At 37.2% G+C, this 128,694-nt stretch overlaps 2 protein-coding genes across 3 annotated transcripts; one reads left to right on the plus strand and one right to left on the minus strand.

The window, feature by feature from the left end:
- The first annotated feature begins 21,302 nt into the window (after positions 1-21,302).
- Positions 21,303-78,055, plus strand: LOC132153199 (cysteine/serine-rich nuclear protein 3-like). Of its 2 annotated transcripts, XM_059562533.1 has the most exons (6): positions 21,303-21,497; positions 22,833-22,864; positions 68,432-68,643; positions 73,627-73,886; positions 73,971-74,267; positions 76,608-78,054. In XM_059562533.1, exons 3-6 carry the CDS (start codon positions 68,445-68,447, stop codon positions 77,718-77,720), a joined length of 1,869 nt encoding a protein of 622 aa, XP_059418516.1. In that variant the 5' UTR covers positions 21,303-21,497; positions 22,833-22,864; positions 68,432-68,444; the 3' UTR covers positions 77,721-78,054. The 2 variants fall into 2 exon arrangements, with proteins under 2 accessions (XP_059418516.1, XP_059418517.1); XM_059562534.1 differs by lacking the exons at positions 21,303-21,497; positions 22,833-22,864 and adding an exon at positions 54,251-54,514 and having other exon boundaries at positions 76,608-78,055.
- A 16,084-nt stretch (positions 78,056-94,139) lies between these two features.
- ttc21b (tetratricopeptide repeat domain 21B) lies at positions 94,140-121,079 on the minus strand. The gene is made up of 29 exons (XM_059562535.1): positions 120,927-121,079; positions 120,335-120,464; positions 120,136-120,246; positions 118,959-119,125; positions 118,290-118,412; positions 117,822-117,979; positions 117,049-117,133; positions 116,291-116,389; positions 115,899-116,091; positions 114,785-114,882; positions 113,618-113,818; positions 113,353-113,482; positions 112,409-112,566; positions 112,085-112,309; positions 111,593-111,831; positions 110,983-111,055; positions 102,355-102,465; positions 100,551-100,689; positions 100,024-100,130; positions 99,018-99,206; positions 97,968-98,078; positions 97,625-97,706; positions 97,326-97,476; positions 96,843-97,004; positions 96,495-96,690; positions 95,821-96,045; positions 94,944-95,064; positions 94,789-94,856; positions 94,140-94,483 (listed from the first exon to the last, which is right to left on the minus strand). The coding sequence occupies exons 1-29, from the start codon at positions 120,957-120,959 to the stop codon at positions 94,406-94,408; spliced, it is 3,963 nt and encodes a 1,320-aa protein (XP_059418518.1). The 5' UTR covers positions 120,960-121,079; the 3' UTR covers positions 94,140-94,405.
- Positions 121,080-128,694: the final 7,615 nt, after the last annotated feature.

Here is a 128,694-nt window from a genome sequence, read left to right on the forward strand (position 1 = left end):
CTCTGTGCTGTAAACATGAATAGAAAAATGCGCTCATTTCACAGGACAGGAGGACCTGATGGAGCGTAGGACAAATTACTGTGAAAAAACACCTTCATGTTTGGAGGACTCACGTCAGGTACTTCATTACAGTTGGCTGTCGCACACACTCCTCTCCTGAGACTAACCAACATGAGTCCTGGCTGCCCACACACACACACACACAGGTGTCTCCTGCACTCACAGCTCAAACAACATAACAATCTGCCATCTTCAGGAACTTTCTGTGGAAAATCCTGCTGTTTTGGGTGCCGTCACACATAATGGCACGAGACATCGATTTGAAACCCATGAATTATGAGAAAACAAGCTAAAAACTATGGAAAGGAAACAAATAGAAAACAGTTGCTTTAAAAAGATCAGTCTGTGCCGAGCAATACTTGGGCTGAAACATTAAACTGCACTTGATTTATTTTTTAATGGGCCGTAACAACATACTTAATATATTTAACTACATTAAATATATCAATATAGCCCTATATTCAATATATTTAAGCCATACTAACTGTATAAGCATCGAAAGACATTCAAGGTGCTTCTATAGCTACTCATTTATAAAAGTCTGTATGCATGTTAAGCAATTAAGTGTGTATCAGAGGGCAAAGCTTAAATCTCTCAAGACATCTGATAAATTACAACATTTAAAAAGGAAAAATGGAAGATGATTTTCATTTTGTCACTATAATAATTTCCATTTTTTTATAGAAAAAGAAAAACCATACAGTAGAAAAGTCATGAAAAAACTGCAATGTGGAAAATACACATCCTGACATTTTGGACACATAATAAAAATGTGTCCAAAATGTCAGCTTCATAAATATGCAAAAAATATGTCTGATATGCCTGATATGCCTGATATGACTTTTACTCTGAAAATGAAAGTTAACCACTGTGACTTCAGCGGTCTATGGAGACTCCTATGTTCGTTGGTGCATCCCAACATACAACATGGCTCTTTGGCACTGATACTGCACCTCCACCCACATAGCAAATGTCTTCTGGCCCAGATCCGGGCCACACAATCACTTTTCCCTCGGCCCAAAGTAGCGCAAAGAAGGACGGCCCTGAAGTGGCCAAGAACTGGATTAAAGACTAGTACCTAGTTAATCACCCTTAGCTGGCCCTGAACTGGGCCAAAACTGGTTTTATTATTGGTACCAATTATCAGCCTTAAGTAAACCAGAATCCCCAAATCTGAGCCACACCTGAGCCTTATATAGCCCAGACCTAACTCATACAGTTTCTCCGCATGGATTTCACATGGGCCAGATGTGGTTCGGATCTGGGCCAACACTATATTGCTGCCAGGAGCCTTCCAAGAGCCAATGAGCGTTTGATATCGCTGCCGTAAAACGTGTTGTATAACTTCTTAACGACACATTTTTAAATTGTTACCATAGCTACAGAGGAAGGATATACATCTCTCTCTCTCTTTCTCTCTCTCTTTTCATGTAAGGATTCTAAGATTATTTGTACCAAGAATAATAATATAAAATGTCATAAAATTATAATTAAGTGCAGTTAAATGTACTTGACTGATTTGCTTAATTTTAAAATGATTATGTTTCATTCTGTTTTGACTTATTAACAATACTACACTTCATTAAAATGCATGTGATCATTTAACTATTATCATGCAATATTGTATTTATCTTGTTTATCATGGGTCACATAATATGCTGCCAGATCTTAGCCTGATTTGGGCCACATATCACTGACCTGATCTAGGCCACACTCCTCCCACCAACAATCGGCCTTCATGTTGTTTGCCGGATCGTTGCCACACATGGCCCAGCTCTGGCTGAAAAGGTACATGCCATTGCAGACAGGATGCCAGCAGTGCCACCTTGAGGCCACATTTGGGCCAAGTCCGATGAGTTGTGCACAATAAGACCAGCAGCATGTAAAGTGAAAAGGATGTATTTTGATTTCATGTTGACTAAGATATCTCAAGAGGCTGTATGAAGAGGAAAAAATCAACTTTAACTATATCACACTGAAAATCACTCATTACACAATGCTGATGCATGCTTCTCTCTAAATGATACTTTTCCCACCATCGGAGGGAATTAAACCCCCAAGTATTTGACAAAATAAAAGAAGTGAGCTAATGACACTCACAAACATCACACTGACTCCATGTGGATTAAGCTGGAAATGCAAAAGACATGCATTTTTCTGCATTTTCAACTTCTCCTATAAATCAAGTAAATATGTATTAAAAAAGAGTATTTTCCCTTTTTTAATCTGAAAGACTTTGATTGAAAATTGAACTGAAAAAAAAATCCACAATAATTTGCTTTAATTACAGCTGCACTGGAAATAATAGAACAAAACCTGATGAACGTGATCAAATCATTTTGACCTTCAGTGGAAGCGAAACATCTGACCATCTGTACAAAGAGTCACATGATCAATATCACTAATTTTTACTAACATTAGTCCCTTAGAAATAGTGTACTTACTGCACTATTGTTATTGTTAACTAAAACTATTAAAATATCCTTTTGATAACTAAAAATAAAAAGCTAAAATAAAAAAAAACAATCTAAATATTCAAAGAAAAACTTAAAAATGTGAATTGTTGCCTCAATAACTAACTGAAATAAAAAGTTAAACTATGTGATTTCAAGTTATCCTTTCTCTTTGGTGTTTTACAAGCTGATAGTGCATAGATAAGATCCCTGATGTTGCAAAAACTAAAGTTTCAAAACCAAAGAAATATTCTTTATCAAGGTTAAGACTCTGCCACACCACTCTAAAATGCATCGTTCAAACACGCCCCCACATGTCTATGTCACTATGTGGAAATATTTGCATAATGCTGCCATAAATGTTCAAGCAGAAAGAAGACTGGTTTCAGTAACACAGTTAGTGTTGATGCAGTCATGTCAGGGAAATGCTGTGTGTATCTAAGCGAAAGCAAAAGCACATTATTTGGCCTTCCGAAAGTTGATGCATTTAGGAATCTTTAAGATTACTTACAACATAACAGCAGCACATTTTATGGATGACCGTTTTGTGAACCTAGGAGAGTAGGTCATTCTGACTTTGCTATGATAATCTGGTATTTCTGAATCAGCTACTGTAAGTATGTCTTGTTATTAGCTTAAGTATTTGCTATTAACTGTTCAAATGCGGAGTTTTGCATGTTGTGTGTGTGTGTGCATGTGTGTTTGAGAGAGACAGAGAAAGACAGAGAGAGAGAGAGAGAGAGAGAGAGATCACAGTGTGTCACACAGTGGAGTCAGCTGTCTTAACCGTCGGTGGCTTGTGTACTGCAAACACATACGAGCTTCATCACTGTGTCTGTCACGAGACTCTGTTTTCCTTTCGGGCTTGAACTGATGGTAAAACTAAGAACATTGAAAGATGAAGCTTGTGATTATGGAAAGGGGTGTTACATTTCTGACGAGTGCTTGCAGTGTTCAGCCAATCACAATGCACTGAGTCAGTTGGCCAATCAGAGCAGACTGTGCTTGTCAGAATGTAGAAAACAACTCATTTGAGAGAGACTGGGCATAGAGGACATACAATAATGTACAGTATTTGAAAAATAATGTGTTTTTGAACATTAAAGCATGTCAACATATTCTGTTACACAAAATAATGATCTTAAAAAAAATCATCATATGACCCCTTTAAAAAAATTAACATTAAAAAATACGAATTATCAAAGTTATCAAAACTAAAACAGAAAAAGAAAAATAAACAAAAAAATTAAATAATAATAATAGTTAATTAATTACAATTATTAAAGCAAAATCAGCTAAAATGAAAACTGAAAATATAAAATAAGCCAATTCAAAATAATATAGTTGTCACACACCTGGACTCATTTTGTGTGTTTTTGCCCCTGTGACCCAGTTTCTGTCTCTATGTGGTTTGATTGGTTCCCAGGTGTGTCTAGTCTTTTCCGCTTGTGTTCCATCTCCCTGTTAATTTAGTCATGCCATCCACCTGTGTTTCCCCATTATCCATTGTATAAAAGCCTTGTCCTTTCAGTTCTGTTTTGTCGGGTCTACTCGTCTACGTGTCAACTTGTCTACTTGTCCACTTGTTACTTGCCACTTGCCTACTTGTCCACTTGTTACTTGCCACTTGCCTCTTGCCACCTGTTATTTTGCTACTTACCTTGCCTATGTTTGAGTTAATAAATCCTTGTTTCGTTTATCCCTCGGCTTCGTGTTCCTTCCAGCAGCGTAAGCCGTGACAATAGTAGCATAAAATAGTGTAGACATTTATTACTTATCAAACTATGCTCATTGGTTCAAATAGCCCAACACAGGCTCAATCAATGGTGTGAATTTGGGGACGGGACTATCTCTTAGACCAACCAATTGCAGCAACGCAGTGGGGAGCGTCTCCAGGAAACCTGTTTGAAAGTGGTCATTATTTGGGTAAATCCGATTGGAGACACTAGTTACAGAAATTACACACTTCAACATTTTAATGTGATCTCAAACCACACAAATCGGCATAAAATCCATTTCAGTCTTTGCATCAAAGAAACATCCATTCTATAAAACAGCTCATCCTGATTAACCATCGAGTTGTGCATTGAATCTTGCACTCGAAGTGAACCTCTGATAAAAATGGCGTCGGTATTAGCAATCGTTGGGCCATCATTCAATTCCTAACAACCCGTGATTCTTCACCGACCCCATCAACCCCAACTGCTAATCTGTTTTCATTAGAAGATGCCAAAGATCTATTTCCCTCCAAACCCATCAATCTGAGTCGCACACAGTCTCTCTGCCAAGTCTCACATATCAGAATGAATACACATAATGCGCCGGCCAGGCGAGAATGTGGATAAAAAAGACAAGATTAATTTCCTTTGTAACACAGTGTGCGGGAATTACAGCTGTCGAAAAGTCACATTGACACGCAATCAATGCACAGCAGGAGAAATTACAGTTATCATCAAGCTCCATTTCTGATCGACGGAGAATTCCTGGCTAACGTAACAAAGTTTACTTGTTGCGATGGCGTTCGGTCCTGTGAAATTACCATCAGGATGTGTCAAAATTTTAATTCTACTGGCGAGGACCTTGATGCAGAAAGTCAAGGCAATCAACTGTCAGGATCGGACGGTGGACGATAAAGCCAGACTCTTGGGAAAAAGAGCCAAAAAGACAAGATTGCTGCTCATTAAGATGCATGAATGAACCATATGAGCAGGTTTTGGGTCATAGAGCTATATGATTAAAGTGAACAAGACCGCTCTCATGTTCTTATTGAAATAAATGAATGTACACTTCATAAAAAAGCCTGTGACTTCCTCTGACATGCAATAAAGACCCTAATTTGCTTATAATAAAAAAATCTAAAAAAAATAAATAAAATATTTTTAATTCAATTGCCAATTAAAGGAGTAGTTGACCCTAAAATGAAACCTATCTTTTTTTTCTCACCGTCATTTCATCTAGGAGAATTTTTGAAAAAATGCCATGAAGCTTGCTTATATACAAATGACAGATAGTGTCTATCAAGCTCCAAAACAGTGGCGGTTCTAGGATCTTTCTGTAATAGGGGCCAATAAGGGGCCACATGTTACATTCAGGGGCCAAGTACAGGGTACATTCCAGCACACAAAATAATTTATTCAGTACGGAGCAAATACATTTTGGCAGTCATTCCTTTTTCAAACACTCTAATAAAAAATTATGAGCCAGTAAAGTTATTAATGTTTTTTTTTTTTCATTTATTTATACTGTGCATAAAGGACACAATGCAACACACACACACACACACAAAAATTTCATTTTGAATGTTCTTACTGGTGTATTTTGCATTCCCATGTGCATCCATGCGTTTCTTAATTAATGAATCGTGCTGTGCAATTGCATCCAATATGGCTAAGAAATTGCCAGGGTTATCCGAGCCTTCGGATTCCCTGTGTCCACGCTGAGAAATGTTTTGAACAGCTGTTAAGAGCAGCACCTGAGCAATGGTTTTGATAAATATCTGGTTCTCTCTAACTCTTGTTTTTTCCCTTTCTTTGTTTATTGATTCGATCATGGAGATTTTTTTTCAATGACTAATTTGTGCTGTGTTCAAGCAAACACAGCACTTCTGCGATGTTCTGATTTCCAATGATCTCTAAAACCACCATTTCTGCACAGTGTTTTTTTTCCAATTACAGAAACCTGATTCTGACCTGAATATAGACATTGGGGCATTTGGGAGCGAAAAGACAGAGGCAGAATACTCCAGCCACGTAAAGAATGTACCGCCTTATTGTTTCCATGGTGACGCGTCGTGCTTGTCATGTGACACAACACAGCCAAAATAGATCTGTATGAAACATGGATCGCTTTTATTTCGTTTTTCCTGTTTTTTTTCAAAATATTTGCAAACATACTTACGATATTATGAAATATATCTGATATTCCGATTCTGAAATATGTGCAAGTCAATATATTTGGTAGCTTAAACACTTTATATCGACCGTGTTAGTTGATCTACACCGGGTGATGGGCGCTGCCATGTTGGTTTGCGCTGAATCTGAGCTGTGGGATTTACAACACGCACATTCATCCTCTCCTCCCAAAGCACGTTGAAGTAGGTCTCCGGTAAACTCGGAGAAGGGCAGAGTAAACTTTAGTTACCTACACAATCTGTATATGATATCAATAAAAACATGAAGTCAGATTATATTGTAAGGATCATTATTGCCGTTTTCATAGACATCAGGGTGTATTTTACAAACTGTAAATGTATGGTTTTCTAGTACTTATGTGTATTTAAATGTCTTAAACCTAAAATAAGCATTACATGTTTGATAATCTGACAAGCGCTCAGCACGTCCGATCTGTCTCTGCACCATCAGCCAAAGCGGATTTAAATTCAGCAGTTGATGACGTGTGGCACTGAAAGTTCTAATCACACCGGTGTGATCGTACGTCTCAAAGGGTTAACAAGTTTATTGGTTGACTTCGACAGTGCTTCCAGTGCTCCTTCCACAATTTAGTTAACAAACCTAAACTAAGTGATAGCAGCAGCTAAATATCCTTTCATATTTTAATGACAACCAACACGAGGATTTGTGACTCACCAAGAATTGTCTTCAAGTTGGATAGATAGATGGATTCTTTCTCCCGCCTACTGGCATAACGTCAGAGAATGTTCTGGTATCGCTCAAGCCAAAGAAAGCCATTCACAGTAAAAGTTTCAAGCAAATATAATATAAAGCCAAGAGCTCTGCTTCTTCTCCAAAGTTGCATCGACACATTACTGCCGCGAGTGCCGCCAATTTTTTTTGGTGGAATTGCATCTGTGATCGTTCTGAAGAAATTTCCGGTTGCTCTTCTCGTCGACGATTGATGGAACGGGGGCCAATCAGATTTCAGCAGGGGCCAGGGGCCAGGGCCCCTGTGGCCCTGCCTCTAGAACCGCCCCTGCTCCAAAATGACCACCATAAATGAAAATACACCATAAAAGAACCAATAATGCAGTTAATATGAGTTCTGTATTTTGTTGCAAGTCCTCAGAAGTCATATGATAACTTTATGTGAGGAACAGACTTAGATATCACTTGTTACTCATTCAAAGCTATCATGAAGACTTCGCACGGACCCCTTTTAGGGTTTTTTGTACTTTTCAGCACTCAATAGGCCATTATAAATTCCTAAATCCATCCCTGTTGTGTGTGTTTGTACTTTTCTATTCCTGCAGAGAACAGCCACAGACACATTTTTTCCTGCCCCCATTGGATGAATGACTTAAGAGGTAATAGACAAAGCTTTGTGGAGCAGAAAAACAGTTTGTTTATAATTAAGTTTGCTGTTAAGACCTCCTCTAATCCTCCTTCATTCAAGGGTCCAACAGCAGAACAGCAGTGTAATCCTCTGATGGCAACTCAACCTCAGCAACCTGATCAATGAGGACAAGCGTGTTCAAAACTGTCCACAACCTGTGTTCTCTATGAAGTGTCCCCTGCACCCTACACATTCAGAAGGAGATATCACAAAGAGTTTGCTTAAACAAGCATATAAATAGGAATAGAATAAAGAAATCTAAATTCAAATAAATAATATTAATGACCATATTAATGCCCTATTGCTGAAATTCAAGTATGGTCAAATAATATTATATAGAAAACATAAAATAATACTAATAATTAGGTTGAGTACATTTAAATATTACTAATTAAATATACATTTAAATTAATAAGGTTATACGCAAACATACTATTTTATTATAAAAATATATATTTTTTAGCCTTAAAATGCTGCCTATGTAGGAAGCTAACTAGGTTTTGCAAGAGTTTTGTAATTAGTTTTGAAAGAGAAAGCATTTGTTCCTCAAGAGATCGACTGTAAACTAATGAGTGCAATTGTTAAAAAAAAAAAAATCTCCAGAGCCCATTTTTACATTTTATTTGTCTTATATACAACTTACAAGTTTTTAAAGTCACTTAGGAGTAGAGATATGCTCTCTTATCGATCAGTTAGTCTCTTTAATTGCACCAGAGACACATAAAGCTGTTGTAAAGCTCTACACTGAATGAATCTCTTGCTGCGACTGTGAATTATGAATCAAAACGGTTCGTTTCATGCCTCCCCTAATAAGATTTCACTTCATAAACACAAGCCCCCAACAATAGCACAGAGAAACAACCTGCAAATAACTCTTAAATGGCTTTAGTGCAAGAGCAGGAGCTCCATTCCTGAAAAGGATCAATAGGCTTGCAAAAAATACCCCATCAAACAAAAAACAAAACTCAGCCATTTGAACAAGTCTCCATCGAGCGGAGAGGAATATCACAGTCATACTTCAACAAAACTCTTGCATTTCATCCTGTTATAGCTCCCATTTGGAAGAAAACAGCATCTTTTTAGAGAAGTTCTCATTTGCTCAACTATAAAAACCGTGCTCATACTAGTGTAGCTTTTAAGGGATAGTTCATCCGAAGAATGAAAATTCAGACTTTATCCACTCACTCGCATCGTTTCAAACATGCATGATATTTTTTATGTGGAGCACATTTTGAATATTTTAGATATCTGCAAAAAGCTCCAAAAAGGGGAAAAAACACCATTTAAACAATGTATCATAAAAGTAACATATAGCATAACAGTAGTCCATACAACTTGTGCTCTATGTCTTCTGAAGCCATGAGAGACATTAAGTAAAAAATTAAATAACAAAAATAATCAGTAAAGCACATTTTGAACTTCCATACAATGATACTTCTCAATAAGCACACAAAAAAACTCACAACAAGCTACAAAAAAGCAGAAAGCAGTTTTAACCACCAAGTTGATCACAAGTTCATTCAAATATATTCTGAGTCTTATGAAGCCATGATACACATACTGTACAGTATAGGCAAAAAAAATACATTGGTTCTTGTGTGCATCTTAACTGAATGCAATGCACCAGTCTTAATATTTAAATAAATAACAATAAAATGTGATATCTGGGAAAGATTTTCAGTGACTAATGACTTACATTTCAGTATTTTACTCAAATAAAACTAAGCTGTAACACAGGCGTTTTCTCAGACATACTCTCATGGCATTTCAAACTTCCATGCCGTTTTTTTCTTTTCAGTATAGAGCACATTCTGAACTTCCATTCAATGATAGTTCCCAATAAGCACATCTGACAAGCTACAAAAATGTAAAAAGCACGATTTAAGCACCAAATTGATAATAAAAGTAGCATAACAGAATCCAGTCTTCTGAAGCCATATGAGAGACATAAGACCAAGAAACACTGGTTCTTGTGTGCAACGTAACTGAATGCAATACTCCAATCTGAATATTCTAATTGATAATAATAACAATGTTAAATGAGGAAGATTTTCAGGCACTACTGATTCAAATGTCATTTCCTCAAACAAAACTATCTTATGTCTTGTAGGTTGTAATATAGAAGGTTTTTATATATTATTATGATTTTTTTTTTTTTAATGCTGTTCTTGTTTTGTTTTCCACACATAATAACAGCATACAGATTTGGAAGAACATGAAGGTGAGCAAACAATTAAAAAATGTGTGTGAATGATTCCTTTAAGTATTAGATATTCAGAACTGTCTCAGCTGTCCAGAACTTGAGTGAATAAACTCACCTCACTTCACGCTCAGCCTTGACTTACAGTAGGAGTCTTATCAAGCATAAAGGAGATGTTTCACTTCAAATTATAGCTGAATGCTGAATGACGCAGGTCTTGACCTGAGCTTCTTTTTTTCTGTTATATAAGTCATCAAGTAATACTCAATGTCACATAAATGGTCACATAATACCTCTGTTACAACACACACATCACTGAGCAATAATGAGAGCAGAGGTTTTGGGAATGTTTTTTTTACCTTAGATTAAGAAGGGACTGATGAAAGCCTAAGACAACTCTCTTTCTCTCCCTCTCGACAGCTAAGGGACCTGGGCTGCATTTACACTCTACATTTCCATAAACGTTTTATGGAGTTTCGCTACAATGCGCTGATATTAGAACAACATCTCTCTCAGACTTGGCGACACTTTGCATGAAATCTCTCGGGAGAGGACGTGAACCGTGCTCTGGCTTGCCTTAGTTACAGCATGGTTTTATAGTCTCTGTGCAATTGGATGTGTTCTAAAGGTCTAATCAACACACTTTCCCTCTCTCCATGAGAGACATGTTTAATTGGCAAATGGGCCTAGGTATTACAGCAATGCCAGATTTAATATTATCCCGTCAGACATTACGACAGTAACCAAGAATATTGATGAGAACTAAAAAGACACAAAAGAATGCTTGTGAATGAAAGGAGAGTGATATATGTGTTTGTTTTTCTCGATAAGCTGGTATTGATTGTTAAATAGACAGAAACATACATAATCATACTGACATCCATGCGTATATGTATGATACAAACAGACACATGCATATGTACAGATAGATAGATAGACAGACAGACAGACAGACAGAGATAGCCAGACAGACAGACAGAGATAGCTAGCTAGACAGACAGAGATAGCTAGCTAGACAGACAGACAGAGACAGACAGAGATAGCTAGCTAGACAGACAGACAGACAGACAGACAGAGATAGCCAGACAGACAGACAGAAAGAGATAGCTAGCTAGACAGACAGAGATAGCTAGCTAGACAGACAGACAGACAGAGATAGCTGGCTAGACAGACAGACAGACAGAGATAGCTAGCTAGACAGACAGACAGAGATAGCTAGCTAGACAGACAGACAGAGACAGACAGACAGACAGACATAGCTAGCTAGACAGACAGACAGACATAGCTAGACAGACAGACAGACAGACAGACATAGCTAGACAGACAGACAGACAGACAGACATAGCTAGACAGACAGACAGACATAGCTAGCTAGACAGACAGAGATAGCCAGACATAGCCAGACAGACAAACAGACATAGCCAGACAGACAGATAGAGATAGCCAGACAGACAGACAGAGATAGCCAGACAGACAGACAGATAGTGTGACGGGATGAGCACAAGACAGACACAGTGGGCGTGGCGTCAGGCCTCAGAGAGGCTTTTATTAACAGAAATCAAATAAAACAGGGGATAAAGGTGGCCAAAGGGGAAGAGTGTCCAAAATAAACAGGGAATCTGGTGTCCTCGTCGTGCGTGGTTCGTGTGGGTCGGGCAGTGTTCATGGAGGAAGGGTCCAGGTAAGGGGCGGAGTCCGGCGGCCGCACGCGCTCCCCTTTTCGGTCCGGGGCACGAGGGGCGGCGGCTTCCTCTAGCGGCCGCATCACTCTCGTTGGCCGCGGCGTTCAATCGTTCAATCTTCAGGAGTTGGCAGCTCTCAGTTCAGTGATAAACTCTGTATCCTCTGCTGGTCTTCCAGGCCTGCTCTCTGTGTCCCATCACCTCCACCACTGCACACTCATAAAAAGACGAAGACAAAGAAAGAAAGTGAGAAAGGGAGCGAGAGAAAGAGAGAGAGGAGGCAGAGGGATTGGAGCACTGAAGCAATTAAAGCGCCTCCATTTTGATTGAGTTTCCATTGTTAGGAAACTAAATCACTCTCTCACAGGACGCCGGTCACCTGCTGAATGTCAACAGACATAAACACAGAGAGAGAACGGGTGAACGAGATCCATCAATTGTTCAGCCTGAGGCATGTGTTTTAATGCTGACAGGAATAAATGAAGAATTTGATGGACAGTCTGCACAAACAGAGAGGACTGAAGTACACTAGAGAAGCTGGCTTCATCTAACGGAGATGATTTATTCAGTAAATTCACCCAGTGTAATGTGAGCGTGTAATCCAGGTCTCCACATGCTCTCAGGTTTCTGTATCCCATTCAGAAAACCCTAATGACTCTCTCCTGCCAAAGAACCGCTTAAAGCTTCATGCCCATCACTGCTATTCAAACAAGATGCTGACAGTGAAAGTGAATCATTCACTGGCTCCACAAAGACTTTATGGTTATTGCTATACATGCAATTAATGATTTATTAATTTATATGAATGCTAAGGTTATTTTATCTATATTATGAAGTTATGTGCCAGTCAAAATATGAAACTCACACTATGGAGCTCCGAAGCCCCAGGTCATGGTATTCAAGGCTCCAGGGCTTCTCAGGTGAATGCAGTGCAAGTTTACAGTGAAAATGCATGAACAGGGCTGCAAGTGAATTCCATTAATATACACGCAATTTCCATCCATTCATCAAAAGTGCAGAGAATCAACAGCCCTGAAAAGCTGGCATCAATTTATCCCAACCTTCTCTCCCACAACGCACACTGAGCTGTCATAATCACATGCTATTTTAATATGCCCGGATTCCAATCAACGCATCACATGATATCCATAACCAACACAATCTCCACATGAGCAAATGAAGCTGCTAAAACATCTCACTCATTTCCAAGGAGTTACTGTAATGTATGTGGGATAATAGAATCACTATGAATATATTCACTAATTATGATTCACAAATGCATAAATTAATTCACATTCACATATTACAATTCACAAATGCACATTGTAAATTACTATTCACTGATGCACATTCACAAAATATGATTCACAAATACAAAACATGATTTACAAACACAACAGTTTCACACATTAAAAAAAAGATAAATGCACATTAAAAAAATACTATTTATGTTACCTGATGCACATTCACAAAATATGATCACAAATGACAAACATTGACTCTAATTTTAACATTTACAAATTGATTATGACTCAATTTACGAATGCATGACGAATTGATGAATGCATAAAATAATTAAAAATAAAATGATATGATTGAAAAATGCACATGAAAATACTATTCACAAGTGTTACCTAATGCACATTCACATTCACAAAATATGATTCAAAAATTCAAAATATAATTTACAAACACAAAGTTCACACATTTTTAAATGTTTTAACATTATGGATTGTTGAATCTGCATTTACATGCTTTTGTGTTAGGTGTCCCAATATACCATATTCATTGGTCAAAAATAGATAAATAAAGATTAATATGACTGATATAGGCTATATCATTATCGTGAATTTTTGAGGCCACAATAATCATATAGTGAAGAATCTGATATTGTAACATCCCTAGGATGGCTTATGTTTATGCATGGTTTGATTGATTGTGTTTTTATCATAGATATCAGGAGTTTTGAATCATAAAATATAGGACTGCATGATTAATCAAAATAAAAACAAAGTCATGATATAGTGATTTTAAATTGGAATTCAAGAATATTAGTAAATTTTACAATAAAATAAAATGATTACATTTTTCTTAAATACAAATTTTTCTCCTTTTATCAAGAAAACTTCCAATAGTAATATTTATTTATTTTGCTTTATTTAATCATAATGTTTTTATTTAGTACAATGTATTAGTATTTGTATAATTATTTTATTCTCATCTTGATATACAAGCACACAATTTTGGCCAAACTATATAGCCACACAGCAAACCTGGAATCCTTTTTTAAAATCACAATTGCAGTTTTTACCAGAAAAAATAAATAATAATATTTTCTTTTTTTTACCCAAATGGTGAGGCACTACAAAAAGCCAAATAAAACTTTCAATAAAAGCCAAAAAAAAAAAAAAAAGTTATTTAGCATAGCAACAGTCAGCTATGACTCACGTTATGTCTGGATACATCTCTTAAAGTCTCATTCACTCCATATTGACATAATTAACAACAAAATCAAATGCAATTCTTCATGATGCTGTTTTTTTTTTGTGACCAGTTCAAACCTGGCAACAATAAAAAGCATTTGCTTCAATTAAATTAGAGTAATTTAAGTGTTTGGAGAATATGTGAATAAAATTATTTTGGGAGTAGTCTGATCCCACAACAACCCACCTCAGGAGAGATCATCTGAGCTAATAAAAATCACTTAAGCTGAAAAGAGCTCAACCTTTTCATTTATCATGCACAAGATGCAGCTGTGCCTTTAGCACAAACAGTGAGACGACTGAATGAACTGGGGAACACAGAGACTAGAGGCTAGAGGCTCTTCTAAATGAATACTAGTATGCAATACCAGTATAGACTAAGTGGACTAAATGATTGAAAAAGTCTGGCATGCATCAACAGAGAGAAGTCTGTCGTTTCACTATAAGATTGAGTTATGATATTTTGACAAAAAAATCACACGCTCCAAAATATTTATTATAAAACACATGCATTAATGAATCATTCACAATAAGAAGCATTCAGAATGCCAAATTCATACCAAATTTCAATTTAAAATAACACACAAAACTATTATTAACTGTTATATAAAAAACAATTATTCTCACCTGTGTTTGTAAGTAGGCCTAGAAGATTAATTAAATTAATTCAAATTGTTGAAAACACAAACCTTAAGTTGAAGATATTGTTCAAATGTATAGTATTATTTAAAAAATTTAACCTATTTTGATTTTAAGTTAGCAAACTGATTATTATTATTTTTTTTTTTTAATTTCATCCTTGCAGTTGTTTCCATTAATAATAATTGATCATGCAGTACAAATATGCCATGATAAACACTGTCACTGTCACATGGCCTCACTTACACACGTTTAATTTCATGAGACGTTATCATCTCCAGTTATTTCGCATTCTGAATCTAATCTTAATTTAAAATAATAATAATAATAAAATGCCTTAAATACAAAACAATCAAATAATACAATAGTAAAAAATATTTTGCAGTTGATTTTTTTTTCCAGCACATTGCCATTGAGAACATTCGATGTATAAACAATTTGCACACTGTGCACACACAGTGTACTAACTTTCTGCACATAACTACTGTGGTACACCATTCCAAATACAGCCATGATTACATCAAATGCAGAGCCATTGACAAGTTCACAAACCACCAGGGGGCGTTACAAATCATCCTCAGAGCTTCACTGACAATGCTTTTACTTAGTCAAACCATAAAGCCTGTTATAGCTCCCATTTAAATAAAGCTCCACCGTAAAGCACTCAGTTAAGCAACTGACATGTCCCATAAATTCTGTGCTAACAGTTAAAATGTATGTCAGAAACGAGTTCAAACTAGTGTCTCCAGCGTCATTGCTTTGATTCTAGTCAGGGACACACATGAGCGCTGGCAGCTCTGTTGCTAGGCATCACCTTGGCTAGCACAGGTGCGTGTCCGTACTGTAGGTATTAATTTTAGCCACAGTGAAATCAAAAGGAGAGACACTTTTTGCACGCTCAAGGTCCCAAGCAGATTAAGTATGGCAGCCTGAATGTCAATTTTAAACAAAGATAATTGGAGAGCGGAGCAGTCGACCATGGCCATCTGCACAATGCGGCTGTACTGTTCCTACCAGTTCAACAGATGAAACGTGAAATGACAGGTTTGCCTAAAAACTGGCTGGAAACCTTCAACATGCTGGAACTGTAGGTTACACAGAAATGTGAATTTTAGCTTTAACAAGGCAGATTTGCATAAAATAATTGGGCACAATGTCCACTAGTGTTTAATGAAATTTATAGAACATTTAATTCTCTGATTGGATGAGCGACAAGTAAAGTTTTATGACTAAAAATGCAAATCTGTACAGTATATTAAAAAGTTAATTGTGACATTGCTTGCCAACTTTGACAGCCTTCAGTTAAATGAATTAATTTTGGCAGAATAGTTGTTTATTCTGATTATCATTATTAATGCATTTTATTATTTATTACTAGTTATTTCTAAGACAAGCATTTATACTGCACCAGGAACATTCACACCAATAACAATGACTACAGCGATATAACCATAAACTTCAATAATCTTTCTAATTTTATGAGAACTTGAAAGTCTGGTACATTCTGATAATCAAGCAGAGAAGGGAACTTGCAGTGTCTTCAACGCCCTGAAATAATGTGATACCATTTGCATAATTTTTGTCCAGTAGCCTTTTTAAAACTCCAAACCCTTTGGCTTTAATTGAACATTTAAAGGCAAGTCTGAAAGAAATGGCCTCTTATTGTACTTTAAAGCATTAATCCTCTATTAAATCCTGAATTTAAAGAACTAGACGTGAAGGGCAGTGCATTAAAGATCAGCAGATGCTTCAGAGATGTCAACAGCAGCGAATAAAAGGTTTAAAAAGCATGACCTCTAGAGTAAACTGAGAAAGCTCATGACCTTTCATATAATAGGACTGTCATGTCACGTTATACAGGTATCGAAGCAGTGTGACCTGTAGAGCAACTGCTCTTCTCACAATGCTACAGCAATGTCAACATGACAGGAAAATTACATTAGACAATCAAACAGTATCACATGCGTAACAAGATGTGATTCGGTCATAGGCACCAGGCTGCAGGTAACGTTTATCATCACAGCACAAATCTGGCATTCAATTTCTTTATACAGCAGAACAGTAAATCAATAATTATATCGTAGTAACTCCCATTAATTTATATATTTCTTCTCTGTCAACAAAGTATTATCAAAATCAACTTGTCAACAAGCAAAATAATGACTGATATCCAGACTGGACTGTAGTACATAAGTGGAGTGGATTGCCTGCTCAAAGTGTTCTGTAATCACTCAGCTCAGAATCCACTTCGCATTTTCCCTTTCCTCACTCGTGAGAGAAACCCTTTTCGAGCGATCATGAAACTAGAGAAAAATACGTTTCTTCCACTGAATACAAATAAAACAATGTAATTGCAACTTTTTTCTCACAGTTGTGACTTTTCTTCTCAGAATTGCGAGTTCATATCTTGCAAATCTGACTTTATAACACGCAAATGTGAGAAAAAAAGAAAGACTTTATTTCTCAGAATTGTGAGTTCTAAAGTCAGAATTGCTGGTTTATATTTTGCAATTCTGACTTTATAACTCACAACTTTATAATTCTCAAAATTGTGAGTTATAAAATCAAAATTGCAAAATATAAACTCGCAATTCTGACTTTTATTCTCAGAATTGTAAGTTTATATCTCGCAAATCAGACTTTATAACTCGCAATTCTGATAAAACAAAGTCAGAATTATGAGATAAAAAGTCACAATTACCTTGTTTTATTTTAATCTAGTAGTGGAAACAGGCTTCCATAAAATACAGACGCCCTGCTCTATAAAAAAAAATTAAAATAATAATAATAATGATTAAATAAAATGCTTCATTTCAAGTAAATTCGCACAACTCCACTTCCATTCACAGGCCTATTCCATTCTTACAGCAGCTGAAAAGCCACAGACATGCATAATCACATGACCCATCTTTGTGTTAGTCACATGACTATCAATTCAGTCTTTGAATTATAAACTACTAACAAACTATTATTATTATTAACCATATTTTGTGACAATGTCAGTAAAAATAAAATACATTAAAATATTAAGGACACACATTCATGTTAATTAATTATTAATGATGCACATTAATCAAGATTGAAAATGTAAATGTGCCAGAGTTAGCCAGCAGGCTAACTTTCAGCTGCAGTCCTTTGGCAAGATGTTTAAAAAAACCTTTAAAATAACAAAAAGAATAACAACAAACAGCAAAACATCAGCACATTACCACAATAACAACAATCAGCATTTCCATAAAATTAGCCATACAAACACACAAAGCAACAACACACAACCTTAAGCAGGCAAATGCAGGCATGCCGGAAAAACAGTAAACATACATAAAACACATCAGATGCAATTATTAATCAAATAATAGCACACACCTAAATTGTATAACAGCACTATAAAAAACTGAATTAACAAAAATCATACCATTTTAACAAATCAATCAACAAATTAAAAATCATAGTTTTGAAAAACAAAACGAGGAAGGAAAATATTTATACCATACAACTGCGATCCACAGCCAGCTGGATCCGTCTTCTACTTTTTCTTGCTGAAATAAGTCTGTTGGAGATCCCAACTGTTTTGTTTTTTCAAAGTATTGAAATATTGAACTAATTGCAAGAATATGTGATGTCTTAACTCCGACTAAATCTTCAGTAACATTGTAGATGAAGTAGGTTACAAAAGTTTATGTGCTGATGATTCTGGAAGAGAAAATGACTTTCTCTTTATTGGTTTACTTATATACAGTACTGTGCAAAAGTCTTAGGTCACTGCTATTTTCACCAACAAAACATGCTTTTAAGTCAGTTATTTCTGTCTTTTGCTGTAGTGTGTCAGTAGGAAATATCAGTTTATATTTCCAAACGTTATTTTTGCCATTAATTCCAATACTCCAGTGAGATTTGTCTGACAGCAGCCAGAGCTCCACACAGAGATCTGATCATCATCAGTCAGTCTGGAATAACATGAAGAAACAGAACGAACTGAGACAGACTCAATCCAGAAGAACTCTGACAACGTCTCTTAAACGCTTGAAAAAACCTGCAAAGCTACAGTACTGTGCAAGGTTTTAGGCACTTGTGTAAAAATGCTCTAACGTGAGCATGCCGTCAAAAATAATGCCAGAAATAGATTTTGTTAATTAACTTTTATTAACTTAACTAAATTAAATCAACATTTGGTGTGACCACTATGCTTTAAAAAAAGGCTTTTGTCATAGGTGCACTTGCTGATTGTTTTTCAGGTAGCTTTGTGGATAGGTTTCTTGAAGTGTCTTGGAGACATTCCCACAGTTCTTCTGGATTAAGTCTGTCTCAGTTTGTTCTGTTTCTTCATGTTATTCCAGACAGACTGATGATGTTCAGATCAGATCTCTGTGTGGAGCACTGGCTGCTGTCAGACTCATTGTGCAAACAAAAAATACCTTTTTTTGCAAACCAGCCAACAAATACACTTTTGTAGTTCCTGCCACAGTACATCTACTAAAGATTGCAATGCTATTTGAAACATTTACAGCAACATCAATACAGTGTATAGAATATCTCATCTAGTGAATATAATTTTAACTCAGATTGCAGTTCCTAAGGAAATATAAAGCAATGCTGTTAATGCCTTTTCCCATTCCCAGCACTTTCTTTCTGTCGTTCTCTCTTCATCCTCCCTGTTTATGCCCCAGATCTCTTGTTAGACACCTGTTAGATCTGCTTTTTATTGGAACTCAGCTCAGGCTATATTTTGAGCTGTAAATGCTAAAGTGACTGTTCACTTACACTTATAAAACTAGGGGCACGAGGTTAAGGGGTCACCAGGATAAAACAGTGACATTAGGATCATTTACACCAAGATCCAGTCCATTTAAAAGAGCAGGAGATCAGCAGCATGGATTCTGCATTAATCACAATAATCAGCACAAAAGCTTTTGAGTGCAACAGATTTAAAATGACTCATTACTTTGTTCCATTAATCTTCCAAATCTTTTGATAGCTGCTCTTCACACTAAATCCTACTCTGGGAATTTGAGTCAATTGTAGTGTGTTGTTTATGGATTAGTCAGAATGCACCTAAACCCCCAAATCAGCTTTATTTCCAGTCCTTAATGGTTATTCTTGAATTGGTTAATCAGATAAAACATAAACACATGTCAATAAAAGAATCATATATTGTTTGGCAAAAATTTCACGATTCATGTTATCTCATTTTAGGTATATCGGAATATCTCAACATTGATAGCACAAGAATCAGTATTTGATATAATCTTATAGTTTTATTTCAGTTAACCTTAAATTGTTTTAGTTAACACTGATTTGATTCTCACATACTCATTTGAACAAATCTCTGTCTGTAAGTATATCATACCTCAAATCTCAATTAATATGGCTTGTGGTGAAAAAGTGTGCTGTAACTTTTCTGAGCCTTCAGACTTTGAAAAGCTGGAAAGACTAAATCCTTATCACGTGAACGGAATATGACAGAAAGAGAGAGCAACAACCACAGTATTTAGTTTAAAACGTTACTGTCACATTACATTGGGGAAATACACTCCTTCTTGAAAAAAATCGTGTTTGTGCAATTCCTTAAACCTGCCACCAGATGTCAGTATTTAACAACCAGTAAAAATTGTCACTAAAGTCACACAGAATGAGTCACATCCGGTCACATCACATCTTGATAAAAAGTTTGTCAAGTTAATCAAAATGTACAGTGATATATATATATATATATATATATATATATATATATATATATATATATCTTTTCTATTTATCTATCTATATATATATATATATATATATATATATATATATATATATATATATATCTTTTTTCCTGAGTCACATTATGTTTTTATTATATCCTATATATTGTTTTAATGTTATATAATTTAAATCAAGATGTTTATGTTTTATTATTTATTTATTTTATTTTATTCTTTCAGTAATCATTAATTTTTATTATTTGCATTTATTTATTAGGTGCGTTAAGCTCAGTGGGAATGGCATACAGTATAATCTTAAGAATCCTGTTTAAAAATATTTCTTTTTTTATTTACAAAATATTGTATGAGTTTACCTTTCCAAGCGGGCTGATTTTATAACGCCCTACACAATGCATTTATCATCAACATCCCGCACAACCCCATTTGAACAGCCTGCCACACACCCCTCGTGTTTTTATGTGGAACAATTAAATTGGCCAAAACCCAGGAGACCGAGCAGCCTGAGAAATCCCCGAATCCCTCCGGAAGACACTTGTGTGGCTCTCTAGTGGCCGCTGGCTCACGCTCAATCCCCACTGCAGACACTTTACGAATCCTACTACGGTTAACACCTTCCTCTTAATATTCAAGAGCAGAGCCGAGCCATTGGACGATACAAATAGAACGGCAACACCGCCTTATTAATAATCATAAGCCTAGCGTTCTGCATTGGAAGACGTCAGCACAACCTAATTAATATTTATGATCGAAGCATTGGCAGTAGTAGATTGGTAGTTCGTGGGCTCGCCTGCACCATTGTTTCTTCTGTCGACTCTTGCCGTTCAAGTCAGAGGTGTAGGTGCGGCAGATGCCGGTTCTGCACGAATCCCGTGTTCCACTGTAAAGCAAACAGTAAAATCTGCGACGTGTGTATGATTTTATCTCCCGCGTAAAGTATATGATGAAAGAGGAGACAGCGTGACGGTGATTTATCAGAATGAATCGTAAGTCTCGCGTTATTTCTCTATTATCAGTTTTGAATGGACGCAATGAAGGCGTCTTATTCTTACAGTTTGATCCATGCAATAATTTTATATCGATCGATATGTATTTTTTTCCTGATGACATTTTAAGTGTTGCCAACTTGCAGAATTTTTTATTTTTGTATTAATTATTTCTTATTTACTGTTTTCTTAGATATTTATAGACTAAACACTGAAAATGCTTGAAAAACTGTTAAAATAATAATAATAACAATGCATTACTTTTTATGCTATACATTTTATTATATTGTTACTGTAAGCTATTATGTCCAAAAATATTTAAATATACATTAAAAACTGCAATTCATGCAAAATAACTTGAATTCTGTATTTATTTATTTATTAAGTGTTCACATTATCATTTTAATCAGTAAGCAATTTTGTTTTAATATATTTTTATGTTATATAATAAGACAATTTTTGTAAGCAAACAAAAAGTCAAGTTATGAACGAACATACAGAAAGACGTGTTGTCATGTGAGGGGAACAGGAAATGATATCACAGAGAAGACCCCTGTAGACCCTCAGGACTGTCAGTCAATATATGTAACATTACCTCTGAAGACTTTTTTAAATGAAGATATTTTATCAGCAGGCCTTATATTTAAAAAACTAACAAAACAACAACAACAACAACAAAAACAATAATAGTAGTTAAAAAATAGATCAATTAGGAAAGTGTATCAATCGTTGACTTATTGCACATGCATACATCTTGTACATTGTATACATGTACTATAACCATGAAGCGCATATGTATGTATGTGTGTGTGTGTGTGTGTGTGTGTATAAACAGTATATATATATATATATATATATATATATATATATATATATATATATATATATATATATATATGAGGGACATCTGTATGGCAATGATGTGTGTGACCCCTCTCACAACCCTGTTCTCCTGCCAATGAAAATCAGTGAACCAGAGCTCCAGAGAGGAGGCAGGCTGCCATCGCATCTCTCCCTGAGAATATGCAGCTGTGTCAGGCAGTGCTCTGCTTTGCCCTCCTCCCCTGGGAACACTCCCTCTAGTAATGAGGCAGCATTTATAAAGGGTCCGCGTCGGCCCACTCTACTGCCATTGTTGTAATGGCTGCTCCTTCCCATTATCGAAGGGAGAAAAAATATAATAAGCAAGCAGAATGATGGTTTAAAAAAAATGTTAGATTAAATCCAGGTTGCAGTCATGCTGAACTCTTTTTCCTGTAATCATAACATTATTAATGGTTGCAATGGACAATTTTGGTTTTAATACACCTTTATTTAATTTATTTTTTTCTGCAGAATATTAAAGACTGTCCCATTCTGCATTGAAGGTAAGCAAACTGATTTTTTGATCAATTATTTCGTTCTTGACTAACAGAGTGGTTTGTGATTACCTGTACATTTTTTGCTTGGTTAAAAATAGAGCACAACTGCTGTGACAGTCTTGTCACATTTATGCATTTTGCAGAAGCTTTTATCCAAAATGGTTTACAGGTTTCACTGGGAATCAATCCCAGTAACACAAAAGCTCCTGCATTGCTTATGCAAATTGGATATCAATACAAAGACAATGTTGCTTGATTTTTATGGCAACAACCAATGTAGATTTTCTGAGGTCTCTTTAGCTCAAGATTGAGCATGCATTCATTGAATTCAGCTGATTTGGTGCTTATCGTGTCTCTGTTCAGATTAGTAATTGATGAGGGTCATCAGTCATTTGTCTTTCTGGAGAAATGCCCTCGAGTCAACATGAAGTCACAGTTTGCAATCCATCTTAGCTCTGTAATGTGACACATTTTTTAGTGAATAATAAAGGTTGGGAATATTTTCTTTTTTTCCTTTTCTTTTCTTTTCCTTTCTTATCCACCCTGCAACATATTTGCTGATTGGAATCCAATACTAACAAATTTTGGGTGCTGATTCCAAAAAATAGTGCCTGTTTTACTCTGTACATCACTTTTCCAAATATATGATGCATTTCATAGCATTTTTTGCTTTCAGCAATCAAAAGGTGAATAAGTCTTGCATTATATCGTAATCAGAAGAAAACCGCCAAAAAGACCTGATTCCTGTTTTCTTCTGAGCCAGAGTACAACGATTTGTTTAATTCTCAGTTGGTTTTTACATTCTTTTTTCTTTTTTAAATGATCTTTTGTGGAAAAAAATAAATAAATGTAGGCCTATATGATACAAAAAAATATTAATATTTTCAAACCCAGCATCATCAAATTAAGTAATATTAGACCTTTTTTGCTAATCAGCTGAGATTTCTTTTCGAGGTGCTGGGCTTTTTTGTGAATTGATTGGGCTGTGAAATGTGTGATTTCATGATGGCTTTAAAGGCAGCTCCGATTCATTCTTCTGTCATACTGCTGAATTAAATCATGTCTGTTAGACTGATTGTTCATCCGCCGCTCACTAGAGTGAGTTTGTAGCTGGCTTGTGATCTTCAGGGACACTCATGGCATAACTGTGTGACAGTTTAACTAATTAAATACTGTAGCAGTGTGAGCTGGAGAAGGTGTGATTGGGAAAATTTGGTCCATAGAGGCCAAGCTGTATTCAATATTAGCGAGAGAGAGAGAGAGAGAGAGAGAGAGAGAGAGAGAAACATTGTGGGTCTAAATGTGCCGCTGGAGCTTGTTATGAACTTCTTTTGTTGCAAATCCACCAGCTTCTTTTGACATCAAGAAGAAAACCAGCTGAGAATGGCAGCGCTGCACAGCATGAGCAAACACACACACTCACTCACTCACATACACACTCACACACACGTTGGGTTTCCATCTTTTATGTGTACAAACTGTATTTATAAGCTTGTGTCCTCATGGGAACCAAAAAAAAAAAATGTCAACACAATGTTGAAAGCTACTGGTATTACTATCCTTGTGGGGACATTGGTTCCCATAACATAGGGAATACCATGACCACTTCTGTTAAGCATCTGTTATGCTTAAAGAATGCTGATTGTGTTTGCTAAGACAAGCATCAGTATTACTATTGCTTATATGAAGGATTACACGTTGTCAATACACACTAGCACCCACATAACAATATGCTGATAACTGCTCAGAAAAATGCATGTGCATTGCAACCACTAAGAAAACCACAACTGTGTGGCAACACCCTAGCAACCACCCAGAACAACCTAACAACTGCATAGCAACGTGCTAACAAGCACTCAGAACACTCTAATGACTGCATAAAAATACTGTATGTTGTTAACAAACCACCCAAGCAACAGCATGGCAATGCCATGGCAAACAGCCAGGACTCATTAACATTGCAGCAGTGAGTTTTGTATAGATTTTTCTTCAGAAAATGTTCTTTTTATTATAATTCCCACAGACTCGCTTTATTTTATACCTTTAGCTCTTTTTTTTTCTTCTGAGTGGGGATGAGGACATTTCGTCAGGGTTTGTTTTTCCTCTGGGATCATTTTCTGAGAACTGCAAAATCTGCCCACACAGTCTTACTGTATATACAGACTTACTTTCATCTTCAGAAATATGTATTCAATAATAATATCATGCACACATACTTCAGAAATAGTGCCTTCCAAAATGGAAATGTTGTTATTACTCACATACAGTCTTGCTGATTTTGAACTACATTATTAATATGAGACATTTGTGACAAAACTGACAAAACTTGTGGTTAGTAACATCATCCATTACATTACTTTAGGAACATAATCAGTCTACATTTTTAAAACTTGCTCGATTATAACATTGATTTAAATACGTTAATCGATCACACTTTAGTTTGGGGATCAGTTCTCACTATTAACTATGACTTTTGTCACAATAAACTCATAATTTGCTGCTTATTAATAGTTAGAATTGGACCCAAAATTAAGTGTTACCGGATAAACTTTTACCATATTGATAAAAATACAAAGAGAAATCAAATATATTCCATTCCTTTTTATTAACAACATGAAGTACATTAAATATTACATTTCATCAAGGTTTGCCAAAGTGGGGTTCATGAAGGAACATTAGGGGGTTTGTGAGTTTAATGAAAGGCTAATAATAAATTAAATTATAAAAATGTAAGTTAAAATAAAGTTGGGGAATCCCTGCATTACGTGTAAATAAGACAAAAAAAAAAGACTTTAAATGACATAGTAATACATGGTTAAATAACACATTGAGTGATGATTCAAATAAATATGAATGTGTTCATCAGTAGTTGATGCCATGTTGAAATGTTGAGAAAACACTTCTTAAAATTGAAATGAGTTTTGTAAATCCAGGGGTCAAATGCTGCGTGGCCCCAATTTTCGGTGTAAGGCACCTGACTAGTGACTGATCTCTGTGTGAATGTCCACAAAACTGGAAGACTTTATGTATGTTTATATAATGTTTATAAGAAAATCAATAAATTATGAAGTAAAAAAAAATTGCTATAATATTGTGTGAATAATATGTAACCAATGAAATGTTTATTGTAGTCTGATACAAGTAATGTTAAAATGTCATATAATCTAATTACAAATACTTTTTAAATTTAAACGAATACATTTAATAAACTAGTATCTTATGCAGTTTTGCTTCTTGTCTTGTTTTATTGATGTCTAGATAACTTCACCAGAAAACAAGACTGATTTTTTAAAAATAGGCTACTGATTGAGAAATGAACGCTATGATAAATGAAAATAATGAGGAATATTTCAGTGAATAATGACTTACATTTTGGTGTTTCAAGGAAGAAGGAATGGCTCTCATTGACACAAGGCTGTTGAATGTTTATAGTCTCCATGTCTTGAGTGAACTATGGCTTTAATCACGACTCCTGCACATTCATCTTTCAGATGTTTTCAGATCATGATCCAAGAGCTTCAGGTTCACACCACTCCTGAATGCATCTGTTTATCCTTTCAAATCTTCCCCATGGGAACATGATTTAATAACTCTATATGACACACTCAAAGGACACGACAACATTTACAGAATGGATTTCCAGTCTGCTAGGAGAGGCTGATTAAGCTGGGTCGTTTGAATAACTAAATCTTCCATGCATGGCTCTTACACGTGCACAGATGGCAATGCTGCCATAGCACAGGATCCCGTCCATTAAAGATTCACAGGAGAGGTGGTGAGCCGTTTTCCCTGATAACAGCCCGGCGTTCTGTCTCTCTCTGCATGACTTCTTCACACATGCACTTACTTGCATGCAGCCATATCAATTTGCTTCCCTTTTGTATTGTGCATATAAATGTGAGCTGGCAATCTGTTCATATGGACTTGTACAGCACCTTGTAAAAGGTCAAGGAAGCTCATGCCCTGGTGGAAGAGGAAAACCAGCAGCTGGTGGACAGATAGAAGCATCGGTTTGACTGATGAGAGCACTTTGTACCACAACATGCATGCATGCCTTCAGGAAACAGACCGAAAAGGGAAGAAAAAACAATGAGCGTTAGAAAGAATGCCGTAATCTGTCTCTGATATACAGAGCAAATGCAATGAGGAGAAACAAAGCCGTTTCCAGCCTGCTGGCTGCAGCAATACTGTGGGAGTGAAGTGAAACATAAAGGGTGCTTCCTGCACCCTCAGTTCTGGGCTGTGTTTTAATAGGCACAGTTCCATGCTTACATTTCTGCCTCCGATTCTTGAATTCTTTCAGATGCATGGTATATTAAACTGCACCGCTCACTTTTTAAACATCCATTATAAAATGTAGGACTGGGCCTGTTGGGCCAGTAGTTAAAATTTGTACTGACCCAGCAAATAGCTGTTATTAGCGTCATATTTTATGTCACACATATATATATATGTGTGTGTGTGTGTGTGTGTGTATGTGTGTGTGTGTGCGTAGAGAAAAAAAGTCATGCATAATGTTATATTTTTGTTATATATCTCGGTCTCTCTCTCTCTGATTTATTCTATATATTATTCTATAACATAGTTGTACATGTACATCAGTTCATATGTAACATTTTATAATCAGATTTTTTCAGCCTATAAAAATTTAAAAACATTTCTGATATATAAATATAAAATGTTAAAAAATTATAATTATTCAAAATATTATATATAATATTATACATACAAAATATATATATATATAGTTTATTTTCAAATTTATAAAAAAAGGATATGTATTATATAATAAAAATGTGACAATGAACTGTTAATATCAACACAACAGTATGTGCATACACTGCATTCCCATTTGCATTTTTTGTGCTTGTGTATAGTACATCCTGGGCCTTATTAATATTAAAATTAATGTAACATACAACTTTTGATTCCAACTATATTATCACACATGACATGGTTGGTCATTGAGAATAGTTCATTTTACTGTCATTGGCAAGCATATGTCTTTTATACACTGAACGTGTATTTAAACATTCAAATAGAGTAGTCTGTCATTATAGACTAGAATCTGCCCGTCTCTGTTTATTTAATAGTACCATCAGTTGAACTGAGATGCTTATTTAGTCAGTAGAAGCTTTTTGTTGGTGACAGAAAGACTCTTAGAGAAAAATTAGAGACGAGCAGTGTTTGATGTGTCTCATCAGTCCCCCCCCCCCCCCTCTCTCTCTCTCATATGCTGAGATTCAGCCATGACCGGTTGCCATGACACCTGTATGGAATGTTCAGTCCTAGTCTTTGCCTATTATGAGTCTAAGAGAGAGTGCACTGCTTTTTTCTGAGCGAGCATCGTGCAATTACATGGCATACAGAGCAAACACAAACACACACACAAATGAAATGATGGATAATATGTCACCATGACCCGCTGCTCTTCCATTTCCCATGCTGCCAATGATCTGATGCTTTCATACAGCATGTTTGACGTCCGCGTGATGTGGCATGAGGGTTATTGATTGAGAAGCGTGAGGCCACGTGCATTTCACTGTCAGCTCTCAAACACCTCAGCGCTGCTTTCTATGTAGCATTATACTATTGCTTATATTGGAGTTATGGATTTAAACAAACTTCTCTGCATTGTTTGTGGTACAGACATAAAAGATGCCTTTTTTTGTTTTGTTTTGTCTTGTTTTTTAGGGGAGGTGTGCTATTCCTTTTTTAATAGGAGAAAATTATACTGCCTTCTTTCTTTTCTTTAATTACCTTCTTTTAACCAAATTCTTAAGCAGCATCAATTGAATCTCTCTTGGAAAAAAATGTTTGCTGAAGCAAGAAAAATTACAATTATCAATACATTAATGTGAAGTACAGATATAAAACAGTTCAGTTTTATTAAAAATGAACATGAAAGATCTATATTTGTATGTGCTTTTTTACGCTTATTTTCAGTGGCATTAGCTTAGCAACACTATAGGAAATATATTCTCTCTCTCTCTCTCTCTCTCTCTCTCTCTCTCTCTCTATATATATATATATATATATATATATATATCATTTTAATTATCATGAATATTTATATTTTAGATATCTTAGAAAAGAGCAATCTTAGCAAATCTTAGAGCAATCAATAAATACTATACAAAACAACCCCAAATCTACTGAAAATGACAAAAATGCACAAACAAAATTACAAAAATTTTAACTAAAATTAAAATGATTTTTTTTTATTAAACATATGAATAAAAAATATAATATTAGCTCAATGGTATTAAAGTAACACTGCTCCATTCTAACATGTAAGGTCACTTTACAGACTATAAAGCAAAATAACAATAATAATAATTTATATATATATATATATATATATATATACATATATGTGTGTATACGATATATTACAAAAGTAAAAAATAAGAATAATCAGATTTGCAAAGTTAAAATAATCACTGACCTGGAGCAATTATGGGGAACACCCTAAAAACCACCTAGCAACAACATAACAACCAACAACCACTTAGCAACACCCTGGCAACCACCCAGAAAACCTTAGCACTGTCTTTAGAAAATGTAGAGCTCAGTTATTTTTATTGTGCAGTAACAGAACTCATGTTTTATAAACCTCTCAATCTGTCTAGAGTTAATTACTGCTCTCTCACTGAAATTCAAAAGAGCAGCATTGAGAGCCATCATCATTAAAGGTGTGACAGTTTATCTCGGCGTCTGGAAGGCCGTCACAGCAGATGTCACAACACAGACAGCTTTTTGTTTTCGAGCATAAAAGAGATGCATTAATAAAACCTACACTGCCTTTTAAATATCCTTCTCTCATTCAGAACCATTCTGGTCAGGGTTTACAGTACTTGCCCTAATTGCTATGTGCATAGTAGTGAAATATGTTTGTTGTTTTTATTGTGTTTGATCATCTATGAATGTTAATCTAACCGCCATCATCGTGTCAATAAATGTGTTGCTTATTTTAATTATGTAGAATGCAAAGTCTGCAAAGATTTCATTTCTTTCGCTCCTGTTTGCATTTAGAATTACGCAAATAGGAAAATAAAATGAATCCAAGGTGCTTCGTGTTCTGAATGCACTTTGTAAGTGAAGCACACTCAGATGTATAGATCAGTTTCTCCTGATGTTTGGAGTTGGTTTTGTTGACAGATAGAACAGAGCGCTGTCCATTCATTGTGAAGCACACAGTACAGCACTTAATTAAATTGCAGCCTTTTGTGGTTTAATAATAAATTTTAATTGTGCACATCTAATTTATCAAAGTGTGGAATTACTTCAGCATGTCTGTGTACTCAGTGCTGCTTAACATACATGCAAAAACTGAAAGAGAAAGAGGGGCAGAAGAAGAGAGGGAAAAGAGAGGAAAAATGATCCAGATGAAGTATGATTGCTTTGAAGTTTATGATGTGACTTAATCATGTTATTTTCAAAGGCATCTTATTTTATTTTATTTTTTCCCAAACATGAAATGACACAAGTGTTAATGTTATATACATATAAAATAAAAAATGAATATATATATATATATATATATATATATATTATTATTATTATTTCCTTTTAAGGCAGGTTTGGCTGATTTGCTACAAAGACAACAATGCAATAGTTCTCTGTCACAGGTTGTTAAGCTAATTCCACTTAAATAAAGCATAAACATATACAAATAATGATTTTTTGTAATGTATTATTTAATTAGATTGAACCATTTTATATACATACGTTACTGTATTTAGAATTGTCTTTTTTCATAGGATAAATGGCAAAACATGGCAAATAAAGATTTAAAAAAAAGATAGCTGATGGTTAATGAAATGCTACAACATGTTGCACAAGACTCACCTTTAATTAATTATTAGTCATGAAAATTTTGGTTATCATCCAGTGCGGATAAATATTTCATGATTAATCATTCTGACCAATATCTGACTAGCACTGCTTATAATATATCAAATCTGTGCTTAATGTTTCTTTTTGTCTGAAAAGACCACCCCCCCCCCCCCCCATACCCCTCATCTGCACCAATCTCTATGGAAACCAATTTTCATATGACTGGAAAAACCTGTACTGCAAGACAGCCGTATGGTAATATCTGCACTAGTGACAACCAAGCTGCAACAGTCAGTCCATCAGATAGGAATGACTAACATGCTAACTGGCGCTGTCTTCTGTAGCTGGACTGATGTGCCAGTGACATTAAAACTGGCAGATAATTTGTTATAAATCTTAATTAGCCATCAGTTGTTAGCAAAGAGAATATAACTGTCCCCACTGCATCAAAGTTTATTATTTACTGTTGATGTTTAGAACAGATCTATCGCTTTTTTTGTTTACAGTAGCTATAAATAAAGCAGGAATGAATTTCTTTGAATTTCAATTCATTTTTAAATTTCCAATTAGAAATGTAATTCTGCATTCCTACTTCAATTCAAATCGAACACAAATATTGCCAGGAAGTTTTAGGTTCCCACAAGTCAGAGAGTAAATTAATTAAAAAAAGAACAGCTAGACTTCAAAACAAAATCCACAATTAATCTTCTGGAACACAATGAAACCCAGTGTGGGTCTCTCGCGGGATCATCCGGTGAGCTAATGCCTTGAAATGGTTGTGATGTTTGACAGAATCGGGTTGCAGGCAGCAAACCCAACCACCAATAGAAAGGGACGTCATTAGATGCTCGTCACTCTAAACGCCACATCTCTGTTCACACAGAGGGCACCGCGGAAGCTGCACATCTGCCTAATATCCCAGATATGAAACTGCTGCTGTTACACTTCTAATTAATACTGAGCAGCACCCTCATGAGTAAATCTTTCTCTGAGCACTTTTTTTGTGGTAAACAATAAAGGCGGTTTTCGTTGATTATCAGCTGTCTGGAAACTCTGACTGCTCGGGTTGTTCAGTTGGACTGCGTTTCTCTGGCATGAATGATGGTTAAATCATCTTTGGGTCTCAACCCACACAGACACCAGTCTAAATTTAGACCGCACGCACTCTGTCTGTGAGGTAGCTGCCAGTCAGCAATGGAAGCCTCCGTTAAAGCTCAAACATGACAGATGCTGAATAGTTATTGTGTACTGTGTGGTATAACATATGAGACACACTTGTGATAAGGGAGTTATTATCTTACCGATGGAATTAATTTTTTTATCTTGCACTCTGAGTATGGACACTTTTCACAGACTGGGATGATGCTGTTTTGACTAACACAATCAATCTCTCTATGTTTTTTCCTGTCTTGGAAAGTAATAGAAACACTTTTGTGGAATTTTATCGGAATGTTGTAGTTCCCTTTCAGTCGGTCACTCTCGACGCCACGTCGGTGACCGACGAATATGGGATATCGCTTCGATAGACCAATCTACTTCGAGTGTAAACTAAACGAGCCAATGCACATTGGCCTGCAATTATTGCATCCAGCTGCCGCTGATCACTGCGTGAGTATAAGAGGGCAGCAGGTGCAATGCATACCAGCTTTTCGCTTCGGAGCCGAGCGTTAGTATCGCTCTGCTCAACTGTGTCTGCTGTGAACTACGAGTTCAGCACGCTCTCGGAAGCTTCGTGTGTTGGCGAGACGGCGCTTCAGCGGCGGTCGTTCCTGTGTCGAGTGGATTGCACACTTCAGGCTGCATTACCCCTGTCGTGTTGCAAACGGCCAATTCCCCTGTGCGCCTCAGCACTAAAAGAGCATTTCCTAAAGAGCAAATTTCTCTTAAAGAGCTTCACGGGTGCGTCTTTGTAAAGACGATGGATCGTCCTTGTAAGGATGCCGTTTCACCCGTGCGTTTCTGGGTGCGGTCGTTACCTGGCAACGGGTGATGGTCACGATCGCTGCCTCACGTGTCTGGGCGTCGATCACGCTGAGGTGGCTTTCGTGGATGAGTCATGTTCTCACTGCGGGAATATGACCATCTCGGAGCTGCGAACCAGGCTCCGCTACCTTCAGGGGGGCGGAGTCCCGCTGCCGTGGCCGCGATCTGGGGATCGTTCTGGCGAGTCACCAGATGGCAGCAGTGGGCGGTTCGAGAGCGTCAACAAAGGCCCTACTCACGCACCCTCTGCCAACCCGTGGAACCAGGTGAGCCCTGCACCCCACACTCGCACCACACTCCGGCCTGCTCACAAGCCGCCCGAGTTGGGTCCCTGTGTTCCACCTCATTGCCCCACTGCGGGTACGGCTGTGGTTCCGCTGGTCCCGCTTGTACGGTTTTTAAGCGCCTGATCAGCGCTACCCAGCCCGTCTCGCTGGCTGCTGCGAACCATCAGCCTCGGCTATGCGATTCATATCGCCCGGCTCCCCCCCAAGCTCTGTGGTGTCCGCTCCACTACAGTTAAAGCGTCCGATGCCCCTGCCCCTGTCCTGCGGGAAGGGATCGCAGTCCTACTGGCGAAGGACGCGATAGAGCCGGTCCCTCCAGCCGATATGAGGATGGGGTTTTACAGCCCGTTCTTCACTGTACCCAAGAAAGGCGGTGGGTTACGACCGATCTTGGATCTGCGAGTTGAATCGGGCCCTCGATCGGCTACCATTCAAAATGTTGACACAGAAACGCATTTTCGGGTGCGTCCGTCCCCAAGATTGGTTTGCAGCGATCGACCTGAAGGACGTGTACTTTCATTTGTCCGTCCTTTCGCGCCACAGACCTTTTCTGCGGTTTGCGTTCGAAGGACTGGCATATCAGTACAAGGTCCTGCCCTGCAGGCTGTCCCGGTCTCCCCGTGTCCTGAGCCTGTTGGGCCTTCAGGTCAGCTTGGAAAAGAGCAAACTCCCGTGGAGGATCTCTTTTCTCGATATGGAGTTGGATTCGGTCGAACAGACAGCACGCCTCACAGAGGAACGTGCGCGGTCGGTGCTAGGCTGCTTGAATACGTTCAAGAACAGGACAGCGGTCCCACTGAAACTCTTTCAGAGGCTCCTGGGGCATATGGCGGCCGTGGCAGCACTTACACCGCTCAGCCTATTACATATGAGACCGCTCCAGCACTGGCTTTATGGCCGAGTCCTGAGGTGGGCGTGGAAGCGCGGCACTCACCGGGTCCAAGTTACACCGGCCTGTCGCCAAACCCTCACTCCGTGGTCAGATCTTGCATTTCTCCGGGCAGGGGTGCCCCTAGAGCAAATCTCCAGGCATGCTGTGGTTTACACGGATGCCTCCACCACCGACTGGGGGGCCACGTACAACGGGCATGCAGTCTCAGGGGTTTGGACGGGCCCGCAGCTGCAGTGGCACATCAATTGCCTAGAGTTGCTAGCAGTACACCTTGTCTTGAACCGTCTCAAAGGTCTCTTGTGAGGCAAGCATGTGCTGGTCCGAACGGACAACACTGCGACCGTTGCGTACATCAACCGACAAGGTGGTCTGCGCTTCCGTCGCATGTCGCAACTCGCTCGCCACCTCCTCCTTTGGAGTCAGAAGGTTCTGAGGTCACTTCGTGCCTTTCACATTCCAGGCCTGCTCAGTCGTACAGCCGACGAGCTGTCTCGAGCAATGCTCCCGGGAGAATGGCGACTCCATCCCCTGACGGTCCAGCTGATTTGGAGATGGTTCGGAGCCGCTCAGGTAGACCTGTTTGCTTCTCCAGAGACCTCTCACTGCCAGTTGTTCTACTCCCTGACCGAGGGAACTCCCGGCACGGACGCTCTGGCACACAGCTGGCCTCGGGACCTACGCAAGTAGGCGTTTCCCCCAGTGAGCCTTCTCGCACAGACACTGTGCAGAGTCCGGTCCGGGAGGACAAGGAGCAAGTCTTGCTAGTAGCGCCGTATTGGCCCATGTGGACCTGGTTCCCTGAACTAGTGCTCCTTGCGACAGCCCCTCCTTGGCCAATTCCTCTGACAAAGGATCTACTGACTCAGAGATGGGGCATCATTTGGCATCCGCGTCCAGACCTTTGGAAACTCCATGTCTGGTCCCTGGACGGGATGCGGAGGTTCTAGGTGACCTACCCCAAGAGGTAGTGAACACCATCACTTCGGCGAGAGCACCGTCTACGAGACACGCTTACACCTTGAAGTGGAACCTGTTCGTTGAGTGGTGTTCTTCTCGCCGAGAAGACCCCCGAAGATGCCCGATTGCGGTCGTGCTATCCTTTCTGCAGCAAGGGTTGGAGCGAAGGCTGTCTCCCTCCACCCTCAAAGTCCAGGTTGCCGCTATTGCTGCGTACCATGACCCCGTGAATGGGAAGTCTCTGGGTAAACATGACCTCATCGTCAGGTTCCTTAGAGGGTCCAGGAGGTTAAATCCTTCCCGCCCCCCCCTGTATACCCTCTTGGGACCTGTCTCTAGTGCTTAAATCACTACAGCAGGGCCCATTCGAGCCTTTGCATTCAGTTGAGCTAAAGTTTCTTTCATAGAAAACTCTGCTCCTGCTTGCACTGGCCTCCATCAAGAGGGTAGGGGACCTGCATGCATTTTCGGTCGACAATTCGTGCCTACAGTTTGGGCCGGCTGACTCCCAGGTAATCATGAGGCCCCGGCCTGGCTACGTGCCCAAGGTTCCCACTACACCCTTCAAAGACCAAGTGGTGAACCTGCAAGCGCTGCCCCTGGAGGAGGCAGACCCAGCCCTGGCTTTGCTTTGTCCCGTCCGAGCATTAAGGTGCTACGTAGACCGGACACAAAGCTTGAGGACCTCAGACCAGCTCTTTGTCTGTTACGGAGGCCGGCAGAAGGGAAGTGCCGTCTCTAAGCAGAGGATGGCCCACTGGATTGTGGATGCCATAAACCTGGCTTATCAGGCTCAGGATGTGCCCTGCCCGTTCAGGTTGCGAGCTCACTCAACTAGAAGTGTTGCATCCTCCTGGGCGCTGGCTCGTGGCGCCTCGCTGACAGATATTTGTAGAGCTGCAGGCTGGGCGACCCCTAACACGTTCGCTAGGTTTTATAGCCTTTGTGTAGAGCCGGTATCCTCCTGTGTTCTCACCTCAAACGGGTAGTGGCACTAAGAGGCCGCGGTTAGTGTCGGCTTGCTTAAACCGCTCCAGAGTGTCCGTATTGTAGACCCTGTTGAGATCCTCCATCACCCTAAGCAGCTGGACGCAGCGGAACGTCCGGCGCCAGACCTTCATGATGAATCTGTGAGAACCGTAGAAGGGTGGGTTCCATATTGAGACCTAAGCGGTACTCATATGTGTATAGTCCACGGTATAGCCTTAGAGCCCGTGTTTCCCCGGCAGACTTCTGCCTTCCCAAGAGGGTTCTAATCACCTCAAATTTCTCCGTATACTCCTAAACGGATGCTATATGTGTATTTGCCTCCGAGACCTCCTTCAGGAAGGATGGGGCTTCCGCAGCGTCCCGGCTCCAAGCGGACCGGGTACGTTTTCCCAGTGTTATCCAATCTCACCCAGTGAGGTAGTGCTTTGACAACGGTGAGTGGAGCTACTTGTTCAGAGCCCCGGCCTACACCTAATAGGGGCGCAGGCGGCTCGCACAAGGCACTGGAAGGGGCAGCACCCATGGCGCTTTGATAGGGATCCCATATTCGTCGGTCACCGACGTGGCGTCGAGAGTGACCGACTGAAAGGGAACGTCTCGGTTACGTATGGTAACCCTCGTTCCCTGAACGAGGGAACGGAGACGCCACGTCCCGTCGCCATGGTTGCTGTACCGCCGCTGAGCTGCCGGGTCCCCGGCTCGGCTCCTCAGCGAAAAACTGGTATGCATTGCACCTGCTGCCCTCTTATACTCACGCAGTGATCAGCGGCAGCTGGATGCAATAATTGCATGCCAATGTGCATTGGCTCGTTTAGTTTACACTCGAAGTAGATTGGTCTATCGAAGCGATATCCCATATTCGTCGGTCACCGACGTGGCGTCTCCGTTCCCTCCTTCAGGGAACGAGGGTTACCATACGTAACCGAGACGTTTCTATTCATTTAATGCAACATCAGCATATATGAATAAAATCAAAAATCCCATTCGTAATCTGTAGAGATTGACAGATATTGATTTTTGTGATACTGATTATTTATATATTATTATGCTTAAAGGGATAGTTCAGCCAAAAATGAAAATTTTGTCATTAATTACTCACCTTCATGTCGTTCCAAACCGGACGAGACTAGAGCTGAAACAACGAATCGATTTAATCGATTAAAATCGATTATTAAAATAGTTGTCAACTAATTTAGTCATCGATTCGTTGCTAAATAACTTTTATTTGCCGTAAGCGGCTCATTTCGTGCATATTTCAAATCTGCGGTGACCAAAGTGTGGCAGTAATGAGCCACCGGAGGTTTTACTCAGCCAGTACAGCAGGAGAAGTAGCGAATAGCCAATAGCTGGCCTCGTTTTATGTCACGTGCTTCCCGAACAGCGTCTCTGCAGCATTCAGCAGGATGTGGGAGTACTTTACTTTGAGCCTTCAAAAAAGAAGAGTAACCTGTAAACTCTGCACTACTGAACTGTTTAAGGGGACGTTCACATATCGCGTCTTTTTGCGCGCTCAAGTTCGTTATTTCCAACACCGCACCGCATCGAGTTAAAACATTTCAACTTTTCAGAATGCAGCAAGCGCACCGCGGGTCATGTGACAAGAACTAACCAATCAGCTTCATCCTTTCCCGTAACAACGTTAAAAGCTCAGTCAAGATGAAAGGAACAGCTGATCATAGTTGTATATGGATTTCCATTTTGAAATAAATTTAGTAGCAGAGCTACTGCAAGCGATTTTTTGAGCTGCAAATCCATTTATCCTTTGCTGAAATTTCCGCGTCTTCAAGGAGAGAGCACGTCATGGTTGCTTAGCAAAGGCAGACGCCTCAGGGGCGCTTCTGCCCGAGCGCTTTGGAAAGGAGGAGAAAGCGGCGCGCCTAGCGTTTTCCACGCGTTTTTAGGCGCGATATGTGAACGGCCCCTAAGACTTTTATTTGTGCAGATTCTCCAGTACAATGTTGTTTGCAAATGTTTAGTCGTAAAAGCTGATACCATTCCTTTTTAGAAGTTAACATTTAAAGCTTTACAAACATGTTCTGTGATCAGTTTGTCGTTTACCAGTTCATAATTCAGTCGTGCAGCCTAATTATGACTGAATGAGAGAGATAAATGTTTAAAGATATTTGAAATGCACTTTTTTTCTAAGTATTCACTGCTCTTTTTCACACAGCAGGTTTTTTGTGTGTGTCCAATTTTTTTTTTCTGGACAACCTTCTGATGGATTTTACTTTAAATTGTGAGTTCCATTCAGGTTTCATGCCATTGGCACTTTTTTCGAAGGATTGTTTACAATTTCACAGCAAAAGCTATAAAGCTGTTTTCCAATAAATAATAAAATACAATGCACTGCAATTTTATTCTGTTTTATCCTTATTCTTCGTGAAAATATGTTCTGAAAGATTCCTTAATAAGCTTTGTCCGGGATGTTAAACTACTTTAAGAGCTCTAAGGACTGCCATGGTGAAAACATTATTTGATATCTCCTTGTGAAATTTGCTAGAGTATGGGTCAGTGTTTTGATTGCAGAAGAGTTCGACAAAGGATTACTAACACAATAAAACAACTCCAGGTATATTTTTAATGAGGATATGACAATGCAAAATGGTTAAAATCTCTTAAATCTATGCTGAAGGATAAAGACCATTTATTAATAATTTACTTGGGGAAAAAATGGAAAAAACTAAAATATAAGTACATAAACCAATTAATCGATTAATCGTAAAAATAATCGACAGATTAATCGATTATCAAAATAATCGTTAGTTGCAGCCCTAGACGAGACCTTTGTTCATCTTCAACAAATTAAGATATTTTTGATGATAACCGAGAGTTTTCTGACCCTGCATAGACAGCAACGTAACTACCACATTTATGGCCAAGAAAGATGGTAAGGACATTGTTAAAAAATTCCATGTGACATCAGCGGTTGAACTGAATTTTATGAAGCTATTAGAACACTTTTTGTGTGCAAAGCAGTGTTGGGAACGTTACTTTAAAAAAGTAATTAGTTATAGTTACTCACTACTTGTTCCAAAAAGTAACTGAGTTAGTAACTGAATTACTCTATAATAAAAGTAACTCGTTACCAGGGAAAGTAACTATTTGCGTTACTGTAAAAAAAAAAAAGTTGCTATATGTCAGAGTATTTTTTTTTAGCAGTTTTCACAAGTAAGTTGAAATAAATAGAACAGACAGGTGTTCGTACATAACTTTCGAGATTTATTGCACGTCAACAGACAGCAAGAGTTTTATCCTGCACTCTTTGTAAGAAAAGTGTTTTTGGCCACTAGCTTTGTAGATGCGTGTGTCACACATTACATGTACACATTACATGCACGTTCTTGCCTTTGACTACAATGAATTTGAAGTAGTGCTTATATCTCCACCTTGAAAATGTCAACTTTTCATCGGATTGCTCCTGACTCGCCATTTCTCCTGCTGCTGCGAATCTCTGTGTAGCTGTTGCGTGTGTGTGACTGTGTGTTTGGCGCCGCTGGCACGTGTGTGTAAAACCACTGGCTCTGATTGGCTCCCATGAAACACATGACTCTGCCTTAGCCAATCATAATCGCTTATCTCATTATTAACCCTCCTGCTCACTCGCTGTGTGAGCCAGGGGTGCGTTCGGATTGCATATTAAATCAATGCATAGTAACGCACCGCATTTAACGTTCAGTAACGTTAACGGCGTTGTAACGATGGGAAAAGTAATTAGTTAGATTACCCCGTTACTGAAAAAATAACGTCGTTACCTAACGCCGTTCTTTTAAACGCTGTTATTCCAAACACTGGTGCAAAGTAAACAAAAATAATGACTCTATTCAACAATTTCTACTCTATTGTCTCAGTCTTTGACGCTTGTTCATGAGAGTACCACGAGAGGGTGAGTAATTAATGTAATTCATATCTGGCTGAACTATCCCTTTAAGTGTAACCGATATCCAGAACCAAATGTATTGTTATTTTTGACACAATATTATTTAAATCACTCATCACTTAAATCTGAAAGTTAACAACCTGCTTCATCAGACTAATACTGCATTAAGCAATAATACAAATAATTTGAATAATTCATAAAAAAAACACATTACAATATTAAGTTACTTTACTTTTGAATAATGTAGTGTCTTCATTGTTGCTTCCCACTTTTAAAGTCTCACTAGATGGCACTAAATCAGATATTTAAGAATGAATAACCTTTTAAATGGAAAGGGTGTATATCGTTAAATAATTTGGTCAAAAATAAATCATGAAATATATAAATTGTTTTAACTTAAATGTAAAAAAAAATAATAATAAAAAAAAGGTATTTTTATTTTAGATTGATATACTATTATGGTATTTATTAGTATTTTGAATTAGCTTTTATTTTTATATATTTATTTTCATTTGAATTTATATTTGAGTAATGTTATGCTTTTACCATTTGTAATTTGCCATTAGTTTTAATCATCATAATATTTCTATTTAGATTTCATTTATTACATTTTTCTATTTAACTTTAATTTCAGTTTTCATTTGAGTAATTTGAGTACTTTAACATAATAGTTTTTTGTTTTGGCTAGAAACAATAAGAAACAAGAATGAAAAGCACATACTACAATCAAACTAACCAAAATTTAAAAACATGTTAGAAAACTTAATATTTTCTCTAAAACTACTCTGTAATGATATATCCATTGATGAAACTGCATTATCATACACATTTTTTAATTATTAAAAAAATTGTAGCAAAAAATGATTTAAAAAATCTTAAAAGAATCTAATTTTGGTGTTATTGGCATTCAGTTTGAATAGCCCTACCCCTTTGCTTTTGAAGGGAGACGTAACAAAATGTTTACGTTATGAATGAGACCATTTCTTTTGTGCTAGAAACATAAACAAGAGCTGCTTCAAAGACATCACACTGAAGAGCTTAAATACCAGAAGATCTATTGAAGAAAGTGAATGAATAATGAGAGCCTGTGTGTGTGAACCCTGTGTGTGTGTTTGTGTGTGTGTTTGAGGCTTGCATAGACCCCCGACACCCTCAGTCTCCCAGCACTTGTATTAAAGATGAAAGCCTCGCTTGCTTTTCGAGGTGCTGTGCATCTCTGTCTGTCAGAGAGCTCGACTCCTCCAACTTTTTCGGTGGCAGTGGGGAAATACATAAATAAAATATAGTTTTATGAATAATTCAGGTGTGCATTGTGATTGACACGAGGGTGAAAGTACCTGATTATCCCACAGACGTGCGTGATTGGAATGAGCTCTTGAGCAGAGCAGATCAGCGGAGCTGCAAAGTTCAAACTCCCTCTCTGCATCTCTCCAAGATCGAATTACAGCCTGAGTGTGGAAATCAAACCTGCCCTGAGTTTGTGTACATTTCCAATCAGTTCCTTCCGTTCGCTCTTCTGCCATTTTCAGCGCTTATTGAATCTGGCCTGTCTAGAACCATGAATCTCAACCTTTTGTAAGTACTGGACTCCCATCATCTTTCAGATTTTCAAGGATGGAGGTGCTTCATGCATTTCCCAGCAGAGTCTTGAAAGAAAACAGAGTTAGTATGAGTAAGAAAAAAAAAAAAAAACTGTGTCAGTATCAAAAAATAAATCCTTACATAATACATATTAAATATTCATATATTTTAAATTGATTTCTTCTAAGAAAATTTCATATAGCTTTAAGAAATATATCTTTATATTAACACTTTTTAAAGAAATGTCTTAAAATCTCACAATTATTGATAAATGTATACATGATGATCATAGATTTTAGTTATAGATTATATAATTTAACAGATTAACTTTAAATACATTTTTAAATTTCAGTTTTTAAATATTGATATATGTTTCATCTATCAATATAATCTCAATAATAAAATTACATTTATGCATTTAGCAGATGCTTTTATCCAAAGCAACTTACATTGCATTCAGGCTAACAATTTTTTCCTAACATGTGTTCCCTGGGTTTCTAACCCCCAACCTTACGCTTGCTAACGCAATGCGTCACCATTTGAGCTACTGGAACACTATAATAAAGAAGATAAATTTCATATTTTATATAATTTTGTTTTGTTAATTAATTGAAGGTGGGTTAAGTGTGTCCTTCAAAAACAAGAGCTTTGACAAAGTTATGGTCATTGTCTACACATTTATCTTAAGTTAGATTTTTAAGAAACTCACACATATATATTTATTTATTTTATTTATTTATGCATTTAGCAGACGCTTTAATCCAACGCGATTTACAGTCCATTCAGGCTAGCATTTTTTACCCAACATTATATATATTTTTACCCAATATATATATATATATATATATATTTCATGAATAAATAACATACAATTTTAAGTTATAAGTTGTCACTACGATATAGTATAAAAGTATTGATAAGAACATCTTGCACTTACTGCTATATGCAGGTTTTGGTCCAATCAAATTCTGTCTACCATGACAATGCCAGATAATAATAATAATAATAACACGTTTCACGTTTACAAGTGAAAACGGTTCAAAACAGATCTAAATAAATATGGATTTTGATGTGAGATACAAAGGGGGAAGATCTTTACTGGAGGAAGCGTCATTATGGATTCATATTTGGCCAGAAGTGATGGTTTTAAGTTTAAATGGCTTAATTATGGATTTGTTTCTTACAAACACGCATCTCTCCACTTTACACAACATTAACTGATGGACTGGAGTGGTGTGGATTACTTGTGGATTATTGTGATGTTTTTATCAGCTGTTTGGACTCTGATTCTGACGGCACCCATTCACTGCAGATGACCCAATGGTGAGCAAGTGATGGGATGCTACATTTCTCCAAATCTGTTCTGATGAAAGAATTAACTAATCTACATTTAGTTAAATGTTTTCCATTTGATCTTGTTCCTGTCTTTGTTTAGTTAGTCATCCCATTCACCTGTGTCTTCCCAATTATTCTGTGTATTTAGCCCAGTCTGTGTTTGTCGGTTCTGAACGTCATTGTGCAACATGTTTTCTCCTGTGGATTATTAAAGTCAGTTCTGTCTGAAATCCCTCGTCTACGCGCTTTGAACTGTAGACAAGTGTGACAGATCTGAGGAGGAGTACATTTTTCTGCAAATGTTCATTTTTAGGTGAACTATAGCTTTAAAATGAGAACAGTGGTTTACAGCTGGAGTTTGATATAGAATGTAATGCATTCGAGCACAGATCCTGGATCAGGTTCCATATGCCAGTCATTTGAGTTCACAGCTTCAGTTTGCACACAGCGACTGATGGAAGAACAGTGTGTTTTTGCACTGTTGTTCTGGAGAAGATCAATGCGAGCTGCAGCAGTCGGCTCCGTGTGCAGGGTACTGAATAGCAGCCAGATATGTCATCCTTCTTTCGTGTGTGTGTGTGTGTGTGTGTGTGTGTGTGTGTGAGTGTGTGTGTGTGTGTGTGTGTGTGTGTGTGTGTGTGTGTGTGTGTGTGTGTGTGTGTGTGTGAGTGTGTGTGTGTGAGAGAGAGAGAGAGAGAGAGAGAGAGTTGATGTCTATAGCCTCAGGCAAAAGCAAGTTAACAAATGTACAAAGCAGGAATGAGCCTCATTTCCATAAAGCACCCAATGTAGAAGAGCATTTAAATGGGCTCCTTTGTTTCTAATTGTGTTCAGCTTTCTTGCTTGTTGTTCTCCAAAAAAACTCTCAAGTCCTGCACCGACAGAGACTTTTACAGTTTACTTAGTAAACCATCTTTTAATGAGAGCTGCTCAACCGAAATGATCTTCACACAATAGTAAAGATTTATTAGCGGTGTATGTTTATTGGATTGCACCTTTTGTAGGTCTCTGAATCACTTATTCTTCAGTGCAAATGGATCTAAAGATGTAATAGAGCAATATTCAGTGCAGTAAAACAGGAAAATAGACTGTAATAATCACAAGAGTGTAGTTTATGTGCCATTATATTGCGTATCGGTTGTGTTTTGTGTATCATTTTAACGATCTAGCAAATGTAAGGTTGGCTTGTTCTCAAGCAGCTTTCAAGCATCTTCAAACAAAGCTTTTTTTCTTATGAAACTAATGTGTGTCGATGGCTACTTGTTAAAAAATCTAAAGGAAAGATTTCTTATTATAAATTAATATTATATATTAAAAAAAAATTATTATACATTTTTTATATTTATATTACAAACGTTGTGCATTAATATAAAGTAGCCTACTGAAATATTAGACTGTTTGCATTGTGACAAACAAACAAAAATAAATAAATAAATTAAATCATGTTCAGTTAAGTCAGCAAACATTAAATGTAGTACAACAAATACTAGATCATTTTATTGATCATATTTTACAGACTGAATACACAATATTGGTTTGTTTATTTATTTATTTATATAGAGAAATTAATGGATTTTGATAATGAGTATTTTCTGGTAATCTGTGCTGATTGTCCTAAAAATAATATTGCAATGCAAAAAATTCTTAATGATCTTAAAAACAGTGTTTTTAGTTTTCTTAAGAAAGAAATTAAAACTTTACATTTATATTAGAATTCTTTTAAAACTTACATTAAATACATTTACCATGTCAATAAATTAATTTTCAAATAAATTATGTTCTTGATGAAAGAATCCTGAAAACAAATGATCATATTTACACTTTAAAGTGTTTTAAAATAGAAAACCATTATTTTAATTTTGAAATAATATTTTATTACTGTATAGAAATAATAATATTACTGTATTTTTGCAGCCTTGGTGAACATACAAGACTCGAATATTAAAAAAAAAAAAACATTACAGATAAAAAAATTTGTATATTATCCAAATAAAATATTATACATATACAGTATTCATTATTATTATTATTATTATTATTATTATTATTTTTAAGATGCAATATGACCTGTACATATTATTGGTTTTATGATCAGAAATCCATGGAAAAGCGATTTACATTTTAATCAAAGTGTCAAATTATTCTAATTTATGTTTATTCAGTGTTTATAGCAAATTACAATCTCTAAACAGATTGAAAATGTTATTAGTCCTCTTTATGAATTTCTTTGCATGGAAAAAAGGGTCCCTCAGGGGTACCGCGGTAAACATCACTGTATAATTTGCACGCCTCGAGTAGGTCTGCTTTATGAATGCTACCCATGACCTTTTACAAACACATTCTTCTTCTTTTGGCATTTTCATGCTGTTATTCGCAGGCCTGTTATTCTTTCTAACACTGTTATAGAGTATGGAATATATCAAGGCTGCGTTTATGTTTACTCAGACACACTGCTGGGCGGCCACACATCGGCAGAATGACATCAGCCTCAGATATATATAATTATTCCAGGCTACAGTTCCTGCAGATGAGACCTGGCGCTCTCAAGGTTGCTCTTTATGGCTTGGCTTAACACATGATTTATAAGGTTAAACACAACCTTTGCTGTGTTTTGGGGAGGCTAGCTTTCCTCATAATTTACAATTAAACTAAAAAACAAGATACTTTTTTAATAAAAGGTAAACACTAGTAACCAACAAAATCAGCAGTATTTAGACACAAAAACAGTGAGGATGTCAATACTTCATAAAATGTGATACTAACTAGAAAACATTCTAAATGTATATTATGGAGTTGTATGAACTGCAGGATTTTTTGTTATGTGTGTGTGTGCGCATGCATATACATATATAATTCACTAGGATATACTGCATGTGAAAATTAATGTCACTTGACAAAAAAAAACATTATATTGTGACATTAAAAATGTTTTCATAATAAATCAGAATATCAGAATGATTTCTAAATGATCATGTGATAGACTGGATGTTACATGTGACACTGAAGGCTGGAGGAATGATGCTGAAAATTCAGCTTTGCATCACAGGAATAAATTATTTTTTTAAAGTATATTCAAATAGAATATTAATTGAAAATAGAATATTATTTTAAGTTATAATAATATTTCACAATATTACTGTTTTTTCTGTATTTTTGATCAAATACTGTATATGCAGGGTTGATGAGCAGGAGAAACTTCTTTCAAAAACATTAAAAATAGTAATGTTTCCAAACTTTTGGTCTGTACTGTATGAATAAATACTATAATAGTATAGATAATACTAAGATAACACTGCCTGAGGATAGAGTTGGTATATCAGTCTTTTCTAGTAGATCTCAATTGGTCACAGTCTCACAAACAGCATGTTTACTGACACATAACTGTTCAGAAAACCCTTCACAGCCATCTGGAAAGCCGAAATGTTTGCGCTATGTTGTACATTAGTAAAAACACTGACACTCATAGAAGAGACTGTCCATATTGAGCTGACTCAGGCTGGCCGGATATCATTCACTCTATAGAAGATGCCTTCTAAGGGAGCATCATAACTGAAGACCCCTAAGTAAATAAATATGTATGTCCATCTTCATCTGCATAAAGACAGTATACTGTTATAGAGTGACATACAGTCCTATACAAACAAATCTCAACTGGCCTAATGGTTAGAGAGTTAGATTTGTAACTCAAAAGTTGCAGGTTCAAGTCTCTGCACCGGCAGGTATTTTGGGTTGAAGAAATGTAAAGTGCTCTCTTCTTTGCAACTATATTATAATCCAGCTTGAATCTGCTAAATGTGACTATAAGCCATGAAGATGTTAAGATATTATAAACATTAAGATCATGATTTTCCGTCAAGCTGCTTTGAAACAATGTGAACTTCAAAAAGTGCATTTAGATTGATTTGACTAAACTAGCACGATTCTCTAATAAGTCTAAAAATACAAAATATTGAGTATAATAGTTTATTTTTAATAAGTATGTTTATCATCATTTCCAACACTTCAACTACCATATTGGATGGACAGTTTCCATAGACGTTGTAGAAACGCATTATTGTCTTGATAATTTAATATTGACTTGTTTTCCAATTAAATATGCTTTAACATTCTTTATATACAATGCATTTACTTTAGAAGCAACTAAAAGTGGTACGTAGTTCACCCAAAAATGAAAATTCTGTAATTTTTTACTCCAAACAGTTGACGGTAGCCATTGACTTCCATAGCATGGAAGGAAAAATAAATACTATGGAAGTCACTGGCTACCGTCAGCTGTTTGGTTACCTTGATTGTTCAAAATATCTTCTTATGCTCAGCAATAAAGTTTGGAATAAATTGAGGGTGAATAAATGACAGAACTTTCTTTTTTGAGTGAACTATCCCTTTCAGGATGTATCCTTATATGTATTTAATAAAATATTTTGTCACTATTTTGCATATAAATGAGTTAAAAACATGAGAAAAATCAGCATTGCATGCATACTTGTATTAAAAATATGATCGATGAAAAGAAAAATAAATCTTCTGCAGTTTCGCTTCTAAAGTGTTTTTTTCCCTGTAAAGTATCTTTTTTGATCATTTTTACTGTTTGGAGAAACAAATACTCATTATGAAGAATAGGATTTTTTGCAGTGATGCAGTGTTGGTCTACAGTATATCAAAACTGAGGCATCTTAGCATATAATAATGCTGTCTAAAGCGTATCTGTACACTTCAAAGTGCCACCTATTTATGCTGCTGACTATGTTTTGGAAGAGTCTTTGTGTTGATTCTCTGGCTCTTCCTCCCTCCCTGTCTGAACTCTTGCATGCTCTTTCTGTCTCTGTCTCACTCTCTCTCTGGCTCCAGTGAGACTGCGTGTTCACTGTACTTTGCGGTTGCCCTGGCTTTCCCTCTCAGCAGGCTTTAGTAAGAGACAGAGAAAGAGAGACTCGCCTGTCATGCACCGATCTGACCCGCCTTCTGTGGACCAAATACCCCTCGGTGTCTAGCAGCAAAACACCAAATTACTGCAACATTAAAGAGCAAATGCAGGTTGTAAGAGTAAACACTGAAGGAATATTTCAAATAAAAATCTACCGGTATGTTCTTTCATTATTTACTCACCCTCATGTTGTTCTAAACCCATTTGATGTTTTTTTTTTTCTTCAGTGGAGCATATAAGGTGAACAACATTTATGAAGCTTTTTTCCATGTGATTCATAGTGACCTTGTCTGTTAAGCTCCAAAAAACACCATAAAAATTATGAAACATTAGAAATATAAGACGTAAGATGTTTGATGTCAATGACATTTTCACAAAACATTAGAACCAATTATATTGTTACTTGTATATCTAAACATATAAAATGAACACTAAAGGTTTTGACAATTTATTTTTCTGTTGAATTTTTATTTATTTTAATAATTATTTTTTCTGTTATATAAATATAATTTTTATTTGCATTATTTGAATTGAAATGTTGAGATATTTACAACGTGAAATAAAATTAAGTTTTTGTATATATATTTGAATATAGTTAAAAACATATAATAATATATCTGGTTCTTCAATGAAAGAAATAAGAAGCATATTGATTTTTACTTGTTTTGTCTTAATTTGATTTAATATTTTGTTTTATTTTAAATCATCTTGATGCCGCCTGGTTGAGAACCAATGCTTTACAGTCATCATGAAATGCTAATATTCTTCTCTAATGTCACATATTTCCTAGAGAAACAAGACATTCAAGGAGAACAAAATGATTTTATCCATTGATCAAAATGTCATTTCTGGGGTGGGACATGTTATTATATTTGGATAAATTATTATAAAGACAAACATTTTTTCTTTGTCAACATGCACAAATGTATCGTCCACAAAAACACCATCAACATGAGTTAAGAAAGTAATTTTGATGTCGTACTGACTTTTAACATGGATCCAATTTCATATGTACATAGTACAGTATTTAATTGAATTCACACACCCTTTGGGTTCGATTATGGGTGGGACTCACACAAGATCGTCTTCCAGCAATTAGTTAGCGGTAGTTATCTGGAGGACTGGGGGGAAAGGCATGCTGAACTGAACAGTATGAGTCAGTGTGCTGATTTCCCAGGCCTGGGGGCAGGCAGAGGTTAGGATGGTGCTAATTACAGACCACAGGAATACTAACATCCTATAAAACATTCGGCAGGCACACCCAGACTACAATGAGGATGTAGATACTCAAAAGCCCTGAACTAAACTAGGTTACATCCTTGACATGCTCAGGGCAGAGACGTGTTACTTTCTGATGGTCATTGTGTGAAGATACAAGTTGTTTTGAGCACCATCCACAGGCCTCTCAGTGACAGTGACTTCTGGTTTTGTTCTTCGAGTTCGAACGAAGCCAAGAAACATCATTATCTGTAAAGCGCTCATAAACTTTAATCACTGCAGCTGAGTCATGGCTTTTAGGCTCAGAATGAATAGTTGTTTGAGAATGACATGTTTTTTTTTCTCATTCTGTCAGTCAAGACTTGACTTATTGTTCTTCCTTGAAAGTTTATCAGCAATACCTCCACCAGAAAATAGCATGCTGAAAGCTATCCAGTTATTACAAAGTGCTTTTAAATTCCTCAGGCGGCAGAAATAATGACTTTTTTGGCTCCGGCCATCCATTTTTCATGCCGCCGTCACAGCCAATGATTTGATTTGGAACCAGACTCCTCATTTGCATATGGCCTAAATATAGTCAGCAAATGTCAATGCAAACAAAGTGTGATATTTTTAGATTCTCTATATTTCTCATATGCACAAAATAGGACATAAATATGAGAGTTCGAGCAAGACAGTCATGGTCTTTTAAAAAACCCAGTGAGCTGCCTATATAGTCAGCTGCCTTCTAAGGGTGCATCCAAACCATCATAGGACCTAATGGCTGATTCAGGATGCTCTGCATAAGCAACAGCATCAAATTACAATACTTATGCACAGTGCACAAGATTTTGTTATTTTATGATATGATAATTAATGTTTCTGATACCTGATGACAAATTCAAAATCAGACATTGCCCTTTTTTTCTTTGTAGGAATTAAATAATAACTACAGTATTGCATTATTTTTATTTATTATATATTTTTATTATTTGTTAATTATTTAAGTTTTATCATTGTTATTAATATTTTTTATGTATTAATAAAAATGTAAGGATTTTATTTTTCATTCAAACAGTGAAAACAGGTCTTACGTTTTTATTTGTTGTAGAAAGAAGCAATAAGAAATATAAAGTACAAATAAATAAAAAGAGATAAAATATCATTAAAATAAACTCTTCAGGGAAGAGTTTTAAAAATAGCATAATTGAAAACAGAACTAACAAATATTGCTACAAGTGTGCATAATATAATAATTGCTGTTAATAATGTTCATCGTCTGGCTGACTACGTCTTGTATTCCTTTTTCTGAAAAATCCTGTCATATGCGCACAAACTGACAGTCACCACTTATAAGCTACTACTAAATATTGTAGAAACGTAATTTTCTGTAAAGTTGCTTTGTAATGATTTGTATTGTAAAAAGCGCTTTACAAATAAACTTGAATTGAAAACGAATTGAATTGCAGAACTTTCATTAGATTGCATAACAAGACTTTCAACAGAATTCAATTGATAATAATTAAAGATATAATTAAATATAATTAAACTTTTTAAAAATAATTAAAAATCACAAATTTTATTATACAAAATTTCATTATTAACCAATTTAATATAAATGTTATAATCTATTTGTATAAATGTGAACATTTATTTATATATTATATTCTATATATAAATAATAGACATAATTAATATATTTTTATTTAAAAAAATTTTTAAATTTTTATCTCTATCTATCTATCTATCTATTTTCATGACTATAAAAATTGTAGATTCACACTGAAGGCATCAAAACTATGAATTAACACATGTGGAATTATATATGGAATTATATACATAACAAAAAAGGGTGAAACAACTGAAAATATGTCATATTGTAGGTTCTTCAAAGTAGCCACCTTTTGCTTTATTTACTGCTTTGCACACTCTTGGCATTCTCTTGATGAGCTTCAAGAGGTAGTCACCTGAAATGGTCTTCCAACAGTCTTGAAGGAGTTCCCCGAGAGATGCTTAGCACTTGTTGGCACTTTTGCCTTCAGTCTGCGGTCCAGCTCACCCCTAAACCATCTCGATTGGGTTCAGGTCCGGTGACTGTGGAGGCCAGGTCATCTGGTGCAGCACCCCATCACTCTCCTTCTTGGTCAAATAGTCCTTGATGCCTTCAGTGTGACTCTACAATTTTCATAGTCATGAAAATAAAGAAAACTCTTTGAATGAGAAGGTGTTTCCAAACTTTTGGTCTGTACTGTATACATATATATATATATATATATATATATATATATATATATATATATATATATATATATATATATATATATATATATATAAAACACAAAATAGGTGTATGTGAACATTATTTGATGGCACAAATGAATCACTGAATCAGAGTTTTGAATCAATTCATTGAACTATTCGTACAGCTGAGTCTTTACTCATTTTCAAGAAACATCTAAAGACTCATCTTTTTTGCCTGCACTTAACCAACTAACACTAGCACTTTTCCTTTTCTTGTCTTTTCATTTATAAAAAAAAAAAAAAAACCTGGCTATGTGTTCTATACTAGACTAATTGAGACTTGTCATGGCACTTGTATACTGTAGTTGTTCTCTTGTTGACCTGACTGCTTCTATTGTTCTCATTTGTAAGTCGCTTTGGATAAAAGCGTCTGCTAAATGATTAAATGTAAATGTAAATGTAACTAATTCAGAAAAAATTAATCAAACTATAAATATGAATAAATAATTCATACATTTTTTTAAATGAAAGAAACCATTAAAATTCATGTTTCAAAGGCATAAGACAAGAAGCATCACAAAATAAGTGTAAATTTAATGGCTGATTAAAAAAAACTTCTTGATATTCTCAATAATCTGAATTATATTTGCATAATTTTAAATCACCAGCAAATTAATCTCATTAATATTATATGTTCCAGACCTAAATATACGGGAACCGGCGAACATTTAAATAAAACTTTTATTTTTATTTAAATAAAACTTTTATTTTTATTTAAATAAAACTTTATAATAATAAAATAAACACAAAACAGCATGCCAGCCCCTTGCGTATGACTGCCGCGCACAAACAAAACCGAAACACAAAATAAAACCCAGGCCTGGTCCTCTCTTGTCCTTCACTCTCGTAACTCCCCCTTTATCCTTCCGGAGCTCGTCCGTGGGACCAGTGAGTGGTGCAGGTGTCGCTCGTTATCACTCTCAATCCACTGGCCTCTGGGCTCTCGGCCCTGCCCCTCTCGTCACAGATTGCAGAGACAGCAGAGACACACTCAGAGCCTGTGGCAGGGGATACAGACCATTACGGACTACAAGCCTCCACCGCGGACCTGTGACAGGCTATTCATGCACCATATCAAGTCTGTCTTCCCCCCTCCCTGGACCCCTTCCAGTTTGCATATCGGTCCAACCGCTCGACCGAAGATGCTATCGCCACTGCTGTCTACTCAGCACTCACACATCTAGACAAAAAAGACTCATATGTCAGAATGCTGTTCATAGACTTCAGTTCAGCATTCAACACAATCGTCTCTCAACAGCTCATTAACAAACTGGTCCAGCTGGGGCTCAACACTAAAGACACTGTTTTAAAACATATGTGCAACTGGCTGTTCGACTTTATGACTGGAAGACATCAGGCAGTACGGGTCGGCAGTTACACATCCAGCACCATCACACTGAACACTGGGGCCCCCCAAGGATGTGTGCTGAGCCCCCTCCTCTTCACTCTGCTGACACACGACTGCACACCATCAGAAAACTCCAAACTCTTCTTCTCTTGCGGATGACACAACTGTAATGGGTCTCATTAGCAACAGAGATGAGACAAACTACAGGAGTGAGGTGAGCCGCCTGGCCGGGTGGTGCAGTGACAATAATCTCTCTCTGAATGTGGAGAAGATGACGGAGATTGTTATTGACTTCAGGAGAGTACACACTCAACATGTTCCTCTGACCATCAACGGTGCGACTGTGGAGAGAGTGAGCAGCACCAAGTTCCTGGGTGTGCATATCACAGAGGACCTCTCCTGGACAGACAACACCGCAGCACTGGCCAAGAAAGCACAGCAGCGTCTCTCTCCCCTCCCCTCCAGAACATTTATGGTACCTGTCTCACTCGTAAAGCCCTCTACATTCATAGGTGATCCCACACACCCATCACACAGCTGCTTCAGTCTGCTGCCATCAGGGAAGAGACTGCGGAGTCTCCAGGCCAGGACCAGCAGACTGAAGGACAGCTTCATCCATCAGGCTGTCAGGAAGCTGAACTCTCTCCCGACCTTGCCCCCACTCCCTTCTTTTGCCCTAGGCACCACTGAACACTGAACTCTCAACCCCTCCCCCAGCTCCCACATCCCCAGGTCCTTCCACTCCCCACTCCCACTAACAAACTGTGACCTGCACCAGACACTTTGTGCAGCATTGGTCTGGTCACTACCCCATTCCATTTTTTTACTTTTAATTTGTATTTTTTTAACATGCCCTTATTTGTGTAGTTGTATTTTATATTTAATCTGTATGTATGCTCTAATGTTAGTGTTATCTGTATGCACCAAGGTTCTGAGAGTAACACAACTTCAATCCTCTGTATGTATGTGCTGTACATGTGGAAGAATTTACAATAAAGCAGACTTGACTTGATTTGATTTGACATCGGTCAAATTCTGTATTGATGCAGTGAAAAATATTGTTGCTTTCCAACCATCAACAACTAGCATTTTGCTTGTCAAAGTTTTTCTCATATTGATTTGTTTGAGACCCAAAATGTTACCTTTTTGTGTTCACAGTTACATGTAAATATAATAAAGCAGTCCTGAGTCCTGATAATCACAAAAAAGTACACTTAATCACAAAAGTGTTATGAAAGAAATTCCTAATTTTATTCAGCAAGGATACATTCAATTGATCCAAATTCACAGTAAAAACATTTATAGTGTTACAAAAGATTTATATTTCAACTATATTATGTACTTTTGAACTTTCTGCTTTTCAAAGAACCCTGATGAAAACTGTTTTCAATGAATAGAAATATTCAAATAGAAATGATTTTAAATGGTAATTTAGAGGCATCTCCTTTCAAAAACATGTATTATATAGTACAGTAAATACTAGCTGATGCATTTCTTCTATAATACTCTATATTACCGCGTCCAGCTGTAGTGTTTGGATGCGAGACTGCGTGTGAGTCACTTCACCTGCCTTGAAAGGATTTATGAAGCACAAGTGCAGCACAAGTTCATTAGCACAAATCCCATTGAGCCCAAGTGTGTGTGTTTGACTGTTTATGTTACAGTATATGAGTGTTTTGGCTCATTTCTGGTTGCCCTCATTCACCTCTACAGATTATGGTGCTGTGGCTGTTATCGACTGTCTCTTCGCTGTCTGTTTTTCCTCCCTCTCTCTCTCTCTCTCTCTCTCTCTCTCTCTCTCTCCCTGTCATAATGGTAAAAATATCTGCAGACAGCAGGAACACAGGCATAGTTCTTTCTCTCTCTCTCTCCCACCCATGTGATCTCTCAGGCAGGCATCGCTGTGCACAATCTCCAGCCCTCCGCCAGCTGCAGCTAATGAGTCTTTGTGTGGCTCGAGCAAATGATAGAGAGTGTTCGGTCTGTTTTAGACCGGAGCGTATGCTAACAGCAGTGGAGACCCGGGTTTACCTCTCTCGCCCTGGTCTCCTCTTGAGTCCAAGTGCAATGGAGGGCCTTCATTCAGACCGTCTCATCTGACTCTGAACAGCGTGAGGGAGGAGAGAAAAGCAGCAGCGGTCGCAGGTTGGTGCATTTTGAAATGAAAGCATGACTCGTGACCTGTGTGTCTGTTCTGATGTATCATGCACAGCCTGATGGGAAATCTGAGCTCAACTTAACGTGAGCGCTCGCTGCTTTGACCTACAGTACAGAAGTAGCATTTTTGTGAAATGTCAGTAGGAATGTGTCATACTCTAGTAGAGATTTTGATATTGTATCTCGGTAGATTTGAGTTCCAAACCAGTCAAGATGAGTAACTTGTTAAGGGTCTTTAAGTTAACTGCATATGATTGCCAAGCAACTTTGAAACCGGCTGCATTAATGTCAAACATTTAATTAATGTGCATCACAGGTGTAAGTCAGTATGTTGTTGGTTTCATTATATATTTATTAAAGATATCTCAGAGAGAATGACTTGTCATTTGTTTTAAATAATCATTTGGTTTGTTTCCATCAAGTTCCAAATAAGAAGGGAAAATAATCAATTGAAATGTTGAAATAAAGTGCCTTTCATTCATAAAATGAAATAGATCTAGATACCAAATCTATGTAGATCTAGATACCAAAATAGGTATGTCCACATGACTTGAGTTAATATATAAAAGTTTTTTAAAAAGATTAATTAAAAAAAGGCCCTTTTGCCTTCTGTCTGCGGTCCAGCTCACCCCTAAACCATCTCGATTGGGTTCAGGTCCGGTGACTGTGGGGGCCAGGTCATCTGGCGCAGCACCCCATCACTCTCCTTCTTGGTCAAACAGCCCTTGATGCCTTCAGTGTGACTCTACAATTTTCACAGTCATGAAAATAAAGAAAACTCTTTGAATGAGAAGGTGTTATCAAACTTTTGGTCTGTACTGTATATATATATATACAGTACAGACCAAAAGTTTGATAATCTATATTGGGATCAGCGGGGCCCCAGTAAAGGTTGTACCAATGGGCCCTGTTTTAAATTTTTAATTTGTATGTTCATTCGTTTTTATTTATTTGTACTATTTACGCAATGTTTAAGTTTTTTTTCAAGTTTGTAGGTGTCAAGGTACAGAAACTGAATAATTAAATATAAAATAGCACTGGAAAGTCTTCAATGTAAAAATGAAATATACAATCAAACCTACAATTATTCAGAAACCTTCAACATTTCTCACATTATTACAGTTTATTTGCTATCGCTTGTAAAATGGTTCTAAAATATGACAAGAACTTAGAGTTAAACTGTGTCATAACAAATTTGTCTTGATAATGTCATAACTTTGATAGAAATGTATGTAATGGATTACAATCAACCAAAACTACAGGCAACTGCTATTATGACAATATTTACACTACCATCAATACATTGTTGACCAATTACCAAGCAAAGCTTAATGTTGCATTAGCAATTCAGGAAAAACACATAAGCAATACATGGTGCTTTATAAGTGTCACATACCGGGACTCATTTAGTGTGTTTTTGCCCCTGTGACCCAGTTTCTGTCTTCCGTGTTTGGTTTGATTAGTTCCCAGGTGTGTCTATTCATTTCCCCATGTGTTCTATTTCCCGGTTAATTTAGTGATTCCATCCACCTGTGTTTCCCCATTATCTCTTGTACAAAAGCCTTGTCCTTTCAGTTCTGTTTTGTTGGGTCTACTTGCCACTTGCTACCAGTTACTAGCTACTTACCTGTGTCCTCCTCTGTGATCCATGTTTGGATAATGCCTATGTTGGATATAATAAAGCCTTGTTTCGTTTATCCTTCGGTTCCGTCTTCCTTCCAGCAGCGTAAGGCGTGAGAGAAGACCCGACCTAAAAGTCCTCCTCCGCTGTCGTCTGGCTGCCCCTCTGCTCGTCCTCAGCCTACCATCATTGTGGTGCGAGCTCAGCGGGACCGCCATCCTCCAGCGCTGCCTTGGTCGGCGTCTCCCTCACCTCCGCCTCCAGCCTCTGAGGCCTGGACTCCGCCTCGGCCCGTTGACCCGTCTGCTCCACCATGGCTCCTAGCTCCTTCCTCTCCGCCGTGGCCCGGCAGTCCACATGCTCTGCCTGGCTCCCTCGTCCCTCCGGCTCCGCCTTGGTCTGGCGTCGTCCATCCTATGCCTCGGGACTCCACTCCTCCGGCTTCGCCTCGTCCCTCCGGCTCCGTCAGGCTCCTTCATCCCCTCGGCTACACCTCAGTCCTCTGTCACTCTGGCCTCACCGCGGCCTTCCGGATCCACATTGCCGCGTCAGTCACCAGAGCCACCTGTTCCGCCTAGGACCTCCGGCTCCTCCCCGTCACCCTGGCTCTTCGGCTCTCCGTCTCCGCCTCGGGCTCCCCCTCCACTTGCTCTGTTGCCGTGGGTCGAGTCCCTGGAGTCGGCGACCATTCCTCCTCCATGGCTCCTTCCACCGTCGGCCCCACCTTGGGCCGTTATGGCTGTGGCCTGGGCCTTGCTGGGTGCCTCCTGCTCCAGATCCCTCCTGTCTCCTCCCTCCGTCGTCTCCTCCCTGGCTCCTCCTTCCGTGGTCCCTGTCTGCTGGCCCCCTCCTGGGAGGCTGTCCTCCACCGGAACCTCCTCCCAAGTTCCCACCCACGCCTCCCTTTGTTGTTTCTACGGTGCGAGGACGCACCTACCGGGAGGGGGGAGTACTGTCACATACCGGGACTCATTTAGTGTGTTTTTGCCCCTGTGACCCAGTTTCTGTCTTCCGTGTTTGGTTTGATTAGTTCCCAGGTGTGTCTATTCATTTCTCCATGTGCTCTATTTCCCGGTTAATTTAGTGATTCCATCCACCTGTGTTTCCCCATTATCCCTTGTACAAAAGCCTTGTCCTTTCAGTTCTGTTTTGTCGGGTCCACTTGCCACTTGCTACCAGTTACTAGCTACTTACCTGTGTCCTCCTCTGTGATCCATGTTTGGATAATGCCTATGTTGGATATAATAAAGCCTTGTTTCGTTTATCCTTCGGTTCCGTCTTCCTTCCAGCAGCGTAAGGCGTGACAATAAGGTGCTGAATTTTTTTTTGATCAATTTCACTAGTAGTGCACTGTATGAAGATTCTTTGGGTATAATATGTCACAGTTCACTTAATTTTGCTATACTCACTTACACAAATGTATTATAGTGTCCTGTTCCTACTAGTTAAATATATCAAAAATTGTATCTGGTGTCCGAATAATTTTTGGTTTGACTGTGCATTAATTCTTGTTAAAATTACAAAGTAATTCAGTCAAGAGAAGTGAGTGATTTCCTTTCATTTTCTTGGATTAACATTACAGCAGCCAGTAGCTAAATTAGGCGGTCACTTTAAGAGATGATGAATGCATCCAATATAATACACATCCCATTTTTTTCCTCAACCGTTTACTTTCACTTAAGAAATAACTGAAAGTTTTTTCGAGCATACTTCCTGAGGCGGGTATTTTGACATATTTTGTATGTATTTGTCGGCACAAGAGCAAAAAGAAGCAAATTTGGTGTTCAAGTGTTTTGAGGCGCCTCTGCGTGAGCCCTGAACACCAGAACACCGCGAGTACTGCATTGGGCTCTTTTACATGTTTGTTCAAACTGCGATTTGTTCGTTCAGGTTCAGGAGGGACTTCAAGGAGAACTTCGCAGAAGAGAGCTCAGTTCTGTGTCGCTGTCCGTGATACGCGGCTCTCTCTCTCTCTCTCTGCGTGCGCACCGAGCACAGCGCGCGAGTAACCAGCTGCTCTGTTCAGCTTTTCCATGTCTTGTGTTTGGATGTTTTAATGTTTAAATCGACACGTGGTAAGGCTTAAAAACACGTAAAAAAGATAAGCTTTCGTGATGATGTGCAGCAGTGGCCCGTCAACTGTCCTGAGCATCTTTTTAAACTGGCCTCAGCCAGTAGGTTGAGATTGTCACCACCTTTCACCCCACTAGCGACGGCCCTATATATATATATATATATATATATATATATATATCCCAAATTATGTATTACCCAGGAGTGGATTAATAAATAAATAATCTTTTTCTGATGAATTTAAAGAAAAATTAACTATATTGTGATATGCATTTTGTGTGATATAACATTTCTCATATTGTGATGTAAGACTGTGGTCATCCTGCACAACCCACTATAGGTCTCCTCATACCGCTCAGCAACCGGGGCCAAGAAGTATTGATCACTGTAGGTTGTCAGTGCTGCATTTAAAACACACATGTGTATGTCCGTATTGTACACAGCTCGTCCGGGGAGTACCTGTTTTTGTCTCTGCTGGCTTTTGCTGCAGGATTTTCATTTGTAATATGCTGCAAGTATACTGTGGAAAACTACAGCAGCTTAGAGAAGACAAAGGGGGAGAGAGAGCTAGGGAGCGAGAGCTAGGGATGTAGAGGAGAAATAACTAGCTGTGTGTGGAGAGTCTCTCTCTAGTACAGCAGTCAGCTCTTGTTACCTTGGGTTAGCCGGAGATGTCATGCTGCTGAGTCAAGAAATGGGAAAAGTTGCTCCTCTGGCTGTAGTCTCGATCGGAAGTGTGGAATATTCAACATCGACCACTTTAAAGTTGCGAGTCGCATCTGCTGTAAGAAAATACAGTAATAATGTCATGAAATTTTGCAACCCAAATTGTACTTCCTAAATTTCACACTCATTTCATCAGTGAATTCCCCCTGATTACAGATGCGCTGTTGAATGAGCATTTATTTTTTACTCTTGGGTGTGTGTGCAGTAGATGCCCCACAAATGAAAAAAGCAAAATGACTCTCAAATGTGAAATTCACTATTTGTGTGAGTGTATGGGTGTCTCCATGGCAACCGCTTTGGGTATTGCAGAGCTGCACGGCATCCGCTGAGGAGGGTAAATGCGAATGGATTTTCAACAAGGGGAACTAATTGTGATGATTACGAGAAAATTGACTTACACTGTGTCTCCAAAACTAGAGAAGCCATTTCCAATTATTGCAAACCTACCGCATCTCGCAGGACTGCTGCGGGATTAGCAGGACTCAAACAGATCTCTGGCTTAGATATTTTTGGTGCTTTCAGGAACGCTGTTTCTCCATCCAGTCCTTGAAAGCTAGGATAGTATGTAATGGAGAAAGACAACAGTTAGCATTCTTCTTATTCATCTTAAAAGCAGTTGCAATCCACTTTTTCTTCTGTTTTAACATCTGCCACACAAGATGGCTTGTTTAATTAAAACTCAACTCCACAGTAATTTCAGGTATCATTCATGTGTGAATCACAAATGGTGTTGTGCAGTTGTGCACTAATCAATAACTTCAGTTAATTCAAAATTGGTACCTGGTATACAAATAGAAATCAGCCTAACTGGTTTCTTAAAAACCCTTATCCAAACTTTAAAATATATTTTTTGAAATTTTAAGAACTGATTATTGAAGTAAGTTTCACAAGGTCATGGGTTCAATTCCCAGGGAAAGCAAGACAAATGCTGAAAAATTCCCTGGTGGGAATATTGGAATATTGATCAGAATCAAATAGTTTCAAGAAAACTACTGGGATGCCACCTTAAAGGTAACCCAGTATGTAGCCTTATAGTGCATAAACTTTTCTGTGGATTCAGTTGCTCCAAAGGTTGAGAGTAGGTGCTTTGAGAGTGTTTGTCGAGAACAGAGCTGTGTTCTGTCCTTATGGGAGGGAGAGGGAGACACATTCCGCAGCACTGCTGTGGTTTGGAAGCTCTCCAACTGCTGTTTTCACCACACACACACACACACACACAGAAACAATAGACCTCATCTGAAACCCATGCAGCCCGTGGGCTGAGGCTGGTCTTGCTCAGGGGTTCAGCTGGGCCGGAAAACGAGCTGGAACAGCGTTCCGGTGTCAGATTCCATTATGCTGCAGAATCCTTTGATGCCATGTATTTTATTAGTGTATATTAGTCATATTTCACATATCGTGTTAACTAAAGCTATTCATGATCCAATCAAAAATTTGTTGTTTTTTGTTTTTGTAAATCCTGTAAAAAGTTCCACAAAAATATTAAGCAGCACAACTGTTTTAAAGTTGAAGTGAAAGTGAAAGTGAAAGTGACGTAATGTGTAGACAAGTATAGTGTCCCATACTTGGAATTTGTGCTCTGCATTTAACCCATCCAAGTGCACACACACAGTAGGTAGTGTTGAACACACACAATTACATTCTTCCAGTAATATATTTGTTTAGTTATCTGATTTTAAGAAATGTTATTTAAATGTTAGCACAAAAACATGTATAGATAGTTCATGAAACATTTTATTTGGATTTTAATCTAAATTTTTTTGAATGATACTATTTGTTTTAGAACGTTCAGAGAACATTCAAAAACAGCAATCCCATAATGTTTGATGAAATCGAGTGTTCAGGTAACATTTACATTACCAAAAATAAAAAAAAGTTATTTCTTTTTTTTTTTTTTTAGAAAATCTGTATGTTTTTAACATTCAGAAAAAAATTAGAATTTCTTTTTTTTCATAACTTAAGGGAAATGTTACCACAACATTCTTTTTTTGTTAGCTTGGGTAATGATTGCTGAAATATCGAAGAGTTACATGTATTTCACAGTATTACTGTTTTTTACTGATAAAATAATGCACCCTTTAAGTTAAGTGTGTATAAAGGGATAGTTCACCCAAAAAATTTTAATTCATTCATTTTTGGGTGAACTATCCCATTAAAAAAATGAAAAAATCAATAAAAATCAATTGATGAGTGAAAACTTCACCAAACATTGTGTGTGGCACCTTACCACCTGATAATCTCATTAAATTTAGCGTTCTGATTTGAATTTTGTTATGGAAGTCTGAGCTTTCAGATTTTATCACGATATTCAGACAATAAATGTGGTTTTGCCATTTTTTCATTTACGTGACAGATTGCTGTATTTGCCTCACGTGAACCGATCATCTCTTCATCCTTATTACTAGTTACAACAAAATATAAACAAGTATGAACATCAAAAGGTATGGTGAAAGAAACAGAACAACTTACATAAATGTTTCATGTCTCGTGTAATAGCTAAATCAGTGTTTCATCCACGGAAAGACATCAACAACACAGCTTGTAAATATGGAAGGCGGACAGGGCCAAAAGTCTATAAACAGAACGCATGAAATTTGTGTCAACATGCAAGACCTCAGGAAAGCACTTCAATAAAAAAAAGAAAAAACATCTCCAGAGAGGAGCATTTTGTTAAATATGTTCACTATATTACATATTCATTAAATTTTTAACCAGTTGTCTTTATTTTTTAATGAATGTTTAAATAAATGGATCATGAAAACATGTTTTATCATCATCACCATTTAAATGTTTATATTTCAACAACAAACTGAACTATAAATATAGCCTAATTATATCATTGAAATGCTATAAAGTGCAAATTAAATGTGTATATGCATCTCTTGATTATTGAGTAAATGTGTAATAATATGTTAATTAAACAATACAATTTTATTTTTCGGTTTCATTGTTTCAGTTTCTGCGTTTCTAAATGTAATAATATGTAGCTGTTATTTTAATTTGTTTGTTTTATGTTTATTTATTTGAGGATGTAGCATCATATTATCCCCATTAGATTTTATTGTTCCCCTTCCTCCAAAATCGCAGTTGATCACCAGCTCTGCTGGGCTTTAGTAGTCAGCCAATGGCTCCGTGAGTCTTGCAGTGTGAAACAACACATTCCCTCCTTCAATAATGAGGCTGCCAGCCAGCCTTCCTCTCTCTCTCCAGACTCTGACGCATTGCTTTATCAGTTTTGTGTGTGTCTTTTTTCACTCTTCTCATCACTGGCTCAATTCTAGCTACAGAAATAAGCAGGAGACAGGAGGGAAAAGATACAGTCAGGATGCGCTGCTGCTGCAGGTTTAGGAAATCTGTGTGAAATCACAACAGGAACAGGTTTATTACATGCAAGAACAGAAAACCAAATGGCAACACCCAAGCTAAAACCCAGTGTACTATGGCAACTGCATGCAAAAAATTTCATAGAGAAAAAAAGTTTTGTAACTAGTAATGCAACTAATTACTTTTGAAATAAAGTAATCAGAACAGTAACGTGATTACTTTTTAAAGGAGTAATCAGTGATTTGATTACATTTTCAGAAAAACTTGCCCAACACTGATAGCAACACACTAGAAACCAACCCAGGTACTCTAGCAACCACAAATCAACACCCTGGCAACAAACCTGAGTACCCTATCATCTGCATCTATCAAATTTAATCTAAAAACTACTTCAAACTGAAAACCTTCAAACTTCTAGCTGAAACTTTTTGTAACTTTCTGGTCTGTTATCTCAAGCCAACCTCAAAGTTTGTCTTAATGAACTTTTTTATCTAGTTGCTTATAGGGCTGTCACTTTTAGTTCGAAAATCGATTGCACAAAACTCACAAACAAGAAGAAAAAGAAAATAATGAAATCCGAAAGTGTGGTATGCCTTATAGGCGCAATTTTACGCGCCTATAAGACCCAGTGACGTCAAAAACGATCTTTTATGCTGCGTTCACACCAAACGCGAATAGAGTGTCTGACACGAATGATTTCAATGTTAAGTTAATGTAAAGACGCATTTACGCGCGTCTGGAGGTCTCGCGGCGTGGGAGACGGGAATTCGATTCATTCGCGCATCTAGTTACAGAAGATTCTGAGTTATGAAAAGGACCATTGCAAGCTGACAGCGACCAGCTTTTGTGGTGGAAAATTGGCAGTAATACCCCCACCTTGCGCAGCTGTACCTGAGTGTCCCTGGGACATCAGTGCGGTCGGAGCGCATCTTCTCAACAGCTGGACATACAGTGAATAAAAAACGCCCTGCACTGGACCCCGAAATGTTGATTGACTTGTTTTCCTGTCCAATAAATTTGTAATGGCCCTAGCCTTTTTGCGCATTTCCTTATGCCTGCCTAGTGCCGCCTAGCCTAAGTGTCAGTTACGTTCAATAAAAAAACACACATGGCCTGTTCTAAAGTCCATTTAAAGTTTCATTTTTTGAACAGTTGTTTGAAATGGATTGAATCATTATTTAAAATAATCTTGGAGATTTTTGAATTGCCTAAATCATAAATGCAGCCGGGTTGAAGCCTGCAGTGATGTTTTTCTTTTGTTATGGCAGCCGTCCCCTCTGCATATATATTTTTTCGACAATGTTGCACTCCTGTTGCCGTTTGTTACTCTGCACGAAACTTTATGCCAATAAATAAGAAATATTGCTGACTTGTGCATTTCCAGCACTCTCTTTATGTTCGTCCGTTATTTGACGTTGAAAAGGAAACGCTTTTTTTAGACATGGAAAATCGATTTTACAATCGATTCAATGAACAATCGATTTTTCACAAATGTGACAGCCCTAGTTGCTTAATTGTTTTTGAGTATTTATGATACTGTATGTTGCTAACCTAGTTACTCGGATGTCCTGAATGGTTGCTAGGGAATTGTTATGTGGTTGCTACTTTTCTAATAGTTTTATTGCATTGCTATGACAAGATGCATTCAAAGCCATTATAAAGACACACTCTCGATGAATCCAAAATCACATACTTCCCCCTACTATATATGTGAAAAACAGTATGTGAGGCAAGTAGTACAGAATGTCCAAATTCATAGTATGCGAAAAACAATAAATGAAAAGTACCCAGATAAACTGCTTCTTGTGCCCTGAAGTGTGCATTCGATGGACACTTTACTATCCCATGAGGGCACGTGAGAGGACTTATGCGATTTCAGACACAACTTCTGTTAATGCACCATGTTGTTTGGCAGAGGTAAACATCCTTCAGCTAGGCTTATTTTAATTTTAAGGTACAATATGTAATATTGACAACTAGTGGTTGAAATGTGAACTGCAGTCTAAATGCTAATTATTGCAGACTCAATGCTCACACAGGTTGCCAGACGGAGGGCACGCAACAGAAACAAATTTAGTTGTCAATGGAAGGTGACGAGCCTAACACTGTACTGTAAGTTGTTGAATTGGATTATCCACGTTTTAGTATTCCTCTGGTTATAGTTGCTTTCAAAGTTGCAATACACTATTTTCCACCAACTGGAAAATTGCCATTGGGCAATGGTATTTTAATGCTTTAGTAAAGTTTTAAAAAAATTACATACTTTTTAAAATTACACCTTTAAATTTCTTCCTGGTACTTCACTTGTGAAAAAATGTTTTTTTTTTTTTTTTGAGATTCCACTTATTTTTACATCAGTCTACCGAACATTTCTTTCTGAACAGCATTGAGCCTTTGAGTCTGATTTCATGTTATTTTCAGTCATGCTGTGTCCCTGTACTTTGATTAATAAATTAATAAGCTGAGGTAGCCGCTTTATGAGTGCATAAAGCTCTGAAAACTCATCTCAAGTTTCCCATTGGTTTTCTTTCCTTAAGACACTCAATCAAACACAGACAAAATGGACTTCCTGGAAGACTGAGGTAGAATTCAATTAGTAGTTTTTTCCCCTCTGCTTCCATCTGGGGTCCTGTAAGGCCTGGTGATCAATGACAGCGAGGAGGACAGGAAAGGAGAGGGGGATGTGTGCTTTAACACTTATGACTAATTGAGTGCTTTGAGGATCTCAGCCAACCTAAGCTTGATATTGAGGAACAACAGCTGACCACTTCTTCAGTGGCCAGGTTCTAAACATATATTTTCCTCATTTATTTTCTTCATAGGGATCTCAAACCAGCTCTGAGATTAATTACTTTATAGAGTTTTATTTTAAGCAAAAAGTGTTTAAAAACACCAAAAAGTCTTTCATGTGGGATATCTGAATTTTATGTTTGAATTACACTTAAATCTGTAAGTATTAACATACACACACACACACACACACACACACACACATACATATATATATATATATATATGTGTGTGTGTGTGTGTGTGTGTATAAATCTGTGTATATATATATATATATATATATATATATATATATATATATATATATATATATATATATATGTATATGTATATATATACATATATATATAATTGACTATAATAGAAATAAAATATATTTTGTAATTTTATTTTATTTACTAATTTAATATTACATTTAAAATGTAACATATTAATTATTAATTTACTTGCAGAGTATTCATGGGTCAAAGATGAAAAGGGGTTCTCAGGCATCACAACAATATACAGTTTTAAGTTTGTGTTTTTTTTAGAATGTTTCCTTTTTCGTTGTATTTTTCTGAGCAAAAAATAAAAAATAAATAAAAATAAGAGTGTCGTAACATTTTTACAGTGATTTTTAAATGTATTTTTAGAACAGTAATCATTAGATGACATTAAAAGACTTGAAGTGTATTCAAGGTTCACAGTTCAGCCTCCCAAAGACGAATTAATTGTAATTGAAATCTTTACCGATTTTTGCCACTATCCTTCAAACCAACCAGTGATTCACCCAAGTTATTAATAATTTAAAATGTAATAAATTGAAGTATTATCAATTTAATGTATTTTAATAAGTACTGTACAGGTCATAAGTGTTATTTAATTTTTACATAACAAAATCTGTTATGCTGAATGATGATGGATCAGTATTACACAGGGGCGTAGATTACGCGGGGGACACAGGGGACGTGTCCCCCCCACTTTTATCATCACGGAAATTCATCCCCCGCACTTTTTCGGGCAAGTGTAGTATAGAGATTTTCAAGAGCTGGTGTGAATAAATATAGATTTAAACTCAAATAGACAGGATAGTCTGCGCATGACATGATATTTTATTCGGACCCAGAATACAGCGAAATGAACATCACGGAGCGCTAAACTCTCCTGCAGTGTGTGTCTGTGTGTGTGACTGTGTGTAGGTGTGTGTGTGTCTGTGTGTGTGTTTCATTCATACTCGAAGCCGGAGGGTGTTCCGCGCAGAAAGTCTTACCAGGAAAGTCCTAATATGGACAAAAGCATCCAGCTATCGCTATTTGAAAACAGTTGTTTTCAGTTTTGTTTTTAAAAAAAAATAAAAATCTCCAGCAGGTGATAAATAAAGTATATTAACAATGCAGTGCTAATAGCATTTATTACAGTATAGAAACTATTCTGCCTTATTAGGAGATAAAAATTGTTTGTAGTATATAAACAAATCATTATTATTTGTTACTGTCCAGCAGTTACAGATTTCTAAGCCAATTAAAAGCTAGAAATTACAGAAAAATGAAAGTTGCCTATAGTATCCACTACCAGTCAGAAGTTTTTGAACAGTAAGATTGTTAATGTTTTTAAAGAAGTCTCTTCTGTTCACCAAGCCTGCATTTATTTGATCCAAAGTACAGCAAATCAGTGAAATTTTGAAATATTTTTACTAGCCTATTTAAAATAACTGTTTTCTATTTGAATATATTTAAAAATGTAATTTATTGAGATTTCAAAGCCAAATTTTTTGCATCATTACTCCAGTCACATAATCCCTCAGAAATAATTATGATATTCTGATTTGCTGCAAAAAAAAAAAAAAAAAAAAAAAAACACAACCCTCTTATTATGATAATGTTGAAAACAGCCGAGTACAATTTTTTCAGGTTTCTTTGATGAATAGACAGTTTGGAAGAGCAGCATTGATCTGCAATAGAAATCTCTTGTAAAATGATGTCTTTATCATCAATTTAAATCTTTTTCATCTTTTGATCAATTTAAAGAATCATTGCTAAAGAAAAGTATTAATTTCTATCATTTATTTAACAAAAAATTATAAACTGACTAAAAAATTATACTGACTAAGCTTTTGAATGATATACTGTAGTGTATAATGTTGCATAAATGCTGATCTGTGGATCGTTCTATTCTTTAAAGAATAATGAAAATAAATACTCATCTGTTTTAAATATTGATAATCAGCAAATCAGCATATTAAGAATGATTTCTGATTCATGTGACAATGAAGACTGGAGTAATGATGCTGAAAATACACCTTTGATCCGAGGAATACATTACATTCAAAATATATTCTAATAGAAAACAAAATATAAAAATATTTCACAATATTACTGCTTTTGCTGTACTTTAGATCAAATAAAGAGAGAATTAGTGAGCAGAGGAGACTTCTTTCAAAACATTAAAAATCTTACTGTTAAAAAACTGTTGACTAGTAGGCTATATAGATTACAGAAATGTTAAATCGTAATGTTTTATATATATATATGTGTGTGTGTGTGTGTGTGTGTGTGTGTGTGTGTGTCTGTGTGTGTGATTTCTGTCCCCTTCACTTCTGAAAAGATGGCTACGCCCCTGGTATTACACCCATATAATTGACATTTCATTTTCACAAAAGTTATTTGAAACATTAAAATAGACACTTAACTTAAATTGAATATGCTTTCTATGCATAAAAATGAACTTTTGTAAATTTTATTTGATGCGGACACCGACATGGGACAGCTCGTCTTTGACCCATATATATATATATACTGAACAAAATCTTGATATCCCACACCTTTAAGGTAGATGGATTATCTGGGAAAAGGAGAAGTGCTCACTAACACAGATTTAGACAGATTTGTGAACAATATTTGAAAGAAATAGGCCTTTTGTGTACATAGAAAAAATCTTAGATCTTTTGAGTTCAGTTCATGAAAAATGGGGGCAAAAACAAAAGTTTTGCATTTATAATTTTGTTCAGTATATATATATATATATATATATATATATATATATATATATATACACACACACACACATTTAAAGCAATAAATAAAATGTAAATATAGAAGAATTTGGGGAGACTTGGTAACATCATGTCAGTTGCATTGTTTATGGAACTGTAAAGTTATTTACAATGTCATGGTAACAGCGACTTGATCAGTGATTGTGATTGGTTGATCTCTTTCCAGGATTATTAGTAAATACAATTTTCTATAAATGCAACTGAAATCACACTGACTTGTGGCTTTTCCGAAAGCATTTATCATCCAAATGCACTTTTTACTTAAATACTGTGTAATTGAATGTTACAATGGGATTTTTACTTGCACTCTATGAACCCCCTCTCTCTCTGTCTGGTGCAGCCTGACGGCAGCCATGAGTGGAATTCTGAAGAGGAAGTTTGAGGAGGTGGAGGGGGCGTCGCCCTGCTCCTCACTGAGGGAGTCTGAGGAGGAGGAGATATCCAGCACTGAGAGCGGAGACAGCAGCGACAGCGTCAACCCGTCAGCGTCACACTTCAGCCATTCTTCATCAGCATCATCCTCATCATCAACACACGCACTGCAGCGGACAGGTGAGACAGAGAACTACAGTTATAGCAAATGCTTTAAGGTGAAATATTCAGAAAGCTGTGACGTTTCAACATTATTACGGATTGAATATTTAAATGAAAGAATAACAGGGTTTCTGCAGGTTTGATGAAGGTAAGTATAAGACTTTTTTAAGACCTTTCGAAGGCCAAGAAATTTTAAGGACAAAATTAAATGGAATACAATATGTAAATATGGTCTATAAATGTAAATTACTAAAATGACATACAATAAGACACAAAATGACGTGAGAAGTCTTTAATAGATCAAAATTAAGTGTTTAAGATTAAAACAAGAATAAATCTCCAATCCATTTTTCAAGACTTCACTTAACATTTGCATGCAAAACTTCATGCCACAACTTTATGAATGTAAGATGTTCTACTCTGATTTAAGCAATTTTAAAGACTTTTAAAAAGACCCACAGAAACGGTTAATAGAGAGAAAAGTAGCCTACAATCAGTGCTCTTTAAAAAAATTATTGGAGAATGTTTTACAAGAAAATACTATTTCCCTTCTTTGTAATTCTAAATTTTACATTTAATTCAGTGTGTTACTTAAGGGAACTTTTTTTTTGTCCGGATAAATCAGGTAATTGGAACTTTTTTTCTTTCTTTTTTTAGCAAATTTGAATTTGTCAGTTCTTTTCTTTTTTTTTTGCAAGATATAAACTCAGAATTACAACAAAAAAACTTAACTGTGTGTTGTTAACTCAGAATTGCAATATAAAAAGTCAGATATCTGAGTTTATCTCACAATTTAGAATTTTTATTTCAGAATGGAGTTTATATTTTGTATTTTATACAGAGAAAAGCTGCCAGGTCATGACACTAATGAGAGTTAATGCATTTGCAAACATTGCAAACATTTCTCTGATGTTTAAGTAGTAGTAGTTTACCTAAAAATGTGTAATTTTGTTATTATTTACTCACCATCATATAGTCCCAAAAATGTATTCTATTTTTTCTGTTGCAAACATTTTAAAGGATCACACAATATTCCGACATTCCATCCCACATATGACACGTTTAAAAAAATATAACATAGAAGTAAAAATTTAATTTTTGCTTAACTGTTCATTTAAAACTAATGCCAACTGGCACAAAATTGTTGTGTCATTCCTGTAAAGCACTGAATTGTGGGTATATGAGAAAGAAGATGGAAAATAACTTTTCCCAGAGAATGTCCCCAGAGAAAACACTAGCTCGAAATTGGTAGCAGAAAATAGAAAATGGCCCTTTGAAAGGAAAATTCATCACTGAGATTTGATATTGATCGTCAGCATGCTTGTCTGAAGGGGGCTTGAGAAAATATCCATCAACGCAATAAAGGTAAAACATCTGGCCTCATGCCGCTAACCAATAAGAAGCTGAAGCACATGAGCCAGCATTTGACTTCATAATAAGTGGAAGAGCAGTTTACCTGAAAAGCATCAGATGCAGTATTTAGGAAGCTAAAATAAATACAGATTAAGATTAATCAAGGCCCAATAATGCGAGGGGGTGATTTAAGGAGGGCAGTTGTCTCCTCCATGTCGATCATTCCTGATGCTCTTCAGTTCTAGTTCGCCCATCAACACTCCGAGCTCTTTAATGTTTTGTGACGCTCATTCACTTTGATTCCGTCATTAAAAATAATTAGAAGTTTATGTGCACCAGATGTCTGCGGATGACCCATGGTGCTGCGAGTCCCAGAGGACGTCTGTTTCCTCCTTTAGAAAGCACTACTCTATCAGCTCATCTTCAGAGAGAGTTTACATCTACATTAAGATGTGAAATGTATCTTATAATCGCAAATTACGGCATGCACATGATACTGCAATCCATTCAAAGGTTTTGGGCTGGTAAGATTTTTAAATGATTTTTAAAGAACTCTCTTATGTTCATCAAAGCTGCATTTATGTAAGAAATATTATGGATAAAACATCAATACTCTGAAATATTATTACAATTTAAAAGGACTGTTTTCTATAACTGTTTTCAGTATCATTCCTCCAGTCTTCAGTGTCACATGATCTTCAGAAATCATTGTAATATGCTGATTTGCTGCTCATGAACCATTTCTTATTATTATCAATGTTGAAAACAGTTGTGCTGACTCATATATTTGTGGAAACTGTGATGTATTTTATTTTTGTATTTTATCGGATGAATATAATATATATATATATATTACTTACAGATGTAAGTGTGTTCTAACTTGTTAAGAACACCGTTGTATTTCTGATTGAATTGCACAAAATCTTTCAAGAACGTGTCCAGGGCAGATTTCACACTGTTTGAAAGATAAAAAGTAAAAAATAACATTTTGCATATAAACTGAAGGCTATTTAATTTTTTGCTTGAATTGAGACATTGTTTTCATAAAATTACCTACTGTAATTACAGTAATGATCATCTAATGAGAATCACTACTGAGAATAATGAAAATTACAAGGTAAAATTCAAAACATTTACATATTCATTTGTGTGTGTGTGTGTAATGTATTCTGCTGGTGGTTCTGGGCGGGGGACCGGCAGCAGCAGATGGTTCTTATTTGTCTTGTTTGTGTCAGACATGAAGGGAGCTGTGGGAGAGAGTATCAGGGAAACTCCACTCTTGTGGAGGCCAAAACTGGGGATATTTATACAGGGTATATTTACCATCCCCCTTTAAATAGCCAAACAATAGGAGCTGGAGACATGCAGAGAACTGAAGTAGCCACTAGAGGCGCACTGAGAAGAATGGCTTTCTAATACAGCTTACAAAAAATGATGATTCATGAATAATGAAGACTGAGAAACAAATCAGCATATTAGAGTGATTTCTGAAGTATCATGTGACACTAAAGACTGGAGTAATGATGCTGAAAATTCAGCTTTGCAATACACACACACACACACACACACACACACATATATCGTATTCACCAATATAATACCTAATAATAAGCAATATTTAATTTTACCATGCAGACTTTTTACCATTTACAGTCATGCAGAGACAATGTGGATGAATGGTTAAATCTGAATAATTTGAATAAATTAGTTAAAGGAGTCATAACGTCGTATTACCTTGGATACCTACTGCTGTATTATAGTCTTTCAGGCCCTTCTAAAAAAGAAAAGTGGAAAAAAAATAATCACAGAGCTCCTCAGACCCTTATTTCTGTAGGCATTATTGTCTCGCGAGATCTGATGCGATATTTTGGCTGTCGTGGACGGTCATTATAATAATGCAAATGAGGGGCGCGTTGATTGGTTGCAGGAAGGGGGGGGGGGGGGGGTGGGGTTGACAACGCAGGTAACGCTTTAGCATATCATTACAAACTGACATCATGGCGCAAGTTGTGAATGAACGCGACCGGCTTCCCGGCCAGTGTATAAGTATGAGGCGCCGTTTAGGGCTTAAATCAAACTTCATTCACGCACACATATGAAACACGCTTGCATATATACTAAGTACTAGTCACACATACATGTATATGAACTATCCACGCACATAAAGTTACTCATATGAGACGTGAGCACACACACAAACTAGACGGCGCCTCATAAGCGTTAGGCAATAAATAAACAATAACCGAATTCATGATGATCTCAGTCATTTGTTTTGTGCAAAGTACGTTAGCAGCCATTCCCCATACCTCGAAGCTAATACTCCCGCCAGAGTTGTGCCTGGACGCGTTCATTGAACGATAGTGTTTCTGACTCTCTTGTTCGATCTTTTTTCCGAGTCATTTCATTCATTTAAGGGGCTTTAAATGTTACTATTAACTGGCAAATTCCCCGAACACATCAACCTACGCAATCTTGATCATATTCTGAATTAAGAAATCATTATAATGCAGTCAAAAGTCCGTTTTTGCAGTCCGTTTACAGGGAACATAAACAATTACTTCACCTCAAGTCTTTCGTTTATTTGTCTAGTGACAGACGCAATAGCATACAATAGCCACATTAGCAGTTATGCTGTTTGTTACAGTCTTACCGTTTCAATTGCTGGCAATTTTGTTGGAATGGCGCTTTTCCCGAGCTTCGATGCCAACTTCGCCTGATATTGCCCCAAATTTGTGAAGGATTTCGGCGTACAATGTTTAGCACAAACACTTAACGATAAACCAGTGGAAGGGTTGAAGGAACCGCGTCATTAAAAATGAATTTAATCCACTGGTCTCTGATAGCTAGGTCCGTTCTTGGTTGAGAAAACACATTTACATGTTGATTCTGGCAGTCAACCACAGAGCAACTCTTTCTCGACTGAATATGAGGGGGAGAGGGGAAGGGCGAGCTTCCTGCTGCGGTGTCCATATATGGTATATCCTGCCCCGTCTTGATGTCAAGACGAGGAAGAAATCAAAATCTCCTATTTGAGTGCGCGTGCACGTGGGCTATTTTACAAACCCTGAGGTAAACAAACGCTTCACTTTTAAATATCGGCTTCCCGGCCAGTGTATAATCGTTAGGCAATCATAACATACATTGATTTTCGTGGAAAAGTGAAAATTGTGGGTCATGACTCCTTTAAAATCTGAAAGAACAGGTTTGTGATATCAAACTTCTTAACAATCTCACTTAGGAAGTTTAAATCAAAGCTGCTATATACTGAATATTCATTCTTGTAGCTAAAAACAGTAGAGCATGGTGCTAGCAATGTCAAGGTCATGGGTTCAATTCCCGGCGAATGCATGAACTGATAATGTACTGTAAACCATGAATGCAAAGGTTGCTTTGGATGAAAAAGCATCAACCAAATGCATAAATATACATGTAATGTAAATACATAGATTTCATATAAATAATTCACTGCGAAAATAATAATATTAGCAATTTGAGATCAAATCAACTATATTGTACAGTACATATTTAAGGCATCACTTAGCACTATTTTCTAGTCCACGAATCATACGTTACGGGAAAGATGCATATCAGTGTCCTTCAAATTTAATAACCAAACTGTAATTTTATTTACCGCTAATGTCTTTATAGCATCCTCGATACTGAAACGGGAGAAGCGGATGAGGACGAGGAGGGTTCACTTTGAGAAGGTGACTGTGTATTACTTCAGCCGGAGGCAGGGATTTACCAGCGTGCCCAGTCAGGGTGGCAGTACGCTGGGCATGTCCAGCAGACACAGCTGCGTGCGGCAGTACACGCTGGGAGAATTCGCCATGGAGCAGGAGAAAATCCACAGAGACATGCTCCGAGATCACTTGAAAGAGGAGAAACTCAACTCTATTCGTCTGCGGGTATGCAAATGATTCAGATGCTTTTGTTATGCATATATTGAAGTGCATATGTCTTTAATATATCACCTTTTGTATCATCCTCAGTTGATGAAGAACGGCTCGATGGAGTCCGAGGAGGCCAATGCTCTCACGCTGGATGACATCTCTGACGATGACCTGGACATTGATAACACAGAGGTGGATGAATACTTTTTCCTTCAGCCACTCACAACTAAGAAGCGGCGTGCTCTCCTGCGCTCATCTGGGGTCAAGAAGATCGATGTGGAAGAGAAACATGAGCTACGAGCCATCAGGGTGTCCAGGGAAGACTGTGGCTGTGACTGCAGACTCTTCTGTGACCCGGAGACCTGTGCATGCAGCCTCGCTGGCATCAAGTGTCAGGTGTGATCAGCAAACACACATTACACCCAAAACATGGTATCACTGCTGAGGAATTCTAGGTCTAGTTTATCATTTATATAATAATTCAGAATTTAATAAATTAATATTTCAAGTTAGCCACACAAAAATACAACTGGGTCACTTTTTACCTAAAATAAATCAATAATTATGTTAAATTAAATAAATATGTGTATTATTTTAGGTAATAGCATGCTCGAATTATTTTTATGACCAATTTAAAATATGCACTAGTCTCGATTCTCATTAACCTGTTAGCGTTTCATGAACCGCCCACTGTACAATGCAAGTTTTTGAGGGTTAACTTTGTGGCATAAAACATCTAAAAAAACAACAAGGCTTCATGCTGTGATCCCATTGTGTTTTCCATTTAATAGCTCCCAGCTATAGTCATCTGTAGGCATCTGTTTACAAAAAAAAGAAAGAAAAAAAAAAGATATTGTAGGTGGAATAATTTTTTCCTTTTTCAGTGTGTTCAAAGTTCTATTCTGAGGTTTGTTCTGTTTAGAAGCATACTCTTTGGGTATGCCTTTTTAGGTGGTTAATGTACTCAGAAATATGTGTTTACAGTCATTTAAAATACAATTAAACAAACAAAAAAAACAGTATGAAAAATTAAACAGTACAACAAATATGACCTCAATGTATAAACATTTTACAATGTAAATATTATATATTATGTGATTATTATATTTGAAATTACTATTAATATAAAATGATTAAATTATTATATTATTCATATATTTTTTATTTTATTACTTTCATTTAACCTATTTATTCATTTGTATTAATATCAAATAATTTAGGGTATTAATAAACTAAATAAGTAAATACATAATTTTCACTAATGACAATTATGGGTTAAAATGTGCTTAATTGTCATGAACATAATGCAAAACTATTTCAATTGTCATAAAAATAGTCTTTATTGAGCAATTTTTATTATTTTGAAGTGAACTATGATCCAAACATGTTTGTGAAAGGTTTTATAAGTTTTTTAGAACCAGTTTCTAGAACCACACCAGAATATGATTTGCATCCCTCAAGAGAGTCCTCCTTCTCCGTACTGTAGTAAAGCAAACCCTGTCAAGGAAATTTAACATTACAGACCAACAAGCAAAAATGATTAAAGGGGTCATATGATGTTGCAGGTAATGCGGTTTAAGGTTAAAAAACACATGATTTTCCACATACTGTACATTATTGTTTCTCTTCTATTCCCCTCCTTTCTGAAACGTGTTGTTTTTTTTAAGCTCATTGGTCTGAAAAGTGAAGTGTGCTCTGATTGGTCAGCTAATGCCTCAAGCGCGTGACGGAAATGTTACGCCCCTTGTCATACTGAGATGCATGTCCCGGTCAAAACACTGGCGTGACAAGACAAAAACAATAAGACCCATTACAAACGAGCCATTTGTTGCATCCAGTGGGGACATAATTACGGATTATAATGACTTATACTGTCTTTTTACACGTTGTGTTGCATCGGGCACAATAAACATGAAACCATGTCTGCATTTGTGATAGGAGAAATGGCAAACAACAAACTCTACTCTACACCAGCGGTTCTCAATTCCAGTCCTCTGCATATTTTGCATGTCTCTCTTTGTTAACACACTTAATTCAGATAATCAGTTTGTTAGAAGTGAGCTCTGTGACATGGGAAATCTGTTGTGTTAACCTCACTTCGGAACATTCATTCACAGATTTGCACTGCGCAACGTCTTCACACACAGACAAATGTGACATCATATACTTCTGTAAATAAAAAGAAAAAAATTCTTCCTCTTTTGGAAGCCCAAAAAAAGTATTTTCACTTTCACAATGAAACAGCTTCTCCATGACATGGTGCTGGCGGCAACAGCGAGAATCAAAGTTTACACCTTCTTTATTTGCGTGAATATTTGGGCGGCGTCATGCAAATCTTCCCTCATCGTGATGTAGACATGTGGGGGCATATTTAAATGAGGCCTTTCAGGGGGCCGTGGATGAGTCTTAACTTTTATAAAGAATATCTTACAGGGTTTGAGACTTTAGTCTTTGCAACATTAGGAACCTTATCTATTCACGAACAGCTTGCAACACTCCAAAGAGAAAGGAAAACTTGAAATCGCATCATATGACCCCTTTAAGATGTCCAGAGTTAAAGTTTAATGGAGGTATGCCTGAGAGAACCAGTTAGATCCAGCTGATACAGCTAGTTAAATTTTACAGAGTGCATCAGGCCTTCAGAAGAGAGAGGAGCTTTATTTAGACTATTCCTGCTGTGTGTAATTCAAGCCATCCTAAACTGGCCTGTCCTCAAGTGTTCTTGGATGTCCACAGGTAGACCGCATGTCATTCCCGTGCGGTTGCACAAAAGAGGGCTGCAGCAACGCAGCCGGCAGGATCGAATTTAACCCCATCCGAGTTCGGACTCACTTCCTGCACACCATCATGAAGCTGGAACTCGAGAAGAGCCGCGAGCAGCAGCAGAATTCCGGCTCCATCGCTCCGAACGGCAACGGTTTCCATGGAGACCCGAACAGTCACTGCAGCCCCCTGATGACGGGCCAGCATGCGCTGGAATACGCAATCCCGGATACAGCACCGCAAACCAACATCATGCACCTGCAGGCTGGCGACGACATGGACGACACATTGGATGACGAGGAGGAAGAAGACGACGAAGATGAAGAAGATGAGGAAGAGGATGAAGATGATGAAGAAGACGAGAATGAAGAGGACGAGGACGAGAGCAGCAGTCTGTGCAGTCTATCCGACTCCAGCACACAGAGTTTGGAGAACAGCGACTCTGAGGAGGAAGATGATAATGAGGATGAAGACAAGACGGAAGAGTTTGATACAGGATTTTCCAATAGCGAAGTGGCTCCGCCCCCTTCTGTGATGCATTACTCAGAGAATGCGGTCGTGTCATGCAACCAAACGAATGGCAATTCCTACTTCATCAACTCCACTGCAGAGTACTACCCAATGGAAAAAGCTACTCCACCCGCACTTTTAGCCACCGCCAACCAATCTAGGGAGCCCTTCTTAGGGGACACAGTGTCCTATCAAGACAGGGTTAATGACTCCAGTAGGGTCATGTCTCAGGGTCCTTACAATGTGACCGCTGACCAATACACAGACTACTCCCAGCAGCCGGAGCAGCCATACGCCAATCACCACTTGGCCGTGATTGGTTGTTGCGCCTCACAGCTGGATAAAAGTGTCCAGTCCAAAGGGACCTTCCTCAGCCAATCAGGAGAGCGGAGCCAGATGGAATTCCAAAACTATATGAACAACAATACACAGGATACAGGTTACAATGCCAACGGGAAATGTTACTTAGCTGAACAGCCAAAGGAGATGTCTCACAATCTGCCCGAAGTTTCGTTAGCGGACAACACAAAAGGACCTACTTTACTGGACACTTTTGCTGAGCCCACTCCGGTTTAGATTAAGAGAGCAGCAAGAGTATAAAAGCAGTCTTTGATTCTGCACATCAATGTTTAGTTTCCTGTTTAACATTTGCCGGATCCAAAAATATGTATTTTTACTTAACTTTGCAAAGAACAAAAATCACATCAGAGCGTATAAGCTTTAGGTTGGAAACACTCTACGCAAGTATGTGAACGCAAACACTTCACCCAGAAATGAAAATTAGCCCATGAATTACTCACCCTCAAGACTCTTAAACTTATAACCACAAATATGTAAGTATCATGATGTATTATAAATGTTATTATGATTATTTATGAATTGATATAACATATTATACGTTTTTTTTTTATAATTATGCTTTCATTATAAAGCCTTAAGAATACCCTTATAATGTATTTAAATACGGGCTTCAAATATCTATATTTAAAATTTAATAATCACTTTAATCTAGCTTGCGCCAACAGTTGTACATGGAAGCAGCTCCGGGAGGATGACGTACAAAGGTTTTTTGTCCATAAAATGAAGGTAAATTGGGTCTAATGTTGCATGCAGTCCAATGTTGTTCATACTAACTTATTTTATGTTCTGCAGAAGAAGACATAAGGGTGATTAAACAACATAATCTTCATTTTTGGGTGAACTTTAGATTCATATTTGCAAGCATCGGCCAAGCGTTTACATACTAGCATAAAGTCTGTTCCTGGCCTTAAGCTTGTGCAATGTTTCTTGTAAATTCAAAAGTTCTAGTTTTAATCAGAAATGTGGATAGAACTTTTCTATGTATCTGTGTCAGTGGGGCAAAAAAAGAAAACAGAAAAAATAGATTGCTGCTGTTAGTGTTCTGAATTAAGTGTATATCTAAATGTTTGATAAAAAGCATGTTTTTTGTTTTGTTTTTAGCTTTCATCGCTGGTTCATGGTTTTGTAAAAGTTTGATGTACTGTAAAAGAGAAAAATGTGTTTTCGTACACATACTTTATGCTTTAAAGAGTTGGTGAAAGCATGAAAACAGCTCTTAAAATGTGTGCTGCTCATTTGCCTTTGCTTACAAAATCAAAACTGTGATATTTAAGTTGTGAACACAATACATTTCCTCAACATAACTGCACTTTTCCATTGGCTGATGTTACACAGAACTGCAACCAATTGTTACCTGAGCACTGAAGGGGGCGGGGCTTTCCAGTACCATGCCATGACTTAGGCTGCGTTCAGAATAGAATACTTGATTACAGCATAGTATAATACTGTATACCATGTGATAATTTTTTTTTATAATTGCAACTTTTTACAACTCGTGATTCTGGATTTATGTCTCGCAATTCAATTTTTTTTTCTCAGAATCGCAAGATATACACTCAGAATTCACCCTTTTTTTCTCAGAATTCTGAGTTTACGCTTCGCAATTGTTTTCAACACAATATAAAAAATTTAATTGAGAATTTTTATCTCTCGATTCTGACTTTTCTCTCAATTCTGAGTTTGTACCACACAATTCTTGAGTTTATATCTTGCAATTCTGCCCGTTTTCTCAGAATTCCAAGACGAAACGTCTGAAATGTCAAATATAGTCCCAAATACCTTTTAAAATTGAATTTATAATAAATAATAAATAATATGAAAAAAAAAGTTAATTTACAAAAAGTTGATTTTCTTATAATATTTCATATTAAACATTTGCAGAGTGATTAAATTATGTCAAGAAAAACTCAATTGTCCCTCATATTACTTTTGGGGAAGTGCACTGCATTTTTGGATACAGTATATACTGTATGTTAGCATGCTATTCTGAACACAGCCCTAATTTATGTTTTTATAGCATATCTCCAAGTTTTTAGTGGAGACATGAAGGATGTTTTTTCCATGTCACTAACACAATATATATAAATCACATTGATGTGAAGGAGAGAAGGTAGTTAGATAACAGATTTAACTTTTTAAAGCAGATTACCATAATAAAAATGATCAAATGCTTTGTTTTATGAAACTCTGAGATACTAAAGTCTTAAATTATCTTTGGGATTATACAGGGATTTCTGATGAAATGCACTTTGAAATGCATCAAGTTACTGCTAACGAAGATGGTTTTTAAAAGTGTTTTGATAAAGTCTAGAATACAAATGAACTAATATTAGGTTTGTACAAGGTAATACTTTACATTTATTGCATAATAGAAAGTATTGAATGGATGGAGGCCAGGAAGGTGATTTTTCTCAATTTATAGAAAATATTCTCTCAATGACTTTGCTGAAGATTTCGAGAGGAAAAAAGATAATTATTCTTGTCATGGTTATTTATTTTTAAAAATCAGCTTTGACTGAATAAATCATTCTGAAGAGTAATTTGTTAAGTGCAATAGTTTGATAATGCCACACTTGAAAGCTAATGTTCATTGAAAGGAGTGAATTCATTTCACACCAGATTTCCTCCATGTTAAAGGGAAAGTTCACCCAAAAAGAAACATTCAGTCATTATTTACTCACCTTCATCCAGGTCATTCCAAACACATACGCTGTTATTTACATTTAAAAAAAAATCTTCATGCTATGAGGGTGTTTAAATAATCACAGAATAATTTTTGTGTGAAATACTACCTTAAAGCACTGACGAGTTGAGATGAAGCTGTTTTTAATCTGTCAGTTTTTTTTTTTCCACTTGATGGAAAGAGTCATTGTCCAATGTAGAATGCCCCTCAATAAACTCAAGTCAGGACAATCAAATGCCTTTTATGTCATCAACATTGAAGCATGACTTCGTGGGGCAGTGATGAGAGGTGTGCGATTACCTTTCCCAGTGGAAGCCCATTTTCAGCACATATGAACATAAAGTCATAATTATGATATAAAAAGTCAGGTTAATCTTGCCCTGGAGGGCCAGCCCTGATCAAACACACCTGAGCTTGTTAATCAATGTCTTTGGGATCAGTAGAAAATCACCGGTTACAATTATGACATTCTAACTCATTGATATGATACAGAAATAATCTAAATTATGACACTCAAAATGATAAGATAATTATAACTTTTATCTCATAATTTTGACTTTTTGTCACTTTACACTTCTGATTTCATATTTCAAATGTTTTGTAATAATTGTGAATTTTTATCTCAAAATTACAACTGTTTATCTAATAATTTTTGCTTTTTGTCAGTTATGACATTGGACGTCATAATTTTGACTTTTTGTTACAAATGACTTTTCAACTTTTAATGTCATAATTGTCATAATTTCAACTTTTTTATATGTATTTGTATATGATTTGTATTTTTACTGAATATGATTTCTACCGTTTATCTAATCATTTAAATTTTTTGGCAATTTTGACTTTTGATGTCATTTTAGTCACAATTATGACTTCAGCTCTAATTTGGACTTTTTGTTATGAAGTCATAATTAAGACTATTATAATGTTATAATATTGAGGAATATCATAATTTTGAGCATCCACCCAGAACATCCTAAAAAACACTCATGGCTGCTGATGCAGAAATTACAAATTGAACCTGTAACAATAAATCAAACGGAGGGAGAAGACGTGTTTTCAAAAGACTGAAAATATTGAATGTTGGGTATCTGGGTAGCAGCACTGGATCACTGCCTTGGCTTAAATAACCAGCGGTTTACTTAAAAGCCAATGCCTTCATTTTATGATTTATTTTTGCCATTGTTTCAGATACTACGAAAGCAAATTCACTCCTTATTTTGCCTTCTAGGATTTATTGTCGAGACATTGGCCCAGATTCTTGACTTACACACACAGTGCTGGTACAACAGACCTCAGTCTTTAATGCATTATGAAATATGAAAACCACGTGTACAGATGTATAATGTCATTGAAGCCTGTGCTACAGCGGGACGGGATGAACTGGCAGCAGACAGGAGTCGTCATGTCATGTTACCAGTTAGAATCACAGTTCTTGTTCTGTTTTCAGTATTCCTAATGAATGATATATTATAATGTGTATTTATTGTGTGTTCCTTAAACGGTATGTATTGAGTAAACATTCTCTTTGTTAAAGTGCTTCTTCTTCGGTTGTAAATCTCTAAATGGGAAAAGATAGATAGATAGATAGATAGATATATAGACAGACATACTAAAAACATCTATAATGTTACACTTCTCCATCTTTAATAGCAACTCTTAATTTATTTTCTGTAATTCAAGAAACATTTTGACAAAAATGAAATTATGTTTTGTTGTTGTTACAAAATATATTCCAAGCAAAGACAATTAACTTATAACACTTCATGGCAATATTATAAAAGAGTAGTTTGTAAACCGAATCCATGAATCTTCTGATTTATGTAAACTCCAGGGCCCGTATTCATAAAGAATCTTAATGCAAAAAGTAGCTCCTTGTGACAAAATTCTAAGAAAATTCTTAGAAATGTGGGCGTTTACTCTTAAAATTAAAGAAAAAATCCTAGTAAAGAAAAAAGTAATTCAGAAAGCATCTTAACCCTTAAAAGAGGTCTTAAGGTCAAACTTGTTAGGAGCACAGACGAGGACTTTTAAGAGGCTTAAGAGTTTCTTTAGCAGAGGAGAAAATGGCAGAGAGACGAAGAGGCAGAAGAAATGTGTTGCAGACAATGGAAGACAGTGAGTTAATAAGACGCTATAGATTAGATCGTGCAGGGATCATGTTTGTGACTGATCTTGTTAGAGACGTGCTAACATCTCCGACACAGCGCAGAAATGCCATAGCGCCAGAAATTAAAGTAATCACTACATTACGATATTTGGCAACTGGGAAAATGCAACAATGCAATTGTGATTATTTGGGTCTGTCACAACCTTCTGTAAGCAGAGTGATCACACAAACAATTACAGCACTTTCAGAACATCTTATTGTGTCGCAGTTCATTTCGTTTCCACTGGACATTCCCACCTTGCAGGCTCAAATAACTGCATTTATGAATATACTGTAGCAGGCTTATAGGTGTGCACAAGCAGGGGAATGAACCGTTAATAGTTTGTGCTATACGCTCCCATGTCTGCTTCTTATCCCTTGCTGTGACACCCGGCCCGAATTTTCCTTTAAGGATGGCCTTGTGCTCATCCACTAACTGGGCTAACAGTAAACACTGTTCCTCTGTCCAGTTTGGCTTTCTCGCCCTTCTTGGTTTTGATTCCATGTTTGATACATTAAAACCAACATTCAAACCGCCACTTAAATAGGACAGCAATCACTGTAATTGGTAAGAGTGGAACAATTTGTATCCTTCTAAGCCAATCAAATACCTTATAGGAAATTAAAAGCATGGTAAATAAAAAAAGGATTTATATACACACATATAATGTGTGTGTGTGTGTGAGAGAGAGAGACAACGGTCAAATAGGAAAAATTACACATGTAAATTCAAAGTGAGAATTAGAATAGACCGTATACTTAAAATCACTCTTTTTTTCCTTCTTGGACAACCAACCAATCACAGTCTTCAAAAGATTGTGTCATACATAGCAACGGGGTCAACCCTGCCTCCTCATTAAGATGAACGTTTTTGTCTTTTCCTTACTCAGAGTTGCTCTCAGATCGGTCCCGAATTGCTCTTAAGCTAAGACTCCTGCGTAAAAGTTTTTAAGCTAAGTTAAGAGTTTTCTGAGAGGATTCTTAGAATCTTTATGAATATGGGCCCTAATGTTTCTGGCCTGTTTATTCTGTTGATCATGTGTAGTAGCGCCCTCTACTGTCAGACTGTCATTCACTCTGTGACACTGACTGTGCCTTATGTAACTCTCATCAAATATTCACAATGTCCAACAGCATGTCAAAATATACAAGTAACATTGAATAAAACACAAAACGTTTAAATCTGATAAAATAAAGGAAGGGTTTAAATGGCTAAAACATAAAAAACATCCCACTAAATTCCATTTCAAATGTTTGACCTGTAATCAGCATCATTCCTGTGATGCAGCACATCCTCATCTCCATCATTTATGTCTTATTAAAGTATTAAAGGGAGAACGACAGTTTTCTTCAACTTGAACATTCATTTTACTATTTTAGTTTTAGAGAATGCTATTATTTTGTCATGTATTACTGCACTTATTTCTAAATGAGAAAATATATATATTTTTTGTTTTTTTGCTCTGATGTTTAAAACAATGTGCGTTTTCTTCAAAATATTGTTTTACTTGGCGATAAATCTATAGTTTTTCACTAATACTACCAAATGGTGGTTTAATGAACTAGTTGACATCCTCATGTAAATTGTCAATCCATATTGAGAAGCTTTAGCTTCTCATTTCAAATCTTACAGTTGTTTGAATAAAGTTATTAACTTAAAGCGTCTCAGCCTGACCAGAACATATTTCTGAAATTCTGCTGAATGATTTTATAGAAATACTTCTTAAATTACCCCAGATTTCTTTTTAATAAGTTACAGAGTGGAAAAGTTGCTTAAGAACAGGAATGACTCAGAGCATCACTTCACTACATTTAAAGGAAAAAGAAAAGAACAAACTCACTTTGTGAAATCTGAGTATGAAGCAAACTGTTCAAGAAGCATTTGGTGCTGTAAAATCTGAGTTGAATGCAATTATTTGAAGAATATCTGAAGATGTCCGTAATCTGCATTTCATTCAGAAAATGCAACTGATACTCTCCTCACTGCGGTTCAACTCTAATGGTTTAAAAACTAGAAAAAGACATGGTCCTGTAGACTTTTTAGACATAATGGAGTGAAATGGAGAGAAAGGAAATCAATCTTCACATCACTGCACGTTTCTGAGTGCCTCTGCCTCTTAGACAGGACTGTCTGGATGTGCTCCGTTTTTGGTCCTATATTCCATCAGCAATATTTTTCACATACAAAAATAAATTAAAAGTCTGTGTCATATACAAGAGTCTGTCTCGTAATTTGTGCTTCTGTTTGTGTGTGTGTGTGTGTGTGTGTGTTTGTGTGTGTGTGCGTGTGTGTGTGTTCAGGGTCCAAAATTAACACTTGCCATGCATCAGACATGAATAAAATGTTGGCTTTTAATAAAAAGATGCCCTCAGTTTGGTCCATTAATGACCTTGATTTTGCACACCGTACTTCATCACAAGATTATTAAAAAAAAACATGTCACTGAAGCTTCTTTAATGAATAAATCTTCATTTATTATTTATATTTTAGTTTTCACATATCTTGTTTTGGTTGTTTGCATTGTAATGGGGAAAAAAGCATTTCTAAGCAAATTATAAAAAGTTTTGTTTAATTACTTAAAAATTTAATACATTTTAATGTAATATAGTAGGAGTTTTGATGTCGAGGGCCTACAGTATATTTCTGCTGGAGGTCCTGGACATCTTGTTTAGATACATGGCATCATTGATTCTATCAAACACCAACAGATAAAAAATCAAAAAGTGACTGACTCTGTTAAAAATCTTATAACGGGCCATGTTTGGATCTTGCAACCGTACAATAACCCAAACACAAACCTCAAAAACAACACAGAAATGGGTCACAGAGCTCAAAACCAAGCTTCTGCTATAGCCCTTCTAGTCCTCTGACCTGAACCCTGTAGAAGATGAGAGGAGTGAACTGAAGAGGAGAAGCTGGGAATCTAAAGGGTCTGGAGTGATTCTGGATGAAGGAATGGTCTCTGATCTCTTGTCAAGTGTACTCTAACCTCATCAGACATTATAGGAGAAAATTTAGACCTGTTAAACTGACAAATGGAGGTTTCAAAAAGTATTGAATAAAAGGTGGCCATTAATTGTGGCAAATGTGTATTAGAGAAAAACATTTATTTCATAATGATATTTCCCCCCATTTTAAATTCTTATTATCCAATGAAAGGATACATTTTTGTGATTTTTCAAATAAAAGATCAAAAGGATTAACAATGCAGATGAATTTCACAACCTTCTTTGATCATATTTACCAAGGGGGCTGATATGTTTGGCCACGCCTGTAAATATATAGTGTAAATTAAACATTCATGGACAGTAAGGAAAAATTTTGGCAATTTTTTAATAATTTATAAAGAAATTACAATTAAATATTTTATTAATTTAACTTCTATTTCTATCTTCAATTAACAATTCTTAACCATTGTGAAAATTACTAGGGAAAATGTAAATAAGTAGATTGTGTGTGCATAAGGCAGAGCATTGAGAACTATATACCGTATATATATATATATATGTCTTATATGTATGTATATATATAATAAGACACTAAAGACCAGAGTAATGATGCTTAAATCTCAGCTTTGCATTTTAGGAATAAATTTAAATTTAAAATATAATAATAATAATTCACAATATTACTGATTTGACAGTGTTTTTTATGTATATGCAGATTTGATCATAAGAGACTTCTTTAAAACAACAACAAAACTTACTGAATTTTGTTTATATATATATATATGTACACATGTATTTTACTCAATATTCGCTTTGCTTGTTAGAGTTTGCCATCACTGGTTCTCCAAATAAGTCTTTTTAAGGTCACATGATGGTTTGGATTCTCCCTTAGAAAGCAGCTATGTAGACAGCAAACAGCAAGCTCACTAGTTTTTGCAACAAAGCCAGACATATTGCAAATCAGTGTTTAAGTTTTGATAAAGATGAGCATTAACAAGCCGAACAGGAGATGACGAGTCTATAAAGACAGTGTTGGATTTAGAGAAGGGTGAGTTGAGGAACACAGCGAGCCTCAGGCTGTTTTGGAGTCGAGTCTAAAGATCAGAGGCTTGTGAAGAAGACAGAAAGCATGTGAGAGAGACCGAGAGCTTCAGCGTGGCCTTTAAAATGTTGTTCTACCTCTCTGAGCTCCCATCTCTGCTGAGGTCCTGTGATGCTGTTGTGACCCTTATACTGGCACTCCTCTAATTTGACGACTTCATCTGTCCCGTGCAAACAGAGCTCCTTCTGAATGCTGTTCCTGATCTCGTGATGGGTCGAGTACTCGAAATACTGTTTGATCAGAGGAGAGAAATGACCTTCACCACGGAGAAAACATTTCATTAATCAGATAAAGATGTTTGCCCGGAAACTCCTGCGGTTCTGGAAAATACATCAAGGGAACGAATTAAAATGATATTAGAGATGCACCTAGAAATAAAATCTATCCCAAATATCACTGATGCTTGTGTTAAAAACAAACAAACAAACAGCAAGCTTTGAAATCGATTTGCAAAAAAATTATCAACTTCACCTGATTTTTATTTAAAATTCTATAATATTAAATACAATTGATAATAAATGTATTATATAATATAGTGCTTGAATTGTATGAACTATTTTGTATTAATGTTCCTGTAAGGAAAACAAACATACAAATAAATCAATTAATAAATAAACAGCAATTGTATGGACTAACTTTGCATTGTAAAATAAAATAAAATAAAATGCACCTTCATCTGAATTAAATAATTATTATTAATTATTAAAGTATATATATATATATATATATATATATATATATATATATATATATATATTTATTTTGCAGCACTTTTTATAGTTGTTTTTATTAATATTATTATTATTATTATTATTATTATTGTGTTCCTATATAAATATAATAATAAAAAGGCACCTCCACTTGATTGAAAATTATTATTTATTTGTACTACACAAAGTTTCAAAATAAGAGTGGTCAGTTCAATCGATTCAATCACAGGACAAACTGTTCTTAATCTAATTACTTGGTTTCCTCCCATCCCATGGCAGGGGTACATAATGAGAGGCTTCCCTCCCTCGTTACTCTCTCCCACGTCCAAACAGGCCTCTTTCCCCACGTTCTTGATCTGGAGGGAGACAGAAGGAGGACTGGTGTCTTAAAATTAAAGCTGTTAAAACAAGGTTTTACAGAACAGCAATCTCCGAGATCTGCTGCACGGTGGGAAACCACAGCAGCCAGACAAAACCCCAGAGAAATAAAGAGACGTCCCAGCCACTGTACACACACTCACCGTACCAAACTGGAACTGGAACAGTTATGAACCAGGAGCAGGTCTTGTCTACACATTGAGTGTCCTTGCATATGTGGATAATTGACGTCTAGTTCGAGTCGATCTTGTTCGGTTCATTTGAATTTTGAGACTTCATTTCATGCTGAAAACTGTGAAAATTAAGTCTCAAAATCCAAATGAACCTAACAAGATCGACTTATGCAAGGAAGTCAATTAATACACGTGTGTCCCCCGAAAAAAGGAATCCACATATGCATGGATTCCTTTTTGCATGAGCAATTTATGATATATAAATGCAGAACTAAACATTTTTATTTGCAAACATGTCTGTATATGTACAAATCGCTGCACAATCATTTAATCCCGAATCAAACTAAAAGACATTTGTTTGTGGTTCGTAAGATACATGTATAAAATTGATGTTGTACATTGATATTTTTGCATGCATCTTTTAATCATTTGGAGTCTAATTTCATCCCATAACAGTGAGGATATTTATAATGTTTTAATAACTGCTTTTAACATTGATAATATTAATAAATGTTTCTTGAGCAGCAAAACAGCATTTTAGAATGATTTCTGGAGAATAATGTGACACTGAAGACTGGAGTTATGATGCTGGGAAATTCAGCTTCGCATCACAGGAATAAATGTCATTTTAAAATATATTCATATAAAACAGTTCGTTTAAATAGTAATAATATTTGATAATATTACTGATTTTAATAATCAAATAAAATGCACACCTGGTGAGCATAGGATACTACTTTAAAAATTATTACAAATCTTACCAACTCCAAATCTTTTGACCACAGTGTAAATGTGCATATATTAGCAAAGCAAAACAGAAAAATCATATGCATGCATATCCACATTGCTGAAATTGAAATTATAACACTTAACAATAAGGTCCTATTAGTTAATGCATTAACATCAACTTACAATGCACAATACATACGTTACCATTTTTATTCATCTTTGTTTAACTAATGTTAACAAATGGAACCTTATTATAAAGTGTTACCATTAACATTAACTGATGCACCAACATATGATTTTAAAGACACTTTGGTTTTGCCAAGCAGTTCTGGTGCTGTGTTGAGTTGCCACTTGAGGTCTAATGTCAAATATGGCTTCTGATGCAAAACCAGTTGGGAGCCATTGCTCTAATGCTCATTTTCTTCTTTGCTTTTTTTTGTCCACCTGTCAAAGATCTGATTTTTAAGAGTCCACTGAAAAGGGAAGGGTTAACTGATGAAAATGACAGTGAAATTTTTCACAAATCAGAATATTGAAGTTTTGGACTCAAGGAAGGATACAACAACCAAAACTTTATTGTGAAAGATCACAATAGTCTATTACAGCCATGTATAAGATGATTTATCTAATGTCCCTCACAGGAACCCATTGTAATTCTGCGTGAATATACGGTCATTAAGTATAAAGTCTTGCCTGACGAAGGTCTTTGACTGAAACGTTGCCACATTTAACTTTTTCTAAATAAAGGGAGAATAACAGTGTGCAGATCTTTTTTGTATTATTTAACTCAATGTCTTAACATTTGAGGAATATGAAATTCTTTGTTCAGACAACTGTTTTTAACTCACTGGGACGACATTTGGGGTCTGACATGGGTTTTTATGTAGTTTAAAGAAAATGTCAGTTTTTTTAGTTTTTGTTTTTAAAAACTCAAAAGGTTTCAACTGGAAAATATGTAGTTGCTTTTTTTATTGCGTATTTTCACACTAATTTACAATTTACATTTTATATATATATATATATATATATATATATATATATTAGTACAGACCAGTTTGGACACACCTTCTCATTGAAAGAGTTTTCTTTATTTTCATGACTATGAAAATTGTAGAGTCACACTGAAGGCATCAAGGACTATTTGACCAAGAAGGAGAGTGATGGGGTGCTGCGCCAGATGACCTGGCCTCCACAGTCACCGGACCTGAACCCAATCGGGATGGTTTAGGGGTGAGCTGGACTGCAGACAGAAGGCAAAAGGGTCAACAAGTGCTAAGCATCTCTCGGGGAACTCCTTCAAGACGGTTGGAAGACCATTTCAGGTGACTACCTCTTGAAGCTCATCAAGAGAAAGCCAAGAGTGTGCAAAGCAGTAATCAAAGCAAAAGGTGGCTACTTTGAAGAACCTAGAATATGACATATTTTCAGTTGTTTCACACTTTTTTGTTATGTATATAATTCCATATATAATTCCACATGTATTAATTCATAGTTTTGATGCCTTCAGTGTGAATCTACAATTTTCATAGTCATGAAAATAAAGAAAACTCTTTGAATGAACTTTTGGTCTGTACTGTATATATATATATATAGAATGGTTTTTTTTTGTTTTTGTTTCAGACAGTTCAGTGTTAGTATGTGGACGTTTCAATAAACATATATATATATTATTTATTTTTTTTTTTTATTATGATTTTATATAATGATGCTGAAAATTCATTTTTGCATCACAGGAATAAATTACAAATATTTATTTCAATTCAAATATTATTTCAAACTGTACAAATATTTCACAATTTTCACTGTATTTTTGATCAAATGAAGCCTTGGTGAGCAGAAGAGATTTCTTTATATACATTAAAATATCTTCTTGGCCCCATACTTCAAGCATTTCTATGCTTATTAAGTATCAAGCATATGTACAGTCACTTCAGTTTGGATGTTCCCTTAGAAGGCAGCTGCCTATGTGGTTAGTATACAGAAAGGCTGCTCAATAGTTTTTGGAACACATTTCAGATTTATTTGACTTATACTGTATAATCATGTCAGTCAAAGCTCTTCCAACTTCTTCAGAAGGTTTTACTTTTAAAAAGGTTTGTGATTAAATTTAATGTTTTGCTTTCAAACCGATCCACTATTCTGTCAGGTTATGTTTTAGATTCAGTATGCCGGGATAAGACACATTGATACTCTTTTAGCAAAGGAGCAGGACAAAGCTCAAGCACCAGCTTTAATCTAGTAGAAGCATAAATATCTCTTTTCATGAGTCTGCAGTCTCCCAGCAGCCCTCAGGGCAAAACCACTGACCAGCACTGTGGCATAATATTATACAGAACTGAGGAGTAACTAGCTAAAAAATTGTGATGCAAACTGTAACTTCAAGGTAAAGTGTCATTTATGCACATAATGGCACTAAACCGAACGGAAAACAGTTTTTATTCAACTGGGTGGGACAGACCTATGGAATATTTGAAACTTGTTAAAAAACAATGATTTATTTGGATTTCTGTGCAAATGTTTACTTGTTAGAATTTTTTTAAATCAGTAACTAAGTAAATCTAACAACTAAAAATAGAATAGTTCAAATAGTTTCAAACCTGTATGCGTTTATTTCAGCTACAAAAAAGAAGATATTCTAAATAATGTTGGTAACCAGATAGTTAACAATAGCCACTGACAATGGGAACCATCAGCTGTTTGGTTACCAACATTCTTCAAAATATCTTATTGTGTTGTTTAACAGCTGAAAGACACTCATTCAGGTTTTGAACAACTCGAGGGAATAAATAATTGCAAAAAATAGCCTTTAAGCTACATTAAACTTACAATATTATAGCTACACTACAAAAGAAGGTTAAAGCTTAAACTGGTCAAAACTGATTTTTTAGTCTTTAAACTGGTCTCTCTGTCTGACCCAAAGATAAGACCCTAAAAAAAAACGTAAAGCATCACAACAGACCAGCCTAACTACTTTACTTTAGGCTGCTACGCAGTTTTTTAATCATCAGGGAGGGTTTCTTGACCTTTTAACTACTTTAAATTATGAGTTACTTGGGAAGTTGCAATTTAAGAGTGGCTTTCCCAAACCAAACACTGTGATTCATGATTTCACATGATATATATTATCCTCCTCGGATTCATTTAAGAGTACAGGTGTTAAACCCAGCCTCCTGAAACCAGCTAAAATGAATCACAGCAGCGCAGCGGGGCGTCCTGTAGGTTTTGGCTGCCTCCGAGGGTGAGAACCTACACACACAAGACTTTCTTAACGGAAGCTGGAATTGCCTGAGAAAATAAGAAGGAGGTGAAATTAAAAGAAGAGGGAGTGTTAAAGAATAGTTGAAAGCCAATTACCTGGCTTTCATTTCTCAAATGGCGAGAGAAAGTTCATTCCCTTAATGATTCAACCAGGGGAAAGGGATAGGTGAGATCTAACGCATTCAAAAAAAAAAATAGAAAATCATTATTCTCAGTCAGCAAGCATGCGTTAAATTGATCAAAAGTGACAGTGAGGATATTTATAATGTTTTTAACATTGATAATAAAAATAAATGTTTCTCGAGCAGCAAATCAGAATATTAGAGTGATTTCTGAAGAATTATGATGCTGAAAATTCAGCTTTGATCACAGGAATAAATGTCATTTTTAAATATATTCACATAGAAAACAAATAGTAATAATATCTGATAATATTACTGATTTTAATAATCAAATAAAATGCACCCTTGGTGAGCATAGGATACTTCTTTCAAAAATATTACAAATCTTACCTCTAAATCTTATCTATAAAAATATAACTCTATATCTTTTGACCACGGTGTAAATATGCATATATTAGCAAAGCAAAATAGACATTTAAAACAGGGGGAAAAATGCTTCATATGTCTTTTGGTGTTGATGTCAATTTTACGCCCAACTGGTATTTTGGTGGCAACTCATTTGCCATCCAGTCCATTAGTTATCATTTTGAAGTAAAAAGCTGCATATTTGTAAGAAAAATAATCATCATTAAAGCGTTTTACCTTTAAAACGTTGCTTCTTGACAAAATAGCAGTCCACAATAATGCTTCCTCCAGTGAAAAAGTCCATCTCTTGTTATCTCTCACATCAAAATCCACCAAATCATGTTAGAGCTGTTTTAAGCTGTTTTTGTTTGTAACCGGTGATTGATCTGTGCAGATTTTTCTCCTGATTCAGACAAGACAACTTTTTCACTAGAGAAAGTGGTGTAGATTACTTGAAACTCACTTTGAGTTCTCTCGCACACACACACACTTTTTTTTTTTTATTAACCATGCTTTTAATTTCCTATAAGGTATTTGATTGGCTTAGAATGATAAAAAATTGTTCCACTCTTTCCAATTACAGTGATTGCTGTTCTATTTAAGTGGCGGTTTGAATGTTGGTTTTAATGTATCAAACATGGAATCAAAACCAAGAAGGGCGAGAAAGCCAAACTGGACAGAGGAACAGTGTTTACTGTTAGCCCAGTTAGTGGATGAGCACGAGGCCATCCTTAAAGGAAAATTCGGGCCGGGTGTCACAGCAAGGGATAAGAAGCAGACATGGGAGCGTATAGCACAAACTATTAACGGTTCATTCCCCTGCTTGTGCACACCTATAAGCCTGCTACAGTATATTCATAAATGCAGTTATTTGAGCCTGCAAGGTGGGAATGTCCAGTGGAAACGAAATGAACTGCGACACAATAAGATGTTCTGAAAGTGCTGTAATTGTTTGTGTGATCACTCTGCTTACAGAAGGTTGTGACAGACCCAAATAATCACAATTGCATTGTTGCATTTTCCCAGTTGCCAAATATCGTAATGTAGTGATTACTTTAATTTCTGGCGCTATGGCATTTCTGCGCTGTGTCGGAGATGTTAGCACGTCTCTAACAAGATCAGTCACAAACATGATCCCTGCACGATCTAATCTATAGCGTCTTATTAACTCACTGTCTTCCATTGTCTGCAACACATTTCTTCTGCCTCTTCGTCTCTCTGCCATTTTCTCCTCTGCTAAAGAAACTCTTAAGCCTCTTAAAAGTCCTCGTCTGTGCTCCTAACAAGTTTGACCTTAAGACCTCTTTTAAGGGTTAAGATGCTTTCTGAATTACTTTTTTCTTTACTAGGATTTTTTCTTTAATTTTAAGAGTAAACGCCCACATTTCTAAGAATTTTCTTAGAATTTTGTCACTAGGAGCTACTTTTTGTATTAAGATTCTTTATGAATACGGCCCAGGAGATTTAACTTCCCACCGTTATTTTTTTTCGTGTTGAATCTCCTTGTAACGGAGCTTCGTGAGACAGTCGGACTCTTGCTGGAGGTTGACATATGAACTGCTTCTGATGAAGCTCAGGTTTATTATATGACATCAAACTGGTGTGCATTTATTGTTCAAAATGGAACACTATAAGGTTAAAAGTTTACTCTTTAAACCTTAATAGTAGATATCCTACAGCATGTTCTGTGCAGTATTATTATTAATATTAATAATTAATAAATTATTATTTATTACAGTAGTATTCTACCCAGAACAGAGGCAAACAGTAGTATGCTACATTGCTTTCACATGAACTCAATATTGTCATCTTGGAAATAAAAACAATTGCATTTTTAAATCAATTTCAGGCAATTTTTGCCAGACTGATGAAATAAAGAGGCAGAAAGAGACACACTGGGAATGCAAGGTCAAGAACACTGTATTATGGGAGTCAGTATTCTGTGGAGCGTGCATATATATTGTGCAATCTGTAGCCGGACAGTGTTTTCAAATGTTAATTTATTTCTGTGTACATAAGGAAAACTATTGCACCATTATCAGTGCTTGTTTTTAATGTTGAAAGAACACTGCGTTTAGTCATATCAAACATTTCTTATACTGACACTTCTCAATGCATTTTATATGAAATTACAGATGAGAACCTGGAGATTTAGAAGTCGGAAGAGATTGAAGTCTTTCTTGAATCTTTATTGTTGAATCTTGAATTACAATTGAGTAAAAGCACACACCACGCCGGTCCACCTGTCATGACCGTAAAGCTGCTCTTGCTTTGTCCAAGATGTCCTTCCTGATGTGTGGGTAGTTGGGATGTGCATCCAAAACCTGAAAAAGAAGAAAATGAAATGAAAATTATATCATAATAAAGATGATACAAATATAAAACTACAAGGTAACTGATTTTAAATATAAAATATATATTTTAATTTATTGCCAAATATACAGTTTTGTTAATTTAACCTCATAAATAAATGAAGTTGAAATATCACTGAATAGTTCAAAGGTAGGTCTGTCTTAAAAGCTTAAAACAGAGAAAAAAAAGAATGGTATTTTGCTTCTGGATTCTGACTTTTGGTCTCAGTACAGTATTTACTCATTTATATTCACAGCAGGATTTCTAGAGTACTCACTTTATGGCACACATCTATGGCATCCACGTGTCTCCTGGCTTTCAGGTAATTGAACGCGAGCTTGTAGCCTGGTAAAAAAACAGCATGCTGATGTTAATGAGAGATGTGAACACACACGAGAGCAGTACAGAGCATCAGAGAGGCTTTAATCTTACCGATTGTGGGGTTGGTTTGATTGCTGTATTTCCAGGCCATTTCATAATTCAAGGCAGCATCTCTGAAGGACTGCTCCTTCTCCATAATGTATCCCATGTACTCGTACGCCTTGCAGCAGGACTGTTTTAAAACAAGTTAAGACCTCAGTCTGTAAGCGTTTTGAATATTTTGATTATTCTGAAAAGTTTGCAAACAATCTGCGATGTTTTACGGTTGCAGCACACTTTTGGTTTTTTGTCCATCAAGTTGCAAATAAAAAGAGAAAACTAATGTTCTGAAGATTTAATTCACTGGATCATCTTAAAAGAGCCATTTTTTTTCTCGTAGTCACTAATCTCTTAAAACTTATGTTTGATAATCAAAATGACATTTACAAGTCTTTCTCCTGTGATAATTTCAATAATTTCTTCATGCATTAAAATGGATTGAATATAACTCTACACTCTCATTTAGTTAATGGGATTCATACACAACAGCGAGAGTTAATATTGCATTCGTTCAGCAATATATGTTTGAACCAGAAACTGATTCCAAAGATGAGGAAGAGTGAATTAAACATGTATCCGAATGATAATGCTTTTGATGTATGGATCTCTACAGCCTCAGACATGTAATTGGTAACAATTTGATATAATCAGCCTTTGGCTTGTTTACGTTATCAAACAGCTAATAATGAGTTGCTAATGTTACAAAATACCTTCTAAAAATAAACTTTGATATGAACAGCTTATGATATGAAAAGAGTGAGATCTTATGATTTTTAAAAGCAAGCTTGCTATTCCTAGCCTCGCCAAAATCACCTACCCTATATTTAATTATACTAATCTTTTCCTATTTTGTGTGATATATAATGTGGCTGAATGAATTCAGCATCACCTTGTTGTGTCGCAGGCATCTCTTTAGCAGCTCTCCTGCCATGTCGTATTTTCCCGACTGGATGTAGATGTCAGCCAGGAGCAGCCAGCTCTTTTCAAACTCATCCGCATCAATGATGTTCCAGTTCATCTTGGCGATGCGTTTGAGCTGGTTTCGGGCTCGAGGGGTTTGCTTCAGGATCATGTAGGCAGTGGCCATGGCCAGCAGCGCAGGAACATAATCTTTCTGTACAGAACAAACAAGACTTTCAGGTGTAGTTGAGCAAATGACGTCGTGAAGCATAAAAGAAGAGGATTCAACAAACTGTAAAGTTTAGTGTTAGTGACACTGATGTGGAGATTTCTGGATAAAAAAAGGAATGGCTTTTAAAGATTTGTATTATAATTGAAATCTAGAGGCACAAATGGGTATTTTCGATGGTTTCTTGATACTAGCCAGAATTTTTTTTTTAGGGGGGTGGGAGTTAAAAGAATTTTTTTTTTTTTTTTTGAAATAGAAATCATTATGAATTACCTTGCTGTCACTTTTGATCAATTTAATGCATCTTTGCAAAATACAAATTCTGTATGCTGGTGTAAGTTTGTCTTGAAGGTGTGATTTAGGCATATTTAAAAGCAGTGTGTGTGTGTAGGTGTGTGTATATTTAATGTATCCGTCTCATGATGTCCACACACCTCACTGTTTGCGATCTCAATGAACACGTTGAGGGCTCTTTCCACGTTGGCTTTCTGTTTGGTGGCCAGATAGCAGTAGTTCTCCAGGATGCGCAGCTGTACGTGTCCCGCTGGGGTTTGTGGCTTCAGCTCTTTTAAGAGCTTCTCCGCTGTTCTCACGGCCAGCTGCTCCGACTCCTGCTTCTCTGTAGAGTTTCTGAACACAAACACATCGAATGCATCATTCGTCAAAGTGCATGTGTGCAACGAAATTCAGTTTATACAGAATAAAAAGCAATAATGGCAGAATTAGTGAAATTAGCTGTTCAGGATGAATCTTTGGAATAGTGTAACGGGATCAGGACGCACCCCATGTCTCCGTCCAGGTTCTCAAACACCTCTCCTCCTATGGTCTCATTGTCAGGGTTGAGACAAATCTCAATCATGTTGTACACTGCGTTCTGGCCCCAGTCGTTGTCCTTCCTGGCTTTGTTGAAGTGACGTAACCCATCGTTAGGTTCACCAGTGTACCTTTGAGAAGCAGATCAACATTCATGTCCTTTCAGCAATCAAAAGCAAGACTGTCATTCATTTATCATATGCATATGACTAATCACAATCAATTCCAGAGAAATAATTCCAAAATGTTTCTGTCAATTATACTGTGCAATATGATAACAATTTCATGTAACTGCTTTCTATTTGAATATAATTTTAAAATATTAAAATCAACCTTCAGAAATCATTTTAATATGCTTATTTGTAGATGATAAGAGCGGGTCATTTGTAACTCTAAGGAGAGCAGTCTCAGTGCTATGATACGGTCTAATTCCCTGATTAAGGGAAACTTACCACAGGTAGAGCCCTTTGCAGTAGTTGTATCCAGGCTCAAACTTGGCCCTCGATGAGTGTTTCTCTGCCATCTCCAGGAATCTTGGAACCTCCTCCAGTTTGCCGGCTCTGCGCAGCAGATCAATGAGGCGGGACAGAGTCGGGTAGTTGTCTAGAGGAAGAGATTAAATGAGTTCATTACAGCTCCCTGCTTGCTTCGGTTTCCCCTGTGGGGAAATACAAGTATCTGGAAGGAAAGCTGAAGAGGCTGCAGCAACAACGGCGTAACCATTTGAAAGGTCAAGAGATGAACCACAAACCCGGTTTCCTCTCCAAGAGCTGCTGGAAGTGAAATACAGCCTGCTCATAGTCCTGCTTGCGGAACATAAGGTCTGCCATCATCTAACAACAAACACAGAGACGGTTACCAAATCTCTGCCTAGCAAAGCTATAAAGATGTGGGAGAATATGTAAGTTCTAGTGTTAAAATAATGTAACATAGCTGACTAAAAATCAGTTTCTATGGAGAAAATGAATGAGAATTTTCATTCTAGAACTTTTGCACTCTACACACTCAAGATGTTTTTTCCGCCTCCAGATTTATCTGATTGGTACATTGCTGTGAGGTTATAAGAGAGGAGTATCTGATAAAGGGAAACTGACCAGTGTAGCTGACTCGTTGACCGGATCGTTCTTCAGAATGGCACTGCACTGCTGCTGACAGGCTTCGACATCATCCAGAGTCAGATACAGCTGAGCCAGTTCCAACATCACCTGATCAAACACACAAACACACACATTTAACTTGCACAGCTGTTCACAGGGGACACTGAAATGTGTGCTGCTTTAGAAAACAATCATTATAATCGGTTTAAAAGTTTCATATTGTTATTTGCATTTTTACTTGAATGCATTCTAATGCTTGCATTTATAAAAAAAAATTATGTTCAATTTAAGTAAAGAATAGAAAAAAACCTATTTGCTGCAGGGAAGAAGTCTAGGCTCATATTGCTGACATTAATTGCATAACAGTGTGCTACCTATTACACTTTACCAGCCACATTGGACTGAAGTAATGTTTCTTTTGATATTAAAAATCTTTAAAAAATACTATTGAAAATTCTACTTTTACATTTATGCATTTACCACAGTTGGATAAAAGTATCTGCTATGTCCACTTCGCAGGGTACGTACGGTCGAATAGAACAAACATATACATACATACATACATACACACACACAAGTTCGTTTTTGTGTAAAGTGTGTTCATCCCATAGGTGTAATGGTTTTTATACTGTACAAACTGTATATTCTATGGCCCTACACCAACCCTACACCTAATCCTAACACTCACAGGAAACTTTGTGCATTTTTACTTTCTCAAAAAAAACTCATTCTGTATGATTTATAAGCGTTTTGAAAAATGGGGACATGGGTTATGTCCTCATAAGTCAGCCTCTCCTTGTAATACCTGTGTCATACCCATGTCATTATACAAAGTTGTGTCCTGATATGTCACAAAAACAAGAGCACACACACAGGCATATATATATATATATATATCATTATGCATTTCCTATTTTAATATGGTCGATGGAGAGATTGATTTGTGATGGTTTGCACCACACACAAACTGACTGATGCTCCAGGCTCGGCCAGACCGATCCAGCTGCAGGAGAACACACTGGACACACTGATCCGGTCCACACTGACCTTGCTGTCACTTTCACAGTACACAAGCGCCTCTTTGTAGAACTTGACGGCTCGTTCATAACCGCGCTGGCTGCTGCAGTGTTTGGCGATTTCAGCGCAGATCTCTGCGGCGAGCTGCTTCTGCGCAGACACTGAGTCGGGCTGCTCCAGCTGAACACGCTTCAGCACCTTCGCCTGCACATCTCTCGCCTGTGGAGGAAGAACAAATTCAAAACAATTCAAACACATGCCCTGGGCAAAAAATTGACAAAAAAAATGAACAAAGGCCTTTTGTAGCAACTCAATGCGTTTTTGCAAGAAAAATATAATTATATCTATAAAAAAAAAATGTAAGAATCTCTTTAATCTAGCTTGTGCCAACAGTTGTACACAGAAGCCGCTCAGGGAGCTCAGCGTTGTGCATGCACCGGTGAGTCTCGTGAAAACCAATGTTTGTTTACAGGATCAAAAGAAGCAAACTTCTTTTGGACTGATGCATGCAACACCCGCTGACTGGCATTAAACAGCTTGAAAGGTCAAAGGCAATTTTTTTATATAACTCTGACTGTATTCGTCTGAAAGAAGAAAGTCATATACACCCAGGATGCCTCGGCGGTGATTAAAACGCAGCCTAATTTTAATTTTGGGGTGAACGAACCCTTTAAGTTTCTTTTTTTATTTTTAGTTAACATTCTAGTAATTTTGTGATTTTCTGTTTTGTTTTCTATTCACATAACGATTTGCTTAAAACTTTTCATCAGAATTAATCACATTTGTCCTACAACAACAACAATAATAGAATTAAATAAAAATTGGTACACAAAAAAATATTTTCTGTTTTAGTTAAAGTTATTTTAACACTTAAACCTATTATTTATTCCAGTTGCTTGTTGATACAACATTTCTAAAAGTTTTCATATAACATTAAAAGTTTATTTCAGCCTTATTTCAATTCCTGAAAATATTTTTTTACTCATTTACGTTAACAACAACAGCACTTTTTCAGAGAAGAAGACACTTGACTCACTCTCTGTAAGGACAGTAATGCTTCGTCATTTTTACTGACTTTGCTCTGGACTTTAGCGAGATGCACAAGATAGCGACAGTCTTCGGTAAGAAGCGACAGCTCATTTACTGAAAAATAAAGAAAGACACAACTGATCACAAATAAAGAAAAGCTCCTACTTTGTGCACTAAACAAAATTTTTATTTTTAATTACATTAAGCTGAACCAGTTTCCACATATCAAATCAAAAGTGCACACCTATGTTCTCCCATGACACATTTATTAATCCTGAATTAATTTGTCAATTATGTAACAAGTTGTTGAATATACAACCCATTCAGAATTTCCAACGTGTAGTAAATATAGCAAAGGGAAAATACCCAGCAGACATGCAATATTGCTCTTTATTGCTTTAACACACACTCAATCCTTTATCAAACTTAAAAAAATAAAACTGTTTGATGACGGACAAAATCCCCTTTTAAGGGTTACTGAAGTTAGATGTTGCCATTTCACAATAACTCCATAATTTCTGAGCTGTTTCTCACCAGGATCATGTGTGAGAGCGTCTTGCAGGACTTTTTCACAGCGTTCATACTGCCTGAGCTTCATGAGCAGGTCAGCCAAGTCATAACGCAGGAAATTTTGCTGCCCGCTCTTCAGCGCCGCTTCATAATAGTTAATTGCCTGAGAAAAGATATATAGAGAAACTACATTTTTAACAGAGGATGAAGAAAACACATCTGACCAATGATATCATCAGGAAACATGGTGTTTGCTTTCACTGTTATGCTGATGATACTCAGCTCTATATTTCTTCGCGGCCCGGTGAAACACACCAATTTGAAAAACTAATGGATTGCATAGTCGATATAAAAAACTGGATGACGAGTAATTTCTTACTGCTAAATTCTGAAAAACAGAGGTGTTAATTATAGGACCTAAAAACTCCGCTTGTAATAACCTAGAACACTGTCTAAGACTTGATGGTTGCTCTGTCAATTCTTCGTCATCAGTTAGGAACCTAGGTGTGCTATTTGACCGCAATCTTTCCTTAGAAAGCCACGTTTCTAGCATTTGTAAAAAACTGCATTTTTCCATCTCAAAAATATATCTAAATTACGGCCTATGCTTTCAATGTCAAATGCAGAAAAGTTAATCCATGCATTTATGACCTCAAGGTTAGATTATTGTAATGCTTTATTGGGTGGTTGTTCTGCACGCTTAGTAAACAAACTACAGCTAGTCCAAAATGCAGAAGCAAGAGTTCTTACTAGAACCAGGAAGTATGACCATATTAGCCCGGTCCTGTCAACACTGCACTGGCTCCCTATCAAACATCATATAGATTTTAAAATGGAATAACCTACCTAACATTGTTCGGGAGGAAGACACACTCTTACAGTTTAAATCTAGATTAAAGACCCATCTCTTTAACCTGGCTTACACATAACATACTAATATGCTTTTAATATCCAAATCCGTTAAAGGATTTTTAGGCTGCATTAATTAGGTAAACCGGAACCGGAAACACTTCCCATAACACCCTATGTACTTGCTACATCATTAGAAGAATGGCATCTACGCTAATATTAGTCTGTTTCTCTCTTATTCCGAGGTCACCGTAGCCACCAGATCCAGTCTGTGTCCAGATCAGAGGGTCACTGCAGTCACCCGGATCCAGTACGTATCCAGACCAGATGGTGGATCAGCACCTAGAAAGGACCTCTACATCCCTGAAAGACAGCGGAGACCAGGACAACTAGAGCCCCAGATACAGATCCCCTGTAAAGACCTTGTCTCAGAGGAGCACCAGGACAAGACCACAGGAAACAGATGATTCTTCTGCACAATCTGACTTTGCTGCAGCCTGGAATTGAACTACTGGTTTCGTCTGGTCAGAGGAGAACTGGCCCCCCAACTGAGCCTGGTTTCTCCCAAGGTTTTTTTCTCCATTCTGTCACCGATGGAGTTTCGGTTCCTTGCCGCTGTCGCCTCTGGCTTGCTTAGTTGGGGTCACTTCATCTACAGCGATATCGTTGACTTGATTGCAAATAAATGCACAGACACTATTTTACTGAACAGAGATGACATCACTGAATTCAATGATGAACTGCCTTTATCATTTTGCATTATTGACACACTGTTTTCCTAATGAATGTTGTTCAGTTGCTTTGACGCAATGTATTTTGTTTAAAGCGCTATATAAATAAAGGTGACTTTGACTTTGACCAAAGAAATCAGATCTACTCTAACAATCCTCCTGCATTTTGAAACAGAAAAACTTCTTTCAAAATGAGCTTCTTGAGAACGCACACTCTTTAGGTCTAAAAGAGATATTTCTTCACTTACCTTTACATAGTTGTGAGTCTTGACAAGTGCTTTTCCAATCTTACTGGCCACAGCTCCATCTTTGGGGTTTTTCTTCAGGGCTTGTTCATACACCTCAATGGCCAGCTCTGGCTGTTAACAGAGAACATTATTTTCATACAGAAGCACCAATGTACTGACAAAAAAATAAATATGGTCATCTGAAAGTGAAGGAATCATCAGACATGACAGGTGCAATGTTTAGGTGAATCTTAATATATATATATATATTTTACACATTTATAACAGTATATATATATATATATATATATATATACACACACACACACACACACACACACACACACACACACACACATACATATACATATACATACACATACACATACATATATATCAGTGGTGGGCCGTTATCGGCGTTAACGTGCTGCATTAACGTGAGACTCTTATCGGGCGATAAAAAAAAATATCGCCGTTAATCTATTCTCAAAGTTGGGTTGGGAGCTGGGTCTATACTAAGCAAGCTATGATGACTTTCACCTTGATATTTTATATAACCGAGTGGCTGAGGCCACAGATGACTGGCCACTGCTGCGCATAGTCACGAAAGCTTATCTTTTTCACGTGTTTTTAAGCCTTACCGCTTATCGATTTAAACATTAAAACATCCAAACATAAGACGCGGAAAAGCTGAACAGAGTAGCTGTTTACTCGCGCGCTGTGTTCGGTGCTCACGAGAGAGATCGAGAGCCGCGTATCACGGACAGCGACACTGAACCGAGCTCTCTTCTGCGAAGTTCTCCTCGAAGTCCCTCCTGCACCTGAACGAATAAATACAAAATCGCAGTTTGAACAAACAAAAAGATGTGAAAGAGCCAAATTCAGTACTCGCGGTGTTCTGGTGTTCAGGGCTCACGCAGAGAAAGGCGTCTCAAAACACTTGAACACTGAATTAGCTTATTTTTGCTCTTGTGCCAACAAATACATACAAAATATGTCAAAATATCCTCCTTGGAAATTATGCTCGAAAAAACTCTCAGTTATTTCTTAAGTAAAAGTAAACAGTTGAGGGAAAAAATGGGATGTGTTTTATATTGGATGCGTTCATCGTCTCTTAAAGTGACAGCGCCTAATTTAGCTACTGGCTGCTGTAATGTTAATCCAAGAAAATGAAAATGAAAATCACTCACTGCTCTTGACTGAATTACTTTGTAGTTTAACAGTCAAACCAAAAATTATTCAGACACCAGATATAATTTTTGATATACATAGCAAAACTGTAATAATGTGAGAAATGTTAAAGGTTTCTGAATAATTGTAGGTTTGATTGTATATTTCATTTTTACATTGAAGACTATCCAGTGCTATTTTACATTTAATTATTTGGTTTCTGTACCTTGACACCTACAAACTTGAAAAAAACGTAAACATTGTGTAAATAGCACAAATAAATAAAAATAAACGAACATACAAATTAAACAATTTCAAACAGGGCCCACTGGTACAACCTTCACCGGGTCGCCGCTGACCCCAGCTACGGCCTGCTCACGCCTGTTTCACACATACTCCGTCTGCAGTGTGTATGCAGTCCGTGTGCGTTACGTATGTGGTGCAGCATGGACTCGATGTGCTTTCACACAGGACGCGTTTGCAGTTCGCTACTCGGTACGTAAACGATCGCTGCACTGCTGCAGACGCAACGCTCCTGGAACGCAACTGGAATCCGTTAACATGGGTGCGTAAAAAAATATGCAACACATACGCACTGCAGACTGAGTATGTGTGAAACAGGCGTAAGGTTGTTTGCACCTTGTGCAACGTGGAATTAGTTTACAGCTTTTTCAAGCACTTTGATGCATTTTGGAAACAGGAGATGAGCCCCTTTTCTAATGCACCACCTGTCTTGATAAACCCCTTCTCAAAGACTTACTGTTTGTCAATTTTATTTGGGTAACACATATTCTGAATGCCTTCGGCAGGATTCCAATGAGCCATTTTAATCTAGATTAATCTCGATTAATTTCAAGATCACAGTGAGATTAATCTAGATTAAAAAAATAAATCTATGCCCACCACTAATATATACATATACATACATATATATATATAATTGGCTTAAATATTTTTAGAATTAAACACATTTTCCGTCTAGATCACATTACCACAATTCAAATAAATAAATATAATTGTTATACAAAAAAAAAAAAAAAATCAGTATAGAAGATTTTACACAATTATTATACATTGTATTGACTTTAAATCGCCAGTTTACCAGTGAGAACATTGAGAATTAAAGTAGAAACTAATTTTGTAATGACAAATTGTAATGATAAAAATTTTAAAAACCTTAAATGGAACCCTCTATAAAAAAGGGTTCCTATATTTCAAAGACATTTCCAGTCAGATAAGGATTCACTGTTTACATTGTGTAATAACTGTTTCCACTAAAACAGAGACAGATAATCTTATTATATATATATATATATATATATATATATATATATATTAGGGGTGTAACGGTACGCAAAAATCTTTTTTTGCGTACATACCTCGGTTTTAAAGTCACGGTTCAGTTCATTTTCGTTACAGTAAGGGAAAAAATTGCAAACATTAAACTGCAGGTTGTTTATTACTAAAAACTTTTTTTAACAATTTTTTTTACACTTTTTTAAAATACTTTTTAATAAAATATATATAAAATAAAAAAAGAATAAGAAATAAAATACTGCTGCAAAGTTCTCCACTAAATAAAATACTCTGTCTCAAACCAATATCATATAATAAAATATAAATAAATAACTATGATTACAGTGCAGCATTACCAATCCCAGCTTGTAGGCCTGCTCATATTTAAAATATATATATGTGGCAGGGGAGGTGTGGTTTAGCGAGGTCTGCGACGGGAGAGAGAGTGAGGAGATCAGCGGTGGTAAGTGAGTTAAGTGAGAGACAAGTGACACCTGCTTCTCATTGCAGTGATTGGCGTGGGGAAGCAGTATTTAAGCCAGCTGGGAACCAGAGACAAAAGAGAGACCTGAGGACTCGTGGGAGGAAGCGACCGACAGAAAGCGAGAGCCTGAAAGTATCAATGTTATGATTTATGCGCATGTGGCGCGACTTTGTTTTCCGTTCTTTTGATCAGTATAATAAAGTTCCCACGAGCCTCAGTACGCCGACTCTGGTCTCCTTCCTTCTCTGCCATACGAACTTTTATCATTACACTGGTGCCGAAACCCGGGAAGGAAGGAGAACGACGCCGCCATGCAAACCCCGTCAGGATCATCGGGAACGCCGTTTGCGGAGCTCATTACATCGCGAGCTGTTCCGGAGCATGCTGGACCGGGAGGTTCGGACGAGGTCGGCCTCCCCCAGTTCCAGCCCTGCTGCCCACATGCCTCTTACGAAGATGGGGCCAACAGATGATCCGGAAGCGTTCCTCGATTTGTTTGAGAGGACGGCCGAGGCGTGTGGGTGGCCGGAGGACAGCTGGCCGGTCCGGATAATTCCGCTGCTGTCAGGGGAGGCCCAGAAGGCTGCTCAACAACTGCCCGTCCAGAACCTCCTGGTATATGCAGACTTAAAAAGAGCAGTGCTCCAAAGGGTCGGCCTCAGCCCCGAGCAGCACCGTCAACGCTTCCGGTCGCTAGAACTGACCGAAGCGGGCCGGCCCTTTGTCTTAGCCCAGCAGCTCCGGGACTCCTGCCGCAAATGGCTGTTGGCCGGAGGAAGCGACGCCGAGACCATTATCAACACCGTGGTGCTGGAGCAGTTCATCTCACGTCTCCCGAAGAGGACTGCTCAGTGGGTCCAGTGCCACCGGCCGGCGTCGCTGGCTCTGGCCATCAAACTGGCGGAGGATCAGCTGGCGGCGTGTTCCGGGGTCGGCCAACCCCTTCCATCTGTCTCTCTCTCTCTCTCTTCCCCCCCCCTCTCTCTCCTCTTTCTCCAAAGCCTGTCCCTTTACCCAGGTCTCGGTACACGGGGCCACCGAGGGCCGCACCCCGTTGGAGAGCAGGGACGGAGCCGGCCGCCATGTCACGGGGTCCGGCAAGGGGAATGGGGCCGCCGCACGGGGAGGGACTGGCTGAGCTACCAGCTGCTTCCCCACGTCAATCACCTGACCCACTTCCAACCACTAGGGTGGTGGGGAGGCCTGTGCCGGCCTGCTGGCGTTGCGGGGATCCGGGCCATTTCGTGGACCGGTGCCCGGTTATGGAGGTGGGGACGTGGGTCCGGATCCCGGACGACCCGCAGGCTGGCCCCGATCAAGTCGGGTTGTACCAAATACCCGTGAGTATTAAGGGGGGTACCTATCAGGCTTTGGTGGATTCAGGTTGTAACCAGACCTCCATCCATCAAAGCCTGATACAATCCGGGGCATTGGATACGGGCCGCGTGGTTAAGGTGAGGTGTGTGCACGGGGATATAGTGGAATACCCCATAAAAACCATAGGCATCAAATTTAGGGGACAAAAGCATTATGTGGAGGTGGCCGTTAGTCCGCGCCTCCGGCATCCACTAATCTTGGGTACCAATTGGCCAGCTTTTGAACAATTATTGGGGTGTTTAACAGTGGATGCCTCTGGGAAAAAGAGAGGCCCGGTTGGCGGGGCGTGCGCTCAGGTGGGAGAATCTGTACCCGGACCCAGTGGGGAAGCTTCAGGGGAACCGAGCGAGTTGGCGAGGCTAAACCTTTCCAGTCGCGATGACTTTCCCCTGGAGCAGTCCCAGGATGAGACCCTTAAACATGCATTCGAGCAGGTCCGTTCCATCGATGGGCAGGTCCTCCATCCTGACCGCGCGCTCTCTTATCCGTATTTTGCCATTATTAAGGACCGGTTGTATCGAGTGACCCATGACGCTCAGACAAAGGAAGATACGGCCCAATTATTAGTACCTAAGAGCCGTCGGGAAATGCTTTTCCAGGCGGCACATTGCAATCCCATGGCGGGGCATTTAGGTATGACAGCCACGCTAAATCGTCTAATGACCCGATTTTTTTGGCCGGGCATTCACGAGAACGTCCACAGATGGTGCGCGTCGTGTCGGGAATGTCAGTTGGTGAACCCACCGGCCACCCCAAAAGCGCCGTTGCGCCCTCTACCTCTAGTGCAGGTCCCCTTCGAACGAATTGGTATGGACCTCATCAGGCCATTAGAACGATCCGCACGGGGACATCGTTTTGCGTTAGTCATAGTGGACTATGCAACACGATATCCCGAAGCAGTGGCGCTCCGCAATATCTCGGCAAAGAGTGTGGCGGACGCCCTGTTTCGTTTAATCTCCCGCGTGGGAATCCCAAAAGAGATTCTCACGGACCAAGGCACCGCGTTTATGTCACGCACGCGCGAATTATATGAATTATTGGGCATTAAAGCGGTACAGACCAGCGTCTATCACCCACAAACAGACGGACTGGTCGAACGATTTAATCGCACTTTGAAAACAATGATTCGTAAATTCGTACAAGAAGACGCGAAAAATTGGGATAGATGGCTAGAGCCCCTCTTATTCGCTGTGCGCGAGGTCCCCCAAGCCTCCACGGGGTTTTCCCCCTTCGAGCTTCTTTACGGACGCCAGCCCCGCGGGGTGCTGGACGTCCTGAAAGAAACTTGGGAGGACGGACATTCGGATAGCAAAAATGAAATTCAGTATGTCATGGACCTGAGAGCAAAACTCCATACACTGGGGTGGCTCTCAATGGAGAATTTGCTTCAGGCCCAGGGCAGACAAAGCCAGCTGTATAACAGGGGAACTAAGCTCCGAGAATTTGCACCGGGAGATAAAGTGCTCGTATTACTGCCAACCTCCAGCTCCAAATTATTATCAAAGTGGCAAGGGCCCTTTGAGGTCACACAGCGAATAGGCGATCTCAATTATGAAGTAGTACGAACAGACAGAGGCGACTCCAGGCAAATTTACCACCTCAACCTCCTTAAAAAATGGAGCGAAGAGGAGTCAGTGTTGCTAGCGACGGCAGTGAGCGGAGAGGAGGATCTTGGGCCAGAGGCGATCATTAAAGAAAAATCCCTCGCCCTGGCCCCGGGAGGGGATCACCTCTCACCCTCGCAGCTCACTGACATTGGACAGTTACAGTCCGAATTTGCAGACGTGTTTTCGTCTCTACCTGGTCGTACTAATCTGATTCAGCACCATATTGAGACAGAGCCGGGCGTGGTGGTTCGCAGCCGGCCATATAGACTACCTGAACACAAGAAAAAAGTGGTTCAGACAGAATTAGAGGCGATGCTGGGGTTAGGAGTAATCGAGGAGTCCCACAGTGATTGGGCGAGCCCGATTGTTTTGATCCCTAAAACGGACGGCTCGGTGCGATTTTGTGTGGATTATCGCAGGGTGAACGCAGTGTCAAAATTTGATGCTTATCCAATGCCACGGATTGACGAGTTGCTCGATCGGTTAGGTACGGCTCGCTTTTATTCGACATTGGACTTGACAAAAGGATATTGGCAGATCCCCTTATCTCCCATGTCTAGAGAAAAAACAGCCTTCACCACGCTGTTTGGTTTACACCAATTTGTGACGCTTCCGTTCGGCTTGTTCGGGGCCCCCGCTACGTTCCAGCGTCTCATGGATCGAGTGCTGCGCCCGCATGCTGCATATGCCGCCGCCTACCTGGATGATATTATCATTTATAGTGGCGACTGGCGGTGGCATATGGAGCATGTGAGGGCTGTCCTCGAGGCGCTGAGACGGGCGGGGCTAACGGCCAACCCGAAGAAGTGCGCGGTTGGGCGGGTGGAGGTAAGGTATCTGGGCTTCCACTTGGGTCACGGGCAAGTGCGTCCCCAAATTGACAAGACGGCAGCAATTGCGACTTGCCCCAGACCCAAGACCAAAAAGGAGGTGAGGCAGTTCCTGGGGCTGGCGGGATATTATAGGAGATTTATTCCTGGTTATTCGGACCTCACTAGCCCCCTGACTGACCTCACTAAAAAGGAGGTACCAGATACGGTCCAATGGACGGAGCGGTGCCAACAGGCCTTTACCCGAGTTAAGGCTGCCCTGTGTGGTGGACCGCTCCTGCACTCTCCTAACTTTTCTCTCCCCTTTTTGTTGCAGACTGACGCGTCGGACAGGGGGCTGGGCGAGGTCCTGTCCCAGGAGGTGGGGGGGGGGAGGATCGCCCGGTGCTGTACATTAGCCGGAAGCTCTCTAAGAGAGAGGCTAAGTACAGCACCATAGAAAAGGAGTGTTTGGCCATCAGGTGGGCGGTCCTCACCCTTCGTTACTACCACCTGGGCCGGGAGTTCACCCTCTGCTCGGACCACGCGCCCCTCCAGTGGCTCCACCGCATGAAGGATACCAACGCGCGAATCACCCGTTGGTATCTAGCTTTACAGCCATTTAAGTTCAAGGTGATTCACAGGCCGGGGGCGCAGATGGCTGTGGCCGACTTCCTCTCCAGGAATGAGGGGGGGGGGCTGCAGGCCGGATGACTCCCCGGCCTGAGTCGGGCGGTGGGGGTATGTGGCAGGGGAGGTGTGGTTTAGCGAGGTCTGCGACGGGAGAGAGAGTGAGGAGATCAGCGGTGGTAAGTGAGTTAAGTGAGAGACAAGTGACACCTGCTTCTCATTGCAGTGATTGGCGTGGGGAAGCAGTATTTAAGCCAGCTGGGAACCAGAGACAAAAGAGAGACCTGAGGACTCGTGGGAGGAAGCGACCGACAGAAAGCGAGAGCCTGAAAGTATCAATGTTATGATTTATGCGCATGTGGCGCGACTTTGTTTTCCGTTCTTTTGATCAGTATAATAAAGTTCCCACGAGCCTCAGTACGCCGACTCTGGTCTCCTTCCTTCTCTGCCATACGAACTTTTATCATTACAATATATATATAACTTTTCCAAAGTGTAAAGTGCAACATGAACAGTTTCAGTTTTTAGACCTGCTCAGATTTCGTTATTGCGTTGGACCGATCGGAATTAAGAGCAAAGGTCTGTTTAAATGCCGACGGGAGCTGCGTTTGAATTACAATCGTTTTTTTCCTAGTTGTAGTGATGTTCACACTCGCGTGATGCCTTTTGAAAACATTAGGCCGGTGACACACTGGCATATTGCACCTGTCAAACATCGTCTATTTTGCCGTCAATACTGTTGACGGTGTTCTTTATCAGTAGGCTTTATATTTATGCTTAACATGAAGTATAGATATTGTTGTCGTGAAGACAAGATCCTGGTCTGTCGGCAGTCTCCCTCTATGTCACCTACAGTAGCAGCAGCACGCCAGCGCTGCGTCAGGCACGATTCTGGTGTGTAAAGACACAGAAAACGTGAAGCAGCCGTCACGCAACTGACACGCAGCAGAAACGCCACGCTCACGCCACGCAGCCAGTGTGTCACCGGCCTTAGAATCAGCTGCAGGGCGGGATTTGCGCTGAACGCGGAGACTTCCACCACTTTATATGTTCGTTTGGAAACACAAATGTACCAATGTTCCGCATACAAAATATTGCATTCGGTCATTCACATACCGTTACACCCCTAAAATATATATATATATATATATATATATATATATATATATATATATATAAGAAAAGGGTATTCGAGATTCTAAACGAAGATCTTTGCTAACTGTGACATTCAAACCCAAATGTAAACATCAGAATAAACAACTAGAATCTCTCCCACCTCCTGAATGTTCATGTAGGCATCGCCGAGTAACAGGAAGGTATGAGGGCTCGGCATTTTGTCCACCAAATCCCTGATGAGAACGCAGATATATTAATATTCTGCATGAACACGATGATTGATGATTGTTTATTAAAGTACAGCTTCAGCATTCCATTCCACTCTCTTAAGTAACCCTTAAAAAAAAAAAATCTAGTATCTAACGATATTGAAAACATTTTTTATATATATATATATATATATATATATATATATATATATATATATATATATATATATATATATATATCTCAAAATAAAATATGCCTATATTTAAGACCATTAAGAGACCTTGCATGGTGACAGTTAAGCACATTTTCTCCCAAATTAAATAATTAAATAAATAAAATAAAACAATTCCTGTCGGCCCGGGACTCGAACTCACAACCTTTCGATTGGGAGTCCGACTCTCTAACCATTAGGCCACGACTTCCCCCGGTTTTCCTTTTACGGTGAAATATGACCTGACATGAATTTATGATATTAACCCATGCTGTGAAAACCATTTTCTATAAGCTATAATGCATGAAGTAAATATGAGGAGCATGTTAGACGAATGAACATGCATTACCTATAGCAGCTCACATAAAGCCGTTTCTCTTTCCTGTGGTTCAGGTAGATTTCTGCCATTTTTTCTTTGGCCTGTATATAGTAGGGCTGCTCTGGTGTGATGTTTCTGAGCATGCTCAGTGCCAGCTCTGTATCTCCGCGCATGAGTGCGAGGTCTGCATTGGCGATAGTGACCCGAAGCTCCTCTGGAGTGCCCGTAAACTCATTTATGGCATCCTGCATCACTTTAGCTGCCTCGTGCTGGAAGTCAAGGAAAACCGTTATCCCAAAAACAAAGCACTAGCAAAATCATGTTAATTTTACAACAATACATAAGACTACAGACAACAGACTACAACAACATGAATACACCAAACATTATTATTAAAAAGTGCAGATTTATTAAAGGAAGAGTTCGCCTAAAAATGACAATTTGCTACAATTTTACTCATCCTCAGGCCATCCAAGATGCAGATGAGTTTGTTAGAAATGTTAGAAACACTTAACCACTAACCTGTTCTCCATTGAGCCACAGAGCTTCAGCTAGCTCCAGGAACACAGATACACAGTCGGCCGAGCTGAGCTCAACTCTCTTACTCTGTCTTTTGGTTGAGGAGCCCGTTCTCTTCACAGCACACAGACTCATGGCCATCTGCAGTGTCTGAATGGCCTCCTGAAGCTGCCCCATCTTCCTCTGAGCCTGAGCTTTTATGAGGTGATACAGAGGATGCTCACGGATCTGAGCACAAATAAACCACATATTCAGTCCCATCAAATCAATACATTTCAACTGGCTTCCTTCTGCAGTTCAGTATTGCTGGCAGCGATGTTGTGTCACCTCAAAGTTGTGGCTGAGGCAGAGTTCCAGAGATTGGGAGGAGAGCTTGAAGTTGCCCTGAATAAGATGAATCTGAGCCATGAGGAGATGGGCTTCAGCATGGGCCGGGTTCTGATCCAAACAGTGCTGCAGGCTACTCTGGGCCGCCTCGATATCTCCTGTATGACGAGAGCACAAACCTGACTTATTCGGTGAATTGGCCAAAAAAATTAAAGGAAAAATAAGAAAAAACTGTTTGCATAAAGAAACGTAATTAAGCTTATTTTTAAGAACATTTTTGCATTCTTTCATTATTATTTGCATGACAAAATTACTTTTATTTATTATTATTTATTTTGTTTTATTTTTTTTGTTTTTATTATTTTTACTTCCCATATTCACATTACTGTAAAAAATTTTTTATTTAAATTAACATTTAAGACTGTATAACAAATGTTTTATTAAAATATTTAGCAATTTAAACAAATTATTTTTTTGCATTACAGTAATGATTTTTTTTTCCTTCATTTTTTGGGCTTTATGATAAGGAGACTTTTGGGGGACATTTGCTTATTTTTAATAAAATAATAAAGCCACAGTGCAAAGAACGGTTCATTTAGGTTCATTCCCTTTGATTTTGGGGTGAAATATTACCTGGAAGCAGTGTTATTACACAGTAGAAAAGTGTAAGTAAAACTTAAACTAAAAATAATAAAAAACGGTGTAACTTGAAAAAAAAAAAAAAATTTGAATTACATTTCTCATTTTCAAATGAAAATAGAAAAAAAAAACCATTCAAAATATTAATAAAAAACCTATAATGGTATCCCAATGATAGTAAAATACCACTGCCTGTAAGTAAGAAGTTTGAAAGATTCACCCAATGTTGTGATGTAAAATAAATAAAAAGATGCCAATAAAATCTTCATTTTTTTTTAGAAAATATCACTCAGACATGCACACACCTGACTGAAATCGGACTTTGGCCATTAGAAAGACGGCCTGCATCATTCCAGGCACTACTTTGACCACCGTGTCCAGCACAGATGCGCAGTGCTGCAGCTGAGGAGCAGGAGGCTGACCAGGAGCTGGAGCCTGCAGCGAGAACAACATCAGCCAATAAACTACACCAGCAATCGTCATCAACACACACTCAGAATCACGGCTGGACAAAACACTGTTAGGCAGCATATAGTGTGTATTCTGCAAGGCAGCGATGGGATGGAAGACCTTGGCAGGAGACAGCGCCAGGTATTCCTTGGCAATCTCAAGCAGGAAGTCAGGATTGAGTTTCTCAAAGTACTCCACACTGAGAGGCAAACCCTGCAGGGCGGAAAAGTGTGTGTCCACCGTGTCGTTTAACAGATTGGTTGCCTCGTCTGGTGGCTGACGCTTTTTCACAGCCAACAGCGCCCGCAAATACAACAGCTCCTAACACACACAAACACATAGGTTAAGCAAACCTTAAATAGGATTCTGTTTATAATGTGCTTTGATATTAGGTCATGTATTAATTAATCTGTTCACTAATGCTTTTTAATTCCTCAGACAAAGCTCAAAATGAAAAAAAAATAACAGGATTTTTATTTTACTATATTTCTGTTCCCTTCAAAAAAAAATTTGGGAGCTGCTTTTTGCAAAGCAGATGTGTATGTTTGTTTAAGTGTGTGCTAAACCGCCCAGACGAGAGTGTAAACAGGCCCTGTTACACACTGTGGATGACTCAATGGGTAAACACAGCACAAGTGCATTAATAAACCAGGTCGCTGTCGAATACGAATCAGAACGTTTTGAATACAAAAACCATTTTCTTTATCTTTTATTTAATTCTGTGGAAATATTCTGGAAAGAGTCTGTGTGTAACATCGTTCAAAGCTCACACTGTTTGTTTAAAGGAGCATTGCGTAGGTTCTGAAATTTCTAACCGTTACTGACACCAGTGGCCGTTAGAGGAACTGCAGCCAGTGTCATGCTCGTTCTCAGTGCGCACGCTCTTGTTTTTTTTTTTTTTTACGAGGAGTGTCTGTGGGTGTCTGAATTGTGCTGGAGGCTGGTCGCTTCTTTCCATCCGCAGAGTCCATTTGAAAACACTATTGCCGCTGCTTACTATAATGGCTGGCGTGCCGTACGGTTGTAAGCCCAAGTAGACGAGAACGAGCATGACGTCACATTTTGTGAATTTTCGCGCCAATTCGGGCCCGGCTCCTCCACACACAATTGAGCCTACAGGCTGATAGAGGCAACCGTGGTGGACAGTCGAGGTGTCATTCTTTTTTTACATCATGGTTGGCTCATACATGTACAAATATAAACTCTATCTTAAAGATTTTTTTTAAGTAAAAACCTCCACATAGCTCCTTTAAAGTATCATATTAAGTCATTTCAATGGATTCTCACCGCTGATTTGCCAATGGACTGCTGGATCTCTGTCAGAAACTCCAGCTGCTGTTCTGCATCTTCTAAGTGGCCCTCCATGAGCTGACACCTGATGATACCTGCACAAACACAACAAACACTGATTTAGGCTCGTTCTATTCATGCATTTTAAACATTTTAAAAACACAGCTAGACATTATAGTATTTTAAGATATTTTAGTAATTTTGTTATGTACTTTTTTCATTTTTATTATAATATATACATTTGATCTATTACAGTTTTTAATAGTATAATATTTTTAGTAAACAATTGCAACACTGATCCTAGACAGTCTTCTGGCGAACTTTCATGCTGCAAAACATTTTCTTTTAAAAGAAACTTTGATTTGAATCGCTCATATCAATTCCATGCAAGTGCAAAAGATGTTTTGAGGCACAATGCGAATGCATGACATTGAGTGGCACTGCTTTTATGAAATTTGATAAAAGATCATATTTCAACCATTCATATTCAATATATAGTTACAAATATTGATGATAACGAACTTAAAAACATTTTTTTTCCATATATAGTTCATTAGTGTAACTGTAGGCAGTTTACAATTGGCACTTAACACATTATATGTGGTCTCATAATTTGTGACCCTGGACCACAAAACCAGTCTTTAGTGTACATTTTTCAAAATTGAGATTTATACAAATTAGCTTATTAGCTTATTAGGATTGGACAATATTTGGTTGAGATACAGCTATTTGAAAATCTAGAATCTGAGGGTGCAAAAAAGTCTAAATATTGAGCAAATCGCCTTTAAAGCTGTCCAAGTTAAGTTCTTAGCAATACATATTACTAATATGTAATATTTTGATATATTTATGGTAGGAAATTTACAAAATATCTTCATGGAACATGATCTTTACTTAATATCCTAATGATTTTTGGCATAAAAGGCAAATCAATAATTTTGAACCATACCATGTATTTTTGGCTATTGCTACAAATATACCCCAGTGGTTTTGTAGTCCATGGACACATATTTGCTTTCACTGTCATTTTACAAAGGTTTTAAATGTGACCCATCCATTTTAATGCATTTGATAAGCATTCTTTTCTTTATGGCTTTCAAACTGCTCTCACCTATCAAAGCGGAGACGCTGCTCTCATCGAGAGTCATTGCTGTCTTGTACCATTTCATGGCCTCCTTCACTCTTCCCAGCAGAACCAGCTGGTAGCCCAACTCTGTGGCCAGTTCAGATTCACTCGAGGCTTGTGCAAACGCCCGCTCCACCATCCTGTGAGTGTGCTGGAGGACCTTCTCCGCTCTTCCGCACTGCACAGTGATCAAATATTCACATCATCCCATCTCTCTGCAGCACCGATTCATTTATGAAACAGCAGTATGGTTTCACTTGAACATATCACGTTTATATATAACAGCATGTGGCGAATCCAGCTGGTTTATGATTTGCAGGATTGTGATGTTCAGGTTCAAATGAATTTGAAGTTGTGTGTGCATGGATGAGTATTACCACTCGAGTGAAGGCTAGAGACATCCTGAAGAAGAGCTCAGGATTGTTCGGTTCCTGAATGTCCAGATTACTGATCAGATTGGATAGTTGATTTACACACTGAAAGAAAGAAAGAATATTAATGCGAAGAGAGAGAAAAAACACACTACCATTCAAAAGTTTGGAATTAGTAAGATTTTTTTAATGCTTTTGAAAGTCTTTCGGGCTCACCAAGTCTGCATTTATTTGATCAAAACTACAGTAAAAACAGTATCGTTGTAACATTTTTACAACTTATAATGTAATTTATTATTGTGATATCAAAGCTGAATATTCAGCATCATCAGGTGGGGGGAGTGAATGTACAGCGCTCTCTCCATCTTAAATACCATGACTTAGGTGCCCTTGAGCAAGGCACCGAACCCCCAACTGCTCCCCGGGCGCTGCAGCATAAATGGCTGCCCACTGCTCCGGGTGTGTGTTCACGGTGTGTGTGTGTGTGTGTGTGTGTGTGTGCACTTTGGATGGTTTAAAAGCAGAGCACAAATTCCGAGTACGGGTCACCATACTTGGCTGTATGTCACGTCACTTTCATCATACCCCAGTCCTCAGTGTCACATGATCCTTCAGAAATCATTATAAGCTGATTTGCTGCTCAAGAAACACTTCTTATTGTTATCAATGACTTGCATGATATTGCATTGCTTAATTTCTTGAAGGATTCATGCCAGGTTGAAGTGCAATGAAATTAAATGCACTAATCTTGTGACATTGCTCACCTCTCCAACATCTCCTTCCCTGCAGAGAGAGTGCAGCGCCAGCATCCTCAGAGCCTCCAGGTTATTTTTATCTCTCTGGAGAAGCCTGAAGTTGAGAAGATGAAAGGAATCAGGAAATTAAATCCAAAGTCTGTTGATGTGTAAAACAGATGTTCTGAGACATGCATTTATGTCTTTGCATTGTTTGACATTTTTAACTGGCTTAGATAGAGCATCTACTAAATGTAAACGCAGTCCCTGCATTATATGTTTATGTTTTTATAAAATAATATTGTGCATAATGTTGTGCATTACTATTTATTGTTATATATTAATGCATATAAATGAAAATGATTAAATATTATGCTCAATTATGTATATTTAGATGAAAACAGTTTTAAAGTATTTTACTTGCATTAAACATCTTTTTTGTGCTATAATGAATGTTTAATTGAAATTATGGTCCTTCTGATTGACAATCATCACTCTTTTAGAGCAAATACTGTACAAAAAGGAGCTTGAAAAACCACAATCCTGCTCCACCTGAGGGAGCTGGTGTTCACACAGACTCATTGAGGTCTCGCCGGGGAGTTCGTATAGGGAAAGAGAAACAATGATCCAGTTTTTCTGTACAAATCCATGGAATCACATCTATTTTCCATTTGCACATTAATGCAGCTCACTTGTGAAAGTGTTTGAGAGCTTTTAAAGTGGTGTATTTATGTATATAAAATCCAGAACAATTAATATTACTTAAACCGTTAAATAAGGTATTTTTTTTTTTTTTTTTTTACCTCTGAGCTGCATCTATAGTTTGTTCCCAGTCCTGTAGAGTCAACAGCAGCTTCATCTTCTTGACCAGAGCAGGTAGAAAGGACGGATAACTCACAATCACCTGGTTAATGGTCTCTAAAGCACCAGAATAATTCTGCCGAAATTCAGAATAATGTACCTGACAGAAAGACACAATCAGAGCATTAAAAAAAACTTTTTGCAATAGCACAAAATATAATAATGTAATATAATAAAATTTCTCAGGTACTTGTATTTTTTTTTAAGGTGAAATTTCACTGAATCATTTATTTTCAGTTGATTCTATATGAAATTTTAAAAAAGTATCATAACTTAAACAATTACATCACCTTTAAGATGTAAACTTTTGAAAAATGTAAATAAAGATTGTGCACACATCTTATAAGCGAACATCAACCAGGACATTTCTGTTCGCTAAATCATTAAATGGTGATCAGAAATAAAGATACCTTTCCCATCAAAGCAAAAATGTCACTTTTCTCCTTCAGGGCCTCGTCAAAGTATTTCCCAGATTTCTTTGCATAAGCATCCTTATTAGATCGCAGATCAATCCAGCCTTTCAGCACAATTCCCTACAAAACAATAATCCCGATAATAAATAGACAGCTAAATATGTGGAAAATCTGTTAATCGTCAGTGTTATTTTAGTATCATTGAGATACTTTTATAGCTTTTATTAATATTTTGAATTAGATTATATATTAACAGTTTTCAGTTTGTTACATTTTTAGCAATTATGTTTTAATTCAGTTCTATTTGTTTATTGTTTTTGCTATTTTAGCGAAGTAGACTAAGTTAACTAACTAAAAAAAGTGTTAGCTATAACAGCCCTGAAAATCACTACATTTAAAGGAGCCATACTTTACTTTTAGACCCTGATGTTCAAATAAACATTGATATATATATATATATATATTGTTTTATTAACATTCACAGTTTAGTGTTTTATGACCACCATGAATGAACAGGCCAAATTTCAGCCATATGTACCTTAAATGCTGAATATTTGCCCTGTTCTCAGACTTATGCTACTGATCATATAGACACAGGCAGGCTGAACAGTCATGAAAAGCTGCCTCAGCAGAAATCTATGGGGTAGATGCATTAGAAAAGTCCACCTCTTTAGAGCCACTGGAGATCTTGATCATTCTGTCCACATACTCTCTGGCTTTGTCACTGCGGCCCAGAAGCCACAGAAGCAGGCCAGCGTAATACAGAGCTTTGGGACCCGCCGTCTTCCTCTCCTCCTTCACCCTTCCATCCAGCTCCTGGATCACATCACGGTCTACACCCAAGACATGTTTTGTCATTATTTATTCACACTCATATCATTCCAAACTTGTATGCTAGTAAATTTTCCATGCAACACAAAGGATTTGTATAGAGACATTTAATACTGACATTAGGCCTGTCGCAATAATCAATATATACACTTATCGCGCAGTATATATATGTACATGACCTCAAAATTCTTTAGTGATGCAATACATCACCCATTATGTGCACATAAAAATTAATGTGACAATGTTTTGTACATTGCATGTGCGCCTGTGTCTTTTGCAGCTTTTCGAACATAACATGGTGTAGTTGGTGCTAGTTCAAATTTAAAAACTGCTTCTACAAAAACAAGTTTCATCCTCAGATCTGGTCTTGTTTAGGGATCTGTGACTTTGTGCATGCGGACACCTGACTGCTTAATAGTGATTGCATTTTTCAGCAATAGTGTGCACACTTAACTTACAGAGAAAAGAAGGTCAGGGAAAAATCTTTAGATGGAAAAATCATTGCATTTTTATTTTTGTCTCCTTGTTACTTTGCAATTTTTGTTGGAAAATGTTCATTTACTATTTATTTCATTTTTTTAAGGTATCTAATATTTTGATACTTAATTTCCATGACCTAAATATTCTTAAAAATTAAAAGTTTGTAGTCATTTAGAAGTGTGTAGGCCTTCTTGCATTATATTAAGTTGTTACATTATGATTAGCATAAATTGTTTTTTAATGATGGATTTGTTTCTTATAAACATGCAACTTTTCACTTCACAATACATTAACTGATGGACTGGAGTGGTGTGGATTTCTTGGTGACTATTGTGATGTTTTTATCAGCTGTTTGGACTCTCATTCTGACGGCACCCATTCACTGCAGAGGATCCATTGGTGAGCAAATGAAGCAATGCTACATTTCTCCGAACTCATCTACATCTTGGATGGCCTGAGGGTGAATACATTTTTAACAAATTCTCATTTTTAATTGAACTATTCCTTTAAATAAGACGTGCAAAAGATCTACCAGGGTTTGTTCTTTTCTTCTGGGCATAGACCAGAGCCATGAGCACACAGAGGGAGACGTCTCTTCTCTCCTTCAGCTGCTCCAGCTCCTGAATGGCATCCAACACTTGATCTGCAACAATCAAATCACAAAGGGGCTTTAGACCAGTACTCAAGACGTCAAATGAAGACAAAGATAGAAAACGGTGGGATTTCCTCACCTTGCATGAGCAGCCCATAAGCGTGGAGGAATGAGAAGATCGGATCATGACTGAATTTCCCTCGAGCTTCACTGGAAGAATCTACAACATGACTGGAGTACTTTTCCTGGCAGTAGTATAAGATCAAGGCCTGAAATAGGTAATAAATTCAGTAGGGTTAATTTGTTTAATTATTCAACTTGACAGGAAAACCATATGTTTTTAATGACACTTGATTAGTCATATATCTTAATATATTAAAGGTGTTCTTTACCTTGTAAAACAGACTCATATTTGATACATACATTTAAATGAACATGTCAAAACTTTGCTGAAAAACCTGTTGCTGTCGTCTGATTGATAGTTTAGACTTTTTATTTTGTCTAAAGGTTTAATAAACTCTTCCATTAAAAACAAAAATATTTTTCCAACTATTATTTCATATGTCAGGCTTTACAGGTTTGCTTTTTCCAATCAGAATCTCTGTTTCTTTGAAGAATGTCGTTTTTCTTCCTGTTTATGTTTATGAAACATCTCACAACTACACGTATTTCTACTAAACATGTTCTATTATTATTATTATAGTTCCATGCGATCATTTCTCATGACTTACGAGCGCGCTCTCTTCATCATCAACCCCCGCCATATTGTCACACACTGCAGCTCTCTAAAAACCCTGAAAATATAAAAAAAAACCAGACGATTCTGCACAGCGAGAGTCTTCCTATCCTGATCTCGCCATCTTTGAAGACGAGGCGTCATAGTAACCAAACAATCTCCGCAATTTCCGCTTGGAAACCAGGAAGTGACGAGTCAGTACAAGAGTGGCGCAATTCTACTTACTTACCACTGGGTGGCGCCACACGCTCGTTTTTATTTGCAGCATAGATACGTGTGTAGAGACACATATCTATAACAAATATGTTTATGAAGCTATATACGATTGGTCATGTGACGTTTATACACCCAAGATGTAATTTATGAATAAAATATTTTATAAAAAAGAACCAAATCGAATCTACGCTATCCATATAGAAAAAAAAATCAGTGTCAGACTGTATAAATATATAAATTTTTATTATATTTTGTATTCTGTATATTCGATATTTTATTTATTTATTTATTTATTTATTTATTTATTTATTTATTTATTTATATTGTGTGTGTGTGTGTGGGTGTGTACCTATTTTGGGAGCAAATTTAGCCAAAAGTGAGCAAAACCTGACAAAATCGCCAAAAACCTCAATTTGGGGACGTCCTCGTTTGTAAAACTGGTATAAAAATAGAGTAAACAAAATTTTTTTTTTTTATTTAAAAAATGCAAAAAGTTTTCTGTGAGGGGTATGGGTGGGTTTAGGAAGTCGCTTTGGATAAAAGCGTCTGCTAAATGAATAAATGTAATGTAAATGTAAATAACTATCTGTATATAAAAACAATAAAAGTCTATGTAATGTCCCTATTTAGAAGGTTAAGTGTGTGTGTGTGTGTGTGTGTGTGTGTGTGTGTGTGTGTGTGTGTGTGTGTGTGTGTGTGTGTGTCGTCTGTAATGAGCACTAGATGGCGCCGCACTCCGCACTGCTTTAGCCTATGTCTTTAGACTGTATTTTTATAATAAGATTCTTTTTATATAAACAACATGAAGAAACAGCAGGGTTTAAACAAAATGAACAAGTTAAAGACAGTCATTCAGTCATAACAGTTTTCCTGTTTGTATGCATCATAGTAGTTATCCAGTTTCAGTTTTATATGTATCCTGATTGTATCTTTTCAAGGTGTTTGCAAGGCTTTAAACTTATTCCCAGTTTTTCTGAAATAAGTCTACCTTTCACCTAGTGACATCACTCCTTCACAGAGGTGATGGTTGACTTTGGCTCTTTTCCCCTTTGCATTGATCTGCATGTAAAAGTGAGGTTGAGCTGTTTTGAATAGATGCAAACTGTGCTGATCTGCTGTGGTCGCTTCAGTCTCTGAATCTCAGCTGAATGCGTGTCATCACATGACTGAACTATGGTCAGAGCTGAAGTGTGTGGGACACAGATTGCTGGTCTCTGCGTCTTTCAAAACCCATTCATCTGTCCACTGAGCTGGGTTTTCTCAACTGGTTTTGCTTCAGGATTCAGCAACAAAACTGTTACTATAACATAAAATGAACGTATTTACTGAAGATGTATGAACATTACCACAAAATATGGGTTTCTAAATGTCTTTTGAATTTAATGTCATGCTATATATTTATTTATTTATATATAACAGATAAATAGATTTTGTCCAAAAGTATTTATTTATTTGTGTATACTGTATGTATGTATGTATGTCTCTTTTGCTCAACAGGGCTGCGCTATTTGGGTAAACAAATACAGTAAAAACAGTAATGTTGTGAAATATTATTACAATTTCAAATAAGTGTTTTCTATTTGAATAAATGTTAAAATGTAATTTATTCCTGTGATGCAAAGCTGTATTTTCAGCATCATTACTCCAGTCTCCATTGTCACATGATCCTTCAGAAATCATTCTAATATACTGATTTGCAGCTCAAGAGACATCTTACAGAATCAGAATGAGCTTTATTGCCGAGTATGCTTGCGCACAAGGAATTTGTTTTAGTGACATAAGCTTCCAGTACACAGAGACAACACCACACAGACAAAAAAAAAATCAAAAATGGGCAAATAAATAAGTGTATAAACTACTATTGTCAACATAAAAACAGTTGTGCTGCTAAGTATTTTTATAAAAACTGTGATGAAATACTTTGATGAAAAGTACAGAATAACAACTTTTATTTGAAATATAAATCTTCTCATTGTCTATACCTTCACTTTTGAATAATTTAATGCATATTTGCTGAATGTAACTTTTTTTTTTAACTGACCCAAAATAGTATATATGATATGTATTTATTTAAATACCCCAATGCACAATACAGATATATAGATACACACAGGTTTGTCAGGTTAATTATAGTTTTTTTGTATTTCATAAACTCCCAATATGAGGCATTGAAATGGAAATGTGCTTTCATCCTCATCAGCCTTAATGAGAGACTCAGGGTTACACAACACAGTTTGAGCTCAATGATGGCATAAATTAGCCCTGGGTTTTTCCTGGACCCGGCCTAAACACACAGGGCCGTGTGTCCTGTCGCGAAGGGGGCATTTCCCCAGCCCGTCCGTCCGATACAGTTCCATACACACACAGACAGATAATCATTAGCAGCAGCAGCAGCAGCAGCAGAAGTCATCAAAGCAGAAGCCGTCTGCTCATGTGTAAATGTGCAGGCTTAGTTTTGAGTGACTTTGAGGAACTTTGTCTTTTGGATGATCGAGAAACGCACTGGATTCTATGCACATAAAGCAACAGGAAATTCTCTATAATGGAGCACTTAACAGGGAACATAACAATAATGATAATTTATTAAAAATCGTTCTCATTCACCAAGAGTAGAGAAGTTCACATCACAACAATCCATCCTTCTGGTGTCATTATTTCAATTGTAGAAAAACTAGCGCTGTCAATGGATTAATGGCGATTAATTGCATCCAAAATAAAAGTTTTTCTTTGCATAATATGTGTGTGTGATGTGTATATTTATTATGCATATATAAATACACATGCATACGGTATATATTTAGAAAATATTTACGTTTATATTCAAATAATTTCATTAATTATATATATATATATATATATACAAAAATATATGTTTTTCTTAAATATACATAGCCTGATGGTGAATACAGGTCAACTGATCCATAAAAAATAGGATGGATTGGATGGAAACCCAATGAGAAGGTTTGCTGCTGGTGAAGATGTTGAGCTTTCATGACCTCTGTGTCTAAAGCACTTAAACACGTTTAGGCCAATATACACACTTACTCAGACAGCGGCTTTGATCGATAGCACAGTGAGTGCTCCTACACATTTACAAAAGCTCCTTAAAAGACATTCTCAAACTTTATTGTAAGTCTGCTGCTTAGAGGCTACCATTGGCTCCATTGGATGTGTCATTGTGGTTTTCCTGTGGTTATCCTCATCAATCCATCTGGTGACCTCCAGAGGACACATTGTAAGGGCAAACATTGTCAATCAGTAAGTGACAGTCAGTAAATGGATATTGAAATGGATCAATATTTAAATAAATAACTGAATATGAGCGTGCATCAGTCACTAAGCACCATTAAGCAACTGTGATCTCTGTTGCTGTTCTTGGATTTGTCTGTCTGCAAGTGTCATGCGTGCACTGGACTTGCAGTAGTTTTAAGTAAATTAAGGTTTGGATGCCTTAGCACTCGTGACACACAATGTGAATTTCATATTTTCACTCGTTTGCACACAAGAATCAAACCTGGGTATATTTGGAGTTTCATAAAGAAGGTCAAACAGGTTCATGCTACATTATCACATGACCTCATCACATTGCATCTGTGTTCCAGTAAAATTTGATTTGAACAAAAAAGATGTTAAAGTTGTGACTGATATTGCATCATTAAAAAATGTTTGCAGACTGTGCATAGTACACATAGTATATTCAGATATTACAAATATGCATAAACTGCTGTTCAGACATTTAGGTTCTTTCTTTCTTTCTTTTTAAGAAATTAATACTTTAGTTTATCAAGGACACATATTTCTCTTCATTTGAACTTTCTATTCACCAGAGAATCCTGATAATTGTATTAAAGTTTCCATAAAAATGGAAAACGGTTAACAACATTGATAATAATAAGCAAATCAGCATATTAAAATGATTTCATGTGCAATGAATATGGTTGCAATGATGCTGAAAATTCAGCATTGCGCCACACGAATAAATTACCTTTTAAAATATTTTACTGTATTTTTGATCAATTAAAATAAGTGATCACTTTTGGAAGAAAAAGTTATCTACAGGTATGTATAGTATATTACTGTATGTTATAATATTAGTATATTAGAAGCCAACAAGAAAATGTTTTGAATATGCAAAGACGACAGAACCAATCCTCATTCAGTATGCAAATAGACATCAGAAAAAATAGGTCCAATCACAATTCAGTATGCAAATGAGACGTCAAACAAGTTGACAGATTTTCAAACTTCTACATTTGACTAAATGTTTACAAACCCCAAATTTCAAAGCAAAAAACTTAATTGATCGACAACCCAAAGTATACTTAATGTGTAAAAGATTTAGAACAAGCCCAAACCAGATTCACTGGAGGAACACGAGGGCGGTTCTGCCTTGCAAACACCACATAAACGTAAGTGATGTTACGTTACTAAGCAACAGTGCGGGAGAAACTGCAGCATCACTTTTCATTTGAATAAGTGTCTGGGAGCAGAGCTTCCTGGGTCTGATCACGAGGCCATTAACTTCTGCCCATATACTGTCTGACCATCTGTGCTGCTGCGGCCCCGGCTTGTGGCTCTCGTAAGGAAACGTCTTGGTTTTGGCCACTAGCTTAAGTGTGTTTTTCTTAAATTATTAAGTTATCGTCTTACTGATGGGTCCAAATGAGAGGCAGTCTGTGAACCTAACTGAATTATTCTGCATGATCTAAAATGACCATTAGTGTAAAAAGGAAATAAACACCACAAATGACACAATAACAGGGCGTGGTGTGGTGAAAAACGATCTCTCTGAGGGAGTTTTATTGAATAACTAGAAAATGGTAAGATCTTTTTTCTTCTTCTTCTTCCCTGTATGCCAGGCTTGAGATTGAGTCATCTTCAGCTAAAAGCTCATCTGAGATGTCAGATTAATAATTAATCAAGTCCTAATAGCCAGCAGGTTCTGAATCACATAAAGAGACTTTAAGAGATGAGATTTTCTTGATGATCTATTCGGATGTATTTTGTGGCCAAATGTCCTCTTCAGCATTGGTCTTTACTGATAAATCTTAAATGAATTATTTATTTCATTTTTCATATAACCAGAATTTTGGGAGTCTTCTGGAAATTATATATAAATGACACTGAATGTAAAAATTTAAGCAAAGTATATATTATTCTTAGCACCACAATACAACAACAACAACAAAGGCAATAATTATTATGATTATTGTTAGAAGTAGTAGTAGTATTAACTTGGGGTGGTAAAAAATGAAATTGTAATTCTTGTTTTTTTAACCAACATTGACATTGAAAAAAAAATACATAAAATTAATTTTAAAAATATTATTATAAATGTTAATGTTTGTGGAATGTGTTTTTTACATTGATTAATATTGAATTTATTTATAAAAATAATAATAATAACAATATAAAGAATAATATAAAGAATAAAAATATAATTATAAATTTACCAACATTGATACTGATAATAACTGGTTTATATATATATATATATATATATATATAAACCATTTTTTTTATTTTTTATTTAATGACATTTGCTTTATACCCTGAAAATCAAACAGAAGCCTTAGATGATGATGTGTGTGGTGTGACACTCACACTCAAAACCTCTGAGGACAAAAAAACAAAAACAAAGCTTTTCACATGAAAGCTCATTAGCAGAGAAACTGTGGTTTTTTGCGGAAGTGGATAATTGTGGTTGAGTTCAAATGGTCAGGACTGAAGTTACAAGAGATCTAATGTGCTCCTAATTAGAGTACAGTCACTTGAGACCAGAGCTGTGACCATAAAACATCTCACTCTCTGAGAAACAATACTATGTCTTTCCGAACATACATCAGAGCGTATGGATGCTGTAAAATGTGAATACAGTTAGAGGAATCATCACTTAGAGTATACAGTCATCGCTGCCGAGTAGAGTGGAAATGTTCATGTAAAAACTAAAACTGTGGAAAACAAGTCTTGACTTTCTAGAATAGATGTTTTTTTACAGTTTTCTCCATGTTATATATATAAAACAGTTTTTTTTTTTTTTACCTGCGGCGGAAACAAGCTTTGATAGTTTTTCACACATTTAAATTTGTGTCAAATGCATGAGGACTTGGAAACCTGCTTGAAAACAATCATTAATTTTGAATTACACAGTTCGGAATATTTGTTTATTTATTATATATTATATATTTGATATATAAATAAATATTTGATGTCTCTGAACAAATGTATAATATATAATATATCTGAACAATAAGCTACACTTATTTGATGGAAAACTCAAAAACAGCAATAATGGGAAATATAACTTAAAACTTAATTTAAAATGAAATTTATTTCTGTGACGCAAAGCTGAATTTTTTGCAGCCATTATTCCAGTCTTCAGTGTCAAATTATCCTTCAAGTTAAAAAAAATAAAATCTTAATTATGAAAACTTTGTGAAAAAAAAATCTGTATGTGAAAAGAAATGTTAGGTGCAAAAATTATACACTTCACATTCAAGACTCCCATACTTAAGTCAAGGATGGTAAAAGTGGCCAAATAAAGAGTGAATTCAAACAATCACATGGTGCTTGATAGCTCAAACCAAATTTCATGAAACTAAACAAATAAAATCAATAAATAGTGAATACACAAAGAGTTCCAGCAGGTGTAAGTTATGTGATGAGTTTATTCTCTTAGCTTAAAGAACCGACTCATAGCAATGTACTGCATGCAGTTTAACTCACAGACAACAAGCATGATGCATATAAAGCTAATGATTTATGTTTTATGCTATTTTGATATTCATCTCATTTAAATTCATAATATACCTAGAATTCATTTTCTCAATACATGTCACGTTCACATAGAGCAGTTACACTTACGACTGTGTTTATGTGAAACATATGAGTCTCTGACATGAAACGAAATGTAATGATAACATTCATAACTATAAAAATGTAAACGAATACACACTATCCCATCAGTCTTCAATCATCGTAAAGACGCAAGTCAAACAACCTGTTGGCTAACATTAATAACAGAAATATATAGAACTACAATCTTCATAAGTGAAATATGCAGTAAACGAAAGTAGTGCATTTATATTCCTCAATGTAATTTTTTTTATATATATAAAAAAAGCATAATACAAATAAAAACGGCCAAATTTCACAATAACATTTTAGTTTCAACATAATCAAAGTGATTATATTTCCCATATAACTTTTTTTGTATTTTAGCTTTTTACTTAAACCTTCCACATTCCCTATATAGATTATAATCCATAATTTCTGCATTATACAAATTCTATAACAGATTGCATATTCCTACAAAATATTTACACCATTTATGAAAGAAATCTTTAAAAAAGCAAAGACGACGTGGATGCTGAAAGATGAAGTTTTGGTTTAAGACACGGTCTAGAACAGCTACCTAACCAAATCTGTGTTCATATACAAAAATGAATTTGCAACTACTGATGCATCCTGCTATGACGCAGAAGTGAAGATGATGGGAACAGATCTCTAAATGCAACACTAATGGAATAGATCATCCAAAAATGAAA

The sequence above is a fragment of the Carassius carassius genome, chromosome 11, assembly GCF_963082965.1.
Source record: "Carassius carassius chromosome 11, fCarCar2.1, whole genome shotgun sequence".
NCBI lineage: Eukaryota > Metazoa > Chordata > Actinopteri > Cypriniformes > Cyprinidae > Carassius > Carassius carassius.

What these genes read in the sequence shown, in the direction of transcription:
- ttc21b (XM_059562535.1), bottom strand. Translation starts at nt 120,959, where the DNA reads ATGGCGGGGGTTGATGATGAAGAGAGCGCGCTC. An exon ending in TCAACGAGTCAGCTACACTG is followed by an intron (nt 97,707 to 97,967) that starts GTCAGTTTCCCT and finishes GTTTGTTGTTAG; the next exon opens with ATGATGGCAGACCTTATGTT. An exon ending in TCAAACCAACCCCACAATCG is followed by an intron (nt 94,857 to 94,943) that starts GTAAGATTAAAG and finishes TTTTTTTACCAG; the next exon opens with GCTACAAGCTCGCGTTCAAT.
- LOC132153199 (XM_059562533.1), top strand. Translation starts at nt 68,445, where the DNA reads ATGAGTGGAATTCTGAAGAGGAAGTTTGAGGAGGTGGAGGGGGCGTCG. An exon ending in ACACGCACTGCAGCGGACAG is followed by an intron (nt 68,644 to 73,626) that starts GTGAGACAGAGA and finishes ATGTCTTTATAG; the next exon opens with CATCCTCGATACTGAAACGG. An exon ending in TCGCTGGCATCAAGTGTCAG is followed by an intron (nt 74,268 to 76,607) that starts GTGTGATCAGCA and finishes GGATGTCCACAG; the next exon opens with GTAGACCGCATGTCATTCCC.